Source organism: Orcinus orca, chromosome 15, assembly GCF_937001465.1.
Source record: "Orcinus orca chromosome 15, mOrcOrc1.1, whole genome shotgun sequence".
NCBI classification, from domain to species: Eukaryota; Metazoa; Chordata; class Mammalia; order Artiodactyla; family Delphinidae; genus Orcinus; species Orcinus orca.
The window spans coordinates 43,627,885-43,772,063 of NC_064573.1; positions in this window are offsets into that span (position 1 = coordinate 43,627,885).

Sequence of the window (144,179 nt, forward strand, 5' to 3'; positions counted from 1 at the left end):
CAACGTTAATATGTAATCATTATAAAACAAAAAGGTAATACTCATAAAGGGAACAGCTATTAAATCTAAGATATTAGAATTCATTAGATTGCCAATTGTAATTTATATTGACATAAAATAATTTAGCTTAGCAATGAATACTTATTAGGAGGAAAGATTTTACTTCTTAGGCATCTTTTTGACTCTAGAAAAAAATTTTCTAGTTTGTGAAGGAAATAATTTATTTAGTGACCTGTGTTTCTCCTCATCTGATACTCTCATCGACATTAACAAATTGGTTTTCTAGAACTATGCGTCCAGCATAAACACTACATGTGGCTGTTGAGGTCTAGAGGTGTGGCCAGTCTGAATGGCGGAGGGCTGATTCAGATTTTGACTATTTAGTATGACAAAATATGTATAAAGTATGTTATTGCTATTGTTATATTGGCTACATGTTGAAATAATCATATGTGGATATGTTGGTATAAATAAAGAGGCGGGCAGCAGTCAAAACAATAGAACCCTGAGGCTCATACTAAGGATTTTAGATTTTTTCCTAACTGCCTAAGAAGACATCAACAGGTTTTGAGATGAGAGTAACAAGACTGTTTTTTTGTTTTTGGTTTATTTTTTGCGGTACGCGGGCCTCTCACTGCTGTGGCCTCTCCCGTTGTGGAGCACAGGCTCTGGACGCCCAGGCTCAGCGGCCATGGCTCACGGGCCCAGCCGCTCCGCGGCATGTGGGATCTTCCCGGACCAGGGCACGAACCCGTGTCCCCTGCGCCGGCAGGCAGACTCTCAACCACTGCGGCACCAGAAGCCCAAGACTGGTTTTTGAATAGATAATTTGGCTTCTGTGAGAAGAATGGAATTGGGGTGGGGGAGTGAGATTGATGTAGAAAAACTGGGATTCTTTCACTAATCCAAGCAGTTTAGGTGTGAGTGCTGAGTGGGGAGAGGGACAGACTGATGGCTTTATTTTGAGGGTAGAATAAAATAAATTGATGACAGAAGCAATATTCTGGAATGTGCTTAGACAAAGACATATGGAGGGAAAAGTCCAGTTTGTTTGGCATGCAAGTTCCAAATTTGCCCTGTTTATTGACCTAACTTAAAATTCACCGTATCTGGGTATATAGCTCTGTAAAATATCAGAAACCCATTTAGCTGCATTTTAGGATAACAAGGGATCTCTCAGAAGAACCTGTACTCTATGTCTTCTGAAAGCATTAGATCATCAAAAAACTCACTGACCCTACTGACACATTTGCAGTCATAGAGAGAACTGTATTTTACAGTAGTGAAGGTGATTTTGTGTGCTATGCTATTAATCTTTATGAGCCTAAAGATCACCAAAATTCAACAAGAAGGTAAAACTAATTATCCAAAGATGTGAGGGGAAAGAATCTGTGCCTTCCATGACTTTTATGTATTCTGCCTAAATGGAGCCTTTAAATTGAGCCTGCAACCCACTCAGTGAGATGCTTTTAAAAAATGAGCACAACTCAGACATTTTTACTTTGAATGCCTCACTCACTATTTAACATTCTATCTTCATATACTGTCTACATTGTTAAATTGCTTGAAACTGCAGAGCAGTCAAGCAGTACACAAATTAAGCCACAAAGTAATCGGATTTCAATCACTAAATATTCACAGCTCAATTAAGTTATTTACTGAGATGTTTGTCTTAGCTGTTGAAATCTTTGCATATTTATAGGCACTTCACACTAATCTTTTAAAAATATCCTGATGTGAAAATAAAAAGCCACATTTGTTTTATAAGGTAGGTAAAAATTATGGCTCCAGGTATTTATTTATTTATTTATTTGCAGTATGCGGGCCTCTCACTGTTGTGGTATCTCCCGTTGCGGAGCACAGGCTCCGGACGCACAGGCTCAGCGGCCAAGGCTCACGGGCCCAGCCGCTCCGCGGCATGTGGGATCTTCCTGGAGCGGGGCACGAACCCGCGTCCCCTGCATCGGCAGGCGGACTCTCAACCACTGCGCCACCAGGGAAGCCCGTGGCTCCACGTATTTAAAAATGAATAAAAAGTCAATTACGTTCAAGTTTTCCAAGAGTATGATTTGGTATCTATAATAGAAAGCTGACTACAAATTGCCTGATTATGCTTTTGTTTCTGAAAAAGAATATTGAAAAAATATGTGATCCACGTTACAATTTAATCTTCTGTTCTTCCCTCCATTTTCCGATGTTATAGATGGATCATATTTCTCAGAATCGGCACTTCTATCTTCTGCTTCATATTTAACCATAAAATTGTGAGAATGGCTCTGTATAACTTGGTTCAATTCAACTTCTGAGGTTTCATTTCCTTCACAGCAATGAAGGGATAATAATAGCTACCTAAGACAAGGTGGTTCCAGTGTTCACCTGATAAGAGTAAAAAACTCTCTTTAATGCCTGGTAAAAAATTTGTCTTAATATATTTATAATATGTGATAACAGTGGCTAATAGTCGTAGCAAGGCCTTGCTAAAGACTTAGACCCGATTTAAAGTGCTTTACAAATATCTCCTTTAATCTTTAGAGCCTACTTTAATACCCATTTTACAAATGAGAAACATTTTTAGGCTGGAGGATGTTAATTGCCTAGCTTGGTAGTACATGACAAGAGGCAGAGAAGTATATTCTAACTAGATCTGTCTGAATTCAGAGCCTAAGCTCTCAAATATTATACTTTATTGATTCTCTTACACCAAGTGATATAACCCATTGTATTAGTCTCCTATTGCTACAGCAACAAACTACTACAAATTTAGTGGATTAAAACAGCACGAGTTCATTATTTTATAGTCTGAAGTCTGAAATGGGTCCTACAGGATTAAAAACAAAAGCGGAGTACCTACTGGAGACTGGAGGAGAGAGTTCATTCCTTGGCTTTTCCAGCCTCTAGAGGCTGCTTGCATTCCTCTGCTTCTGTGTCCCTTCTCCTTCTCTGATTTGACCCTCTGCCTCCCTCTTATAATCCTTGTGGATTATATTGGACCCACCCGGATAATCTAGTAAATCTCTCCATCCCAAGACCATTAAGGTTATCACACCTGCAAAGTCCTTTTTCCCATGTAAAGTAACATATTCACAGGTTCTGAGGATTAGGATATGGCATCTTTGGTGGAGACCTGCCATATTCATAAAAAGTACTTTTTAGCACATGTCTTGGAAAATGGCTGCAAACTCTATGTATGGCCGTAAAGCATCTTATTAATAGAGTGATACAATTCAATAAATTTGATCATCCAAACTCACTGTGAATCTGTAGGTTGCAAGCTTTGACCAGTGGGAATGTAAAAAGTTACAAAGAGAAAAACAAATATCGTATATTAACACATATATGTGGAATCAGAAAAAATTGGTATAGACGATCTTATTTACAAAGCAGAAATAGAAACATAGATGTAGAGAACAAACGTGTGGGTACCAAGGGGGAAAGGCAGGGGTGGGATGAATTGGGAGATAGCGATTGACATATATACACTATTGATACTGTGTATAAGATAGATAACTAATGACAACCTACTGTATAGCACAGGGAACTCTACTCAGTGCTCTGTGGTGACCTAAATGGGAAGGAAATCCAAAAAAGAGGGGATATATGTATATGTATGGCTGATTCACTTGCTGTACAGTAGAAACTAACACAACATTGTAAAGCAACTATACTCCAATAAAAATTTTTTAAAAAGTTGATACGCAAAACTCCTCCTAGGAGATCAATTCTTTCATTCAAGCACCATCTGCCTAGGGCAACTCTTTATCAGTTAATATTCACCAGACTTGGAGAATTTGTTTTATAATCATATGTGATAATTATATCACCCCATTTAAAAATTTCTACATAAAATACTCCTGGTGTAAAGACCATTTACTTCAACCTTAAATTATAGTAATTTAGAAAAAAGGATTTAAATAAGAGGGTAAGAGAGAATTTAAACAATATCTACTTTTAAAAAACATTTTTTAAAGTCTTTATTGAATTTGTTACAATATTGCTTCTATTTTTATGTTTTTGGTTTTTTGGCCCCAAGGCATGTGGGATCTTAGCTTCCCGACCAGGGATCAAACCCGCACGCCCTGCACTGGAAGGTGAAGTCTTAACCACTGTACCACCAGGGAAGTCCCTGAAAAACATTTCTTATAATTAGAAAATATTTAGGATATTATGAAGACATTTAGGGTATTAGAAGATACTGTGAGATTGAAAACATCATTAACTTAAGGTTTTTTTGTTTGTTTTACCTAAAAATAATTCTAATATATCCTATGTTAGTATTAAAAGTGATACATATTAACTTTTCCATGAGTGGCTCAAAGAGAAAAAATAATCTGTATTATTATTATTAGTCTTACAATTCTTAAAGTCATAGTAGAGATTTCTGTCCTTCATTTCAGCCTTCAGAATATCAATACATATAAGGAACACTTTTTTGTTACATTCTGAGAGAATAATTCCTGTTTACTCTTTTTCTCCCTCCCTCCTGCCTTTTTTCTCTTTCTTTCTTTCTTCCTTTCTTTCTTGCTCTCTTTTACCCTCTCTCTCTTTCCCTCTCTCTCTTTCTTTCTTCCTTTCTCTCTCTCTTTCTCTCACTTTCCTTCTTTCTTTCACAGTACTTCTTCCTGTGACAAATATAAGAGAAGATTACACCATAAAAGGGCGTGGTTAGAAACTCTTTATGTCTTCTGTCCCAAGTTTTATATGACATGAAATTTTTCCTCAAAATGACATATGGGACGACAATTTCTTCCGCTCCCCCTGTAGCTGGAGCATGTCCTTGCCATTTCAATTCTGTGACCAGTCACTTCCCAGGTTAAGGGATGAGAGGGCTTCCGCTGCCCACTGCTTTCCCACCCCAATGCAATTTAACACAAAGAAAGAGACAGACATTTTTAGCATAATGCACAAAATAAATGCTTCTAGGTTCATTGTTTTTGAAGTCTTCAGCATCAGAGAAAGTAAGAATGCTGGAGAGAAACCATGGGGCCTCTGGATCAGAGAGTGAGGAGAAGAGGAGGGAGGGGCGTGGGAAGGAGAAAGATAATCGGTTTAAGAGCCTCAGAAATAAGGTGACCATATGTGCGTGGGTATATCTCTGGGCTTTCTATCCTGTTCCATTGATCTATATTTCTGTTTTTGTGCCAGTACCATACTGTCTTGATTACTGTAGATTTGTAGTATAGCTATTTGTAATGAGGTGGATAGACCTAGAGTCTGTCATACAGAGTGAAGTAAGTCAGAAAGAGAAAGACAAATACCGTATGCTAACACATATATATGGAATTTAAGAAAAAAAAATGTCATGAAGAACCTAGGGGTAAGACAGGAATAAAGACACAGCCCTACTAGAGAATGGACTTGAGGATATGGGGAGGGGGAAGGGTAAGCTGTGACAAAGTGAGAGAGTGGCATGGACATGTATACACTACCAAACATAAAATAGATAGCTACTGGGAAGCAGCTGCATAGCACAGGGAGATCAGCTCGGTGCTTTGTGGCCACCTAGAGTGGTGGGATAGGGAGGGAGACACAAGAGGGAAGAGATATGGGAACATATGTTTATGTATAACTGATTCATTTTGTTATGAAGCAGAAACTAACACACCATTGTAAAGCAATTATACTCCAATAACTATGTAAAAAAAAAAGAGCCTCAGAGACCAGTACGGATGGTGTTGGAGAGAGCCTGGGATATGCTAAGGATAAAAATCAGGCAGCTCACCAGCTGAGGGACAAGTGAGTGAGGTACAGAGATTCCCTGTCTGTGGAGGACCCTGTACATTGCAACCCAAGGCTCCAGCCTGGAGTTAAGAGCTTTTCTGAATACCCTTCTGCACCTTCCTCATCTGTGCCACTGAAGTACAAAATTGAGGTTTTATTATTATTATTGCTCTTTCTTTTTCTTTATAGGAAATGAATGTGCTGCCCTGACTTTCTGATGTTAAGTACATAGGAAAAAGGAGTTACACAAGCATTAAACGTATGAGAAATTATATTTCAAAGGAACAATGCTTTCTAGGTGATGGGCTTGGAACGTGATTTGATCTGTCAGTGAAAACAAGAATGCTATAGTCACATTTTCTTCTCTGAGGCTGACAATACTGATTACTTCCTATAATACAAGACATGTGGGAGCTGAAAAATGGATGCTGTTTTTTTTTTGCATCCAAAACTGCTTTCAAAATTGCTGAATCATCTTATTCTGTTATTAGCTTTACTTTCTCTGAGATATTAAAAAGTCTTGCTTTCTTTTCAGGACAAATGAAAGTACTTAATGAGAGCTTAGAGCATTTTAGAATTCAGGGCAATGTGTGTTTTTCAAAAAATTTTCAGTAAAGTGGTAACACAATCTGTTATAATTATTTTCACCTCTTAAGTTTTATGCTTCACCATAATGAGGCACATGCTTCCATTAGACCAGCGACTTTATGGCATTTACTTGCTTATATGTTTGCCTTATCATTAGACTAACAACTCACTGAGAACAAGGATTGAGATTTTAGTTCTGTTACATAAGAGAAACTCAAAAAAACTATCCTTTGATTAATAAATTAAAAATCAGCTATCTTTTGGGATCTGGAACTCTCAGATAGGCAAGTTCACAAATAGACTCTGTTATGGGTTGAATTGTGTCCCCCTCCGCCACCCCCAAAAAGGCATGAGGTCCTGGGTCCCAGTACCTCAGAATGTGACCTTTTTTAAAGAAATAATGTCATTGCAGATGTAATTGGTTAAGTTAAGATGAGGTTATATTGGAGGAGGGTGAACTCCTACACCAAGATGACTGGTGTCTTTACAGAAAGACAGCTGTGTGAAGAGAAAGACACATAGGGAGAAGCCATGGAATGACAGAGGACCCAAGTGATGCATCTAAAAGCCAAAGATTGCCGGTGAGCCACTAACTAGAAGGCAGGGAGAGGCCTGGAAGCATCCCTGACAGGCTTCAGAGGGAGAGTCAACATCTTGATTTTGGATTCTAGCTCCCAGACCTGTGAGGCAGTAAAGTTCTGTTGTTTTAAGCCATCCAGTTGGTTGTATTTTATTACAACAGCCCTAGGAAACTAATACAGAACTTCCTCATGAAGTATTTCTTAATTATAAATCTAAAGGTCTTAAGGAATGTTCCTTTATATTATAATAAACTAGTTTATTTTAGAGATGGGATGTTGTGAACTTATCTAAGCCACTTTGGTGGTTTCCATTTATTATATTTCCTTCTTGTGATATCAAGTGCTTTTAATTATTGAGGGTGGGTGATGGCTGTAGGCTTCCCACACAACCTCACTACATGGTTGTATTTTAAAATAAAGCAAGTTGCAAACCAAATTCTGCATACTTTGAAGCAGATACTAGAGAGCAGGCGCAAAACAGTCATTCATGTTGTGCTTGTTAAGACCCATGAGTTCCCACCTCTGTCTTTTTAGGCCCTCCAATAAGCATCTTCTCTAAAAGGTTCACTTGAAGCAGATGCAACAATAATCTAAAACAGCTCCCTCCAACCTTTTCTATATCATGACACTCTGATACAACTGTGGGGAAAGGATGAGGTTAATCAAAGCCAGAGATGCTCGGCCTACGGGCTTTGGCTACCTAGGGCTGTACCCAGGAGCCCTGAGGCTCAGACTCCTCTGTACATTTCTGAGGAGGAGACCTAACAGAGCCCTAAGTTATAAACATCATGGGCTACTGGGCATGATAGATTCTTAGACCACGCTCCTGCCAGGGCTGAGGGACCTATGATGTGTTTTTAGTCAACCCACATATAGTGGACAAAACACTTTCTACCAATTAAATATCACTTCTTAATCCTTTACGCCAATTCATACCTTAAAAGTGCTTATGATAAATAAAGACAATTAAAGCTTTTGTCGAAGCTGCCTCTAGAATGAGAACTGATAAGAGTCTTTAAAATGCTAACCAATGACTATGGAGGGTGTAATCCTGATGAAAGTATTGCACATTTTATCTAATTGCCCCTAGGGTGAACTATTATGCCAGCTATCACACCATTTATGCTCAAGTATTTTAAAATAAATTTTATAGTAGATGGATTCATTTATTCAATAAACATTTATTGAACATTCACTATGTGCCAGACACCATGCTAGAATCTGGAAATACCAAGGCATATAAAATATATTTCTTGTCCTCAGGTTATTCAAAGTCTAGTGCTAATAAATAGGGACATTAAATACACAATTACTTGTGTTTCTGTGTGAGTTGAGTGGATAATGAAAACCTGGATATGGTGCATGTAATAATTCAGATGTGCATCTTCATAGTATCTCTACGCAGATTCCCTGCATCACACATTGGTAAACTTCCTCAAATTGTACAAATCCCTTTGCAGTAAATAACCTGACTTCATGTTTTTGATGTTTGACAGATGACAGCTTTTAAGATTCACCCCTCCCTTTTCTTCTCTACATCTGAGCAAGCTAAGAAAGCCTGGATTCTCCCCCTTTTGGGCCTAGTGGAAAATTCAGACCACACGAGCTCCTGCCTGCATATGGGATCCCTCACTGTCCCCACCTCCTAACCACAATAAAAACCACAAGTCAGTTTACTTTCCTTCTTCTCTCAGGCCATTTCAGACTAGCTGGGGAGATCTGCCTGTTCCTCCTGAAAGGCTCATTATGCCACTAAGAAACCTTTTTTTTGGTACCCTCTTTGTGTGTGTGTGTGGCATCATCAATATTTGCTGAAAGAGAAAATGTTTTCTAAGGAGTGGTCATGGTGTTAATATTGTAAGGGGATCAGGTCAGATAAATCACAATCAGACTTTACATGAAGGAAAGTTTAACTGTTTCAGTAGAGGTATTGAGAGTAGCTGCTGGCGGGCAGGTGGGTTGGGTGAAGGGTTTTTTCTTGAGCCATAGAAGTTTGTCTCCTCATTTAAAAAAGTTTCAAATAACTTTGTTAATCATAACTGAAATTTGATTTTTCGTCATGTTTGTTTTGCATATGGGCCTACACTTTTGATTTTTCACACTAAAATTCAAAGTAAATGATGGGAAAGTTAACGGAAGGGTAAGTACACAGTACTACTCAAAAGGGGAAAATACTGAGCCAATTTTCCGCATCCTTATTAGTATGGCCAAGATGGGTGTTCTAAGTGTAAAAATTTAATTCAAATTCTGCATAAGTGCAATTATTTTCTTACACAAAGGGGTTCCTACTTTGAAGAAATAACTTCTAATTATATGCAGTTTAATTGGAATGTAAATGTGCTCCTGGCATTAGGACCCTGCTGAATCTAACAACTGCTGTCTCAAAAGGCGAATCATTTGAAGCTGCTGCAGCTTGAAACAGCCCGTTTTCATAGCTCCTGTTTCTGAAATGGCCATTGTTTAAGCTCTCATATTTGAAATTCTAGTTTTTCTAAAAATTAAAAACAAAGATTTTGAAAGAAAAGCAACTTACCATCACCAACAGAATGGGGAAAAAAGGTAGTTCATTGAAAGACTTTAGTTTTAAAAGTAGAAAAAAATTTTGGTCTTCTGCTAAATGCTAATGAGGCATACATAGGCTCTGGGTTGATAAGATAAATAAGGTTTAACTTTCTCCCTAGTTACTAAGGAGGCTATTATATCTGATAACACATCCTAGTCTTACATAAGAAAAGCACAATTTGCCTGTTAACATGACACTGACTCTACAGCTTGTGGATCATCAATCTTGCCATTGTTGGGTTAAGAGCTGTTAATTCCTTCAGAAGACTGTAGCTTTGTTTTTACCATTTGTCCTAGGTTCTGTATAGCTTTGTTTTTACCATTTGTCCTAGGGTTCTGTCTGACCATTTCTTTTCTTTTTTAGTATAGTTTTTAGCACTTCTTATCATTGGTGGATTTGTTTTTTGGTTTGGTTGCACTCTCCTTTCTTTCTTCCTTTCTTTTTTTTCTTTCTTTTTATTACTTTTAAATTTTTAATAATTTCTTTATTTTAATAACTTTATTTTCTTTTTTTCTTTGTTTTTTTCTCACTTTTCTTCTGAGCCATGTGGCTGACAGGATCTTGGTGCTCTGACCAGGTCCTCAGGCCTGAGCCTCTGAGGTAGGAGAGCTGAGTTCAGAACATTGGTCCACCAGAGATCTCCCAGCTCCAAGTAGTATCAAACAGCAAAAACTCTCCCAGAGGTCTCCATCTCAAAGCTAAGACTCAGCTCCACTCAATGACCAGCAAGTTACAGTGATGGACACCCTATGCCAAACAACTAGCAAAATAGGAACACAACAGCACCCATTAGCAGAGAGGCTGCCTAAAATCATAATAAGGTCACAGACACCCCAAAACACACCACTGGACACAGTCCTGCCCACGAGAAAGACAAGATCCAGCCTCATCCACCAGACCACAGGCACCAGTCCCTTTCACAAGGAAGCCTACAAAGCCCGCTGAACCAATCTTAGCCACTGTGGGTAGACACCAAAAACAACAGGAACTATGAACCTGCAGCCTGCAAAAGGGAGACCCCAAACACAGTAAGTGAAGCAAAATGAAAAGACAGAGAAGCACACAGCAGATGAAGGAACAAGGTAAAAACCCACCAGACCAAAGAAATGAAGAGGAAATAGGCAGTCTACCTGAAAAAGAATTCAGAGAAATGATAGTAAAGATGATCCAAAATCTTGGAAACAGAATGGAGAAAATACAAGAAACGTTTAAGGAGGACCTAGAAGAACTAAAGAGCAAACAAACAATGATGAACAACACAATAAGTGGAATTAAATATTCTCTAGAAGGAATCAGTAGCAGAATAAGCAAGGCAGAAGAACAGATAAGTGACCTGGAAGATAAAATAGTGGAAATAACTACCACAGAGCAGAATAAAGAAAAAATAATGAAAAGAATAGAGGATAGTCTCAGAGATCTCTGGGACAACATTAAACACACCAACATTCAAATTATAGGGGTCTCAGAAGAAGAGGAAAAAAAAGGGACCGAGAAAATATTTGAAGAGATTATAGATGAAAAACTTCCCAAATATAGGAAATAGTCAATCAAGTCCAGGAAGCTCACAGAGTCCTATACAGGAAAAATCCAAGGAGAAACATGCCAAGACACATATTAATCAAACTACCAAAAGCTAAATACAAAGAAAAAATATTAAAAGCAGCAAGGGAAAAGCAACAAATAACATAAAAGGGAATCCCCATACGGTTAACAGCTGACCTTTCAGCAGAAACTCTGCAAGCCAGAAGGGAATGCCAGAACATATTTAAAGGGATGAAAGGGAAAAACCTACAACCAAGATTACTCTCCCCAGCAAGGATCTCATTCAGATTTGATGGAGAAATTAAAATCTTTACAGACAAGCAAAAGCTAAGAGAATTCAGCACCATAAAACCAGCTTTACAACAAATGTTAAAGGAACTTCTTTAGGCAGGAAACACAAGAGAAGGAAAAGACCTACAGTAACAAACCCAAAACAATTAAGAAAATGGTAATAAGAACGATATTTATTAAGAATCGATAACTACCTTAAATGTAAATGGATTAAATGCTCCAACCAAAAGATGCAGACTGGTTGAATGGATACAAAATGCTGTATATATGGATAGATAGATAGACAGATATAGATATAGATATATATGCTGTCTACAAGAGACCCACTTCAGACCTAGGGACACATACAGACTGAAAGTGAGGGGATGGAAAAAGATATTCCATGCAAATGGAAATCAAAAGAAAGCTGGAGTAGCAATTCTCATATCAGACAAAATACACTTTAAAATAAAGACTATTAGAAGAGACAAAGAAGGACACTACATAATGATCAAGGCATCGATCCAAGAAGAAGACATAAACATTTTAAATATTTATGCACCTAATATGGGAGCACCTCAATACATAAGGCAAATGCTAACAGCCATAAAAAGAGAATTCAACAGTAACACAATCATAGCAAGGGACTTTAACACCCCACTTTCACCAATGGACAGATCATACAAAATGAAAATAAATAAGGAAACACAAACTTTAAATGATACATTAAACAAGATGGACTTAACTGATAATTATAGGACTTTCCATCCAAAAACAACAGAATACATGTTCTTCTCAAGTGCTCATGGAACATTCTCCAGGATAGATCATATCTTCGGTTGCAAATCAAGCCTTGGTAAATTTAAGAAACTTGAAGTCATACCAATTATCTTTTATGACCACAATGCTATGAGATTAGACATAAATTCCAGGGAAAAATCTGTAAAAAATACAAACACATGGAGGCTAAACAATACACTAATAAATAACCAAGAGATGACTGAAGAAATCAAAGAGGAAATAAAAAAATACCTAGAACCAAATAACAATGAAAACACAATGACCCAAAACCTGTTGGATGAAGCAAAAGCACTTCTAAGAGGGAAGTTTATAGCAATACAATTCTACCTCAAGAAAGAAGAAACATCTCAAATAAACAACCTAACCTTACACCTTACAAAGCAATTAGAGAAAAAAGAACAAAAACCCCCCAAAGTTAGCAGAAGGAAAGAAATCATAAAGATCAGATCAGAAATAAATGAAAAAGAAATGAAGGACACAGTAGCAAAGATCAATAAAACTAAAAGCTGGTTCTTTGAGAAGATAAACAAAATTGATAAACCTTTAGCCAGACTCATCAAGAAAAAAAGGGAGAAGACTCAGATCAGTGGAATTAGAAATGAAAAAGGAGAAGTAACAACTGACATTGCAGAAATACAAAGGATTATGAGAGATTACTACAAGCAACTATATGTTAAAAAAATGGACAACCTGGAAGAAATGGACAAATTCTTAGAAAAGCACAACGTTCTGACACTGAACCAAGAAGGAATAGAAAATATAAAGAGACCAATCACAAGCACTGAAATTGAAATTGTGATTGAAAAGTTTCCAACAAACAAAAGCCCAGGACCAGATGGCTTCACAGGAGAATTCTATCAAACATTTAGAGAAGAGTTAACACCTATCCTTCTCAAACTGTTCCAAAATATAGCAGAGGGAGGAACACTCCCAAACTCATTCTACGAGGCCACCATCATCCTGATACCAAAACCAGAAAAAGATGTCAAAAAGAAAGAAAACTACAGACCAAAATCACTGATGAACATAGATGCAAAAATCCTCAACAAAATACTAGCAAACGGAATCCAACAGCACGTTGAAAAGATCATACAACATGATCAAGTGAGGTTTATCCCAGGAATGCAAGGATTCTTCAATATACGCAAATCAATCAATGTGACAAACCATGTTAACAAACTGAAGGAGAAAAACCATATGATCATCTCAATAGATGCACAAAAAGCTTTTGAGGAAATTCAACACCCATTTATGATAAAAACCCTCAAGAAAGTATGCATAGAGGGAACTTACCTCAACATAATAAAGGCCATATATGACAAACTCACAGCCAACATCTTTCTCAGTGGTGAAAAACTGGAACTGTTTCCTCTAAGATCAGGAACAAGACAAGGTTGCCCACTCTCACCACTATTACTCAACATAGTTTTGGAAGTTTTAGCCAGAGCAATCGGAGAAGAAAAGAAATAAAAGGAATCCAAATCAGAAAAGAAGTAAAACTGTCACTGTTTGCAGATGACATGATATTATACATAGAGAATCCTAAAGATGCTACCAAAAAAATTCTAGAGCTAATCAATGAATTTGGTTAAGTAGCAGGATACTAAATTAATGCACAGAAATCTCTTGCATTCCTATACACTAATGATGAAACATCTGAAAGAGAAATTAAGGAAACACTGCCATTTACTGCTGCAACAAAAAGAATAAAATACCTTGGAATAAACCTACCTAAGGAGACAAAATACGTGTATGCAGACAACTATAAGACACTGCTGAAAGAAATTAAACATGATACAAACAGATGGAGAGATATACAATGTTCTTGGATTTGAAGAATCAACACTGTGAAAATGACTGTACTACCCAAAGCAATCTACAGATTCAATGCCATCCCTATCAAACTACCAGTGGCAGGTTTTACAGAACTAGAACAAAAAATTTCACAGTTTGTATGGAAACACAAAAGACCCCGAGTAGCCAAAGCAATCTTGAGAAAGAAAAATGGAGCTGGAGGAATCAGGCTCCCTGACTTCAGACTATACTACAAAGCTACAGTAATCAAGACAGTATGGTACTGGCACAAAAACAGAAATATAGATCAATAGAACAGGATATAAGGCCCAGAGATAAACCCACACACATATGGTCAACTTATTTTTGATAAAGGAGGCAAGAATATACAATGGAGAAAAGACAGCCTCTTCAATAAGTGGTGCTGGGAAAACTAGACAGCTACATGGAAAAGAATGAAATTAGAACACTCCCTAACACTATGCACAATAATAAACTCAAAATGGATTAAAGACCTAAATGTAAGGCCAGACACTATAAAACTCCTAGAGGAAAACATAGGCAGAACAACCTATTACATAAATCACAGCAAGCTCCTTTTTGACCCAGCTCCTAGAGAAATGGAAATAAAAACAAAATAAACTAATGGGACCTAATGAAACTTCAAAGCTTTTGCACAGCCAAGGAAACCTTAAACAAGACAAAAAGACAACCCTCAGAATGGGAGAAAATATTTGCAAATGAAGCAACTGACAAAGGATTAATCTCCAAAATTTTTAAGCAGCTCATGCAGCTCAATATCAAAAAAACAAACAACACAGTCCAAAAATGTGCAGAAGACCTAAATAGACATTTCTCCAAAGAAGATATACAGATTGCCAACAAACACATAAAAGAGTACTCAACATCACAACTCATTAGAGAAATGCAAATCAAAACTACAATTAGGTATCACCTCACACCAGTCAGAATGGCCATGGTCAAAAAATCTACAAACAATAAATACTGGAGAGGATGTGGAGAAAAGGGAACCCTCTTGTACTGTTGGTGGGAATGTAAATTGATACAGCCAGTATGCAGAACAGGTGGAGGTTCCTTAAAAATCTAACAATAGAACTGCTATACGACCCAGCAATCCCACTACTGGGCATATACTGAGAAAACCGTAATTCAAAAAAGAGTCACGTATCACAATGTTCATTGCAGCTCTATTTACAATAACCAGGACACGGAAGCAACCCAAGTGTCCATCAACAGATGAATGGATAAAGAAGATGTGGCACATACATACAATGGAATATTACTCAGCCATAAAAAGAAACGAAACTGAGTTATTTGTAGTGAGGTGGATGAACCTAGAGTCTTTCATACAGAGTGAAGTAAATCAGAAAGAGAAAAACAAATGCTGTATGCTAACACATATATATGGAATCTAAAAAAAAAAAGTTATGAAGAACCTAGGGGCAAGACGGGAATAAAGACACAGACCTTACTAGAGAATGGACTTGAGGAAAGGGGAAGGGGGAAGGGTAAGCTGGGACGAGGTGAGAGAGTGGCATGGACTTATATACACTACCAAATGTAAAGTCGACAGCTAGTGGGAAGCAGCTGCATAACACAGGGAGATCAGCTCAGTGCTTTGTGACCGCCTAGGCGGGTGGGATAGGGAGGGTGGGAGGCAGATGCAAGAGGCAGGGGATATAGGGATATAAGTATACATATAGCTGATTCAGTTTGTTATACAGCAGAAACTAACACAACATTGTAAACAATTATACTCCAGTAAAGGTGTTAAAAAAACAAGATAAAATGAATTTAATACTTTATCAATTAAAATAGTAACTGCTGTGGCATAAATTAACAAATTCTTTAGTCTGTACAATGAAATGTACAATGTACAGTGACTCCCTCCTCCTTCATTTGTTGTTTATTATCCTCTAGAATTCTTTTGCAAACATAGATGCAAACAGGAAAGAGAGATGCCATGAGAAGTCAGATGTAGATTCACTCACCAGCCCCTTCCCACTATTTCCTTGATGGCTGGAAATAAATGAAGATCACCTGAATGAGAACATGCAAGGGCTATTTATTGAGAGCTTTCTATGGCAGGAGAACCAGCCACCATCACCTGTGGTTGGCAGAAACTCAAAGGCAGGTAGGGAAGTGGGAAGTCTTTATAGTGGAAAAAAGGAAGCCTTCAGGCATATTCTGATTAGATAGGAGAGGGAATAGAGAAGCTGGCAGTGACCGTGTCCTCACTGTTCTGAGCTGGTTGCCATAGATGTTGTTGCTCAGAGTTCTATTGTCATATACGGTCTGCCGCTGTCCCTTTGCATAATTAATTTCTCACTGGAATCTCAGAGTTGGGGCAACAAAGACCCATTTATCCATCAGACACCTGGACACAAGTCTAAGGCCCCAGAGAATTCAGTGGCCTCTGAAAATATCTTGGACTAGAAAGGAAATGTTTGGTGCAAAACATAAAGACAGAATCTAAACAAGTAAAATAAATAACGTTTAACTGTCCACAAAATGTAATAATATGTCATCTTCGAATTTGCAAAGAATTTGTGGGTTAAAATTTTCTCAATTGGCAACAGTTGCACAGAAATTGTTGTCAATTATAATCAAATGATGGGCTCAGGCAAAATTTTTTTTTCAGGCGAGCAATTTTAAAAGCAAATTTATAACACTCTTTGTAAAAACTTTTAAAGCGAACTTAGTGTGGTTCGTGGGGACATCTGGTGAATTTAGTACGATGAGGGATGAGGCCAGAGTGCACCCTGCACGTGGGGAAACCCACCAGCAACTCTTGGCCTCACTGAGACCTTGCAAGGGGGGTTCAGTTTACGATAAGGATAGTGGTGAAGGTATACATCCATGTTGCCCAGAGAGATTCATTTAACTCTAGTTAAACTGAATATTCTACTATCATCATACATCTTTATAATTTAGAGTATGGAGGAGGAGCCTTCTGGGATGCTTCAGATGCATCAGAGTGGTAAAGACATATCACGCAGTTAATTAACCCCACAGAAAGATGAAAGAAAACTACCCAGCAGCACAAACTTGACTTATGTTTATTTTTGTATTTGTGCTTTTGTCCTCATCTGGTTTCTTCTCCCCAGCCCACCGTGCCATACGCTGCAGGGACTCATCTGTAATTATCCTACCCATAGACGAAACACAAAGTGAAACAAAGCAAACAGAAATTTCACCACCACAAGTGGTGGGCTGTGCTTTAAGGAATGTGCCTGCATTTAACATGAGACAGAACAATTTATTTCACATGGAACAAGGATACTGAGACTTTTTCATTTCATTAAACCTTTAGTGTGACCACAACTAATCCACAACTCATCAGTCTGAGCCTGTCTTGAAACAGGCTTGATTTTGATCTGTTCTGATTTTGATAAATCAAAAAAAAATAATTCTATCGACTGCAATTGCACATTGGAAATACCTGGAGTACTTTAAAAATTCACCCCTTAGCTCCATCAGAACCAAATAAATCAGAAATTCTTAGGGTATGTTTTCATCTCTGTTCCCCACTCCACCTCTACTACCTATGTAAATGATTCTAATATGCCGCCATACTGAAAGCCACTGAGTTATACTGTCTCTGTATTTGAAGTAATGACATAACTGTGTGTATTTTCTCTGCACGTTCTCATTTGGGGTGGTTTTGATGATGAGTAATTAATTAGTAATCATTCTTGTGTGGAATAGTTAGTGAAGACAAACTATCCAGTTGATTTTAAGATCTAAACAACTTAGGGCTGCAGAATTGAAGTGCTATTAAGTGAAATTTCAGAACCTTTTTCTTTTTCTTTTTTGTATCGGTACAAGAGACTCCTGGAAGTTGAACTTAATTGTTCTGACTAAAGAGGTTAGTTTGGCCAAACAGAGAAATTCCTTCTACATTTTTAGTAGACTGATTGATGTGGTGTTTTTACAGGTTTATTCTGCTTTAAAATAAGCCAGTACTATTTACTTAGCAAATAGATTAGAAGGTGGTAATTTACAACTATGCAAAGACCCAGTTTGGAAGCCAGTAGCAAGGAATTCCATTTTTTCTTAAGTCTTGATGGGAAATAATAATGCATGTTTAATACTCCATTTTTCACTTACTTATTTCGGATCCAGAGAAACTTTACCAAAATTTATTGTCTAATAAACAGAGAGTGATTGCATTAAATTTTGGTTAAATACAGCCAGTGACTGTTATGAAGAAACGAAGGCCACATCTTAAAGAATATTGCTACCTCACCAAAGAAGATGTACAGAGGGTAAATAAGCACATGAAAAGATATAACACTTCACATGTCATCAGGGAAATGCAAATGAAAACAACAATGTAATACCACTACACACCTAGTATAATGGCCAAAATCTGGAACACGGACAACACCAAGTGCTGATGAGGGTATGGGAAAACAGGAACTCTCATTCATTGCTGGTGGGAATGCAAAATGGTACAGCCACATCAGAAGACAGTTCGGTGGTTTCTTATAAAGCTAAGCACGCTCTTTATCATATGATCCACGAATTGTGCTCCTTGGTATTGACCCAAAAGAGTTAAAAATGCATGTCCCCACAAAAATCTGCATACAGATGTGTATAGAAGCTTTATTCTTAATTGCCCAAACTTGGAAGCAACCAAGATGTCCTTCAGTAGGTGAATGGATAAATAAATAAATGGTGGTACATTCAGATAATGGATTATTATTCAGTTCTAAAAGAAAATGAGCTATCAAGCCATGAAAAGATGTAGAGGAAACTTAAATGCATATTACTGATTGAAAGAAGCCAATCTGAAAAGGCTGTATACTGTATGATTCCAACTATATGACATTCTGGAAAAGGCAAAACTATGGAGATGATAAAAAAAAAATCAGTGGTTGCCAGGGGAAGGGGAGGGAAAGGATGAATAGGTAGAGCACAGAGGGAATTTTAGGACAGTGAAAATACTCTGTACATATTATAATGATCGATGTATATCATTATACACTTCTCCAAACCCACAGAATGTACAATACCAAGAGCAAACTCTAAGGTAGACTATAGCTTTAGGTTATGACGGTGTCTCGATGTAGGCGCCTCTTTGGTTACAAATGTATCATTGTCGTGAATGATGTTGATAATGGAATAAGCACGTATAGGGGCAGTGGGTATAGGAGAAATCTCTGTACCTTTCTCTCAAGTTTGTTGCGAACCTAAAACTACTCTAAAAAAATTAAGACTTAAAAAAAACCCCAGCCTTTTGCTTATTGTGGAATAGGCAATAAGGCTGCTAACTCCTGATAATTCTTCAAGATTTTGTTGGGTGTTGTTTTGTTTTTTTAGACCAGAAAAATAGAATCCAATTTTCATGTATCTAAAATCTCCCCAAATGCAAACAATGTAACTAGTTTTAAAAATGGGCTTATTCCACTGTTGGCTGTAACATTCTGAGCAGCAGTAAAATGAAATAGATTAGACTTTAAAATGCAGGTCTAAAGCCTCCTTTTAAACAATTTCTTGTGGAATTCTACCTCCTAGCTCTGAGATTACAACTTACAGCAGTGAAAAGATGTATCTAATTTATAAAACTTCAACTCACATATACTTGCTTTGGAGCATGACACTTCAGAAAGTGAAGTACATCTCTACATCTTGGCCAAAATCATGTGCTACCTAAAGCTGAAAGGGGTTATCTGCTTTTTAGGATAGGAAAGACATTTGTAGGCAAGACATTTTTCCCCACTTAGAGAATGTATACTTTTTTCCCCCTTTTTTCTTTTTTTTTTTTTGCCTAAGGGGCTTTAGCATCATCAAGGTATATATTTGATCAAAACCTCTACTCTGAGAGCCTTTTTTCTAAGCTAGAGTACTTTTTAAAAGGAAATGCCCAAAGATTCTGTATCTCAAAGTCAAAAATAAAGTTGCTAAACTATTTAAGCTTATATGTCAGCTTGGGCTGTGAACTAAAAATAAAATAATGATGAGTATCATGACTTCTCTGGAAGAATAAAGATGCAAACTGAACTCAGAATGAAAACTTGGTGAGCATTAATATCATAAAAGGGACATAAAGAATTGACTAGCCTGAAATGTGCTTTGCAATTTTTTTTTAAAAAATTTAATTAATTAATTTATTTTTGGCTATGTTGGGTCTTCGTTGCTGCGCACGGGTTTTGTCTAGTTGCCACAAGCGGGGACTACTCTTCGTTGCCGTGCATGGGTTTCTCATTGCTGTGGCTTCTCTTGTTGCAGGTCATGGGCTCTAGGCGCGCGGGCTTTAGTAGTTGTGGCTTGCGGGCTCTAGAGTGCGGGTTCTAGAGTGCAGTCTCAGTAGTTGTGGCGCACAGGCTTAGCTGCTCCGTGGCACCTTCCCAGACCAGGGCTCAAACCCGTGTCCCCTGCATTGGCAGGAGGATTCTTAAGCACTGTGCAACCAGGCAAGTCCTGCTTTGCAGTCCTAACAAAGGCAGTTGAGATGCAAAGAGTGTGTGCTGAATTGGATGGGGTTAGACACTAAAACCCAACTTCCATGGACAGGACTGGCTACAAAATTTGCAGGGTCCACTGTAAATGAAAAACGTAGGGCCTCTTGTTAAAACATTATTAAAATTTCAAGATGGTGACAGGAAAGCCCAGAACTCAGTGCAAGGATGTTCTATGTGTGGGTCCCTGAGTGACTACACAGATAGCAGGTGATGAAGCCAGCCCTGCCGGTAGAAGATGTAACCCAGCAAGACTATGCATAAACAGTTTTGGTTGAACAGGGGAGTTTCTGTTGCAGAATGCTACAGGCTATTGGTGAACAGATATCCAGTTCTGCTGGTCTACAAATTTTTAGGGATTTGCAGAATGAGCTATTAGCAGTTTATCCTCTAGATAGTAAATAACTGCTGAGACTTTTGTGGGGTAAGACAGTGATATTTGCTTAGTATTGTTTAGGATGAAACTGATGTTCATGGGATTGTGGGGTGAATTGAAATAGATGAAAGATGGAGGACGAATAGTAAAAATTGAGGCTATTTCCATAGTCCAGGAATAAGGCGGGAAAGATTTGAACCAGTACCCACTCTGTCAGAGAAAACAGAAGTTATACATACGAAGTGGAAAAATTGGAACCATCATACATTGCTGCTGAGAATGTAAAGTGGTGCAGCTGCATTTCTGCAAATGTTAAATACTGAGTTACCACATAACCCAGCAATTCCACTCCTAGGGGTAGGTCTAAGAGAAGTGAAAACATATGTCTACATGTAAAAAATCTCATACATGAATGTGCATAGTAACACTCTTCATAATAACCAAAAAGTGGAAACAACCCAAATGTCCATCATTGTTGAATAACAAAACAAAAGGCAGCATATCATACAATGGAATATTATTCAGTATGAAAAGGAATGAAATACTGATACCTGCTACAGTGAGGATGAACCTTGAAAATGCTCTCCTAAGTGACAAAAGCCACACACAAAAGGGCATATATTATACGATTTCATTTGTATGAAACACCCAGAAAAGACAAATTCATAGAGACAGAAAGTAAATTGGTGTTTGCTAGGGGCTGAGAGGAGTGGGGAATAGGGAGTGATTGGTAAGGGTATGGGCTTTCTTCTTGTGGTGATCTAATTGTGACATCAGATTGTGGTGATGGTTGCACGATTCTGAATATACTAAACACTGAATTGTTTGCTTTAAAAGGGTGACTCCTGTGATAGGCAAATTACATCTCAGTAAAGCTGTTATTAAAAAACTAATACATAAGTAAAAGTATATTGTACACTTTAAATATCTGTAACTTATTATATTTCTATTATACCTCAATACAACTGTTTTTAAAAAACCTTTAAAAAATAATAGCTATATAGAAAATGCCAAGAGAAAAAAATAAGATTAAATTTGGAAATATAAAATATCTTCAACTATTTATAAATACAAACATTTATATATTGTTATTGAGAGAATTTGAAGTGATACAAAACTGAGATTAATATCTAGAAGATTCTTTTTTTCCCAGTATAAACTTGTTTTGTTTGATAATGTGAAGACCTGAGATAAAGAGGGATCAAAGCGCTTGTTGTTTGAGCGCGTTATAGTAAATAATAGGGCATAAACTTGACACAGGTTGCTGTGTAAGCAGAGGAGAATGTCGCTATTAGCAGACGTAGGGGAAGTTCTTTTAAAATTTTAGATCATTGAGGGCAAGGAGCTTGTCTTGCTTGTTCATTGCTGAATCTCTTACTATCTACCACAGGAGTTGGTAAACTGTGGCCCATGGGTCTAATCCAGTCTGCCACTGGTTTACCTATGGCCTATGAGCTAAGAATCATTGACAAAAAATCAAGAGTAATATTTCATGACATATTAAAATTATATGAAATTTAAATTTCAGATGCGCAAGTAGTTTTATCCTAACTCAAACGTGCTCACGTTGTACATGCTTGCTTTTGTGCTACAATAGCAGACTCAAATAGTCTCAACAAAGACATAGCCTGCAAACCTAAAGTATTGACTATCTGGATTTTATAGGAAAAGTGTGTTGATACCTGATCTAGACGAAAGCCAGAACATGGTAGGTATTCAAATAGTATATGCTGAATGAAGGAATAAAGGGAAAGGGAACTGGACCAAGGAAGGTTAATGCTTTTTGTATGTGTGTGATTTGGCTAGTTAGAGGTTCCCGTGGATCATCTATTGACAAGTATCGATCAGGCGCTGGGAGACAGAACACTGGGACATGAAGGAGGGGGAGAGGATAGAGACATCAAGTTGGGGGTCATTCCTATACAATGAAAGTTACCATATTACTAAGAGAAATAATTTCAAGAAGAAAGAGTACAGAAGTGGAGGGCTGGAATGTGGGGAGCGCCCTGTTTTATGGAGTGGTGAGAGAAAGAGGAGAAGAGGTAAAAATGGATCTGTTAGGTAAGGGGAGATGCTTGACAAAAGTAGCCACACAGAAGCTCAGAGGAGGAAAGAGACATTTCAGGAGGGTCAATTTGGCTTAGTGCCAATACTGTGATTATGAAGTTATTAGTGACCTGGAGAATAAAGTTGTTTTACAGAGGAGGAGACAGCTGTAATGCTGGGAGGAATAACTAATCAAATGATTTTGCTAAACATTGTATTGGCTAAAGCATTGAGAGTTAAAAACACGTTTTCAAATAGTTATCATATAGGAAGCTCTGAAAAGGAAATCATGCTCTGTTCAATCTGTAGAGTATTTTTTTTTAAGGGTCAAAGCTATTTTATTTTATTTTTATTTTTTAACATCTTTATTGGAGTATAATTGCTTTACAATGGTGTGTTAGTTTCTGCTGTATAACAAAATGAATCAGCTATACATATACATATATCCCCATATCTCCTCCCTCTTGCGTCTCCCTCCCACCCTCCCTATCCCACCCCTCTAGGTGGTCACGAAGCACCGAGCTGATCTCCCTGTGCTATGCGGCTGCTTCCCACTAGCTATCTACCTTACGTTTGGTAGTGTATATATGTACATGCCACTCTCTCACTTAGTCCCAGCTTACCCTTCGCCCTCCCAGTGTCCTCAAGTCCATTCTCTACTTCTGCATCTTTATTCCTGTCCTGCCGCTAGGTTCATTAGAAACTTTTTTTTTTTTTAGATCCACATCTATGTGTTAGCATACAGTATTTTTTTCTCTTTCTGACTTACTTCACTCTGTAAAACAGACTCTAGGTCCATCCACCTCACTACAAATAACTCAATTTCATTTCTTTTTATGGCTGAGTAATATTCCATTGTATATATGTGCCACATCTTCTTTATCTATTCATCTGTCGATGGACACTTAGGTTGCTTCCATGTCCTAGCTATTGTAAATAGATCTGCAATGAACATTATGGTACCTGACTCTTTTTGAATTATGGTTTTCTCAGGGTATATGCCCTGTAGTGGGACTGCTGGGTCATATGGTAGTTCTATTTTTAGTTTTGTAAGGACCCTCCATACTGTTCTCCATAGAGGCTGTATCAATTGACATTCCCACCAACAGTGCAAGAGGGTTCCCTGTAAAGATGTTTTGATCACCCAAGCACAAAGACACACAGGAGAGCAATTCATCATTAAAAATAAATTGTCAAATTAATTTCTTCATAACTTAGGCCAAGAAATCCAACACAAAACACTTGACCACCAGCTTTTTTTTTGAGCTCAGAATGGCAGAATAAATCTATGCATCTTATGTGTTCTTGAAAGGAGAAAGATAAATACTTTTCAAACAACAGACATTTTCCCTGTTTAATCTTTGCTGTTATTTTATGATTTACAATAAATGGTTCAATAAAAATGAAATATGATTTTTGCCATCATGCTGTGGTTTTCTTCTGATGTTCAGTAAGCCTTGTGTTGCATACAAGTCATTTAACTTTCCCCTAAGGTCTACTGGCATTAGGTAGAGATCTTGATTGATAACTGTTCCTATTCGACACTAAACCTTCTTGTTTTTTGTTTATTTCTAGTAAATGAAAGCAAGTCTCTCTAGACCTTGCAGCAAAATTTAAATCAGTATTTTATCTCCTGCTGTACTATCTTTCCTCTCACTGATCTAATCCTGTCACAGCAAATGCTCTTTTTCTATCACAGCCAAAGAGGTCAGGCAAGTTTAATTGCTTCAAAATAATGCAATTGAATTTATACTTTTATTGGCTAATTTCCAGTTCTAGCAGTGGATGGACAAACCTGATAGTTGAATCACTTGTTATATATGCCACCTTCACCCAAGGGCTTATATGTGTTTATAGTTTTGTTCTTTAAACTACAATACAACAGCATGTTCTGTTACAGGGCCACCAAATAAAAGGTGGGCATTCTTTAAAGGCTGTCTCATTTATTTTGATTATATTCTATCTTACCTTTTTTATTTCAGACCCATTAAGGGCAGTAGAACACAATTCAAAAGACTGGATTATAAAAATACTATCTTTTTCATAGAACAATTTAGTTCAATATGATTTGTCTGAAAGATGAATATTTCAGAAATATGTTTCAATAGAAATCAATGTGTGTCAAATATAATAAATGTAGGAAAGAAAATAATATTTATCAAAAAGTGCTTATAAAACAGAAGAATTAATATCAATACATTGACTTACTACCGATGTAAGATAATCTATTTTTAATATTAATAGTGTTGACTTTTATTTTCATTTTATGAATTGTTCCCTCTTTTGAGTGTCACCGAGGTCCCACTGTTACCTTGGTATGATATTATTACTTGATTTCTGTAAGAGAACGTCCTTGACTTGCTGGGTTCAAACTGAGACTTGACAAAGAGTTCAGTTCCTGAAAGCTAAAATGGCAGGAATCTGCAGAGCACCCTGCAAAAAGAGAATTCACTTTAATTTGCTATTTTCCCAGAACTAAACATTTATTTCTAGCCACATAGTGGTGGATGGTGGATGTTTTCTTCTTTTAACAATGACTGAGGAAAAGGGAAGTGCAAGGTACTTTAAGTTAGAGCTACAGCTAAAATTTGGCGTTGAGAGTTTTGAAATCATAAGAAGTTGGGCTTGGGGTTAAGAGATACCTGAAACATTCTTATTTTAAAGCTACTAGCAGTTTTCTATCTTAGAAGCAGAGCTCTGAACACACTTTTCTTGCTAATGGTTTTTGCAATGGCAGACCAAAGCAAAGGACTGTTTCCTTAAGCAAAGATATATTTATAAGCAGTGTGAATTACAGGGTTAACTCAGCACGCCTAGGTTGTCCAAACTCTGCACATTTCAAAGGTCTTCAGATGGCCCTTGTCTGGCTCCTGGGAGATAACCTCAGAGCCCTTGGAATATCCAGTCTAATAAGAGTAGCTTTGTATAGCTGGCACCTTGGGCCAGATAGTTTAGGCTAACAATGTGATTTATGGTGAATGCCTGTTTTCTTTGCCTGGGGTCCAGGGCTGTGCTGTATCAGTTTGACTTCTGGGGGTGCTGGAGACTGAATAGCCAAGGTCAGTCATGCAGATGTTCCATGTCTGTGTGACTGAGCCCCAATTAAAAGAACCGGGACCCAAGGCTTGATTTGTTTCCCTGGTGAGTAGCACTTTGAATGTCTTGTCATACATGGTACTGGGAGAATTAAGTTCTGTCCGTGTGACTCCACCAAGAGAAGGCAACTGGAACCTTGAGTCTGGCTTCTCCTGGACTCTGCACTATGTTCCTTTCCCTTTTGCTGATTTCAATCTGCATCTTTTTGTTTAACAAACTCTAACCTTGAGTAAAACAGCTTTTCTGAGTTCTGTGAAGCCTAGTGTGTCATCAGATCTGAGGGTGGTCTTGGGGACCCCCAACACAAGCAGAAGTTGAGATATGTGAGAAGTTGTGACTCTAAGTAGTTAAATTACCCTGGGTAGCAATGTATAATATTTTTGTGTTGTAAGCAGAATTGCATCTCTATGTTATGTTTCCTCTTGAGAAAAGTATCTTTTTCAAAATAGATTTTAATTATAGTGTGATTGCAAATTGTTGCTTGTTTTTTGGAGATACATATATTTTTTTTAAAGATGCAGCTTGGAAGAGCCTGGAAGTGAGACTTACAAACTGCAGGAAGGATATGAGTTATGTTCTTTATCTTATTTTTAGGGAGAAACCCCAACTCTCTGTCTTTGTGAGGCTCTAGCAGGACTGTAGTGTTGACAAGGACATCTGTAGTCATTTAAAGTTAAATAATCCAAATATTGAGAAATGTAAGAGGAAAGATTTGTCCCTTCTTTTGATAATTCAGAAGGATGAAATGTGATGAAAATCACCCCTCTGCTATTGCACCCCTTGTACAGATACTGGGCTACTTCAACTGTATATTATTATTCTCCCAGGGCCATAGGTTAAAGTCATAGGTAGAAGGTGAGGTGTCTACTAAAGTAAGTGTAATTCTAATTTCAATCATAGTGGAAAGAGGCAAGTCCCGAGGCAAGTCAATTAGCCTTGGGACCACCAGTTTTCCTTTGTTAGGTCTGGACTCTGGAGAGTCTAGGTGAGCTTGGAACCGTCCTGGGTACAGGGGAAATAAAGTGTACCTCTGTCGCAGGAAAGCAAGGAGGAAGCAAGGCAGGAGGAGAAACCTGCCTGAGGTAGAGAAGCAAGTGTATAGGCAACCCCTGAGGATGGCCAACATTTTTCAGCTCTGGGAACACTGTTTCTAAGAGCCAGTTGTGAAAGATTCTAAGGGTAATTTTCTTTGCTGCTAACCTCAAGTGCTTTGTAAAAATATTTAAAATGATACAGCCTGCTTTTCTTGGTGCTGTGGGAAATTAAAGAACTGTGCTGGGTATTTTGTTTATCCTTTCAGATCTCCTCTCTATTCTGTGCTCCACGAAGCAGAGTTATGAACAGCAGTGCTTACTTGCGGGCTTCCATTTGCCTGTACCCATGAGAGACATTATTGGGAGATCAGAGGTTGGGAAGAAATTAAGGTTAAGATTTTTATTGCCCTGCCTCCTTCCATGCTTGAGTGCAACAGATTGGTAGCATCTCTCTGGCAAAGGCCATGGCTCCTTGCAGAGCCTTTCAGAGCTGATTTACTCCAGGTTCAGGTAACTATTCCCTCCCATTGTTCCTTTAAGCCCAAGCGTTCTAACAGCTCCCCCTGTTGCTAGTTCTGGTATTCACTATTCCCTGTTAGTTTCCCTTAACCCTGCCCATAACCCTGTAATAGTCAATCACCCTCTCTGAGTGTGCTATGTCCTACCAGGACCCTAAAAGTCTTAGTAATGACCTGTGCAATCTTGGGTATTCTATGGAAAGAAGTATAAATACAATGGAAGAATATTTTCACTATTATTCCTGCTCAGAATTCTTTCATTACACCTTCCTATCTTCCTAGTGTTAGCTTAGTAAGCCCTCCAGACTCAGTCTGAGCACCTCTTCTCCTTTTCTCCATTTTCTTTCTCTTGTCCACCTTTCTTTTCCCACTACCCAGTTATGCTTGGTGTTTTTTCTATACATATTTTATCATACAAGTATTGTAATTATTTATTTGCCTGTTTTTTAATAAACAGACTGTAAGTTCTTGTAGTACTATGCCTTCATATTTCTTAATTGCTTGAACTTTGGAGAGTCTTTTTTTTGTTCTTATTCATTCTTTATTTTGTTAATGAGGTAAACAATCGTTTCATAGACAGCCAAAAAGTAATTCTGAAATAAAATGATGAGGGACTATAATATATTGGTAACTATGCAAATGTAGAAGGAAGAATCAATATAAAATGTATTTCAATTGAAAACATGAAAAATGTGGTAACAATGAAAATACTTTTAAGTTAATGGAATAAAAAACAGTTAAAGATATAGGTAAAATGACGATGCCTTATACTTTTTCAATTAAATACAATACTAGCAAGATATCATTGAGCATACAAACAGAAAATCTGCCCAAATTATAGTCAGTCTGTAATTGCAGATTTTAATGAGAAATATATTAGTTAATAGTATATTAAGTACAGTTACTATATTAATAAATTAAATTAATAGTATTTATTAAGTGTGTACATTGTACTACTGAGGAGAAGTTGAAAAGGAACGTTAAGACATGGTTTCTGATTTCCAGGAATTACAATCTAGTTACTAACATAAGAAATAGATGCAGAAAGCAGTTGAGTAATTATGTTGCTGGAACACAATCAAATGGATTGATAAGGTGCATTAAGATTTTAGAAAAGGGAGACTACCCTGTACTAGAAAGGATGGAAAAAGCGAAGCAAATGAACTGGGACTTCAGCTGAACTTGAAGTAAGACATGGAGAACTGAAGTTGAGGAGAAGGACCCCTGAGGTAGAAGAAACAAGCTAATGTAGACTAGAAGCCAAGATGGGCATAACTGAAACTGAGGGGAAGGACACAAGGTAGGAGAAACAAGCTAATATAGACTAGAAGTCAGGATGGGTATGACGTGGTTGAATGACAGGGATCTTACAAGGGGAGGGGTAGAGGCATGGGTTGTAAGGAGAAATAGTGAGGGAAATAAGTTTAGACAAGTATGATTGAACTAAATACACAGAACCTGGAATACCTGAATAAGCAGTTTGGGCTTCACCTACTGGAAAAGAGAATGGTGAGTATTGACATTTTTGAGTGGATGATTGAAATGATGGAACTGATGTTTTAAAAAGTTGGTCTGACTATGGTATATAAAATCAATTTGAAAAGAAAGATGCTAGAGGCTAAACAGTCGGATAGGAAACTGATGTAGCAATTAAATTGTGAGGTGGCAAACACCAAATATGGTTTGTGTCAATGGAATGGATATAAGTCATGGAGCAAGAAAAAGGGAAAGCATTGTTTTAGGTGACACCTATTTGGATTTAAATTCTCTCTCTGATACTTAAAAGTTTTGAGTCCTTCAGTGAGTAACAACTCTAAGCTTGAGTTTTCTCATCAGAATCATGGTAGTCACTTGAAAGATTGAGAATTTAAAGTAAATTGCCATTGTGCTCTTCTTTTATCATTGCTGCACCTCAAGTTGTTGGAGAAGTTCCTGACACCTGGTAAGTTCTCAATAATAGTTGTTAAATGAATAAATGAGTGAATAAATAGTAAACATAACTACTCTCATTAATTATTATAAATGAAGGAATTTGATAATTGATTGGAATACATGGATAGCGAGGAAAAAATATATTCCCAAAGTCAAGAACAAGACTTGTAAAATCATGTTCATCTATCTGTGATCTCTGTGAATGGCTTTAAGATTTAGTTCAGAACCCTCAAAAACAATCACAAAATATGCACAAGGAATGAAGCACATGGAAGTGTCAATCACCCTAGATGAGCACATTTTCTATTGGTCTTCATTCCCCATATTGCTGCTAAGCTTCCCTTGAGGGCACAACAAGAGGGTATGTGATTTCGAGAATATATGCATTGAAAACAGATTTTATTCCTGTCTCAGCTCTAACTCTTATTAGCTATGTGACCTAAGGCAAGACATTTGAACCTTGATTTCATTCACTGATAAAACTAGATCAATATCATCTGTATCACAAGTGGAAAGTATATTGTGAAAATTTGTATTTTATAAAAAATATAAATATATAAATAAAAGACTCATCATTATGATGAACCTGGGGATAACATAACTATTATTCCAAGTGGAAGCAGTAAATTGCATCATAAGAATTATGTTTAAATGAGAAAAAGATCATAAAATTTGGCTATACAAAATCAAGTACTAACTTGAAGAATTGGAAGTGACTTAAATTACAATCATAAGGTAATATTTTGGTTATTTTTTTTCTCAGAAGGGTTTTTAATCTTGAGATTTAATTGAAATTATTGATTCTCCTGGTTTTCCATATGATACCAACAGTTTTTGTCATATGGATGGTATTAAGCAATCTACAAATTATTCAGTACTTTTTGATACCAATGACTGCTAATGTTATACATGAGGTATTTCATTATAAGACAAGTCCTCAGTGTATAAGTATTTCCTAAGAAAATAAACACTCAACATCAGTGCTCTCTGTCAGGAAGTCTTGACTCAATGTGTCAAAGCTATAAGTATGTCAAATAATCCTTTAATTAGATTACAAAATGCAGCTATTATATGTCAAATATCTATTGATCCAAGGGAGAAAATGGCTTGAGGTTTCTTAAGTATACAACACTAAAAACACTAAAATTCACTTACCATGCAATTAACTCCAAATTACTTCCTTGGGAAATTAATTTTAGAAAGTATGTTTAGGCATGCAAAAGCGTACAACTGACATTTAGCCAAAATCTTAGTGATAAACATTAAAGATGAAAACATTTATTGCCAATGTATACACAATTGAGCATTCTGCTAATACGTGGTTTTAACATGCATTTACCTAAGAATTTGTGTGTTTTGCAAATGTAAAATTGTTTGAGCTCTGGAAGAAGAGGAGTTTTCATCTAGCTATATAAGCCAGTGTACAACATTTGAGCATCAACTGTAGTTGACTCATGATTCATGATTCTGGTCACATTGTACCTACCACAGGGCCAAGTGAGGCAATGCCATAGGAGGAGGAGTAAGGTACAGTGATTTGGGCAGGATCAGGGGTTAGCGTAAGCACCAAAGGAGAGGGGATATATACAGGCTGGACCGCTTCTGGATAACTCCCCATCCTCTTGATGGGTTTTGGCCATTTGTTGTAAGAGCTGGACTTTATTGCAGAAGATGGACGGACCAGTTGCTGAACACAGAACTGCCTGCTAAGGAGAGATGGGGAAGCTCTGGTTTCTTTGGAATGACCAGGACCAGCCTTAGGAGACAAAAAGGAGGCAAAGACACAAAAGCTGACTAAACCTGCAGAGAAGACTTGCGAGTGGATTACAGTGCTCTGGAAATCACCAGTGCAGCTACCTTACCCACCAGGAAGCAGAACTGCAGGGACAGCAAGGCACAGAAGCAGGTCCCTGGGTTTACAATGAGAGGCTGAGGCTGAGCATATTTCATCCCTGCATTTAGTAGGAGATTGAGAAGTCAAGGAACACATTTTATTTACATGTTTTTCTCTAGAGCTTATAATTGATATTAAGAAATACTTATTTTATGAAACTTTGGGCTCTTTATGTCTAGCAGCTATTTCCTAATTTGATGTTGACCCTGTCTTTGAATAACATCGTCTTTCACACCACGTAAATTTAGTATCATGGTAGGTATCAGATTTCCCAGCAGATTTATTATCTAAGTTTTTTGTTGGAGGTTAGAATGACGCTCCAAAAGATAATCCTTCTTACTACTATTTTTGGTTGCTAATGTATTAATTAAACATATTTACACAATTATCTACAAATATATGTGACACATTTCAAAAAATCCATACAGTTGCCTTAAAATAAAAGAGAGAGAGAAAATAAATGCATTTTATGGTATATACAAACTCAAATAAGGCCACCAAATTTCTTGAGAGACTCTGTAAGCCTGATTCTGGAAAATCTGAGCATCAGTATTTAAACACTATGAAAGCCAAGTACCCCAGGGAGATAAAACACAGGAAAATTGATATAAGTGAAACTAGAATGATGAATAAAAAATGAACAAGAAACAAAGGAGAGGATGGGAAGATAGAGGCTATTCTTGGCAGTAATTATCCTTGCTGAATCATTTCCCAGAGAAGATCTGATCAGTTTACTTACAAGGTTTAGGAAGTGATGGTGGAAGAAGAAGAAAAAGAGTAATTAAACAAAAAACTCAGACATATATGCATTTCTTAGTTTGTCTGGAATATGTCTGAGATATTCATGCAATAAATAAATAATGTAAAAATTTTTAAAGAGAATAAAGCAAGAGAAATGAGTAGAAATTTAGGAAGAGGGCAAGAGGAAGGAGGAGAAAGAAGGAAGACACTGTTGAAAATAGTGTTACACACTAATACTGAGAACTCTGCATGGAGTTGGTTCAATTTCTGTTAACTGTAAATCAAGGGCATGTACCTGGAGACCAGCAATGCTGAAAATTAAAAGCTTCAGAACTGCTGTAAGGGAGATTATTCATGGCAATATTTTGCTTCCCTCTCCAGGCAAATCTCTATCTCCTACAGAGTTAGATAGTTCGGGGTTGACTTCTAAGACAGGCTGTCTTTCCCAATAGATATCTAATCTTTTCGAGAACGCAGTGCACAGATTTTTAAAAAGACAGTGTTTATATTTGGAGGTGGGATTTATAGCAGGCATTTGATAGTTTTTTTTTAAGCAGAAACTTTTTTTCATATTTGTAGTCTGTGATTATATCAGTATAGTTCCTGACAAAGATCTGAAAATTCTGATTCAAAATCTGTGAGAACAAATAGGATTTGAAGTTTTGCAATATTCTTTAAAATTATTTCCTGAACCTTAAGGTAGTTGTATAATAAGCCAGAGGATTTTGAAATAAATTTAAAGTTATATGTTAAAGAGAGACATGTGTCTAATCCTTATTAAACTTATATTTTAAAACATGTATTTGGTGCAATTATTGTGGTTTATTATTGACATCTGCTGTAAGTGGGCTCTGCAGTTGGACAGTTTAGTCCTGCCTGGCCTCATCTTTCCTACCCATGTAACTTATTCTGCAAATCAGTTTACTCATTTGAAAAGTAGAACAATAATAGTATCCATCTCATAAAACTATTTGAGGATTAACTTAAAACTTTCTGAACAGGACTTGGAACCGAGTAAACATCCACGAATAACGATCTGATTGTCTACTTAGAATCTACATTTCCATCTATGTAAATGTGTATATAACATATGGCAACACTTAGAAAATGTTATATTATTTCCTAATTTTATACTACACTATTTATTATTTATATTTACACTATTATTTTTCAGAAGGTGTTATTTGAAAATTAAATGGACAAAACAAAGGATAATTAATATTTATTCCAAATGCCTATTATGTGTTATGAACATCTCTGCGTATGAAAATTACACTGTCTCATTTAATTATCAAAACAATTTCCATCCTTTGTGTTCTTATGCCTCTGAAAGCAGGATGGGTCACCATCAGCTCTACTGGAACCACGCATGAAAATACATCCAAGTTCCCATTCTTTCCAAGTCTGCTCATGTAGCATAGTCCAATCTTGAAGGACAGCCTCAGCAATAACTGCCAATGCCTAGTCGATAAATATGCAAAGGGTACAGGCTTCTTCAGGTTAGATGAATCCACCTTTCTTGAGTCCTAATCAATGCTTGCTCTTCAGACATAATATGTAAAAAAAAAAAATCTTCAATTAAAAAGCAAAACACCACCCTCAAAGTCTTCTTGTTTTTTCTAACATCTTTATTGGAGTATAATTGCTTTACAATGGTGTGTTAGTTTCTGCTTTATAACAAAGTGAATCAGCTATACATATACATACATGCCAATATCTCCTCCCTCCTGCATCTCCCTCCCACCCTTCCTACTCCACCCCTCTAGGGGGTCACAAAGCACTGAGCTGATCTCCCTGTGCTATGTGGCTGCTTCCCGCTAGCTATCTATTTTACATTTGGTAGTGTATATAAGTCCATGCCACTCTCTCACTTCGTCCCAGCTTACCCTTCCCCCTTCCCCTTTCCTCAAGTCCATTCTCTACATCTGCATCTTTATTCTTGTCCTGCCTCTAGGTTCTTCAGAACCATTTTTTTTGTTTTTTAGATTCCACATCTATGTGTTAGCATACAGTATTTGTTTTTCTCTTTCTGATTTACTTCACTCTGTAAGACAGACTCTAGATCCATCCACCTCACTACACATAACTCAATTTCATTTCTTTTTATGGCTGAGTAATATTCCATTGTATATATGTGCCACATCTTCTTTATCCATTCATCTGTCGATGGGCACTTAGGTTGCTTCCATGTCCTGGCTATTGTAAATAGATCTGCAACGAACATTGTGGTACATGACTCTTTTTGAATTATGGTTTTCTCAGGGTATATGTTCAGTAGTGCGATTGCTGGGTCGTATGGTAGTTCTATTTTTAGTTTTTTAAGGAACCTCCATAATATTCTCCATAGTGGCTGTATCAATTTACATTCCCACCAACAGTGCAAGAGGGTTCCCTTTTCTCCACACCCACTCCAGTATTTATTGTTTGTAGATTTTTTGACCATGGCCATTCCGACTGGTGTGAGGTGATACCTCATTGCAGTTTTGATTTGCATTTCTCTAATGATTAGTGATGTTGAGTATCCTTTCATGTGTTTGTTGGCAATCTGCATATCTTCTTTGTAGAAATGTCTATTTAGACCGTCTGCCCAATTTTAGATTGAGTTGTTTAATTTTTTAATATTGAGCTGCATGAGCTGCTTATAAATTTTGGAGATTAATCCTTTGTCAGTTGCTTCATTTGCATATATTTTCTCCCACTCTGAGGGTTGCCTTTTCATCTTCTTTATGGTTTCCTTGGCTGTGCAAAAGCTTTTAAGTTTCATTAGGTCCAATTTGTTTATTTTTATTTCCATTTCCCTAGGAGCTGGGTCAAAAAGGAGCTTGCTGTGATTTATGTAATAGGTTGTTCTGCCTATGTTTTCCTCTAGGAGTTTTATAGTGTCTGGCTTTACATTTAGGTCTTTAATCCATTTTGAATTTATTTTTGTGTATGGTGTTAGGGAGTATTCTAATTTCATACTTTTACATGTAATTGTCCATTTTCCCAGCAACACTTATTGAAGAGGCTGTCTTTTCTCCACTGTATATTCTTGCCTCCTTTATCAAAAATAAGTTGACCATATATGTGTGGGTTTATCTCTGGGCTTTCTATCCTGTTCCATTGATCTATGTTTCTGTTTTTGTGCCAGTACCATACTGTCTTGATTACTGTAGCTTTGTAGTAGAGTCTGAAGTCAGGGAGCCTGATTCCTCCAGCTCCGTTTTTCTTTCTCAAGATTGCTTTGGCTATTTGGGGTCTTTTGTGTTTCCATACAAATTGTGAAATTTTTTGTTCTAGTTCTGTGAAAAATGCCAGTGGTAGTTTGATACAGATTGCATTGAATCTGTAGATTGCTTTGGGTTGTAGAGTCATTTTCACAATGTTGATTCTTCCATTCCAAGAACATGGTATATCTCTCCATTTATTTGTATCACCTTTAATTTCTTTCAGCAGTGTCTTACAATTTTCTCCACACAGGTCTTTTGTCTCCTTAGGTAGGTTTATTCCTAGATATTTTATTCTTTCTGTTGCAATGGTAAATGGCAGTGTTTTCTTAATTTCACTTTCAGATTTTTCATCATTAGTGTATAGGAATGCTAGAGATTTCTGTGCATTAATTTTGTAACCTGCTACCTAACCAAATTCATTGATTAGCTCTAGTAGTTTTCTGGTAGCATCTTTAGGATTCTCTATGTATAGTATCATGTCATCTGCAAACAGTGACAGTTTTACTTCTTTTCCAATTTGGATTCATTTCTTTTCTTCTCTAATTGCTGTGGCTAAAACTTCCAAAACGATGCTGAATAATAGTGAGGAGAGTGGGCAACCTTGTCATGTTTCTGATCTTAGAGGAAATGGTTTCAGTTTTCCACCATTGAGAACGATGTTGGGTTTTTCATATATGGCCTTTATTATGTTGAGGAAAGTTCCCCCTGTGCCTACTTTCTGGAGGGTTTTTTTCATAAATGGGTGTTGAATTTTGTCGAAAGCTTTCTCTGCATCTACTGAGATGATCTTATGGTTTTTCTCCTTCAATTTGTTAATATGGTTTGTCACATTGATTGATTTGCGTATATTGAAGAATACTTGCATTCCTGGGATAAACCCCACTTGATCATGGTGCATGATCCTTTTATTGTGCTGTTGGATTCTGTTTGCTAGTATGTCGTTGAGGATTTTTGCATCGATGTTTATTACTGATATTGGCCTGTAGTTTTCTTTCTTTGTGACATCTTTGTCTGGTTTTGGTATCAGGGTGATGATTGCCTCGTAGAATGAGTTTGGGAGTGTTCCTCCCTCTGCTATATTTTGGAAGAGTCAGAAGGATAGGTGTTAGCGCTTCTCTAAGTGTTTGATAGAATTCTCCTGTGAAGCCATCTGGTCCTGGGCTTTTGTTTGTTGGAAGATTTTTAATCACAATTTCAATTTCAGTGCTTGCGATTGGTCTGTTCATATTTTCTGTTTCTTCCTGGTTCAGCCTCGGAAGGTTGTGCATTTCTAAGAATTTGTCCATTTCTTCCAGATCGTCCATTTTATTAGCATAGAGTTGCATGTAGTAATCTCTCATGATCCTTTGTATTTCTGCAGTGTCAGTTGTTACTTCTTTTCATTTCTAATTCTGTTTATTTGAGTCTTCTCCCTTTTTTTCTCGATGATTCTGGCTAATGGTTTATCAACTTTTTTTATCTTCTCAAAGAACCACCTTTTAATTTTACTGATCTTTGCTATTGTTTCCTTAATTTCTTTTTCATTTATTTCTGGTCTGATCTTTATGATTTCTTGCTTTCTGCTAACTTTGAGGTTGTTTTGTTCTTCTTTCTCTAATTGCTTTAGGTGTAAGGTTAGGTTGTTTATTTGAAATGTTTCTTGTTTCTTAAGGTAGGATTGTATTGCTATAAACTTCCCTCTTAGAACTGCTTTTGCTGCATCTCATAGGTTTTGGGTCATCATATTTTCATTGTCATTTGTTTCTAGGTATTTTTTATTTCCTCTTTGATTTCTTCAGTGATCTCTTGGTTATTAAGTAGTGTATTGTTTAGGCTCCATTTGTTTGTATTTTTTACATATTTTTTCCTGTAATTGATATCTAGTCTCATAGCATTGTAGTCAGAAAAGATACTTGATACAATTTCAATTTTCTTAAATTTTCCAAGGCTTGATTTGTGACCCAAGATGTGATCTATCCTGGAGAATGTTCCATGAGCACTTGAGAAGAACATGTATTCTGTTTTTTTTGGATGCAATGTCCTATAAATATCAATTAAGTCCATCTTGTTTAATGTATCATTTAAAGTTTGTGTTTCCTTATTTATTTTCATTTTGGATGATCTATCCATTTGTAAGTGTGGGTGTTAAAGTGCCCTACTATGATTGTGTTACTCTCGATTTCCCCTTTTATGGCTGTTAGCATTTTACTTATGTATTGAGGTGCTCCTATGTTAGGTGCATAAATGTTTTCAATTGTTATATCTTCTTCTTGGATTGATCCCTCTATCATTATGTAGTGTCCTTCTTTGTCTCTTGTAATTTTTAAGGTCTATTTTTCTGATATGAGAATTTCTACTCCAGCTTTCTTTTGATTTCCATTTGCATGGAATATCTTTTTCCATCCCCTCACTTCAGTCTGTATGTGTCCCTAGGTCTGAAGTGGATCTCTTGTAGATAGCATATATACAGGTCTTGTTTTTGTATCTATTCAGCCAGTCTATGTCTTTTGGTTGGAGCACGTAATCCATTTACATTTAAGGTAGTTATCGATATGTATGTTCCTATTACCATTTTCTTAATTGTTTTGGGTTTGTTATTGTAGGTCTTTTCCTTCTCTTGTGTTTCCTGCCTAGAGAAGTTCCTTTAGCATTTGTTGTAAAGCTGAATTGGTAGTGCTGAGTACTCTTAGCTTTTGCTTGTCTGTAAGGGTTTTAATTTCTCTGTCGAATCTGAATGAGAACCTTGCTGGGTAGAGGAATCTTGGTTGTAGTTTTTTCCCTTTCATCACTTTAAATATGTTCTGCCACTCCCTTCTGGCTTGCAGAGTTTCTGCTGAAAGGTCAGCTGTTAACCTTATGGAGATTCCCTTGTATGTTATTTGTTCTTTTTCCATTGCTGCTTTTTTTTCCTCTGTATTTAATTTTTGATAGTTTGATTAATATGTGTCTTGGCGTGTTTCTCCTTGGATTTATCCTGTATGGGACTCTTTGTGCTTCCTGGACTTGATTATTTCCTTTCCCATATTAGGGAAGTTTTCAACTATAATCTATTGAAATATTTTCTCAGTCCCTTTCTTTTTCTCTTCTTTTTCTGGGACCCCTGTAATTCGTATGTTGGTGCATTTAATGTTGCCCCAGACGTCTCTGAGACTGTCCTCTATTCTTTTCATTCTTTTTTGTTTATTCTGCTCTGCGGTAGTTACTTCCACTCTTTTATCTTCCAGGTCACTTATCCATTATTCTGCCTCAGTTATTCTGCTATTGATTTCTTCTAGAGAAGTTTTAATTTCATTTATTGTTTTGTTCATCATTGTTTGTTTGCTCTTTAGTTCTTCTAGGTCCTTGTTAAATGCTTCTTGTTTTTTCTGCATTCTGTTTCCAAGATTTTGGATCATCTTTACTATAATTACTCTGAATTCTTTTTCAGGTAGACTGCCTATTTCCTCTCCCTCAAAGTCTTTAAAGTAGATGCATTTTATGCATTTATAGAGCCAAAGCTGTAAGTAAAGAGAAAGTAAGTAATTTACCAAAATGAAGGGTTCCAAAAACCTGACACTGGGTTTTGAACCAACCTTTTCAACCTCTTCAGTCCATGCTCTTTCCATGTCATCACTCTGCATCTTCTATACAGGACTGAGAGTGATTTTGTGTATACAGAATAAATAGGCTCACTATTAGCAATAGATGCAGTCAACATACACACATTATTGCTATTTTAGTTACTCCTTTTCAGCACCTACTGTGATTAAACATCTGTTCTTTTGTTTTTATGGAGAAAATGGGTGATAAGATTAACAGAAATAGAATGGCAAATTGATAATATGACAGGAAAATTTCTTACATTTTTCTGTTTTCCTTTTGAAATGCAATGGATAGAAATTAAGTTAAAAAATGATGCAAAATCACTGTTATATAATTGTACACATTAAAGCTTAAAAGCACTCGGACTCAGTTTAGATACAAAAGCTTTCATGTTCAGGATTAAGGGGCTCAGAAAGTAATATCCTTAAGCTATCTATGAGAGAGATGCATTTCAAGCTATTCAGATGACAGTATTTCTTCTTTTGGACCAAGCACAGAAACAAGATTTAAATGTGGATCCAACATAGTGGATCTTTATAAGAGGATTTAGATGTTAAATTCAAAAGAACCATAATTTAGTTATTCTTATGAAATCATGCTATACATTGTCTGTTTTTTGAGCTTATCTTACTTCTATCTACAACTACTAACAGATGCTATTACAATTACCTATAGGAAAACTTGAAAATGTGCTGAATTTTGTATATACAAAAGCTTAAGCTTTAGACATGTTACACTTCAAAGAAAGTAACATGGAATTAAATTCCACCACAAAGAAAGTGGTGGAATTAAAATCTGTAGCTCAGGAGCACTGCAGAAGTTGCTAAGGAAACACTGTGGGATATAGTATAATGTCTCTAAGTACAGCTTTTAAATAAAGGTAGGATAGAAAATGTATAGTAGAAAATAGATAAGAGCAAGATTTTGTTTAGGTCACTTCATAGGCTTACTTTCAGGTCTTAGAATTCATCATGGAAAGTTTGCTGTAAGAAAATATTATTCTGGCTGGGAATATTAAGAATGTAAAGAAAGGTGATGATACAAACTAAGGGATCTTAACCAAAACATGATAAATGGCTGAGACAATTAGATGGATAATACAGGCAATAGAACTGTGTATTTTAGGCTTTATCTCAGAGCATCATTTTAATGTTTGCCTTAGTATCCAAATAAAATACATTTAGATTGAATTTTTTGAATCTTTTTCTGTCTCTCTGGCTCTCTCCCTGAATAAAGACAATTTCTACAGTTCTGCTTTGGATGTGGTATTCAGATGCCTAAGGCCTAAGATCTAAGCATTTTTATTGTGATATTCATTATGAACTTTTAATAAGTGTCAAAGTCACATAATTTTATGTAGGATTACAGGGTACGTTTAGTCACTTTAATTTAAATGAACATTGAAATGGAGAACTGAGAAATTGTTTGCTGTTTTTATGTGTTCATCATGGCACTCTGTCACCTAGGATATGCATCACTTTTTATATGGCACCTAATGCAAAACCATAAACAAACAACAGATCCAAACAATGGCACATAGTGCCAAACCATAAATACTGTTTATGGATGATGAAGCTTTATTGAGCTTCACTTGGATGAACTTGTGTTTAATAATTGGATGCAGAAGTTAAACTTAATATTGCAAACATTTATTTTAACTTTAGGTAGGTACTTAATGAAGTAAACACAGATACATGTAACTTTATATAAAATTTAATAGGTAATTATGATATTTATCTGATCTTGCTTTCGTTTTGAGAAAATCTGTAGTGAATAATAGAGAAATTGTGAGAAAGTGATTAAAGAAAAATCTTATATTCAAAAATTGTTATCCAACGCCACAGATCTGTAAAGCAACTATTTATCTTACTCTTAGAATTAAATGTGGAACAGAAGCCATTAAATTGCCTGATCCTTAATATTTTGTTTTTAAAAGAACATTTGGTATTTAAATATAGATTACTTCTATTAAAATGTTATTTTCATTTATATTCCTTCCTTGTAAAGGTAATTTGTTATATTTGCACATCAATTTTGTAGCCAGCTGTGCAGCATTTCTTCAGATGTATGTCTTTGTTTCCTTGGTTTCAGAGCTAATCACTTAAAAAATATCCTGTATATCCTATCCTTGAGACTTAATTTTGCTTCATTTTTTTTGTTTGATAATATCTTCAAGTATTTTTTAAAATAGTGTATTTTTACAGCTCTGTTCTTGTTTTTTTCACACTTGACAAATAACTTTGCTTAGTATGACATATGCAGAACCTAAACATTTCCCCTTTATTTTTAAAATTAAACTTTATATTTTGAGATATTATAGAGTCACAACAGTTGTGAAAAATAAGACAGAAAGATACCCTGTATGTTTTACCGTTTTCTCTCACCATAACGTCTTATGAAAAGATATTATAACATTACAACAGGATGTTGACATTGACACAGTTAATTACAGAATACTTTCATCACCATAAGGATCTTTCATGTTACCCTTTTGTAGCCATTTCTACCTCCTTCTGTCCCCACCCCGGGAACCATTCAGCTCATGTCCATTTCTATCGTTTCATCAGTTCAAGAAGGTTATATAAATGGAATCATATAGCACGTAACCTTTTTGGTGTGGCTCTTTTTTTACTCAGCATCATTCTCTGGAGATTCCTTGAGGATGTTGAGTGTATCAAAGGTTTGTTCCTTTTTACTGATGATAATTTTCCATGGTATGGATGGACCACAGTTTAACCATTCACCTGTTGAAGGACATCTGGGTTGTTTCTAGTTTTGAGCTATTATGATAAAGCTTCTATGATGATCCTTGCATAGATTTTTGTGTGAACATAAGTTTGAATGTCTGTTATAAATGCCCAAGAGTGCAATTGCTGGGTTTCATGATAATTGCACAGTTAGTTTTACAAGAAATTTGCAAGTTATTTTACAGCATCTATACCATTTTTCATTCCTACCAGCAATATATGAGTGATCCAGTTTCTCTGTGTCCTTGTCAGCTTTAGATGTTGTTGCTATTTTTCATTTTAGCTATTTTGAAGATAAGTAGTGACATCTCATTATGGTTTAATTTACATTTCCCTAAAGGCTAATCTTGTTGAACATGTTTTCCTGTGCTAACTTGCCATCTGTATATTCTCTTTGTTGAAAAGTCTGTTTGCATATTTTACTATTTTGTAATTGTATTGTTTTATTACTGTTGAGTTTTGAGAATTCTTTATATATTCTAGATACTAGTCCTCTGTCAGATATGTGGTTTGCAAATATTTTCCCCAAGTCTGTAATTTGTATCTTTATCTATTTGATATGGACTTTTGAAGAATAAAAGTTTTCATTTTGATGATATTCATTTTTATCAAATTATCATTTTATTGATTGTGCTTTTGCTATCAAGTCTAAGAATTCTTTGTCTAGCCCTAGATATCAAAGATTTTCTTATTTTAAAAGTTTTTTTATAGTTTTACATTTTACACTAAGTCCATCATTCATTTTGAGTTTAGGTCAAGTTTCATCAATTGCCTATAGATATCCATTTGTTCCAGCACCATTTATTGAAAAGGCCATCCTTCCTTGATTGAATTAATTTTGCACCTTTGTCAAAAATCAGTTAGGCACATTAGTGTGGGCTACTTTCAAGTACTCTAGTCTATGCATTGATCTCTGTATCTATCCCTCTATTGATAGCACATATTCTGATTACTATACCTATATAGTAAGGCTTAGTATCATACAGTGACTTCTCACACTTCATTCTTCTTTGTAAAGATTGTTTAACTATTCTAGGGCTTGTGCCTTTCCATATAAATTTTAGAATAAGTTTGTTAATGTCTATAAAAATCCTTGCTTGTATTTTGGTAGGAATTACATTAAATCTATAGACCTATTTGGAGAGAATTGATATTTTTACTATGTTGAGTCTTCCAATCCATGAACATGGATATGTCTTTCCATTTATTTAGGTCTTCTCTGATCTTTTTTACATCAGCATCTTGTGATTAACAACATGCAAATCCTACACTTGTTCTGTTGAGTTTATGCCTAAGTATTTAATTTTCTTTGGGGTGCTTGTAAATGACATTGTGTCTTTAACTTTGATCTCCACAGGTTCATTGTTAGTATATAGAAATGTGATTGATTTTTGTGTATCCTACTTTGCTAACTCACTTACTAGTTCTAGGAGACTTTTACAGACTCCTTGGGTATTTCAATGTAGACAATCATATCATCTACAAATGGGATAGTTCATTTCTTCCTTTCCAATCTGTATGCTTTTTATTTCTTTATCTTGCCTATTCAGTAGCTAGAACTTCCACAACTGTACTGAATACAAATAAAAGTGGACAATCTTGCCTTTTCCCAGATATCAGTGGGAAAGAATTCAGTCTTTCACTTTTAAGTAAGATGTTAGCTGTAGGGTCTTTTTGTGGTTTATCAAGTTGATGCAATTCTTCTCTATTCACAGTGTGCTGAGAGATTTTATCATGAATGGGTATTCATTTATCTTATTTTTTCAACAGTTTGAGGTAAAACTGACATACTATAAACTGCATATGTATTAACTATGTAATTTTCTTAAGTTTAAACATACACACATATATACATATACCTGTGAAACCATCACTACATTCAAGATAATGAACATATCCATCACCTTCTAAAGTTTCTTCCTGTTCCTTCGTAACCCTCTCATCTTGCTCTTCCCTGCCACCTACCCTTTTCTTTCTTTAGGCAACCACTGATCTTCCTTCTACCACTAGATTTGTTTGCTTTTTAAAGAATTTTATGTTAATGGAATTATACAATATGTACTCTTTTCATTTGGTCTGTCTTCTTTCACGCAGCAGTTTGAGATTCATCAAGTTGTCATGAATTGTAATATTCATCAATATTGTTGCTTGTGTCTATAGTTTATTCTTTTATTGCCGAGTAGTATTACAGTGCATGGATATTCTAAATTGTACTTATTCATTCATTTGTTAATGGACATTTGGGTTGTTCTAGTTTGTGGGCATTACATATAAGGCTCCTGTGAATATTTGTGCATAATCTTTGCATGGGACATATGCTTTCATTTCTCTTGGGTAAATTCCTAGAAGTAGAGTGGCTGGATAATATATAGGTATATATTAAGTTTGTAAACAAAACACCAAACTATTTTCCAAAGTGTTTGTAGCTTTTTATATTACTAAAGCAATACATGAGGGTTTTAGGTCCTCCACATTCTGAACGATAACTGGTATGGTTGGTTAGTCTTATTGATTTTTAGCATTTTAGTAGGTGTGTAGTGATATCTCAATGTGGTTTTAAAGTGCTTTTCCCTAATGATTTGGGGTTTCTTTTCATGCGCTTTTTTGGTCAAGTGCCTTTTCAAATTCTTCGCTCATTAAAAAATTTTGTTATTTGTTCTCTTATGATTGCATTTGAGGTATTATTTTTATTTTTTAGATACAAGCCTTTCTTGTATCTTTATTTCTTCTTCCTTTCTCTCTCTCTCTCTTTTTCCCCAAAATTAAGTTTTTCAGAGCAGTTTTAGGTTCACAGCAAATTGAGAGGGAGGTATAGAGATTTCCTATATATCCCTTGCCTCAATACGTGCATATCCACCCATACCCCCATTATCAATATTATTTACCAAAATGGTACATTTGTTACCAAGGATGAGCCTACATTGGGATGTTCTAATCACTCCAAGTTCATAGTTTACTTTATGGTTCACTTTTGGGGCTGTACATGCTATGGGTTTAGACAAATGTATAATGATATATAGCCATCAGTATAATATCATACAGATTATTTTCACTATCCTAAAAATCCTCTGTGTTTTGCCTATTCATCCTTCCCCTCCCCGACTACTGGCATTCACTGATCTTTTTATGGTATTCATTGTTTGACTTTTCCAGAATGTAATCTAGTTGGAATCATGTAGAAGCTAGCCCTTTCAGATTGCTTTGTTTCATTTAATAATATGCATTTAAGTGTCCTCCATGTCTTTTCATGGCTCGATAGCTCATATCTTTTTAGTACTGAATAATATTCCACTGTCTGTATGTACCACCATTTACTTATCCATTCACCTACTGAAGGACATCTTGGTTGCTTCCAAGTTTTGGCAATTATGAATAAAACTTCTATAAACATTCATGTGCAGGTTTTTGTGTGAACATAGGTTTTCAACTCTTTTGGGTCAATACCAAGGGGCACAATTGCTAGATTGCATATTAAGAGTATGTTTAGATTTGTAAGAAACGGAAGTCTTCCAAAGTGGCTGTACTATTTTGCATTCTTACCAGCAATGTGTAAGAATTCCTGTTGCTCCACATGCTTACCAGCATTTGGTAATATTAGTGTTCCATATTTTGGCCACTGTAATAGATGGTTAGTGGTATCTCATTGTTGCTTTATTTTGCATTTCCCTGATGACATAGGAGGTGGAGCATCTTTTCATATGCTTACTTGCCATCTTTATATTTTCTTAGGTGAGGTGTCTGTTAAGGTCTATGGGTCATTTTTTAACTGGGTTGTTCATTTTCTTAATTCTGAGTTCTTAGAGTTCTTTGTATATTTTAGATAACAGTCCTTCATCAGATGTGTCTCTTGCAAGTTTTTCTCACAGTATGTGGCTTGTATTCTAATTTTTTGATAGTGTCTTCCACAGAGCAGAAGTTTTTAATTTTAACAAAGTCTGGCTTACCTATTATGTCTTTCATGGATCAGGTCTTTGGTGTTGTATCTAAAACCCAAGTGTCACCAAACCCAAGGTCACCTAGGTTTCCTCCTATATTATCTTCTAGAAGTTTTATAGTTTTGCATTTTACATTTAGGTTTATGATCAATTTTGAATTAATTTTTGTGAAGGGTATAAGATTTGTCTCTAGATTTATCTCTTTGCTTGTGGATGTCTGCATTTGTTTTCTATATCTTAGAAATTACTTTTTATTATTGACCGATATCTAGTATACTGGAAAACAATGATTTTGTATTTTAATTGATTTTCAGTAGTTTAGTTTAGATAGGAGAGTTAAACCAGTCCTTATTAGTTCATCTTGCTGGAAGTGAAAGTCTCTTCTCTTTGTTTTTTTATTATGATATTTGATGCATAAAAGAATATATGTAAATTATAAAGAATAATATAAATAATATCAGTGAATTCACCATGCAACCCAAGAAATACAGTATTATCGATGACTTGCAGCTACCCATGTGTTCTTCCCTATGCCATTTCACTTCTTAACAGTACCATCCCTTCAGTATTAATAATACCTCTTTCTTATGTCTAATATTCCCTTGATATTTAAAAGTAGCTTTATCCAGTGCATGTATGCTTAATCAATGTAATGTTTGTGTTTTTTTAGCTGTATAAAAATGAGTATTCCTTGTATTAATATCAAAATTTCAACCACATTCTTTAGTTGTGAATCATTTATTTTTATAGCTTATTATTATTCTATTTTATGAATATATTAAGATTTAGCCATTCTCCTGACAGTGTACATTGGTGAGGTTTCAATTTTATATTATTTATGAACATTGATTTTTATGAACATTTTTGTCTAATGTTACTCGCTCTGTTTTTTTTGGTAAGTAACTTGGTTGTTGTCTTTTTTACCCCAGCTGTCTGATGGTAGGACCTTACTGTTGTCATTAACACATTATAAAATGTGGAAAAATATGTCTCTTTACTAATTTTTTGCTTTGAATATGCTGAAGCTTTAGAACTATCAGATCCAGTTCTTTTTTCTCTGGGAAACATCTTTTTAAAAATGTCTTTGACTATTTCTTCTAGTGTCATTTGTTTTAGTCTTTTCTTAAGGAAATTTATCAGCATGAAGATAGGATTTCTATTCTCTAGTCTCCTTATCTATCAGTTTCTCTCTATTATTTTTATCTACTTGGTTTTATACTTCAAGAAAGCACAAGTTTACAACTCACAGATTTAGTTTTTTAGCCTTTGAATAATTTAACTCATATTTATTGAATCCCTAATATGGGTCTTCATATTCTCTCAACTTTGTAGCCTCTAAAGTAGATTTTAATTTTTTGGTTTATTTGTATCCTTTCTTATTCCATCTACCTAATTTTCTTCTCATTCTGTCAATATTCCATTCCATCCTGTTGCCTTCTCAGAAAAGCCATGACATAAACTATTGTTAGCAGGTTTCTGCTATTGTTTTTTAGATCCTGAACCAAATACATTTTAGAAGACAATTCTTTTTCTGACTCTTTAAAGTTCTTTTTCTTTCCCTTTTCTGAATTTTTTCACAATGTATAAACAAATTTTATTGGTTTTATGATTCTTTTCTTTATTCACTTTCGTTTAAGACAAGATTGTTCTTCACTCAGTATCTGTTAAATAAGAAGTTGGTTTTATTGCCCTGGTTCTGTCTTCTTTCCACCTTAGGGCTGGGAAAATTGTATTTTCAGAGAGCAGATGTATGCAACTCATAATTCTAATTTTTAGCAGACATTTGGCAGTTGGAGCTCTGCTCTACTTTGCTGTTATTTTCTCCTACTATATGGCTTTGTTCTGTTTCCCACTCAAACAATTGTTGTAATAACATATCTAGTTACCAACAGTCATTCTTTACCCTCTGTCATCAATGCCCTTTAATTTAAGGGGCTGGAGTTCTTACAGATCAATATATGAGTCCTTGTCACTTCCAAATCCTCCATTTGTAAATATGTCAATGCTTTCCAAATTAATCTAGACATAGAATTTATTTCCAATTCCAATGAACTTTTATGAACTTGTTAAAGTAATTATAATCTAATCTCAAAGAACATACACAAGTCTATACAATGATATTCTCTGAAGAACTATATTCAATATAAAATAATTCAAAATAGCATGCATAGCCACTAGTTAAATGAACTATGGTAGTCAATGGTACCAGTATTATTTTTGTGGGACTTGGGGGTTCTGGGATGAAATAAACATCTTTCACCAGAGACCTTATGCAGATTGCTCAGTTTCTTTAGAGATATAGAGCTATCTTAAGAGAGATACTTCTGTTGATTATGTTTTTTGATGTTGGTGAGATAACAGGAACTAATTGGCATAGTTATCCCTCAGGATGTTCTTGAACAGATTAATCTGTTGACTTCCCCATATCTCACACTTGCTCACTGTTCTTTGGTAACTACAAGCTTAGAAATTTTCTAAGGCTCAACCAGGAAGAATGTCTACTGTATATTTTGTAGCCACCTACAGTACATGTTCTAAATTTCAGATCTCCATATCCAATTTATTTAATGCACTTTGTTTATCTTTTCTAAACATCCTTCAAAGTCTGCAGTCTACTAATCTTCTCTTTCCCTCTGCTGTTTTCAGTGCTTTTATGATTTATTCTTTCATGTAACTTTTCAGTTCTGTTTCAACAAGATTTTGGTGGGGTTGGTGAACAATGCATGTGCTCAGTCCACCACCTTAAACCAAAAGTCTGAAGTTACTTTTACAAGGAGAAAAGAAACCTCTACATTTTCAAAAAGAAAAAGCATACAAGTCTGAAACTATTAAATATTGAAATCATTTCCATTTTAGGAAAAAATATCGTTTCACTAAAAGTTTTTGACTCAATTTTTAAAAGGTGCTATATATTAAAAGCCTTATATATCAAATGAACTCAAGAAGGTAATGTAAACAAATGAAATTGTGTAAGATATATGGGTAATGGTGAACTGTGTGACATTCAAATTCATATGCAAACATGACTCCTAGCTGGATTCTGCCTGTAAGTAGTATGTAATCCTTGCTGTTCACAGAGGTGTAGTCAGATTCTAACATCAGGGGATGTCAGCATGTGAGGGTGAGGCCAGGCTACGGCTATGGTTAGAGCCAGTGTGGGAATGAGCATACTTAAAGCCCTTCTTTATGTATCACAGTCTTGTTTCCACATCGTTTCTTCTGCTGTCTTTCATCATCCTAATAAAAATAATGGCACATCAAAGTATTACTCTGAAGAATTCTGTTAAAATATCACTTCTTTTAGAGAATGTGTTCCTCCACTGAGATGAAACAGGGTGTAATGTCTCAAAGAGAAGTTCAATTAGATAAGTTAAGCAGGCAAAAAAGACTTTATTCCAACCTGTTGTAATAGGGGAGAGAGACTGACCTCAAGTTCACTGTAACAAAAAGCAGAAAGAATTTTTAAGCACCAGTGTAGGCTATTGGAGAAGTACTGGAGGAAGTTAGAGGGGAGATTAGTCAATATGATTATGTTATCTGTGGTTGCTAATTGTCACTTACAGGATTGCTAAGTGTCACTTATCCCTCAGAGACTGACTGGGAGATAAAGGCACTGTCTTTCTAGATGATTATATTTCAGAGGAACAGTTCTCAGGTTCTTGAGAAAGATGTTCTGGGGTTGTAAAACTGGCAAAAATCTGGGAGACTATTTACATCTCAAAGGGGCAGAGAAAGAATTTGATTGCAAGCTTTCTAAAGTAAATGCTGTAAGCAAAGGGAGGTCAGTGGTCCAGAGTCAGAAAACAACCTGCCTACAATTTAGTCAAGCTGAGGTTTCTGTTGAGGCCACCTTAGTCAAATGAGAGGATAAGGTGATATTTAAATTAATTATATAATTTTTTCAGGGCCATATTCTAGAATATTTTAAATGAGACATAAATTATACTTCTTATAGAAAATTATTACATTTTTATAAGTAAAATTATTATAAAATGTGTATCAACGGTAACAAGGTCATCGTTATAAACATATATGTACATAGTGCGGTATGATAGAGTACTTTGGAGAATATTAGGAAAAGACAAGGCTTATGTTATTAGTTCTTAATAATTTCAGAAGATATGACCTCTTCTGGAGTGTTCAACCAGCTAACAGAGAGATGCAATGGTTGAATTCATGTATAGAGACAACTGATTTCCAGCTAAAGCATTAAAATTAGATCTGAACATTTTTTCCCCAATTTTTAATCAGAATGTTTTAATTGGAAACACTTATGAAAACACTGTAATGCAGAATGCCTGAAATGTATAAATAGTTAAATGCATTAATATACAGGCCTGACATTTATAAATACAAACACACTTTTTTGTTTTGTTTTAATCTTTGCTATTGTTTGATCGCAGTTGATGATTACAGTTAGAAAACAAAAGAATTGCATCAGATATTTTGGACTTTTAACTTTGGGAACAGACTCTGAGGACTGTGTGTTAAATTTATATCAATCTTATTTAAGTTTAAAGTTTTACTTTAAAGTTAAAGGTTCTCTCTAGACAGCATGATTAAATGTATATAATTATAAATTAACAAAGTGCTCTCACATGGTATAAGTTACTATTTAAGTTAATACAACACAAATTGCTTTCTAAATATCTTCCATGTTTTTCGTTTTCATTCTCTACAAGTTTCTTAGTGCAGCAAAATAAAAGTGAATGGGAACAACATTGTAAATCAACTATACTTCAATAAAATTAAAAAAAAAAGTGAATGGGAGGAACTCGGCAAATAGGAGAAGTGGATGCATGCCTTGCCTGAAATGTGCCTCTTCTGCCTATAATTTCTGATTCTCATGATCTTGTTCTCATACTGCTCCTTCTAATGACTTTTCGTCACAGTCCTAACAATCATGTGAATATATTATCTTTAAAATTTGGTTGATTTAGTGTCAATTTTGAAGAATCTTCCCAGAGGAGCACCTATTGGCCAGCTAGAGTCATAGAAAAGTGAGACTCCTGTTCAGTGGTGGTTTCAATGGAGTGACCCTTTTATGCAAAACCCGGTAAATGTGTCTAAGCTTTCCTGCTTTAGCATTGCCTTCTTCTTGGTAATTCTTACTTCCTATTCCCAGGATACAAACTCTGAAAGAGATTAAAAATCATTTCTGCCCAACTATGCATCCTATTTTTAACTTTTCTTTGTTGTAGGACCTTGTAGGATTTAGATTAAATGTTAATGGTTAAGTTTGCTTCTACTGTTACTTATTCTTCTAATTGGATTTTCTTTGCTTTTAATTTTTAGTAACTCTTGACACCACTTTTAATCAATTTTGTACTCTCTCCGACTACATTCTAGTCCTTGTCCTGACTGATATACTATCATAAGCATAATAATTAACTTATTGCTTCTTTAATCAAGTGCTAGCATTTGCCATTATAACTTAATAATGCAATTAGCCCTATTGAAATGCTAAAATAGTTTGCCTTTTTAACATTCAGTTTCTGAATATGGCTCATTGTTTCTTGTACCAATGGATCATGTGCCAACGGCTGGAATTTCCTTTTTTTTCCTGTCAAGGACACAAAAAGTTCTAAGAGCTTTGGGAAGAATTTTCCTACAAACTACAAAATAAAACAGTTCTATGAAAACATTTTGTTTGTATCAATACTCCCCTGAGTCTCTTTTCTTTTTCTCTATGCCTTTTTAAAAAACCTACATATCCCCCTTACCTGTTCCTTATTTTTTCTCTTTGTGACTCCCCAGTAATTGGCCTATAATATAAAACTATTATTAAATAAATTATTAAATTTAATATTAAATTTATTGAATAAAATTATTAAATAAATAAATTATTTATTATTAAATATTATTAATTATCAAATAAATTATTAAATAAATCATTGTATTATTATTAAATTAAATTATTAAATAAATCGTTGCATTTTTAATAAACTTGTATGTCCTATATTATTTATCTTAGAGTTTTTTTTTTTTTTTTTTTTTTCAGAAACAAACCACAATTCAAACAGTGCTAAAGGCTAGATTAGGCTGGGCTTTCTTTATGTGATCCACGGTTGATTTTTTTTCTCCTGTGCATCAGGAGACCTGTCCTTTAGTCCCTATAGTGCTACAGTTCTTTACTTTGCTCTCGGTGCATAATGGATGACCAGTAAACCTCTGCTGGCTCTACTTGATGCCAAAAGATGGCTAGAGATGCCAAGAAATGACAAACGTGGTTAGGAAGGGGGCACTTCAAAACACGGATAGTTGCAAAATATAACACTAACTTATGCATGGGCAGAATTATTGCAAATGGGCTGTTATGAAGTCTGACACTTTGGCAACATGAATGTATCTTATGGGGATAAGGAAAGAATACAACTTTATATTCTCAATTCATTTTAGGGAAATATTTGTCATGCGACGTCATAAGTAATTTTCTGTGATAGCAATAAAACTGACTTGGACAGGTATCTCTAAGTGATTTAACATAATAATTAATATGATTTTATTAACACAACCAAAATGTTTTCCTCCTGGAAAATTTGACAGCCGTACTTGGCCACTGGCAAAGTAGAACTGTGCCCCCCTTCCTCCCCTCCCCCCGGCCCCTGCCCACACCCCTGCCATATCCCTGTCGGTATTGGTCCTATGAGTTTTCATAGGCAGAAATCTTCAAGATCCTAGGAATATGAGGGACCTCAGTTAAGTGAATGTGACGATTAGTAACTTTTATTGAGTGTCCAATTGTTCAAGCCCTATACACTATGGGTGATTAAAAAGAAACAGAAGGAAACAAGTAATCTCTTTTTGCCTCTTAGGGGTGTATGTATAGTCACGGCAAAGAGAGGTCATCTATTGGGACCATGCAGCACAGGAGTTAGGAACCAGTGCAAGTTGTATGAAGAATATGTTGAGATTCAAGGAACAAGAATGGAATTGCCACTTGGATAAATGTTACAAAATTTTTGTATTTCTAAGAAGCACTGTGACTCACCACTTCAGTGGCATCCTAATCTTTTGTGACTTGCAAATCCTGTCCTTATTAAATTTAATTCAGCAAACATTTTAAAATATATGCTGCCATGTGTAATATACCCTGTCGGGTCTCACTGCTGCCATAATGTTAAACAGAGGTTTTATTTTTATTTTCAAAAATGAATATTCTGTCTCTCCCTTTTCACCTGTGTGTCTTTCTCTCTGTCTCTGTCTCTTTCTCTCTCTATATACACACACCCACACCCACACACGTTTATGTATATATATGTAATAGATACACATAAGCACACACACATACATGATGCATATGCTAACAAGCACTACACTTATAATTACAAAAAGAGATACGGTAGTGTAAAGGAAGGAGTAAGTACTTTCTGATAAGAGTATTAAATTTGTATTGTGAATCTCTGTACTGATGTTATTGTTTAGAAAAATCTCACATAAATGTTAATTATGATGGACAGATGTAACCGTAAATTCATAAGCAATACATGAGCAGCAGAATAATGAATCAGAATGGATCTGTTGAAAGCAGAACAACACATGAGCATTTAAGTGATGGGAAAGGATGACGTGGGTTGTAGACAGCAGGTAAATAAGAAAAGGTAAGTAACAGAATAAACATAGGAGCTCCTTTTTTTGCCAGAAGCCTGGCATAGCATAGTGTTAGCGTTTTACATATCCTATTCAATGTGATTCTTCTAACAACTCTATGACCTAGGAATTGTGTTCCTATTTATAGATGAAGAAACATTTTTGAGTGATTTGCTTGGCTAGGAAAACTTACAAGATTATAGAGAAGCTTTAATGAATGAGAAGCCAGGGGACTACTTTATAACAATGAGTGGGAAAAAATTATGTACTTAGATTCCTGGAGGAAAAGGGGAATGTTTGGTACTGCTAATAGGAGTAGATTACACTTATACACAGACTATAACATGAGTAATTAAGCAGACACAGACCTAGACTAGGAAGAAGAGTCATTGAGGAGTAGAATGAAAAGAATCTGAAGAAATGTGAACATAATCTATATTCCTCTTCTCTATTCTGCGGAGATAAATTCTGGGCTCTCCATGAGATAAATTCTGGGCTCTCCACTTATATAGTTTACATGCTGCTTCTTCACACGATGGTGAAATAGTATTTTCGTATGCTGGATGGTTGACCTAATGATATGGTTGATGACCAAATTATCATGAAACGGATTGGAAAGAACTAAAGGGCAAAGCTGTGCTAGGAACAGTGTAAATAAAGGATCTTTCTTTTTCCTCCCAACTAGGAAAACAGTATCAGAATTTGCACAAGAGAATAAGCAGGGTGCTTCCTCTTTGTACATTGCTGTCATTTCATCTAGGTTCAATGCAGAAACTAGTTCATATGGTATTTCTTTGAACTTTTCTTGTGACTCATATGGGACAAACTTGTGTCTCTAGGAGCAATTTTCAATTACACTAATAGCCAAAAAATAACAAATTGCAGAAATGTTAAAATTCTCAGCCTGATTTATTTGATGAAAAGCTCCGTGTTTGGTTGTTTTGATGTATATCAGTTGTAAAGTTTCAAGGATTTTGTGTGATTTGAAAAAGTGGCTAAGCATTCGGAACTCTCAATTATTTATACAGATCTGTTTGAAACAAACTGTTTAGTCTTTACTATTAGCCCAGCAGTTTTAATGACAGCATACAGAATACTTTCCGTGGTGGACATAAGCAAAAAACAAAGGGTTTAGCATTTTTCTTACTTGGCCAAGATCATTCTTTAAGATATGTCACTGTAATATAAAGCACATGTCAAAGCAAATGATATCCTCATTTTTAGGAATTGGTAAGAGAAAAGAGTTTATAGTAATCTGAGCACATTTGGCTGAACTGTATATCTTTACTTAGATCATCTTCAAAGAGCACAACTTTCCTTGACACTCTAAGACTCTTCATGAATTTGGAATTAGAATACAAATTACTTTATTCCCTCAAAGGCTTCAGGAATTCACTATTAGCAAGGCAGTCTGTACGTGTACTCTGTGAGGTCTTCTGATTTATTTAGGAATGGACTTTTTCCCCCTACTTCTTCACATATTGGGAGGAGAGTCAAACAAATAGAAGGTAAGTGAAATCACTCTTGTGGTTGTTAACATGATTTCTGAGGGATAAATTGACAACAACAGTATTTTATCTGTTATATTCACTGCTCCATCCCCAGGGTTTATAATACTGCTTAGTACATAGACGTGTTCATACATATCTGTTGTATAAATGAATCGGTGAATGAATCTGTGTTAGTCATAGGTTCCTAGTAAGTGCTTCTCAGGATGGCATCAAGCCAAATAATTAGTGAAGAATTAACTTCACATCAGACTTAGAGGATGACATATAGATGACAAATTTCTTAACACAATGTAAAATAATGTTGAAACATATCTGTTGATAGAAAGCATACAATAGTTTTCTTAATTTTCCTAATCATTTTTGTTAAAATACTTATTTTAAACTTTATTCTTCAGAAAATCTCTGAACATCAAAATATCTAAATTTTGAAGACTTCCCTGAAGACAAAACTGGGAGTACCAAAAAGGAAGATTTTGACTTAAAAAAAGCTAGAGATCTTTATCAATTAGGAAATAAGAGATGACCTAAGAAGGATTCCACTGTGGAGGATGTTTCAAATTCTAAGACTTCTTCCAATTAGAACATTTTCTGATGTTATGATTCTTTTCCTGGTTTCTTTGATCACTGTTTAATCTGAACTACAAATTTTTTTCTACTCAAAGCATAATTTAGCTCTATGTTTCTTTTTTTATTTATTTTTTAATTGGAGTATAGTTGATTTACAATATTGTGTTAGTTTCTGCTGTATCGCAAATTGAGTCAGTTATATATGCATATATCCACATATGCATATATCCACTCTTTTTAAGATTCTGTTCCCATATAGGTCATTACAGAGTATTTAATAGAGTTCCCTGTGCTATACAGTAGGTCCTTATTAGTTATCTATTTTATATATAGTACTGTGTATATGTCAATCCCAAACTCCCAATTTATCCTTCCCCCACTTCCCGCCTTGGTAACCATAAGTTTGTTTTCTACATCTGTGACTCAATTTCTGTTTTGTAAATTGGTTCATTTGTACCATATTTTTAGATTCCACATGTAAGTGATGTCATATGATATTTGCCTTTCTCTGACTTTCTTCACTCAGTATGACAATCTCTAGGTCCATCCATGTCGCTGCAAATGGCATTATTTTGTTCCTTCTTATTAGCTGTATGTTTCTTTCTTTCTTTTTTTAAATATATTTATTTATTTATATTGGGCAGCATCGGGCCTTATTTGTGGCACGCAGGACCTTCGTTGCAGCACGTGGGATCTCACACTGTGGCACCCGGGCTTCTCTCTAGTTACGCCGCGGGCTCCAGAGCACACCGTCTCAGTAGTTGCAGCATGCGGGCCCACGGCATGTGAGATCTTAGTTCCCCAACCAGGGATCAAGCCCACATCTCCTGCATTGGAAGGCAGATTCTTAACCACTGGACCACTAGAGAAGTCCCTAGCTGTATGTTTCTTAACTGCCTGTCTTTTCTGTAAGCCCCTTAAGGGCAGAAGTTGTGTCATATAGTTTTGTGATTTCTCTATGGAACCCAGCACAGTGTTGTCTACAAAGTATGCTGTAAGTATCTATTGATTGTCAAGTAGTTGAATAGGATACCAGACAATCTTATTATTTGCAGCAATAGGCTCTAAGTACCTCATCTATATTAACTAATCTAATCCTGACTACAACCACATGAATAAGTAGTAGAACTAAATTTAGAATCTAGGCCTCTCTGCATATATCTCTGCTTAATCCATACAACCTAAATGATTATCTGTCAGCATTTCTAATCTGAAGTCTTGAAAAAATGCTCTGCTTTTTTATGGTAATACAGTCTTCTTGGATTCTGTAGTTTGCCAAGTAGTATATAGAGCTTTTGATGTATATTTTTCTCTCTAGGTATTTCTTAGGCATTGGCAAAGTAATATCTTTTCTTATATATTGGATGCTTGGCTGGAGGAAAAATCATAGATGGAACATGCATATAAACTATGAATTTTGCTTCAAAATTGTTAAGAGTTGTCAAGAGTTGTCATGGCTAAATGTTTTCATCTCTTTTTGTTCCTTGAATTAAATACAGCTATGATTTAGCCTGGAATAAGTAAAGAAATATGTTGTTTAAAATCTATCAGTCACTATCACTTATTTTTTTTCTGTTAATTGCCAAGCAACATAAAACAATTTAAAACTTACTTAGTAAGTACTTTAAGAATATTTAATAAAAATACTTGGAGTTTTAATTTTCTTTTCAACTCATTTTTTATTACTTGTAGAGTCTACTACTTTTTATTTCTAGTAATTATTATAAAAACAAGTTTACACAGAGAAATAAGACTAGTTATTTTTTATAGGAGGATAAAAGACTGGCTTGTCTTTTGCCTGGTTTGGTGCTGGTGTAGATCCTTGTTTATCACTTTACCATTTTTCAGTGTGACCCTGAGCTTTCACTAGCAGTGTTTAGAAACCCTTCAGTTTTCATTTTGCAAATGGTCATTTATGTTATTATGCTAATAAGCTGAATAAATTTAACATTGGCCTAGGAGTGGATTTGAGTAAGCTTCTGGGAAACCTCTACAAATTCACAAAGTTAATGGCTTGACCTCCCAATTCTCCAATGTAAAATAAGCTATAATGATTTTTTAGGCTCTTAGCTTCCCTGCATTTTAAAAAAATGAGCTCCCATTTACTTCAATCGACTTGCCTTTCTTGATAATCTCATTGTAAATGAATAATCCCTTATTTATCTTCTAAAATGATTCACGTCTGTCTTTGCTTCAGACCCTTCTTCATGACAGAGAAGGAAAATTTCTTAGCAGATATTCTGAACAGTGAATTCTTCAGAATTTATGACAACAGAAGGATACTTTAAAGTGGCAGCTCATAATTTGCTTAAGCAAATACCCAAGGAAGAAATATGATAAATACTTTCAATACTTATTTGCTTGATAGAGCAGAAAGTTGGTAAAGTAGGAAGGAATGTATGTAACGTGTAAAGATTTGGCATGTGTCCGTTTAAGAATTTAGAAAGGAACAGTTGGATTTTAGTTTCTTTAGCATCACTAAATTCTAATAACTTCTTTTTTAAATGAAACCTTGCCCACCACATTACATACATATCTCTGTTCTTAATGAATGGTTTATTCATTCATAGGTAATACTTAGACAGGTGCCAGCCTAAAGGGAGGTGAATCCTTCCTGTATATCTGTAGTTGAAATTAATGCAAATAGGGAAAAAGAGCAGAGTGATTTTAGAGTTACTGTAATGTTGGTGTAAAGTTGTACTTTTGCTATACAAACAGAAAAGATTATTAATGGTAGAAGGTAATACTGTAGTTTTAAAAAAGAAGTTACTCAAATAATTACCAATTTGGCAAATACTGATTTCAGTCTGGCCAGTGATAATCTCTATATTTATTTATAAGGTAGTAACAAAACTTCTTATTTTTGGCTTTTTGGTTTCAAAAGCCAGCATATTTCTGGAACAATCACATTATGGGATATATTTTGATAGGCTTTTACCCTTGAGTTTTTTTACCTTCTCTTGATCTAGGAATTTACAAAGCAACAAACAGATCATGGTATTAGAAGAGGCAAAGAATATCAGTGTTTCCTGATATTATGGGGGAAAGGGAAGGCCAATATTTTGTTTCTTTTGGACCAGAGTCCTTCCCTTTCATGGATTCCTTGAAGTTGCTCACTTATTGTAGCGCGTTCTAATCAGTATCTTGATTAATTTTGAGTTCTAAGAGGGAGGTACAGAAGGGCTGGTTTTATTAACACCTAGCATAAGGATTTATTCAGAACCAACTTTAGTATTCTTAATCGTTAGGGTCCTGCTCTGAGCAGAAAGAATTCACATACTTAATTTCTTTCCAATTCTGTAAGAGCTGAATAAAGCAGTGGTATAGTTAAGCAAAGTAGGAGCTAAGCATTTGCCTTCTGTCCTGGATGATTTTTCCCTGACACTATTTCACATTAAGAATATGACTAAAATCCAAAGGAGAATAAGGGGCAGCAGCTTTGAATGAAAAGCTGAATCCTAATGTGAAATGGCCTGTTTTTCCTGGATTAAAATTGGCAGGGAACACAGGGCAAAGGGAGACACTAGAGATAGCTGCCTAGTGCCTGGTTAACAAAGCAGATGATGCTTTTATAAACTGAACGGCTGTAGCTGTGCTGTCTCAGAAAGTCACTGTGTGTTGGTGAAAGACTCACAGTAAGTCTGCAACATAGGCAAATGTGCTGAAAGGTACTTGTTCAGATATTAACCATAAAAAAAAACACCCTCCAAGTGGCAGTTTATGTTGCTGGTAGTTTGAAAATGGTCTACCCTTTGGGAAACTTAAGGAATATTCCCTTAAAATAACATTCTCATCTCTCATTGAAAGACTCTTTGAAAAGCAGGTATCCTTAAAATATTATTTACAAGGAGGATAATTTACTTGCTGACAGTGTTCTTATAAGAGGGAAACTAAGAAAATATAGCACCATGAGTATTGGTTCTGAGAACTTTTTAATGAGATTTTAATGTAGACTGTGAAAGATTAAAGAGAAGTATAAATTATGAAAAACTCACGAATATTTCTCCCTGATGGTTAATTTATCTACTTTTTATTGCAACCTATTATTCTGCTTGTATTTTTGCATTGATCAGTGGGTTCCTGTAGCCAATGGTTTTTAAAAATTGAATTGCAGGGATTGAAATTTATGTAAGCAGTTCTATTCTGGAAGAAAAGTCACTTGTTTGCCATTGAAATGACATTTGGGACACCTACATTTCTATACTTGGCACGATTTTGGTTCCTATAGTGTACACAGGAATACTGGCACTGTGGCTTAGTCCTTGGGAATCAGTGACTTTGGGACTTGGGCAGAGTTTTGCCATGAAACTTTTGGCTCTAATTGGAACTTCTTTCTGTAGAAAGTTTTAACAAACGGAATCACAGATAGGAAAGAACTTCAAGAGATCATTTATTCCCTTCTATGTCTCCAGGCAGTGAAAAAAATAACTCTTAATAATGTCGAGGTTTACTTATCTAACCAAAACTAAATGGAGAGTTGTATAATTTGCCAGTGAATTTTGGTTGACTTCACGGGAAATGTAGGTAATTTTTTAAGGGGAAAGATTACATTTCTGCCTGAAGGATCCATCTTAAATTAACTCATAACTTTCTATAATACTTCAACTATGTAGAGATAATTCAAAAAGGATGGATACAGCCCTTTGAGAAATAAAATATCAATGATATGTACCTTTTTCTCCTGTTTTTGCAGAATTGAGCCTTCTCATGTTCACACTTGGGTTCTATAATCTCACAAGTGGAAACGGAGGGCTTATGATAACAATGATAACTGCAATTGCATTCTGTCTGTCTGTCTCTCTTTCTCTCACAGTGAGCCTCACTATCTCCTGCAAATCCTTCCTCCTTATGTACCCTTCCTGCCCATTTTGGGTATCATGTATCTTCAGAAGTCCTACTAGGATGTTTTTCAAATGGATCCACCAAAACTGTCTTCTGCAAAGTTCTCTCTCCAAGCACTGGAGATACTTTGCCTGACATCATCACCAATAATGAACAGGATTTCTACAATTTCAATATTGCACGGTGGTGTGTGGCAAATTTGGATAGAAAACCTCACTCCTCTTAAGTGATGTTTTTTATAGAGGTAGGTCTGCCCATGTCCTAACGTGTTACAGAGTTTTAGTGTCATAGCTTTCTCAGTTTTTATGAGGCAGATCTGAGGATGGAAGCCATGTTTTCATAACTGTCCTACTGCCGATGGTTTAGGATGAAGGACTAGTTTAAGATCATGGTACCTGAATTCATTTCACCTCAGGATGAGTTCTTCCAAGAGCTCTCCTGAAGACAGACTCCTGGAGAAACCATGTCCCTGGTTTTATAGACTTACCCAGATATTATCCAAGGACCACTTAGACTCCTGCTGTGACCGCCTCCACATTTATTTACATTGCTATTCATTACATTACTTCATGAATTTTATGAATTTAGTAGCAAATTAACTTTGGCTTTATAATTTCTTTAATTGCTCAAGGCTTCAGTTATTTCACTTAAAACAGAAAACAGCAACAATGTGTGCTTCACACAGCTTTCTGTTTGGAAGGCACACATACTTCAAGGGGTTGTGATTTTACTCACACCCCTAGATCTCTTTTTTTCCCCATACTGTAACAGGAGATGGAGGCGACTACAAGATTTGAGACATGGTTCTCTAAATTATTCCAGCTGTAACAGACTAGAGCTCACACTTTCTTTTTTGTAAAAACCACGAAATTTGCAGCCTATTTTGGAGAATTTCCACGTGGGGAGAATAGATAAAAGGATATACCTGGAAGAGCTTAGCAGGTCTAGCAGAACTATAGTGAAGTTGTGATGTTTCTTTATATGTGCTTCATTGCAATTTTTAGTTTATTTTTCCTAAAATGCAGTTTGGGCTACTTGAAAATAATTTTGACTTCACTGATGTCAAATAAGGAGAAAATGGGATTTACATTATTTGCCTAAGCCCCCAATTAGGCTCCCACATGGCAAAGCAAGTTTTGCTTTCACTGGGACCTGGTATTTCTGCAGACAGAAGGTGGTGCTGTTGCTTAGGAACAATACAAAGCCCACACTTTTCTATCAAACTCATGATCAAGTTATCACAATCGTTCTTTACGGAACAGAAAAAAAAATCACAGTCAACCGGAACTTATTCTGACATTTGACTTCAGGTACTTCTCTGCTTAAAACCAACCTGAAGAATGCTTTAACCATGTTATTCTTCCTATTTATGTAAATCTTGGAAGCTGCATGAAAAAAAATAAGTTCTAAAATATAGGACGTGTTGTTTCCTTTTATGCAGTGAGGTTGAAAATTACCTGCAAGGACTGCAAGCCTGAATGACTCACTGGTTACAAGAAAAAGCCAGACATTGAAAACCAATGCAATATTGTTGCATTTGAATATTAATGTTTTCGAACACAGACTACTGAAGAAATGTTTTCTGACTATAGGTTGTTCACTGGATAAACACGTCTGTGACATGCTATTCAAGCCAGCTCGGGTGTCAGGAAAGGAGCCTGCCTTCCCCTGCTCCTGCCAGATGTACTGGGGTCATATCCTGAGGCCTCTGGGTATGGTTCTGGGTAGGGATGACAGTGCCAGATGTTGACAGAGGCTCACGTCCTTGCGAAAGACCTAGGGCATGGCAGGAAAGATAGAGGTTTGGTCACCTACAATCACCTGTGATATCATGGAAACAGGTCGATATTGCAAAGCAGTTTTAAAGTTTAAAAGTAAGGATTAGAGCTAAAAATCAAATCTAGGGAACCATAGACTGACCAAAAATGTAGGCAGCAAGAGTCAAAGGACAGCAAGGCGGGTTTTATATATAGTCACTGAGAGAGAGGTCCAGATGCCTCCTATTAACATATTAGTTAACACCAATTTGGGAGAACTGTGTTTAGCTTGAAAGATCTGTTTATATCTTGCGAAACATGGTGACATCCTTTGAAGGAAAGCTCAGACAAGAAGAGAATCTTAATTAGCAATAACTGTAAACTTGAATCTTTCCACTGAACTTGAGAATATGGATGTTCTCCTTTTTCAAAATTCCCCAACATTTCCTTAGGTTCCCTTTCTTCAGAGGTTGTAGGTGAATGTGTATCTCTGGTGGCAGTAACTAGCATAAAAATCTGGGGCAGGAAGCAGTATAATATACTGGTTTGAAAACAGACTCTGAAATCAGGTTGTCTGTATTTTAAATCAGTTTTCACCATTTGCTGGTTTCTTTTCTCGGTCTCAATTTCTCATCTGGGGATAATGAGAGTACCTAACTCATGGGGTTGTATGGAAGCCAATCAGTTTACATAGGTAAAGCATGATGAAAGTTATCTGGTTCATAGTAAGTGTGGCATAAGGTCTTGCAATTATTATTCTTGTTCACTTAGGGAAGGCTGTGAAAGGATGCATAGAGCTGAAGCCTTCCAGCGAGCATGCTTTTTTTCAGATGATACCCATTCTCTATGCCATGTCACAAACACTTTTTGGAATATGCCCTGGGGCTTCTGGCATCACAGGTGCTTTGAGCTTCACTGTGTAAATGTATAGACAGAAGTAATAAGTATGTCAATGATGGCAGTTAATTTGCCACTTGAAAGCCAGAGACAATAAGCTTGTAAGATGTATCCTTAATTTGGTACCTAAATGACTTCCCAAACAGAAATATTTTAAGAAAGAAAAAAAAAATGATGTTTGGTATAGCTGTACTGAGATCTTCATATACTTAAGTGAGTATATACATATGTGATCTTAAACATTGACAAAAACAAAAACAAAAGCATGTGTTTGGAGATCCTCTGGATACTAAAGATCCTTTCCAGGGGGTTGGTGAATCTGATACTCTTCCATCAGAATTCCTATGAAGTGACTGTCTACTTTCCAAAGTGCCTCAAAATACCATCCCAAAGAGGAGCCCTTTAGGTTTACATACTTTGCCTTTGTCTATTTAGCTCTGATACCGTTTTTGGAGGTGCACTATGGTGTAGGCTTTATTTTTTTTTCCTTTAATGGTTTAAAAGGTACGACTCTTTCAAATGTTTCCCGATTTTAGAGACTTTATTTTTAAAGGATGGAAAAAAGTATGTTTATGTTACAGTACATCATTTAAGTGAAAACTGAGCCCTACAGAGAATACTATTTGTATATGATATATAAGGATAACTTTAGACTTTTGGTTTATATGACACTTTTCAAATTCCCCAGATTGGCCAGTTGACTTCTCTATGTATTCCCATAACGCGCTATGCTCTTTCCTACTTAGGAGAATAGCATCATAATTGAGTAATTGCTTATATAGCTTTTTCCACTACCTCTGTTTGTGAGCAAAGACTGAATTTTGTTCATCACTGTGTCCATAAAATTAATCAAGGTATCTATAGTAGACATTTAATAATATCTAATATTTCTTTCTTTTTTTTTTTTTTGCGTTACGCGGGCCTCTCACTGTTGTGGCCTCTCCCGTTGCGGAGCACAGGCTCCGGATGCGCAGGCCCAGCGGCCACGGCTCACGGGCCCAGCCGCTCCGCGGCACGCGGGATCCTCCCGGACTAGGGCACGAACCCGTGTCCCCTGCATCGGCAGGCGGACTCTCAACCACTGCGCCACCAGGGAAGCCCTATAATATCTAATATTTCTTTAATGAATGAATGAAATGAGTGGTGGAAGGTGATCAGTTGTGTGTGTGTGTGTGTGTGTGTGTGTGTGTGTGTGTGTGTGTGTGCCAGCGAGAGAGAGAGAGAGAGAGAGAGAGAGAGAGAGAGGAGAGAGAGGAGAGAGAGAGGGAGATGAAATTGGAATTGGAAGCAAAAGATTGTCATCTGGGCTTTAAAGAGAAGGATAGGCATACAACTAGCTTGTCTGATTACCCTCTAGAATTTCTTTGAGGGAGGTCAGTCCCAAACTCTGTGCTGTTTCTCTGGGGTCTTCAATGAATTTAGAGTTGCTATGGGAATTTTAATTTTTTGAAGGAAGTGCCAAAACTTGACATTGGTTGAACGCTGGGAAAATTACTAGCTCAATGTTGTTCTCATAGGCTGGACATTAGATCATATGATATTTCATTCAGTTACATAATATCTTTGAAAAGCTGGGGTTTTTATGTCAGTTGTTGCCATAAAAAGAACAAATCCGTACTCGAAATGTTCAATCTGGTTCCAAAATATCGGAAGTTGTGCAGTGCCCAGCAGGTGAGTAAGAAATTACAGTTATTTAAGAATGAAATAATGCTATTACTTTTTTCTTTCAATTATGTTTATTATCTTTTCAATAGTCAACTAAGCTGTTATGACATAAATACTTATTAAGCTGTTTGCATATCACAACTTAATAAGTGGAACTCAGTTATTTCTTTTGGCTTAAGGGCACTGTTAAGAAATTGGTGAGACACTAAAGGTCCCATGTTTGGGAAACTTTGCTCAAGGGTGAAAAATGGAAAACTGGAGACAGAGCCTAGGATGAGAAGATTCAGTTTTTTGAAGGTGGGATGCTGCCAGTACTACAGTTTTTTTCCTCAACATTGGTCTGCAATTAAAGGTCAGGACAGATAATTAAACAGAGACCTTCAATTCAAGTCTAGGTGAACAATTTAATTATATTATTGTTTAATAGAGTTATTGCTACATGAGACTTGGTTTTATTTCCTCACAGACCATAAAGCCTTCCTGATTAAATATTTTTTTCATTACCCATGGATCAAATATTATAGAGCCTAGAAATATGACAGGCAAATATAAAATAATTTCTAAATTTTCCCTTAGAAATGTAAGATAATACTTTATTTTAATCCTTCTTTTTAATACTGCTGCAAAATTCTAAAGCAATGATTGGCAGTATTGTTTCATTGAATTTGATCTGTAGGATTTTTAAGCTTTCTGTTAGTCAAATTAGCAAAATTAATGGAGAAGTAGAATATGTCATGACGACTTTGGGCACCGTCAAAATTAAGATTCTGTTTTGTTCTTACTTTACACAGCTAATTAACAATCTAACTTGATAACAGATTTTTCCCTTATCTGAGTTTCAGAAAAGATCATGATTCAAGAGACTTTGGAAAACAATACAGTTCTGAATTTTAGATTCATATTTTAATAAAAAGGCTGTTTAGTAACCTCATTTTTTTCATAAAAGCTTTAAGATATCCCTAAAAGCACCAACAATGTATAGCAAGTGTCTTCAATATTTGTTTCTTGTGTTATAAAGCAGAAACTAACACACCATTGTAAAGCAATTATACTCCAATAAAGATGTAAAAAAAAATTTTGTTGCTTGTGACATACATAGAAAATATTTCCAGGGTCTGCATATTAATCTTGTGATTTTCTGTTTGAAAAGAAAAAGAATATGCATGACCTGGCAGTCAGTATGAAGGCAGTATTTTCCCTTGATGAATATCTCATCTTTTTTCTTTAGCCTTGCAAAGTACTTTTGTCCTTTATTTGCCACTAATGCTTGTGATAAAAAATTAAATTACTGTTCATCCTTTCAATATGTTTTCCTCAGAGTTTCTCCGCTGAAGAACAAACATTTAAAAGAGGATGCAGAAAGTTTAGTTTTATACACAACCCTGCTATATTATTCATTGCAATGAATTTTTAATGTTAGAGAAAGAAAAGTAAAATATATGTTAATTTCTAAGGTGAGACAGGTAGTCATCAAGGGAATGATAAATTCACAGAGGCTGGAGATGAGTGTGTGATAGTAAAATAAGAATGCTTCTCTCTTGGAATCCTGGGCTTTTTCTGCACGTGGGAGTGTATCTCGTAAAGTTTTCTGAATGAAAGTCTCCAGACCCAATCACCAATAGCTAACGTGCCTCAGACTCTTCGAGTTTTCAGTTGAGAAAAAAGTCACTAGAGCAAGATTATTAAAAACAAAAACAATACAAACAAAACAAAAAAAGGAAGCCCTGACTGCCAACATACCGATAAGACTGTGCTGTATCTTGTGTGAGATTCCCCAGCTTTCATTTTTCCATTAATTTTACATTCCTTAATGAAATTTCTACTCTTATCGTTCATAAATAAGCCAATTATTTTTCCTAAATAGGTGAAAAGATGTACATGAATGTTCTTTTAACTTTTTGATACTCTTTTACAAGAACAGCAAATGAATAATGTGCTTTATTTGGTCTCTGAATTGTCAAGGTTAATGGTTTTCTTAGTATTGTATTCTCTTGGAATTCAACAATTTATCTTCAGGCCAAAAGAATTACAGCATCTGGTAAGGAATCGATTTACAAACTGCTCACAATGTAAAAGAGCAGATTAAACTTTATGGACTCTGTTCTTCAAGCTCCCATAAGCTTCTCTGCTCCTGAGAAAGGGATGGGCAGTGTTTGATGTGAACAGGAGATAGTGAAATCACAGTAGTTCTAGGATATTTTCTCAAATTCTCCAAAGACATGTTCAATCTGTTGTCATCAGAAGACACATATTTTGAATTTAGGGAGGATGAATGTGTGGGAAGAAAAAAAAAAACTGTCACGTGGAGAATTGTCTACTCTTGGTTGTCTGCCAAATACCAAGTAGTAATTGAGTCAGTAGTTTAAAAGAAAAAGGGGGGTATTTTCCATTTTCTTTTGTTGAATATAGATGAACAAAAAGGGCGGAACCATACTTTTAGGAAAACTTGTATGAGGTATGGACTGATATTTCAAAATAAGTTTTGAAATTTAATTTTAGAACCCCCGAACCAAAAACAATATGCTTTATTATATACTCTTAGTCTCAGTATAGAACATCTTACATGATTCACTTTTTTCATGCAATCACTCTATGTTAACATTTTTTCTTTCTACCTCTTTCATATGCATTAATGTAAAACTGGAGATGCCAACTGTTTAGGGCAAATGTAATTCTATTTCTGTGCTCTAACAATATATAAAAAACCAAATGTCTACTTTTAAATTATTACCTTATTGATTTTTTCCTATACACGTAGTGGTCTTAATTTTATTTTACTCATTTTATAATGACTATCACCATAGCACCTAGGCAGATTTCACAGAAATGAAAAAATTATTATATGCAGCTAGCTACCTACAATAATATATGAAAGACTACACAGCAAGACTGAACAAGTGATAATAAAATTCAAATTAATCAGTCACACTCGAAGGCTAATGATGTCAATCACCCCAAAATATGTAGTTTTGTCTTATTCGTTTCTACTTCTTATCTTCTTCCTCTCTATTGCCAAGGCACCTAGACTCTTCATTAGTTTAAATTACAGAAACATGAGATTACCCCAAGTTTTTAGTATAGTCCCAATGTGTCTGGATCTCAGAAGACTGTGTTTATATAAGCATAAAATATTTGTTCTGGAAGGCAGGGCGGTATCTTGTCCTAGAACCTTGTGAACCTGACATTTTTCGGGTTGCGTAACCTTAAGTCATTGACCTAAAAATCCTAAAGCTCACCTCTTTTATCTTTAAAATGGGGTTTCTGAAAGAATTAATTAAAACACTGTGTATATGTTCAAGCACAATAGCTGATACATGAAAATTGCTCGAAGATGTTAACTACGATATTGATGGTGTTAATGGTGGAATGATAATACTTCCCTTATAAATGTATCTTTCTCCTTTTCCATCTGTAATCATATTTAGTCATATTACTTGCTGGAATAAAAGTTAAATTTCTAAAACCTTTACTTTCAAATATATTTATCAAGTCAACTTAAAAAATTGGTCCATCCTCTCTGTCAAGCATGGTGTGTAGCCATATGAGCTATGCTTCTGTATCAGCATCTAATAACATTTCAGTCTTCTATTTATCTTGGAAAAATATTCAAATGTGCAAAAATTAACTGTTTTTTTGCCTATAAAACATGTGTTACTTATAATTACAAAATATTAATTTGAAACTCTTAACAGTATTTTCTTAGAAAAAAAATTTTTTTTTCTTACAGCTCTACTGGGTTCTGGCCAGATATTAGTATTCTTTTCCTTACTATAACCAAGGACCATGAGTCTAAGACTTGAACACTGTAGCTCAGATCAGAAAGAAGTGGGGATTCCAGGTTTTCTTTGTATTTACTTTTATAATTATTGCATCCAGCCCAAGACATAAGTCAAAACACAGTCACTTGGAAATTTACTTCTAGAAACTACAGTCAGAGGGATGAAAAGACCAGATCTTGAGGTCAAATCTGAGATCTGTGCTAATTATTCTCAAAGGGTCTTATCCTTCGATTAAGTCAATGAAACACATGCACACTCTAAGAAGACACAAAAAGAGATAAGTGATAGAGGTCTGGAGTTGGATTCAAAATTTACCTCTGCCCCCTAACAACCCCCAGCCCGTTAACCCAAGAAATTAACTAAATAGCATCCAATCTTTACTGTGTACAGCATAGTGATTATATTTAATAATTATATACTTGAAAGTTGGTACTATCTTAAATATCTCCTCACTACAAAGGACGGTAATTATGCGACATGATGCATGTGTTAAATAAGGCTATAATGGTAATTATTTAGTAATATATAAATGTATCAAATCAACAAGTTGTACACTTTAACACCATGTTATGTTAATTATATCTCAATAAAGCTGGAAAAAATAGCATTCACTCTTTATTGTGCATAGACTATGTACTGAACATAGATTTCAACTCTGAAGCAGTTAATTGGGGGAGAAATTTATTTATTTTACCAGCTAGCACTTAGACCTTTTGGGAAGCGATGTATTTTCATTTGGAAACACTTTGTATGCATTCTTAGGAACAGATGGGGCCAGGGTGGCATGAATGTTGTGAGATACCAAATCATCATATGTAGGGGAAGGAAGCTATATTTATGATGGGTGGGGGATTAGTAATTTGTAGTTTTTGGTCCAGAATGGAGAAGAGAAAAATAAGGAGTGATGAAAAAGAAAGGGAAAGAGATGCTCATAAAATGAAAAGAAGCTGGAATCATGGAGATCAGTAAGCTTTGGGGAGGTGAGTAGACTAAAGGATAATTTAAAATGATGCTAGTTCATGTTCGCTTAAAGGTTGTTTGTCTTGCTGTGATACAAAGCACTCCTCCATGTCCCCTGGTGAAATTTTCTATGATTATGTAAAATTCTGGGAGTGGATCTTGGGATCATCTCAAAGATTCTTCTGGGTTTAGTATCTGGAGAGACATGGTAAAGCCTAGAAATAACATACACAGAAACAGAAGCCTAGCAGGCAAAGTGAACCATGAAAACGTGTCTTAGACATCTGCAGATCTTTTTGGATGTTAATAGGACCTGGTATTGAAAAATATTCAAGTCAAGTATACCTAGCTGACCAAGGTGATGTGGTGGCATCTGTAAGGCATTTTAAAGTATTGAGTGACTGTTTACTTCAAGGGCAGGACCAAAGTAAGTGTTCCTTCACATACCTTTGCTTCTTAGATGTTGGCATATAGCAAAGACTTATTAACAATGCTTTTCTGAAATACAACTCTCAGAGGTCAATTCTCAGATAGTCAAGATCAATCTTCTTTAAAGTAGCCTATAATTTTGCCACTGCCTACCTTACTGTTCTTTTATGATTCAACACTGCCTACTGAATAACGTCTCAAGTTCTCCTTCTGGAATTTATGTACTGTAAATCTGATTCCTTTCCACGTCTCTACCTCATTTGCTCATTATCCTTTATTCTAGCCAAACCCCCCAAAAATTTAATTCCTTAGTTTTTTTCTTATTTGGTTAAACTGCAGTGGAATAAGGAAAAATATTTTAATGGAACGAATAATTATAACCCTTTTCTCAAAATAATTTGCCTAAAATAATTTAAATTTTCTTAAAATTAACCAATATCTTCAACATACAGTTTTTGACTCTACACTCTTGGGAATGGATTTTGTGGATAATATTTTAAACTGAGAGATTATTTTTGTGTCTAACCAAGTACTGCTTCTATCTTCCAACTCTGAAAACAAGGAAAATAAGTTTTATTATTTAAATATACACAGAGGGAGAGGAACCAAGATGGCAGAGTAGAAGGACATGCTCTCACTCCCTCTTGTGAGAACACCAGAATCACAACTAGCTGCTGGACAATCATCAACAGGAGGATACTGGAACTCACCAAAAAAGATATCCCACATCTAAGGACAATGGAGAAGCCACAATGAGACGGTAGGAGGGGCGCAATCACAGTAAAATCAAATTCCATAACTGCTGGGTGGGTGACTCACAGACTGGAGAACGCCTATACCACAGAAGTCCACCCACTGGAGTGAAGGTTCTGAGTCCCACGTCAGGCTTCCCAACCTGGGGGTCCGGCAACGGGAGGAGGAATTCCTAGAGAATCAGGCTTTGAAGCCTAAAGGGAATTGATTGAAGGACTTTGACAGGACTGGGGGAAACAGAGACTCCACTCTTGGAGGGCACACACAAAGTAGTATGTGCATCGGGACCCAGGGGAAGGAGCAGTGACCCCAGGAGAGACTGAACCAGACCTACCTGCTAGTGTTGGAGGGTCTCTGGCAGAGGTGAGGGGTGGCTGTGGCTCACCGTGGGGACAAGGACACTGGCAGCAAAAGTTCTGGGAAGCACTCCTTGGCATGAGCCCTCCCAGAGTCTGTCATTAGCCCCACCAAAGAGCCCAGGTAGGCTCCAGTGTTGTTTGGCCTCGGGCCAAACAACCAACAGGGAGGGAACACAGCCCCACCCATCAACAGTCAAGCAGATTAAAGTTTTATTGAGCTCTGCCCACCAGAGGAACAGTTAGCTCTACCCACCACCAGTCCCTCCCATCAGGAAACTTCCTGAAACTTCATGAAAAGGAATGAAGACAGCCTAAGAGACCTCTGGGACAACATTAAATGCAACAACATTCGTATTATAGGGGTCCCAGAAGGAGAAGAGAGAGAGAAAGGACCAGAGAAAGTATTTGAAGAGATTATAGTTGAAAACTTCCATAACATGGGAAAGGAAATACCCACCCAAGTCCAGGAAGCACAGTGAATCCCATACAGGATAAACCCAAGGAGAAACATGCTGAGACACATGGTAATCAAATTGGCAAAAATTAAAGACAAAGAAAAATTATTGAAAGCAGCAAGGGAAAAATGACAACATACAAGGGAACTCCATTAAGGTTAACAGCTGATTTCTCAGCAGAAACTCTACAAGCCAGAAGGGAGTGGCATGATATACTTAAAGTGATGAAAGGTAAGAACCTACAACCAAGAGTACTCTACCTGGCAAGGATCTCATTCAGATCCAATGGAGAAATCAAAAGCTTTACAGACAAGCAAAAGCTAAGACAATTCAGCACCACCAAACCAGCTCTACAACAAATGCTAAAGGAACTTCTCTAAGTGAGAAACACAAGAGAAGAAAGGACCTACAAAAACAAACCCAAAACAATTAAGAAAATGGTCATAGGAACATACAAATTGATAATTACCTTAAACGTGAATGAATTAAATGCTCAAGCCAAAAGACACAGGTTTGCTGAATGGATACAAAAACAAGACCCATCTATATGCTGTCTACAAGAGACCCACTTTAGACCTAGGGACACATACAGACTGAAAGTGAGGGACTGGAAAGAGATAGTCCATGCAAATGGAAATCAAAAGAAAGCTGGAGTAGCTATACTCATATCAGATAAAATAGACCATAAAATAAAGAATGTTACAAGAGACAAGGAAGGACAATACATAATGATCAAGGGATCAATCTGAGAAGAAGATATAACAATTATCAATATATGTGCACCCAACATAGGAGCACCTCAATACATAAGGCAACTGCTAACAGCTCTAAAAGAGGAAATCGACAGTAACACAATAATAGTGGGGGACTTTAACACCTCACTTACACCAATGGACAGATCATCCAAAATGAAAATAAATAAGGAAACAGAAGCTTTAAATGACACAATAGACTAGATAGATTTAATTGATATTTCTAGGACATTCCATCCTAAAACAGCAGATTACACTTTCTTCTCAAGTGTGCATGGAACATTCTCCAGGATAGATCACATCTTGGGTCAAGAATCAAGCCTCAGTAAATTTAAGAAAGTTGAAATCATATCAAGTATCTTTTCCGACCACAACGCTATGAGATTAGAAATGAATTACAGGGAAAAAAAACATAAAAAACACAAACACATGGAGGCTAAACAATACGTTACTAAATAACCAAGAGATCACTGAAGAAATCAAAGAGGAAATCAAAAAATACCTAGAGACAAATGACAATGAAAACACGACGATCCAAAACCTACGTGATGCAGCAAAAGCAGTAGTAAGAGGGAAGTTTATAGCTATACAAGCCTACTTCAAGAAACAAGAAATATCTCAAATAACCAATCTAACCTTATACCTAAAGGAACTAGAGAAAGAAGAACAAACAAAACCCAAAGTTAGCAGAAGTAAAGAAATCATAAAGATCAGAGCAGAAATAAATGAAACAGAAACAAAGAAAACAATAGCAAAGATCAATAAAACCAGAAGCTGGTTCTTTGAGAAGATAAACAGAATTGATCAACCATTAGTCAGACTCATCAAGAAAAAGAGAGAGAGGACTCAAATCAATAAATTAGAAATGAAAAAGGAAAAGTTACAACAGACACTGCAGAAATACAAAGCATCCTAAGAGACTACTACAAGCAACTCTATGCCAATAAAATGGACAACCTGGAAGAAATGGACAAATTCTTAGAAAGGTATAACCTTCTAAGACTGAACCAGGAAGTAATAGAAAATATGAACAGACCAATCAGAAGTAATGATACTGAAACTGTGATTAAGGATCTTCCAACAAACAAAAGTCCAGGACCAGATGGCTTCACAGGTGAATTCTATCAAACATTTAGAGAAGAACTAACACCCATCCTTCTCAAACTTTTCCAAAAAGGTGCAGAGAAAAGAACACTCCCAAACTCATTCTATGAGGCCACCATCACCCTGATACCAAAACCAGACAAACATACTACAAAAAAAGAAAATTACAGACCAATATCACTGATGAATATAGATGCAAAAATCCTCAACAAAATACTACCAAACAGAATCCAACAACACATTAAAAGGATCATACACCATGATCAAGTGGGATTTATCCCAGGGATGCAAGGATTCTTCAATATACACAAATTAATCAATGTGATACACCGTATTAACAAACTGAAGAATAAAAACCGTATGATCATCTCAATAGATGTAGAAAAAGCTTTTGACAAAATTCTACACCCATTTATGATAAAAACTCTCCAGAAAGTGGGCATAGAGGGAACCTTCCTCAACATAATAAAGGCCGTCTATGACAAACCCACAGCAAACATCATTCTCAATGGTGAAAAACTGAAAGCATTTCCTCTAACATCAGGAACAAGACAAGGACGTCCACTCTCACCACTATTATTCAACATAGTTTTGGAAGTCCTAGCCACGGCAACAAGAGAAGAAAAAGAAACAAAAGGAATACAAATTGGAAAAGAAGAAGTAAAACTGTCACTGTTTGCAGATGACATGATACTATACATAGAGAATCCTAAAAATGCCACTAGAAAACTACTAGAGCTAATCAATGAATTTGGTAAAGTAGCAGGATACAAAATTAATGCACAGAAATCTCTTGCATTCCTATACACTAATGATGAAAAATCTGAAAGAGAAATTAAGGAAACACTCCCATTTACCATCGCAACAAAAAGAATAAAATACCTAGGAATAAACCTACCTATGGAGGCAAAAGAGCTCTATGCAGAAAACTATAAGACACTGATGAAAGAAATTAAAGATGATACCAACAGATGGAGAGATATACAATGTTCTTGGATTGGAAGAATCAATATTGTGAAAATGACCATACTACGCAAAGCAATCTACAGATTCAGTGCAATCCCTATCAAATTACCAATGGCATTTTTTATGGAACTAGAACAAATAATCTTAAAGTTTGTATGGAGACACATAAGACCGTGAATAGCCAAAGCAGTCTTGAGGGAAAGAAATGGAGCTGGAGGAGTCAGACTCCCTGACTTCAGACTATGTTACAAAGGTAGAGTAATCAAGACAATATGGTACTGGCACAAAAACAGAAACAAAGGTTAATGGAACAAGATAGAAAGCACAGAGATAAACCCATGCACCTATGGTCAACTAATCTATGACAAAGGAGGCAAAGATATACAATGGAGAAATGACAGTCTATTCTATAAGTGGTGCTGGGAAAACTGGACAGCTACATGTAAAAGAATGAAATTAGAACACTCCCTAACACCATACACAAAAATAAACTCAAAATGGATTAGAGACCTAAATGTAAGATGGGACACTATAAAACTCTTAGAGGAAAACATAGGAAGAACACTCTTTGACATAAATCACAGCAATATCTTTTTTGATCCACCTCCTACAGTAATGGAAATAAAAAGAAAATAAACTAATGGGACCTAATGAGACTTCAAAGCTTTTGCACAGCAAAGGAAACCATAAGACGAAAAGACAACCCTCAGAATGGGAGAAAATATTTGCAAATGAATCAACGGACAAAGGATTAATGTCCAAAATATATAAACAGTTCATGCAGCTCATTATTAAAGAAACAAACAACCCAATCCAAAAATGGGCAGAAGACCTAAATAGACATTTCTCCAAAGAAGACATACATATGGCCAAGAAGGACATGAAAAGCTGCTCAACATCACTAATCATTAGAGAAATGCAAATCAAAACTACAATGAGGTATCACCTCACACCAGTTAGAATGGGCATCATCAGAAAATCTACAAGCAACAAATGCTGGAGAGGGTGTGGAGAAAAGGGAACCCTCTTGCACTGTTGGTGGGAATGTAAATTGATACAACCACTATGGAGAACACTATGGACGTTCCTTAAAAAGCTAAAAATAGAATTACCATATGATCCAGCAATCCCACTACTGGGCATATACCCAGAGAAAACCATAATTCAAAAAGACACATGCACTGCAATGTTCATTGCATCACTATTTAGCCATCCAGCACTATATAGCCAGGTCATGGAAGCAACCTAAATTCCCATCGACTGACGAATGGATAAGGAAGATGTGGTACATATATACAATGGAATATTACTCAGCCATTAAAAGGAACGAAACTGAGTCATTTATTAAGACGTGGATGGATCTAGAGACTGTCATACAGAGTGAAGTAAGTCAGAAAGAGAAAAACAAATATTGCTTATTAATGCATATATGTGGAGCCTAGAAAAAATGGTACAGATGCGCCAGTTTGTAGGGCAGAAGTTGAGACACAGACGTAGAGAACAAACGTATGGACACCAAGGCGGTAAAACCGTGGGGGGTGGGGATGGTGGTGTGCTGAATTGGTGATTGGGATTGACATGTATACACTGATGTGTATAAAATTGATGACTAATAAGAACCTGCTGTATAAAAAAAAACAAATAAAAACCTAAAAAAATATATACACAGAAATTCATCATATTTTAAAATAAAATTTGGTACAAAATTGTCACTTCTGCTAGGATGATGGCACTATACTTTTTTGGGGGTATTTTATAGTATTTAAAGACAGTTTCCTATGTGATTCTACCTCAAAAATGAAAAAAAAAAAACCTTAAAAGTAACTTGTTTTGGGATTGGAGAAGTGCTAAATCATTTGATAGATTAACTGTATGGTTCTATCAAAACAGTATATTATTGACCAAGTATTTTTTATTGTATCTTCTCCCTTATGAAACAGCTCAATAATAACTATCAAATATAAATAACATTTTCTTTTCCTTTTTCTCTTTCTAAACTGCTCATTTGATTTACATGTGACCCTATGACAGGTAGAGAACATACAGGTATTTGATGACAAAGACAGAATTATAAGTGATAATCCTCAACTTCTAGCCCAGAAATGTTTTAGCAGTTTGCCTTTCAATTTCTTTCTTTTTTTTTATATTATAAGACCTTTTATTCTTTTTTATTTTATTTATTTTATTTTTGGCTGTGTTGTGTCTTCATTGCTGCGTGCGGGCTTTCTCTAGTTGCAGTGAGGGGGGGCTATTCTTCCTTGTGGTGCACGGGCTTCTCATTGCGGTGGCTTCTCTTGTTGTGGAGCATGGGCTCTAGGTGCGTGGGCTTCAGTAGTTGTGGAGCATGGGCTCAGTTGCTCTGCGGCATGTGGTATCTTCCTGGACCAGGGCTCGAACCCATGTCCCTTGCATTGGCTGGCATATCCTTAACCTCTGTGCCACCAGGGAAGCCTCTCAATTTCTTTTTGATGTTTCACTAAATTAAAATTTTTGAATGTTATGAGAAAAAGTAAATTCTCTTTCTATTTTGTATCTCACTTTTTATTTCTAAGAAAATAATGAAATGACTTTATGTCTCAATTTCAATAAGCATAGAAGATTTTGAGGAGAATCTAGAATGAGAAAAAAACAACAGGGCTTCCCTGGTGGCGCAGTGGTTGAGAGTCCACCTGCCGATGCAGGGGACACGGGTTCGTGCCCCGGTCCGGGAAGATCCCACATGCCACGGAGTGGCTGGGCCCATAAGCCATGGCCGCTGAGCCTGCGCTTCCGGAGCCTGTGCCCCGCAATGGGAGAGGCCACAGCAGTGAGAGGTCCGCGTACCGCAAAAACAAAAAACAAAAAAAACCCCAACAAAGCAATGAGTATTTTCTCAACTTTCTCATGTTTCCACCAACACTGTTACCCAATCCCTGGATGTCATTCACTTCTTCAGGTCCTACAGCAGAATAGTGACCAACTGTGATAAGTTTGAAGGATTCAGTGATTGCTACATGGAATCATCTCTGTCACTAGCCCATCTAAATTTCCACCACCAGAGCACTTTCTAATTAAGGTACTATTTACATTAAGTAACGATTAAAATATCCATTATCTGCGAAAGATAGTACACACACTAGTTGCCGTTTGAATTTGTATAAGGAGGTTGTCAGATTTGCTTACTGGATACCTGGGTAACAAAAGCTTCCTGAACAAAAGAAACTCAGACCGGCTGTTTAATGGAGATATAAGAAGGTCAATAATGGTCCATACACTCACTTTTTTCCCCCATCATGCTCCTACAGTTCATGCTGGAAACAGTGGCTCCTCAGCAGTTTTCTTCTTCCACATTATCTGGAGGCTTGGATCACTCAGAATTCTTCTCTCTGGCATAGGAGAAATAAAATATAATCTTATTGCCATGCTGTTTTTCAAGCATTAAGGTTGTAGCTTTGAATAGTGAATTGACTTTCCAGCAAAATAGACTTGCATAATTTGGAAATCCAAGCAGCTTTATTTTGAACTATCCAATAATCATTCAAAAATTTACCTTGAACCTGCTTTGTGACACCTATTTAACAGGGGTCTGCCGATGGGTTATAAATCTGTATTTGGCCTCCTGTAAGCTGTTACTTGGCTAATGAATAGTTCACTAATGAATTCTAATTTCATTTTGATTTCCTCAATTAGGATATCCATTCAGTGCACACAACGCTATATCACTAAGATTGCACCTTCCCTGTGATTTCTTTATTATCACTCTAAGAAACAGCTGATTGATAAACAGCAAAAGAGTGGCAAAGGCTTAAATTGGTCACAAATGATTTTTCCATATTATCTCATATAGTTCTCATACAATCTTGCTTTAAAAAAGAATTATTGGGCTTCCCTGGTGGTGCAGTGGTTGAGAATCTGCCTGCCAATGCAGGGGACATGGGTTCGAGCCCTGGTCTGGGAAGATCCCACATGTCGCGGAGCAACTGGGCCCGTGAGCCACAGCTACTGAGCCTGTGCTCGGCAACTAGAGAGGCCGCGATAGTGAGAGGCCCGCGCACCGTGATGAACAGTGGCCCCGGCTCGCCATAACTAGAGAAAGCCCTCGCACAGAAACAAAGACCCAACACAGCCAAAAATAAATAAATAAATTTATAAAAAAGAGTTATTAATTTAAAGTATAGAGGTGTGGCCACCACTTTAGTTCAGGTCCTTCTTTTCCTCCTCCATAATCCAGGAAGGAATACCCTTTCATCATTTAAATGTTTTTAATTATGCTCATACATGTGGTCAAAAATTAAATATCCCAGAAGAATTAGTACCACTGCTTCCCACCGTTTCACTCCACAGAGGCAACTACTTTTAACCACATATATTTCTTACTTATCTTTTTCGTATTTAAAAAATGACTATACTAATATTTCCTGGTTTGAAACTTAAGATTTGTGTTCTGACTTGGTGCTGTGCTAGGATTTAGTCCTTACTTTTTCTGATTGTTACTTTTTCATAGGATCTGATTCTTGTTTAGTGGATGCAATGTTGAATATCCATGAAGACGATAATTAGGCTCCTTCTTTCCTTCCTTCCTCTCTCCCTTCCTTCCTTCCTTCCTTCCTTCCTTCCATCCTCCCTTCCTTTCTTTCCTTCATTGATATTCTCTGTTCCCTGAATTACCTCTGTTTCCTCTAGGGTCCATTTTCTTTTTATCTTTGCTTCTTCCTCTGGCTTGTAAGAGTTCCTCAAATGTCTAATGATTCTCATTTGGTCTTTCATAATAAGAAGCTGGCTTGAGTTTTTGTTTACATGGATAGAACTTTTGGGTGGCAAGTACTGCTTAACCCATGAAGAACTGGTTATTTCACTGAAGGCTCCTCCAATGCCTGAATCTAGAGTGTTCTTCCACTATACCACACAAAAAGTACAGAGAGTTTGTGCACATTTTTCCTTCGTTAAAAGCCTAGCTATTGGCCTTTCCACATGCCAGAGTACCTTCAATTAGTACCTGATTTTTTACCACACTTCTAATTTTTTTGCCTCTGTTATATCTGACATAAGTGAGTCTGGGGTCATTTTGGGTTTTATTAACCAGCTTCCTTCCTTCCATTACTTTCAGCCTCTCTGCACAGACACCAAATTTTCACCATATGTTACTGAGCACCTATCACGTGCCAGGCAGCGTTCTTGGTGCTGGGGTTGTGCCATCAGTAAACAGAACAGACAGAAATTACTCCCTCTTGAGACTTACATCCTTTTTGAGGAGATATGTCGTCTACTTTTCATGAGGCTGAGCATTTTTTAGTCTGATTATTGGCCACTTGGATTTCCTTTTTTGAATTGCTTATTCATAATCCTTGTACATTTTTCCATTGGGGTGTTTTCTCTGGTTATTAGTTTATAGGAGATTATTGCATTTTGCAGATATTGACATTTTGTGTCATATATTTTGTAAATTAAACCAACAATGAGGTATCATGATTATCTCTTCAAATTTAGAAAAACTACAAAGAGTAATACTATCTAGTGCTATTAATTATGCAAGGAAATGAACACCATCTTACATTGCTTATGAAGTCTGAATTGATGCAACATTTTAAAAAGTAACTTGGAAATTTTTATTTAAATTTAAAAGCTGGATACCATTGATTAGCAATCACATTTCAAAATAAAAACACCAGCAGATAAAGATATTGCATACTGAAGACATTTTTACAGTAGGAATACAAGACAATATAAAAAGCTGATGGCTAATGTTCCTGCTAAAGTTATTCGTGTTGCTGTTATATTACCTGCATTCTATGTCTTCTTCTGTAATTATCAATAAACTATATTGTGTTCAAGAATATATTGGATTTGGAGGCCACCTAAAAAATTCTTCTGGGGCACTCAGTGCAGGACAAAGAACAGGTGAAGAAATGGTACTTAAACATTCATCAGTGTGTAAAGGATTTAAAAAAATGTAGCATATCTTGGCATGAAATATTGTATAAGTTGGCCTAAATATATTGACATAATGTTTGTAATGCAGATGAGTTTGGCCTAAATATATTGACATAATATCTGTAATGCATTATTCAGTGAAAAAAAGCTGCAGACTGCAGAGAATGTCTATTATATAACCCCATTTATAAACAAGTAAAACAGATAAATATGTTTGTTTTAGCATAAACAAAATTGTAGAGGGATCCACAGCAGATTGTTACCTAATAGGTATAAAAAGGAAGAAAAGTATACAGGGGAATATTTAACTTATGCTTTATGAATATTTAGATTCAACTTTTTTTCTTTAAACAAGAATGTGCTGTTTAAAACATAACTAAGAAATTTTTTATAAAGGAAAAAACCAAGTATGTTATGGTCCCGGCCTGAGAATTTCTGAATCAGAATCTTTGGAATGAAAGTCTTAGAATTTTAACTTTTAAAACACTCCTTCCATGGTTCTAATGTATACTTTAGTGTTACACTCAGTCACTTAGAGAAAATCAATATTTAGGAAAGTAATAAAAACAATTTTTTAATTACTGTATACAGATTAAGATTTATCCATGTATATATAAATGACATGAATTAAATTTAATGACTAAACTAAAGAACTCACCATAGTATAATGTAGTCCTGTAGGGGAAAGTTCATTGGACACTGATTCAAAGGACAGGTTTACAAAATGGTTATCAGTGAGTTTTGCTATTTCAAAACAGTCAACAATTTCATTTCCTGAAGATGTTTAGAAGAATGTATGCAGGCTATAAGAACCATTTCAAATGATAACTTAACTTACGAAAAGTCTTTAATTGTATAACATCATTGGAATGGGTGGACAGTCACTCAGGGTAATTAATTAGAAGGTAAACACTGATTTTTATGTAAAATTTCTGATATAAATACAATATAAAATTTCTGATATAAATACAACTCAGCTGGATTCTAACATAAGCAAGGCTACAACAGACAAGACAAAGTGTGGTAATTAAAGAGAAGAATCATGGATGTAGGTCTGGAGTCAGAATTCTGGTGTAAGACTGACCCCCAAGAAGAGTGGGCAGGTAAAGTGTCTCCAAAAGCATGGCGCACTTTAGTATTTTCTTGACAGATCTGGCAATACAAGGCAACTCAGTCTCCTGGGAGAGGTAATTTCCAGTAAGTGACAAAACTCAGACTCTGGGAAGTGGCATAATTGGTCTCACTGCTTTCAGGGTCTGAATTGGCGAACAGCCAGGCTTTTTTTTTTTTTTTTTTGCGGTACGCGGGCCTCTCACTGTTGTGGCCTCTCCCGTTGCGGAGCACAGGCTCCGGATGCGCAGGCTCAGTGGCCATGGCTCACGGGGCCAGCCGCTCCGTGGCACGTGGGATCTTCCCGGACCGGGGCACGAACCCGTGTCCCCTGCATCGGCAGGCGGACTCTCATCCACTGCGCCACCAGGGCAGCCCAGCCAGGCTTTCTTATTCCAAGTCTATTCTGCATGTCTTGTATCTGACCACTATTTTTCGATGCTTTAAAAGCACATGAATACACACACATATGCATGCATATGATGGATGAAGATATAATTGTGTGATGAACATTTGCTGTTTCTGCTGCTCCACATCCTTCACTCTTCTGATAACAGTAAACTAAGAGCCAGAAGTTGGGAAATGACCAGTTCCTAGATCCAGAGGTCAAGCCCCTGGATCAGGCTGCACACAAAGCCCATGTCTGTTTTTGGTTCTGTGACCAACAATGTCCCCTTATTGTTTAGTTCAGTTTCAATTTAGTTTTCTGTTATTTGCAAGCAAAAGAGCCCTGGTTAATTATGGCAGCTTAAAAATGGCTGCAAATTCTTTGTTACTCTCCTTATTTAGAGGCTGAATCTGTGACCCACCTCCCTGAATCTTGGGGTGCTCTGTGACAGCCAGGACAAATAGAAAATGGCAAAAGAGACACTACGTCAGCTTCCAGCTCCAGGCCATAAGAAACTGGCAGTTTCTGTATCCTTTCTCTGAAACACAATCTCTGGGAGCTCTGAGACACTGAAAGAAGGCCAGCAGCCCTGGGACTAATATGCTCAAGAGACCAGGGGTAAGCACTTTGGTGAACAGTCCCAGCTGAGAACAGCCTTCCAGCCAAGGCACAGGGAATGTGACCAAAGCTGTCTTAGACTCTGCAGGCTGGTTCATCCATTTGAGATCTATTTATTCAATTAGAGAAAATAAGTAGCCGAATACCACTGAGTGACCACTGAGTTGACACTACATAGAGCCAAAGAATCACTTAGTGATTTAGTGAATTTAGTCAGAGCCCTGACTAAATTCTTGACTCATAAACATGCTAGATTATACCAAAATGGCTAGGTTTTGCAGTAATTTGTTATGTAGCAATATATAACCTAAAAACAGATAACATTTTTTAAACCTATTAAAATTTAAAATAAAGTCACTTAATCATTCACCTATTTCTAGTTTCTTTTTTTTTTTTTTAAAAAAACTAGTATACAGAGCCAGTAGGTATTGAAAAGTAAGAAAAGATTTTCTTTTCCAGACAGACAGTGTTAAATATGCTGAGGGACTTTGCATTTGCAAGGTGAATACGGAACCCCTTACTTCCGAAATGTGAGCTCCATCAGACAGTGCTTGTTGAGTATTACAATTCTAATCAAATTAACTTGTTTGGTCCTAGATCTTTAGGGTTAATAACATAAAGCCTATTAAAAAGGCTAAACAAAAGTTTCAGTAAATGTCATAAAATATAATTATCTGTACAAATTTTAAGGTATCATTGTGACATTACAATTACATTCCTAAATTCATACATATAAAGTGTGTATATGAATACCTTAGTGTTTTAAAATTGATTCCCACTATCACCACCACCACCTACACTTTCTTTTGTGGAACTATATACATATCGCATGTAAAATGTTATTTACATTGAAAGGAAGACATAGAAGTATAGATAAGGAAAGACTAATTGCAAAGGAAAAATAAAACATTTACACAAAGTTTGGTGAAAACATGGGAATTCAAATGAATAAGGCTTTTGTGGTCAAAAGTAACATGTACCTATCTCTTCAGGGAGGGAGGGTTGTGCGATGATGGTATAATGGGATTTGTGGCTCGGAAGATATTCAAATTTTGGTTCTGGCACTCACTAGTTTTTGTATTTAGGACTCATATTTGTAGCTTCTACATACCATACATATAACATTGTTTTGTGTTAATTTATTAACTGATTTTGAATGTAACCCCTCAATGCATGAGGGTATATGCAAGAAGTCTATGAGCTGATAAAATGAGTATCTTGCAAGGATATAAATTTTGTATGTATATGTTCAGAGGAGTCCATTAAAAATATGTGTCTTACCTTTATATCCATGTTATATATTGTTGCCTGCATTCCTCCAGTATTGTGAATGAATGGAAAAAGAGCTGTAGGCCATCTTTCACAAAGCTCCAAATTTACTTAAAAAGTAATGTAAAATAATGTGCATTGAAAATTGCTTTAATACAATTAAAATTTAATGAAGTTAGAGCTGTTTAATTATTTCCTGACATTTTACAAATATTAAACAATGGCTTGTTTCTTTATTTTCAGAAGATAGTTGCAAACATTACTGTTGTATAGAAAGAGTCACTGTCAGGACTTTCTCCTCCCTTTTGTTGTTGTGATGCAACATTTTCCATAATATCTTTTTTTTTTTTTTTTTTTTTGGGTACGCGGGCCTCTCACTGTTGTGGCCTCTCCCGTTGCCAAGCACAGGCTCCGGACGCGCAGGCTCAGCGGCCATGGCTCACGGGCCCAGCCGCTCCGTGGCATGTGGGATCTTCCTGGACCCGGGCACGAACCCATGTCCCCTGCATCGGCAGGCGGACTCTCAACCACTGCGCCACCAGGGAAGCCCCATAATATCTTTTGTAACTGGTGACGAGTGATGCTTGATTTCTTTGCCTTTCCTGCTTTGTAACTCAGAAGCCTAATTTTAAATGATGCAGTTTTTCACTTCAAAAAATTTTCAGGTTTCTGTAACGATTTAAACCTATCAATACTTCCTGCTTGGTTCCTAACCTATAGCAGAGTTGTGGAATATATTATGATTTTCCTCTAGTAGTTCTATTTGATGCTGTAGTTCATAAAGTTGGAACAAAACACATTTGCAATCCTATTTCCATTAACTAGCCCCTGACATGGGAAATTATATCCAGACATTTGTTTTAGCATGGTTACACTAAAAATGATGCCCTGTTTTACCAGTTCTTTCTACCTGAGCGTATTAAATGAGAGTTAATGAACCACCCAGAATCAGAATCACCCTTAGGAGCTTGTCAAAAACAAAGATCCGGGCTTCCCTGGTGGCGCAGTGGTTGAGAGTCCGCCTGCCGATGCAGGGGACATGGGTTCGTGCCCCGGTCCAGGAGGATCCCACGTGCCGCGGAGTGGCTGGGCCCGTGAGCCATGGCCGCTGAGCCTGCGCGTCCGGAGCCTGTGCTCCGCAACGGGAGAGGCCACAGCAGTGAGAGGCACACGTACCACAAAAAAACCCCACAAAGATCCCACTATCTTATACACAAGATTCTAATTTAGTCGGGCTGGGATGGAACCCAAGGATCTGCATTGTTAATACACGTTCCCCAGGAGGTTCTTATAGATACCTACAATAGTCCACACAGTAAATATTAGACCCTTTGGTAATAAAGTTTTCCTATACATATAATATGTGCTCATAGACAAAATGAAATGAAAAATGGAGATAATAACTTGGCTAGTTTGGGGGGAAGATTCTTAGTGTGCAGGAATGTCTATTTGGATGATTATATGACTCATTTTATTGTAAAACTGAAAATCTCCCAACCTCGTTTATTTCCCCTTCATGAATATAGCAATGGATAAGGAGCTTACATATAAAATCAGTTAAATAGTTTTGGTGGTTTTAAAATATGTCCACAAATATATTTTTCCTTTCAGAAGGAGCAGCCTCACTCTTCCCCTCTGCCGAATGTGGGCTGCGATTAGTGACCCTTTTCAAAAGATGGGATATCATGAAAGTGACAGAGTGTGACTTCTGAGCCTAGGGTGCAAAAGACACCATGGCTTCTATCTTTAGCTCTCTTCATGACTCATTCTCAGGCCACAAGGCTGCCATGTTCTGACCATGTTCCAGAAGCCATGATAAAAGCCCGGGTGGGGGCACTCTGAGATCTCCTGCTAACAGTCAGCACCAACTTGTCAGTCTTGTGAGTGAGCCTTCTTTACAGCAGATCTGCAAACCTGAGACAAACCTACAGATGACTCCAGCTCTGGCTGACATCTTGGCTGTAACCTTACAAGAGACCCTGAGTCAGAATTTCCCAGATGAGCCATCCTCACATAGCTGACACACAGACACTATAAGAACTATTAAAGTCCACTGTGGTTTAAGCCACTAAGTTTTGGATATGAAGAAATAAATAACCAGTAAACATACTCAGATAGATATATCACATGCTAGTATCTTTATTGCTCCATTTTATGAAGAAATTATTGAAAGCATTTACATATCCAGTAATCTAATAATTCATGCTGAAGATTGAAGGTAGTTCATGGGCCTGTGTTCATCTACTTTTGCATTCACCATCACCTTTTTGTTACCCCTACAACTAAACTGCTAAGCTTCTTTCTAAATACTACATTTTTGAGAGGGAAATTTTAACAATAATATAACTCAATGAGCTTAGGTGAGAAATTGGATATTTTTCCTGTGTATCATCTGCTCTTTCTTTTGACAAGTATTTATTGACACTTACTATGTGCCAGTCCCTTTTCTAGGAGGTTGGTATACATCTGTCAACAAAAAAAAACAAAAATTCCTGCTCCCATGGAACTTACTTTTCAGTATTAGTTATTAATTGTTAAATATATATGTATTGAGGACAATCTATGTATACATAGAAATATGTATATGGAATAGGCCCTGCCTTTACTTAATCTATTATGCATTTTCCACATGACTGTTTTTTATGAATGCAAAATTCTTCAAAAAAGAACGTTTAAACAATTTCTGTGTCAATTAAAATACATATAACAATGACAAAATAAATTAAGATAGTAATTTTGTTTAGCTCCTGTCTCCTGGCTATTCATACAAATGCACCAAGTACATTCGAGGTTTTCAGATTATCCTGTCAACCAGTCACATTTTAATGTCAACTCTCTGTTCATTAGGGACATGCTACCCAGGGGACTCTCTATCTTTTTGTTTCATTTAGTGAAGAGTTATAATGTCATATGGTACACGAGATTTTTTTTCAAATGGCTCCTTGACACTCCAGTACTCTTACAATAAGAAAGAAGGCAAGATAGCTATTTTTTCTAAGTTGAGGATGATACTGCCTACTATTTTTATGGATTTATTTTAAAATTGTGTATATCTGGATTTATCAGTGATGTATAAAATTACATTTTAAGCATAAAAAGATAAATGCAGGTTTACAAATGTAAACCTTATTTCAAATGAGGTTCACTTTATAATAGAAGTGTAATTAGTTGTAGCTGTTTGCAATAGCAGCCTTTCATAGACTTAAAATGTTTTTATTCTTTTTTTAAAGCTTTTTATAGACTAATAGCTAATTGAGTTCAGATTCATCAGTTTATAGATAAGTAGTTACAGTCCAAGAAATTTTAGTCAGAGTTAGCTATTGGCTATTGACAGAAAAGCAACAAAAACCCCAGCCTGTGACTCTCAGCCCATGGTCTTTTTTTTTTTTTTAATCACACTGAGGCTTCATCTCATTATTATGTATAGAATGAAGCAAAGAAATATTCATTTCATAAGTGTTTAATTTTTCATCTTGAAGAAAGTAACTTCAAGCCTCAGTGTCTTACATTCTTAATTATTTGTTAGGCTAATGTGAATTTATTCTTTATTTTTATTTAAAAATGGACTTGAGAAAATGACATTACAGAAAGTTTTTAAAATAGAGAAAAAAATCTATAAAATCACTGTCCTCCAAAACAATCACATTTATTTTTGTATTTTTACATTCTACTTTTTAAAGTAATCTAGAAATAGCAGACATGCAATTATATGTGTGTGTGTTTGTGTGTGTTTACTTAATAGTCTATCGGTTGCCTAACTTTTGGTACTGCAGACACCATTGCAAGAAAGATCTTGTGTACTGGGCTTTATCATCTATAATTGTCCTTATTTCATTAGAATTAATTGTTGAGGAACATTAATAACCTAAAAGATATGGACATATATGCCCTTGTTATATATTTCTATGTTACTTCCCCCAAAAGCATGGTCCCAATTCTCCATGTTATTAGCAACGGAGCCCCATTGAAGGCAAAGAAATCTTTTTCTGTTTCGCCCCTTGTCATACCTCCATCACCTAGTCCACAGACTGGCACAAAATAAACACATGAACATTAAAATATGTAAGACGTGTGTATAGTAAATAAATAACCTAAGATGTATTTATATTATCTGGTTAACATTTTGCTTTTATTTCTTTTCCTGAGACAAATAGGAGAAAAGTCAATAAAGAAATGGGGTTCATTGAAATTAAAAATCTTGATGCACATTAATTAATATTTCAAATGCCTTTCTCTTTATACTCTCAAAGTAAATGAAATGCATACGTATCATTTGAGAAGGGATGCTGCTTTTATATCACCCTCACAGTATCTATAGCTGAGGTTTTTATTTCTTTTTGACCCCTCTTAACCTGCACAGGCACAATCATGGTCTGTATTTTACCCATACTGTGTCTAGACCAGGATAACAGCCACTTATGCTGATGTCAGTATCTTGTGCCTTCAACTGAGACTTTCTAAAGCAAAAAGAATCAAGAATCCATCTGTATAAATTGGACAGCCAAGCTCCTCTTCTGAGAAGGAAAATGACTACTAGCTAAAGTCTAATTAAAATTCTAAATTATGGGCTTCAAAATTCTTAATCACTAGGATTCTCTCTGCTTACTTGATCTCATTTTCTGTAACATTTAAAGTCAAACACTGCACTCCACAAAAGCAAATATATTCACTCTCACCCACATAAGAATCAGCAGCCTCAACCTCCAGTCCTGGTCTCCTATCATTTCACTGCCTACTGTTGACTCATTGCTTTCCACAAGTCATGACACTCTTCTCTCAGTCAAAACTTTTTTTTTATAACGCATCCTCACAACGACAACTTCTCTGACTCTAGGTAGAATGATCATGAGATTTATTATTCAAATGGGAACACCTTTAAGTGTAATAAAGATGCCCTTAGCAATTATACCAGGAAAAGGCAAAATTTACCACTGTCTCTGGCAAACCAAGATAAATGCTCGCCCTAACTATAGCCCTAATCATTCATAAAACTCTGAGCATCATAGGCACATCTCAGCAAATACAGATAGACACAGATATCCTCTCTCTGCTTTCCCCTCCCCTATTTTCCACTTATTGTTCGCCAATGCTTTGATTTTGCTCAAGATCCAAGGAAAGCATTATTTTGATATATAAATGTGTGAGTTTTTCCAACAAAAAATAGTTTAGTCTTTGGTGATCATTGAATACTATTTACATTGTCTAACTGCATTGTCTGTTCATAACTGATAGGGTTTTAAAGAATGGAGGACTTGTGGTAACTTTGGGTAAAGGCAGGATGCCTTTTTGTCACACTGGGGTTTAGGAGACAATAGGATAAGACTGACCAACAAGAGTAAGGATCAGTCTGACTGGCCAGGGAAAGGCCATAAAATACTGTGGGTCTAGGTAAGAAAGTTGTTAAGATAGAAAGTTCAGCTAAAGGGAAGGTAAGAAAGCCATAGCCTGTTCTAGACAGCTGTTCAACAAGGATTCAGATTACAGGAGACCAGGAGTGAGCACGAGCATTATTAGGTGGTGCATGCTGGTGCCAGGTTAATGCATGTTTTCCGTTTTTCTTGTAGGATGATGTATGAGACATTTTTAACCACAACTATTAATCCTAGGAATATGTCACCTTGTGGCTTGTTGGTGCATGCACCTTCGTGAGCTAGTTCAGCAAAGGAAGGTTCCTAATTCTTTGACCAGTAAGTTTGCCTGAGATTTTCTGAACTTAGAATTGAATTCACAATATTTGCATTGTGTTTTTGAAATATCTTGTAAACATTTAGCTAATATTTGGGACTTTCAGTTGAATAAATTAGTTGCATCTCTTACATCAAGAAAAAACATTTTCAGTTGTATAAAGGACTGATTTATGATCATTAACCAATAAAAATAGACATTAATTTTTTTGGGTTGTTTTCAAAATTCTTAAATTTTTTAAACTTTTATTTTATTTTATTTTTTTGCAGTACGTGGGCCTCTCACTGGTGTGGCCTCTCCCTTTGCAGAGCACAGGCTCCAGACGCACAGGCTCAGTGGCCATGGCTCACAGGCCCAGCTGCTCCGCGGCATGTGGGATCTTCCCGGACCGGGGCACGAACCCGTGTCGCCTGCATTGGCAGGCGGACTCTCAACCACTGCGCCACCAGGGAAGCCCAAAATTCTTAAATTTTTAAACTTTGTCTTATAATGGATGTAAAAAGATGAAAGAAAAGAGTTGAGCTTACAGCTTTTGTGTTAATTAACGTGTCAGTAAAGCAGCATGTTCCTTTCAGTTCTCCTGCCCTCTCCTTTGATCAAACACCAATATCTATCTGTGGCAGAAGAGCCCATCTAAAACCTGAAACCACTCACCATCAACAAAATAGTCTAGGAAATGGGAATAACAAGAGGATTTAAAGTGGTAGTTTAGATGTCTCAACTCGTTTTCTATCTTTTGTGTTTAATTTTCACTTGTTATTCTTTTGTTGAAAGTTTTCTCTGTTCCATCAATGGTTCTTATCCAACTAGAAATTCCTAGCCCAAATATTAGAGCACTTCTGAATGTCATATCCCTCTTTCTCGTTATCTCTCTCCCACACATATACATACATATACACACATGTACGTATACACAATATACAATATATATAATTATACTTGATTATTAATTCATATATGTGTATATATGTACATAAATGTATACAAACAATATACAATTATGACTATTTCTTCAACATATTTAAAAAAATAAAATTTATTATTTATTTTTGGCTGCATTGGGTCTTTGTTGCGGCGCATGGCTTTCCCTAGTTGCGTCAAGTGGGGGCTACTCTTTAGTTGTGCAGCCCAGGCTCTAGGTGCATGGGTTTCAGTACTTGTGGGTCGTGGGCTCTAGAGTGCAGGCTCACTAATCGTGGCGTATGGGCGTTGTTGCTCGGCAGCATGTGGGGTCTTCCGGGACCAGGGCTCGAACCCGTGTCCCCTGCATTGGCAGGCGGATTCTTAACCACTGCACCACCAGGGAAGCCCAACGACAATCTCTTATACTTGATTATGTATTGTTTCAGAGACTGTATATTCTTAGAGGCCAGCAACTGCATTATTTTTTACTCTTTCCTTGGTGTCCCCCAAATGTCTCCAACAATCCTGTTCATATGACAGGTGTTCAAGAAATAGCTGCTTAGCAGAGAAATACTTTGCTTGTAAGAAATTCATCAAACAGATTTTGACTATTATAAGAAAGTAATTGTGGTACAATTTTTTTTAATTAACTTGATTAATATCAAATAAGAAGGAAATCAGAATCATCTTTCTGTATCTCTATACCTGGAACTGGTGCTATGTACAGTTAAATATCAATCAATGAAGAGTAGAGAATTTATTCTAGAATCATAGAGATGATTTAGGGGTTTAAAATGAGGTCAACATCAAAAGGCAGTATCTAGCTTACTCTTGACCCTCTGAGATGGAAAGCTATGCCCTATAAACTCCTTCTTCTTGTCAAAGTAGCAGAGAGATTCGGGGGACTATTCCATTTCCCTGCAGGCCCCAGAGATGTGAATCTGTTTTTGGACCGGTTCCCTGCTCATGCACATTCTGGAATAGAGCTGGCAAGCAACACTGGTGAATATTATGGTGTAACTGGTCCCTGGTCCACTTTGCAAGATGTCTGGTGTGAGAAAGATTATTATTTTGAAATTATAATTCATTACTCTTCATCAATACCAAGAAAAGGATAAGGAAAAAATAGTTTTTACACTATGCTAGATTTCATGTATATATAAGGAAGAGTCTTTTGGAGATAGGCCAGTGAGTGAATTTCTTTGGAGATCTTAAAACTTCAAAATTTTCCTCTGGTATGATTTATGTATCTTCTTGCTTAGAGATTGGAGGATAATTTAAAGATGAGCCTTAATTCCTTTCAACTACCCCACTCCATGAATCTCCCAAATATTTCTGTATCTTATGCATTAATGTGGTATGGATCTTTTAATTTTGTACTTTAATTTTATAATTTAATTTGAAAGTGTATAGATTCACTCATTAAAAACACTTTAAGGGGCTTCCCTGGTGGCACAGTGGTTGAGAGTCCGCCTGCCGATGCAGGGGACACGGGTTCGTGCCCCGGTCCGGGAAGATCCCACATGCCGTGGAGCGGCTGGGCCCGTGAGCCATGGCCGCTGAGCCTGCGCATCCGGAGCCTGTGCTCCACAACGGGAGAAAAAAACACTTTAAGGACAAGTAAAATCTGGGTTATTCTTTCTTTCCCAAATACTCTGTTTTTTAAAAATAACCTACTGTTGAGATAAAAATGAAGTTGACCACATACAGAATTAAGGTGAAATTTTTCATGAAAGGGTATACAAAAGAACTACAAAAGTGACTCAAATTGCTTTATTTTTTAAAAATCATGAATGAATATATCTGTACCTTTAATATAGCTGGAGGCTGATAAACACAGCTGTCCATAATGAGAAAGCAGATTACATCATGTTACTCTAAATAAGCCTTCTAATGAGAAATCAGGATTAAGTTGAATCTGGATGAAAAATTTGTATTTGCCTTGAGAATTTCAAGCTGATCTCCCCTGGGGAGAATGACAGAGCATTAAGAGATTTTAATTTGAAATGAGGTTATGAGATTGTAAATTGCTGACAGATATTTCACAAATGATTTAGTGTTTGTGTTTACATTCTAGCTTAGGAAAGATTTTGACTTTTTCAGCAAACTGAAAAAATGTCTTCAAAACACATTTAGCTAATCAAAATGAAGTGTCCAAAGAATGGGGAAGAATGAGCAATTAAACTGATATATTTGAATTATGCATTAAAATTCAACAGTAAACTTTCATTCTCTGAGCAAGCCTCCGTCTTTATTATTTTAGGGCCGTACAATTAATTTATTAGTATCAATTAAAGATCTAGTGATAATATCCTTTAGCAAATGTTATAATTCACAGTATCAGGCTTATTAAAAATACTTGTACACCTCTCCACATTTCTAGAAGAGTCAGTAATTATACAAAATCCAAGAAGATTTCTTTTTTGGTGATTTATCACATACTCTTTCTGAAAACATTTGTGAAGTGAAGAATATGTTTGTAAGATATTGTGTTTATTGTACACCCACAAGGAGTGAACAGCATAGCTCATGTCCAGCTAGCTCTGTAAAAAGGTAGCCCTCTGGGGAAGATGGATTAGACCAAGATTGATAACACAACTTACTCCTTTTCCTTTTGAAACTTTTATTTTCAATGTGACACCTACTATCATACACAGTCTCTTTCTCTTCTTTGTGACAAACTCACACAGCTTGCAAAAAGTGATTCAGCCTTCATTAGAGAAATGCCACCCAGAGGGTCGCTTTCAAAAGCTTTGTGTTTTTCAGCTGGAGGCAAGACTGAATGCATTGCGGTTTCTATGGCCCTAAATATCTAGTCCAAGATAGACACCACTGTCATTACAGATATTGCAGTAAAATGTGCTCTTTCTTACTGAGTTGCCTTGTGGACCAGTGTCACTGGGGAAATATCACAGCCTGGCTTACAGGAGGACATCCTATTTTATATACAGGTACATCATAAAGAGCTTTATGCTTGGGAGGCGAGCAAGGAATACAGTGCTTTCCATTCAGCCAAGATTCTCCTTTTTATTTCTTCTATTGAAAAAAGAGGCTCACCATTTACCTTTTTATGTCCATTTCTAATTTGGAATAATCCTTTTTCTCTCAAATTTCTAAATCTGACACCCTTTCGGAGTTTGTGTCCTTTCCCTTTGCTTCTTCACATACATTTTCTTCTTCCCTAAAACCCGTGCAGTTAACTTCTGCCACCTTAAAAGCCTTCCTTACAGCACATTGCTACAGCTGTTGAAGCATATGTAATTGCATCCTACCCTACCTGTCCTGGGGCATGCTAGTTTCATACAATTTTCATCTCACCCTTTTTCATTATTCAAGCAGAGTGAAAATTTAAGGACTGTGTGATTAGGCTGAAATTGGAACTCTTCAAGGTTTGGCATTGTGTAAAAGCAGGCTCTTTCCTTCCCTACACTGAACTAAAAAGCTATTGTTAAAAAAATGGTTCAATCAGCTTGGCACACACACTGGTCACACACTCAGGACCATCACAGTTGAGACTTTTCATGGAGCCATATTAAGATTCATTAATATTTTCATAACTGAGTTGGAGTTTAACGTGAGGGAAATGGTGTTAATGATTAAGGATTTTAGAGATTTATATAGATTCTGTCCTGATATTGGCAATGAGAACCAAGAAAGGCACAATGAAGCAATGTGAACAATACAGGTATTTATGCAAAGTATTCCAGTATGGTGCTTAAAGAATACTGAATACTTGTTTAAAAATGAACTAGCTTTGATATTAATCTCAGAATAAAAATAATTATTTTGTCTTATTTTCTAGTAATATCAAGAAAATTCCATATCAGTGAAAACTATATCCCCGTAAAGTCACCAATTAACCTCCAGAGCAGAGTCCATTTCTCCTTTTGTTCGTGTATTCAGTCTCTTTTCTGGAATTTATGCCGTTATTTTTATATTTTATTCTTTTATTATCTTGTTCTCTCTGTCTGGAATGTCCTTGCCCCATCTTCATCTATTATAATCCAATTTATTTTTTATTACATTCCAATGATTTTTAAAAAATTCTTTCCAGGAAAAATTACTCTTTGTGCCTCTGTTATAACATCACAATTTCCCTGAAATCATTCTTTTTGTGTCTTCTTCTATGCTCGGTTTCTCCCACTGGAAAGGAAGCCTCAAATTGTCAGATATTATTTCATAGCCATCTTGTTCTTCTGCCACGCCAAGCACGATGGATAGTACATGTGAGTTTTCAATAAACATTTGATAAATTGAATCAAGATTTTATTATAGTATTTTGTCAACAGTTAGGAACATGACCAATATAAAGTATTTGCTGGAAAAATAAGGAGATGGGGCATTGTTTATTTGAGTAGCTATAATCAGTTTGTGTCCTTTTGTCTGTCTAGCTCAGAATCATGAAAATGATACAGGAGGTAATCAAATAGTAATTTATTTTTATTTCCCATCATTAAAAAAATCTACGTATGTCTTCAATGAAATCAAAGCAATTCAAAGTAATATCCTTCTTAGAGTGAAACTCATCACACGCAATGTTTTATACCGTCTTGAAAAAAATGCCATTTGGAGCCATTTAGAATCAGGATAAAATTATGTAAAATGTAAGTGATAAAACTTCAAGGATTTTTTCCACCACATGTATAACATTTTCTGTGAAGATGTTATTGACTTTTGCAAAATAAAAACAATGACATTAAATGCAGAACACTCCAAATTCATGGTTCAGAGGACTTGGAGAACTGGGGATGTGGTTCCTCTATCGGAGCCTTGAAGTGAGTGTTGATGTTTCAATTACTGCCAATTCGCAGTCCATGAGAGCAGTGGAGAGCTACCATCTGGTGGCCGACTACACACGGAGAAGAAATGAATGTCTCATGGATATAAATAACTTCCTGACAGATCATTTCTCTGTGAATAAATCCTCAAAGCAATTCAAGTGTATATTTATTTCAGCTTTTTATTGGAATAGATGAGACAGGTGAACAAATATCCATTAAGGAGTTACTGCCTTTCATGGAACTTATGGTGACAAGAAGGCAATATAAGGTTCTCAATCATTCACAGAATTATGCAGCATGGTTTTAACAGAGCCAATGGCACATTTGGACAGAATAAATGTCTGTTGTTCTCTTAGATTAGTATTCCAAAAATTGAATTTAAAGCCCCAAATCATGTGGATTTATTTTAAAGTTCAGCTATAAAACTTCCCAAAGTTATCACCCAGCCAACCAGGAAGGTTTTGAGCTAGGAATTTTGTGGTTCATACTACTGGAGGATGAATATGGAAATATGGTATTAGACAGCTTGCTGTCAGTTCCTAAAAATCATTACACCCACAGAAATTCTACTTGGCCCACCAAATTTGCTCTCTGCCATCTCGTATTTCCTAGTAACACATCTGCTTTGCTGTTTCACATCATGAAGCTAAAGCAAGCACTTGCAAAAAAGTAGAGTCCATCTCCTTTAAAATTTAGATTCCTTCCAAAATTGAGTTATAGGGAAACGAAGTAAGAGAATGACTATATTTAATTAAGTTGCCTCAGACTAAACCCTGAATTTTATTAAGCTCACTGAGTATTTAGGTTATCAGCACTCAGATGAGCATTTCTCTTTCTCTTCCTATGCTACCCTTCAAAATAGCTAGTGACATAAGGACCATTTACTGAGTGCTTATTAAGTGACAGATCTTCTGCCGAGACAGTATGTGCATTTATCATTTAATGTTAAAAACGTACCTCTAGGATAGTTACCATCTCCATTTTCTGATACGGAAACTTGCCCAATGTCACCAGCTGGGAAGCAATGGAGCCAAGTTTCAAATTCAGTTCTAGCTCTTATGCCTGTGCTCATAGACTGTATGACATTTATCTTAAATGTTTATATTTGCAAGCTCTTCTTCTATACTGCATATCCACCAGTATATTGCATCATATTTGAGGTCTCCTCCAAACATTTAATTTATTAGGGTAAATAGAGTATCATAATGCAATCATTGATATTTCAGATTTTTGGATGCATATGTGAAAACATAGAGAAAAAGGTAGGGTTATTTTAGGAAAAAATGCTCTTAAAAAAAACTTTACTGAGGTATGACTGACATATCAAAAACTGTATATAATTAATGTATAAACTTGACAAGTTTGGAGATAAGTATATATCTGTGAAGCCATCACCAATTTATGCCATAACGTATCTATCACTTCCAAATGTTTCCTCCCACCCTTTTTATTAGTATTAATTTTGTAATAATAAAACTTAACATCTATTCTCAGCAAATTTTAAGTATATACTGCATTATTATTAACTATAGGCTCTACGTGCTACAGTAGATCTTTAGGACTTATTCATCTTGTAGAACTGAAACGTTGTACTCTTTGATTAATACTTTCTCCTTTTCCGCCTTCTCCCAGTCTCTGGCAACCTGTATATACTCTCCGTTTCTATGAGTTTGGCTTATTTATTTAAACATCTTTATTGCAGTATAATTGTTTACAATGTTATGTTAGTTTCTGCTGTATAAAAAAGTGAATCAGCTATATGTATGCATATATCCCCATATCTCCTCCCTCATGCATCTCCCTCCCACCCTCCCTATCCCACCCCTGTAGGTAGACACAAAGCACCAAGCTGATATCCCTGTGCTATGCGGCTGCTTCCCACTAGCTATCTATTTTACATTTGGTAGTGTATATATGTCCATGTCACTCTCTCACTTCGTCCCAACTTACCCTTCCCCCACCCCATGCCCTCAAGTCCGTCCTCTACATCTGAGTCTTTATGCCTGTCCTGCCCCTAGGTTCTTTAGAACCTTTTTTTTTTTTTTTAGAATCCGTATATAAGTGTTAGCATATGGTATTTGTTTTTTCTCTTTCTAACTTCATTCTGTATGACACTCTCTACGTCCATCCACCTCACTACAAATAACTCAATTTCGTTTCCTTTTTATGGCTGAGTAATATTGCAAGGTATATATGTGCCACATCTTCTTTATCCATTAATCTGTCAATGGACACTTAGGTTGCTTCCATGTCCTGGCTATTGTAAATACTGCTGCAATGAACATTGTAGTACATGATTCTTTCTGAATTATGGTTTTCTCAGGGTATATGCCCAGTAGTGGGATTGCTGGGTCATATGGTAGTTCTATTTTTAGTTTTTTAAGGAACCTCCATACTGTTCTCCATAGTGGCTGTATCAATTTACATTCCCACCAACAGTGCAAGAGGGTTCCCTTTTCTCCACACCCTCTCCAGCATTTATTGTTTGTAGATTTTCTGATGAAGGCCATTGTGACTGTTGTCAGGTGATCCCTCATTGTAGTTATGATTTGCATTTCTCTAATGATTAGTGATGTTGAGCATCCTTTCATGTGTTTGTTGGCAATATGTATATCTTCTTTGGAGAAATATCTGTTAGGTCTTCTGTGCATTTTTGAATTGGGTTGTTTGCTTTTTTGATATTGGGCTGCATGAGCTGCTTGTAAATTTTGGAGATTAATCCTTTGTCAGTTGCTTCGTTTGCAAACATTTTCTCCCATTCTAAGGGTTGTCTTTTTGTCTTGTTTATGGTTTCCTTGGCTGTACAAAAGCTTTTATGTTTCATTAGGTCCCATTAGTTTATTTTTGTTTTTAATTCCATTTTTCTAGGAAGTGGGTCAAAAAGGATTTTGCTGTGATTTATGTCATAGAGTGTTCTGCCTATGTTTTCCTCTGAGAGTTTTAGAGTGTCTGCCCTTACATTTAGGTCTTTAATACATTTTGAGTTTATTTTTGTATATGGTGTTAGAGAGTGTTCTAATTTCATTCTTTTACATGGAACTGTCCAGTTTTCACAGTACCACTTATTGAAGAGGCTGTCTTTTCTCCATTGTATACTCTTGCCTCCTTTATCAAAGATAAGGTGACCATATGTGCGTGGGTTTATCTCTGGGCTTTCTATCCTGTTCCATTGGTCTATATTTCTCTTTTTGCTCCAGTACCATACTGTCTTGATTACTGTAGCTTTGTAGTGTAGTCTGATGTCTGGGAGCCTGATTCCTCCAGCTCCGCTTTTCTTTCTCAAGATTGTTTTGGCTATTCGGGATCTTTTGTGTTTCCATACAAATTGTAAAATTTTTTGTTCTAGCTCTGTGAAAAATGCCATTGGTAGTCTGATAGGGATTGCATTGAATCTGTAGATTGCTTTGGGTAGTATACTCATTTTCACAATGTTGATTCTTTCAATCTAAGAACATGGTATATCTCTCCATCTGTTTGTATCATCTTTCATTTCTTTCATCAGTGTCTTATGATTTTCTGCATACAGGTATTTTGTCTCCTTAGGTGGGTTTATTCCTAGGTATTTTATTCTTTTGGTTGCAATGATAAACGGAAGTGTTTCCTTAATTTCTCTTTCAGATATTTCATCATTAGTGTATAGGAATGCAAGAAATTTCTGTGCATTAATTTTGAATCCTGCTACTTAACCAAATTCATTGATTAGCTCTAGTAGTTTTTTGGTAGCATCTTTAGGATTCTATATGCATAATATCATGTTACCTGAAAATAGGGACATTTTTACTTCTTCTTTTCCAATTTGGATTCCTTTTATTTCTTTTTCTTCTCTGCTTGCTCTGGCTAAAACTTCCAAAACTATGTTGAATAACAGTGGTGAGAGTGGGCAACCTTGTCTTGTTCCTGAACTTAGTGGAAATGTTTTGTATTTTTCACCATTGAGAACATGTTGCCTGTGGGTTTCTCATATGACCTTTATTATGTTGAGGTAAGTTCTCTCTATGCATACGTTCTGGAGGGTTTCTAATCATAAATAGGTGTTGAATTTGGTCAAAAGCTTTTTCTCCATCTATTGAGATGATCATATGGTTTTTATCCTTCATTTGTTAATATGGTGTATCACATTGATTGATTTGCATATATTTAAGAATCCTGCATTCCTGGGATAAAACACACTTGATCATAGTGTATGATCCTTTTAGTGTGCTGTTGGATTCTGTTTGCTAGTATTTTGTTGAGGATTTTTGCACCTATATTCAACAGAGATATTGGCCTGCATTTTTCTTTCTTTGTGACATCTTTGTCTGGTTTTGGTTATCAGGGTGATGGTGGCCTTGTAGAATGAGTTTGGGAGTATTCCTCCCTCTGCTATATTTTGGAAGAGTTTCAGAAGGATAGGTGTTAGCTCTTCTCTAAATGTTTGATAGAATTCGCCTGTGAAGCCATCTGGTCCTGGGCTTTTGTTTGTTGGAAGATTTTTAATCACAGTTTCAATTTCAGTGCTTGTGATTGGTCTGTGTATATTTTCTATTTCTTCCTGTTCAGTCTCGGAAGGTTGTGCATTTCTAAGAATTTGTCCATTCCTTCCAGGTTGTCCATTTTATTGGCATAGAGTTGCTTGTAGCAATCTCTCATGATCCTTTGTATTTCTGCAGTGTCAGTTGTTACTTCTCCTTTTTCATTTCTAATTCTATTGATTTGACTCTTCTCCCTTTTTTTCTCGATGAGTCTGGCTAATGGTTTACCAATTTTTTTTTATCTTCTCAAAGAACCAGCTTTTAGTTTTATTGATCTTTGCTATTGTTTCCTTCATTTCTTTGTCATTTATTTCTGATCTGATATTTATGATTTCTTTCCTTCTGCTATCATTGGGAATTTATTGTTTTTCTTTCTCTAATTGCTTTAAGTGTAAGGTTAGGTTTTTTATTTGAGATGTTTCTTGTTTCTTGAGGTAGGATTTTATTGCTGTAAACTTCCCTCTTAGAACTGCTTTTGCTGTATCCCATAGGTTGTGGGTCGTCGTGTTTTCACTGTCATTTGTTTCTAGGTATTTTTTGATTTCCTCTTTGATTTCTTCCGTGATCTCTTGGTTATTTAGTAGTGTATTGTTTAGCCTCCATGTGCTTGTATTTTTTATATATTTTTTCCTGTAATTGATGTCTAGTCTCATAGAGTTGTGGTCAGAAAAGATACTTGATACGATTTCAATTTTCTTAAATTTACTGAGGCTTGATTTGTGACCCAAGATATGATCTATCCTGGAGAATGTTCCATGAGCACTTGAGAAGAACATGTATTCTGTTTTTTTTGGATGCAATGTCCTATAAATATCAATTAAGTCCATCTTGTTTAATGTATCATTTAAAGCTTGTGTTTCCTTATTTGTTTCCATTTCAGATGATCTGTCCATTGGTGAAAGTGGGGTGTTAAAGTCCCCTACTATGATTCTGTTACAGTCAATTTCCCTTTTTATGGCTGTTAGCACTTGCCTTATGTATTTAGGCATTCCTATGTTGGGTGCATAAATATTTACAATTTTTATATCTTCTTCTGGGATTGATCCCTTGATCATTATGTAGTGTCCTTCTTTTTCTCTCGTAATAGTGTTTATTTTAAAGTCTATATTTTCTGATATGAGACTTGCTGCTCCACCTGCCTTTTGATTTCTATTTGCATGGAATATCTTTTTCCATCCCCTCACTTTCAGTCTGTATGTGTCCCTAGGTCTGAAGTGGGTCTCTTGTAGACAGCATACATATGGGTCTTGTTTTTGTATCCATTCAGCCAGTCTATGTCTTTTGGTTGGAGTATTTAATCCATTTACATTTAAGGTAGTTATCAATATGTATGTTCCTATTATCATTTTCATAATTGTTTTGGATATGTTATTGTAGGTCTTTTTCTTCTCTTGTGTTTCTGCCTAGAGAAGTTCCTTTAGCATTTGTTGTAAAGCTGGTTAGGTGGTGCTGAATTCTTTTAGCTTTTGCCTGTTTGTACGGCTTTGATTCCTCCGTTGAATCTGAATGAGATCTTTGCTGGGTATAGTAATCTTGGTTGTAGGATTTTCCCTTTCATCACTTTAAATATGTCCTGCCACTCCTTTCTGGCTTGCAGAGTTTCTGCTGAAAGATCATCTGTTAACCTTATGGGGATTCTCTTGTATGTTATTTTTTGCTTTTCCCTTGCTGCTTTTAATATGTTTTCTTTGTATTTAATTTTTGATAGTTTGATTAATATGTGTCTTGGCGTGTTTTTCCTTGGATTTATCTTGTATGGGACTCTGCACTTCTTGGTGTTGATTGACTATTTCCTTTCCCATATTAGGGTAGTTTTCAGTTATAATCTCTTCAAATATTTTCTCAGTCCCTTTTTTTCTCTTCTTCTTCTGGGACGCCTATAATTCAAATGTTGGTGCATTTAATGTTGTCCCAGAGGTCTTGAGACTGTCCTGAATTATTTTCATTCTTTTTTCTTTATTCTGCTCTGCAGTAGTTATTTCCACTCTTTTATCTTCCAGGTCACTTTTCCGTTTTTCTGACTCAATTATTCTGCTCTTGATTCCTTCTAGAGAATTTTTAATTTCATTTATTGTTTTGTTCATCATTGTTTGTTTGCTCCTTATTTCTTCTAGGTCCTTGTTAAACGTTTTTTGTATTTTCTCCATTCTATTTCCAAGATTCTGGATCATCTTTACTATCATTACTCTGAATTCTTTTTCAGGTAAACTGCCTATTTCCTCTTCATTTGTTTGGTCTAGTAGGTTTTTACCTTGCTCCTTCATCTGCTGTGTATTTCTCTGTCTTCTCATTTTGCGTGACTTATGTGTTTGGCGTCTTCTTTTCACAGAATGCAAGTTCGTAGTTCCCATTGGTTTTTGTGTCTGTCCCCAGTGGCTAAGGTTGGTTCAGTGGGTTGTGTAGGCTCCCTGGTGGAGGCCTGGGGCCTGTGTTCTGGTTGATGAGGCTGGATCTTGTCTTTCTGGTGGCCAGGACTACGTCCAGTAGTGTGTTTTGAGGTGTCTGTGACCTTATTATGATTTTAGGCAGCCTCTCTGTTAATGGGCAGGTTGTGTTCCAGTCTTTCTATTTGGTTGGCATAGGGTGTCCAGCTCTGTAGCTTGCTGGTCATTGAGTGAAGCTGGGTCTTAGAATTGAGGTGGAGATATCTGGGAGAGCTTTTGCTGTTTGATATTACATGCGACCGTGAGGTCTCTGCTGTAAAAATGTCCTGAACTTGGCTGTCCCACCTCAGAGGCTCAGGCCTGACACTGGCCAAAGCACCAAGACCCTGTCAGCCACACGACTCCAAACTCTGGAACTCCACACTCCAGAGGCCCTCCTTTCACCGTGCTGCCTCTCCCCTTCTGCTAGATTTCTCATAAAAGTAAAGCCTTATAAATTTCTCATAAACCATAAGTAAACTCCTGATAAATAAAAGGTCTGGATTGTGGTGACTGTTTCACAACTGTATACTTATCTTCAAGCCCATCATATTGTTTATATTAAATATGTACAGATTTTAATGTCAATTATAGCTCAATACAGTGGTTTAAGAAAATAAAAGAAATGCAACAAAAAAAAGTTTCTGCACAGCAAAGGAAACAACCAACAAAATCAAAAGCAACCTACAGAATGAGAGAAAATATTTGCCAACTATATATCTCATAAATGGTTAATATCTAAAATATGTAACTCAATAGCAAGAAAACAAATAATCCAATTAGTAAATGAGCAAAGGTACTTAATAAACATATTCCCAAAGAAGACACATAACTGGCCAACAGGTATATGAAGAGGTGTTCAGCATCACTAATCACCAAAGAAATGCAAGTCAAGGCCTCAATGAGATACCACCTCACACCTGTAAAGATAGCTGTCACCAAAATACAAAAACAAAAAGCAAGTGTTGCTGAGAATGTGGAGAACAGGGAATCCTTGTACACTGTTCGTAAGAGTGTAAAATGACACAGCCACTATGGAAAACAGTATGGAATTGCCTCAAAAAATTAAAAATGGAATTACCACATGATCCAGCAATCCCACTTTTGTGTATATATCCAAAATAATTGATATCGGGATCTTGAAGAGATATCTGCACTCCCATATCCACTGAAGCATTATTCACAATAGTGAAGACTTGGAAGCTAACTAAATGTCCATTGACGAATGGATAAAGAAATGTGATATATACAAGAAATGGAATATTATTCAGCCTTAAAAAAGGAATTCTTGCCATTTGTGACAGCACAGATTAATCTGGAGGCTAAACGTACCTTACATTGAATAATATGTCTTACTTATTATATTTATTTATGCCTGTGTATCTCATTTATGCCTGTATAATATAATATATTATATTTCTATAGAGCTATTCAAGTTCTTGCTATGGTATAAAAATTGGCTGTTGCTCTAAAATCTTCAATGATGCAAGGAAAGAAATCTTGGAAGCTACATTATAAAGCTTCTTTGAACTGAACTGAAGTTATTTACAGTCTTATTCTTACATCAGCAGCTATCATGAAAGATTACTATATATGTATTAGGCTAATTTCAAGTCTTTGAAGCAGTACTCTTTTCTGAAAGAATTTATGACAAGTTTTCTAGGAACATATTTACTTCTATTAAACCTCATCAAAGATTTTTTTGATAGAAAAATATGCTAATACAAACATTTAATATCTGTATTTTCAGATGTGAAAGACTTGTTAATTTAATGCAGATGATATATGGAAAATGTAAGAATTTGATATAGTCCCTTGATAATGTTTATTAAAAACTAATAGTAGGGCTTCCCTGCTGGCTCAGTGGTTAAGAATCTGCCTGCCAATGTAGGGGACACAAGTTCGAGCCCCGGACCAGGAAGATTCCACATGCCGCGGAGCAACTAAGCTTGTGTGCCACAACTACTGAGCCTGCGCTCTAGAGCCTGCAAGCTACAACTACTGAGCCCACGTGCCACAACTACTGAAGCCCGTGCGCCTAGAGCCCGAGCTCTGCAACAAGAGAAGCTACCGCAATGAGAAGCCCAAGCTCCGCAACAAGAGAAGCCACTGCAATGAGAAGCCCGTGCACCGCAATGAAGAGTAGCCCCCACTCGTTGCAACTAGAGAAAGCCCGCGCACCGCAACAAAGACGTAATGCAGTCAAAAATAAATTTAAAAAATTTTTTTTAATTATTAAAAAAAAACTACTAGTAAAGTTAAGTATAAAGATTCCTTTGCAAGTATATGATTGTTTTAATTAAAAAAACAAGTTGAAATATGTGTGTTTAGCTTATATAAATTTTGGTCAAAAATATATCATTTGAGCTTGGCTGAATTTATCTGTAGCTTTATGCCAATGTTGTCAGCAGCTATCATGGGATCAACAAATCCTGGCAAGACTCTGTGATCCAAATCAGTGTCTTTCTTTCTCTATATTGCTACTCAGGGCCAAGGTGACACAAAGTGATGACAGAAATAATATTAAGTGATATAGAACTAATGGAGACAGTAGTTCAAAATGCATCGTGATCTAAAATAACAACTCAATAATTTGCAAAATGAAATCAGAGAACGTTCATGAACATAGTCATCCTGAATCATTTCTCTCTAGGTATTTATAATTGATATTGCCCTTAAGGTATTTCCCCCATATAGTGGCTCCTGTACTTACTGCAGCATTTCAAGTTCACCTTATTTCTTTCTGAGCCTGTGTACAACCATTAGAAGCAGATTATTAAGTATTTATTTTGATAATAAGTGTCTTTTCTGTGTGTAATAGAAAAGAGGTTCAGAGTCCATGTAGCTAGGAAATCATGCTGTTGCTGTGCTTTCCATCTCAACCCTGAGGGGAGAAAAGCAATCGATGTTGATGAGGACTATTCACAGAGTACATCTATAAACTTGAGAGCTGTTTCTTTCTTTCGTAAGATTTTAACAATTATTAACAGTTAAATAATTGTATTAAGTAATTATTTTTTCTCATAATCTACTTCTTATGTTCAGTTAATTAATGGATAAAGATTATTTTTTGTTTGGTGTTTTATTATAACCCAGACCTTGGTTAATGATGCACTATTATTTTGGCCTATGACTGCTTGCTTTCTTATTATGATACAATGTAAACCCATGAACCAACTCACATATAAAAAATTCAACATTGCTTGTAACATACATCTGTGAATGTGCTCCTCCCTTATCCCATCCTTTTATCTGCCTCCCCATCCTTTTAGCATAACCACTATTCCAAAAATACAGTAAGCATAGTTTTATCACACATATATGCAATCCTATATAACATACAGTGTTTAGGTTAATAATTTGGAATTATATAAAAGAATATCATAAGAATATAACATAATGCATGGTATTTTAAGTATTAATCCATGTTGACTATGATCTTCTCTCAATCCTTTAAAGACACCATTTCATGTCTCTGACTTCTGTTGCTGTTGTTGAGATGCTGTGGTCCTTTTAACAGTCATTCCACTGTAGGTAGTCTTTCCTTTTTTCTATTTCAAGATTTTTGTCTTTGGTAATTTTTTCAGTTTTCCTACAGTGTGTCTTGGCATAGATTTCTTTTTCTTAATCCTGACTCGGAAGCATTAATCTGTGGATCTATATTTTGACAATCTGGAAAATTTGCTGCTATTATAATTTTAAATATTGTCTCTTCAGCATTCTGCTTAATCTTTACTCCTGGAACTTCAACTAGATGTGTTAGGAATTTTCATTCTGTACTCCACGTCTCTTAATTTCTCTTTCTTGTTTTCCACCTTCTGAGTTTTTCTTATTGCTTTCGAAGTAATTTTAAACATATATTTTTCAAGTTCATAAAATTCTCTTTCAAATGCATCTAATCTGTCATTTAACCTGTCCATTGAGTTTGTTTTTATTTCAATGGCTATGTCTTTCATTTCTAGAAATTCAATTTACTTTTCAAATATACCCATCATTCTTTATGGCTTCTTGTTCTATGCCTACCTTATAAATGTATTTTTCATTTCCTTACATTTTATACATAGCTATCCTACCCTCTATATCTGGCAGTTCCTAAATCTGCCATCCGTGCTTTCAAATTTTTGTGTCTTGTTCCTGCTGTTTATCATGATAGAGGCTTGGCTTCATAGTTTTTGATAGTCTCTGTCTGCAATCCTAATCCTGCAGTTATCTTGGGGAAACTTTCCTCCAGATATAGTTTGCTTTTAATTCTGACAGTGGCCACCCCTGACTTACAGCTCTTACATTCCTCTTTTGACTCAGAAGAGATGTCTCAAGTTCCACTTTCTCACCTAACTACTTTCCTATAGTCATATGACAAAGGGCAACTAGGCTCAGGCCAGCCCACCAGCTTGTCTGCTCCAACTCTCTGCTGCTCTGTATTTGGCCCTATGCTTCCAAATCTCTCAGCCCCATCTCCAAGTCCAACTTTCTGATGCTCCAACTCCAGGCCACTGAAGCTCTAATTCTTGGTCCCCTGACCTTGTGTTTTTGTTTTTTTCTGTGGTGGGGGAGGTGGCAGAAGTTGAGCCTGAAGACTCCTCTTACCATTTCTGAAGAAAGCAATATGTATAAAGAATGAATCTTAGGTTGGGGACACCTCACCACTCTGGTGAAGTGTTGGTAAGTTTTCAATATTCTCTTTAAACACCTGCATATAGACATAGAGATAGAGACAGAGATGATATATGATAGATAGATAGATAGATAGATGATAGATAGATAGATAGATGATATAGAGGTAGCTATAGAGTTTTCTCTGCCACTTTGATTTCATATTCTTTTAAAGAAGCCAATAAACTATTCCACATAAGGGAATTATTTTATGTAGCTCGGTAGAGTATCACAGAATTTAAAGACTTCCATACTATTTCCTTAATATTCAAAATCAATTTTCTTTTTTGTAATTTTATACTTGTTTCCTGAAAACAATTCTTTCTGTAATTGTAGATAATAATCACAGTCTCTTGAGCTCATATATTGTATTCATTTCTTCCATTTTAATAATATTCTTTTATGTTAGCTAAAGCTTTATTAAGGATTTTGTAGAATTTTCAAAACATGGTTAACTACTTACATAGTTCTTAAAAGGAGACATGCAGTGGGAAAATTAAGTCTGTGTAAAATAGTAATTGGAAATACTACACAATATATAGTAAAAATGCAATTACTTTTAAAATGGAATCTGTGAACTAGGTCACTGAAAATTTGTACAGAATATTTTAGTTTTCTTTTGGTCTCTAACTTATTAGCAACACTATTTTCAAAGAAAAGGAAGTGAAACTACTGTCTGTGAGTTAAAGAATTTAAAGAAAACATGGCATTATAAGAAAAGCTAATGATTTCCATACACCTAGATTAAAAAATATATAAGGTGATAAATTAAATATATTTACTCAATTGCAGCACCTAGATGAAAATGCAAATGTGGTATATAAAACCATAAACAGTACTTAATTAAATAATGACTCAGAGTCTGGAGAAAAAGAGACCTGTGCAATAACTGTTGTTTTTTTTTTCCTTCTTGATGAAAATGCAAATTAAATCATTAATAGTTTATAAATGAACCTAGCAAAGAGACAGCTAATGCATATCCTGTTCTAAATTAAATAAAAGCAATAAATGTTCCATTATATTCATTGAGGTAAACTCCAAAATCACTTTATATTTATGAAATATGAGTTTTAAATGTTTATTTTATTGTTTTTCTCCTCCAAAATCATTCTTTATGCCACTGTGAATTTTGACAGAAAAGAAAAATCAGTTGGAACATCATTTTCTTTCATTATCCTATCCAATTTCCCCTTTCCTCCCTCTCTCTCCCTTTCTCCACATATACATATGCATAAACACACACCAACTATTTATATTAGAAAAGAGAGGATAAAAGACACATTAAAATCACAAGAACTTATTAGCTTTTGGGTCAACCCCAGAATTAGGTGACAATATTCTTGCTACTTAAAGTTACTGAACATATCCAGACTTGGATACCATCCAAGGGCATGGTATGGTACATTTCACTTCAATAGTTATATAATTTATTTGCAGCTGGTCCATCTACTCAGTGACTTTATAATATGGTGGAGAAATGGAATGAACATAAGCAAATGTGTTATGTGACCAGCTGTGAATGATTGGTATATTTTAAAACTGTGTTGCTTCTTCATGATGGAATTTTGTTTATATCCAGAGCATCTTCTCTCTGTGTTCAGAATTCTCCTCAGTATCTCACACTTTCCTGCCCAAGGAATGCAAATAAAGTTTAATTCTAAGTAGAAAAAAGTATATAATTACGAAAACAAATCCTCTGAAAAAATTCACCTCCCTCAAGCAAATCTGAACTGCCCTAAACACTTTTTTAGATTATCAGTGTCCCGCTTCTCTTCATTATAGCTAATAGCTGAATTTTCTGTAAATAAATTATTTGAATAGGGTGATATATTGCAAAGAGTATAAATTATAGAAATGAATAAATAACTATTCAAATATACTTTGAAATTCACGTTGGTTAGTGCAGTGAGATGTGAGAGTAATAAGTAGGATGGCAAATTAGGGGAGAATTTTCAGAAGAATATAAAATCATGGCTGTATTTAATTTCTTTTACTTTCATTTTAATTATGAAGGATTGCCATGCCATTAGAAGATGATGTGTTTTTATGAAATCATTATTGAGCAAAGAATTTGTGTGGGAGAAGGAATAATGTTGATAGCGCAGAACAAGAGGAGCCAAAGCAAAGTATAATAATAACAACAATTCATATTTGTACAGTAATTTGTGGCTGGTGAAAAACTCTCATTCCGTTATTTGATCTAACATGTAAACTTGTTTTGATTAACGAGGTAGGTGATATCGTTCCAATTTTAAATATTAGAAAACTCATAAAATATTAACTATCATAATCAAGATAGCCAATTTGAAATTTACAGAATGGGTCAAATGAAACAAAATAGTATGGTAGAGAATTTTATGCTCCTTATGGGGCAACTATCCTTGAAAAATGTAGGTGGAGAGTTTAAAATTAGTTAAGTCTCAGGGTACTGTCTCCTAGTGAGTGCATACTTCAGAGAATTTTGACCTTGGTAAGGAAAGCTAACATAGCAGGTGGCTATTCATCCACTCAGCCTACCAAAATAACATTGATCACCTTATGAAATGTACAAAATTGTTTTCATAAATGGGTATAGAAATTCCTGCCATGCTTCTCTAACAAAGACGTAGAATTGAGACCTGGGACCTGGTACCCTTTACTGGAGGGCTTGCACCTGGACAAACGTCTCCTAGAGCAACAGAACACAAAGAAACACTAAGGGACTAAAAATAACTTCACACATGCCCAGTAGTCAGTAGCCCTATGAACAATAAGATACGAAAAGGCCAAAATCCAACTGCCACCTCTGAGATGCTGGGAGCAAAAGCAGGGTACTGCCTATGATCCCTGCACACAACACCACCAAGAGGGTGGGCAGACCACCTAAGCCACCCCTCCTGCCCTAACCAATGATCCCACCCTACCCCTACCTCATTTAAGTGTACAGCTTGCCCTCCCCTCAAGAAGCAAGTAAGGGAAACTGTTTCTTGTTTTTGCTCCATCATGCTGCAGCAGGAGTCCCAATAAAGCCTTACCTGAATTTCTCATCTGGCCTCTTATCAATTTCTATCGATTAAAGAGTTGAAGAACCCAAGTCTGTAACAGAATCAGCTTCCCCACCCTTTATATTAGCCTTGGGACTTCTGCACCAAGTTTTTATTAAGCTTTTAAAATAGACTTGCTGATGGGAAAAAAGATTTATAAATATTATTTTATTATCTTTTTCCAAGACATTAGGAACAACACTAAATAGGTGCCCTCAAAAGTACCGTAGACTGGGTGGCTTAGATAAGAAACATTTAATAGCACAGCTCTGGAGGCTGGGAAGTCCAAGATCAAGGCTCCAGCAGATCCAGTATCCACTTCCTCATTCATAGATGGTCCTGTGTTCTCACATGATGGAAAGGGTGAGGGAGATTCCTGGGGTCTGTTTAACATATATACAATGGAATATTACTCAGCCATAAAAAGGAACAAAATAATGCCATTTGCAGCAACGTGGATGGACCTAGAGATTGTCCTACAGAGTGAAGTAAGTCAGAAAGAGAAAGACAAATATCGTATAATATCACTTTTATGTGGAATCTAGAAAAATGGTACAGATGAACTTATCTGCAAAGCAGAAATAGAGTTACAGATGTAGAAAACTAACTTATGGTTACCAAGGGGGAAGGGGGGGGTGGGATGAATTGGGAGATTGGGATTGAGGTATATACACTACTATATATAAAATAGATAACTAATGAGAACATACTGTATAGCACAGGGAACTCTGCTCAGTGCTCCATGGTGACATAGATGGGAAGGGAATCTAAAAAAGAGGGGATATATATAGACATATAACTGATTCATTTTGCTGTACAGAAGAAACTAACACAATGTTGTAAAGCAACTATACTCCAATAAAAATTAATAAAAAAATTAAAAGGTCACTATTTCCATTCATGAAGGCTCTATTCTCATGACCCAATCACCTCCCAAAGGTCCGATCTCCTAATACTAACACTTTTGAGATTAGGTTTCAACATATGAATTTTGGGGGACACAAATAGTCTAGAGAAAGCATTTTACTTATCTTATTCATCACTGGACATTCTTTGCTCTCCATCTCAACCACTGAAAAATACTTAACCCTAAATGCCTATGCAATAAATGTTGATTATATACATAAACAGATTACTCTTGTGACTAAAAGAGCTAGTTTATTACTCAAGATTTATTCTTCCCAATCTCCTTAACAGAGTTTTGAATTCGTTGGATATGCAAACGAACAGTTTAAAAACTATATTTCCTAGCACCCCTTGTAAATATGTGATATAGTTCTTGCCACTGAGATATAAGGGAAGGTATAGCATGTGCCTAACTCCTTAAAAGGAAGCCAACTCAGCCAGATTGACCCTTTGAACTTTTGTTCTTCCCATCTTTCCGCCTGCAATATTGTGATACTGAAGCTCCAACAGCCATCTGTCACCATAAAATGAGGTGAACATGTTAAAGACAGTTGAGCAGGGGGGCAGGAAGAAATTGGGTCTTTGATAGTACCGTGGAGCTGTAAAGTCTGACTTCAATTGCCAATAAAGGAATTTTTATTACTTGAAGAAAAATATATGCTCATCCTGTTTAAGACTTTATTACTCACTTGGATTTTCTGTTATATATGACTGAACTCAATATATTATCCTCATGCACTGCACATTATTCCATTTCCGGATGACTAAACTGAGGCACCTAGAGGTTAAATGATGTCAAAGATCATATACCAAGTAGGTTTCAAAGTGGAAGGAGGAACTCTGGTTTTCTGAATTTCCCCACCCCACCCCAAGCTTTTTTCACTGTAATACAACTGGCGTACTTACTTGAGGGTAAGAAGTTACTTTTATTTTATTTCTTTAATATGTCTTTGTATCTTCTTGACGTAAGCATATGTGCCAGACATTGTTTTTTAGTACTGGATCCCCAGAGAAGAAAAACAAGTCTCCTGTCTGCATGGAGCTTATATTTTAATGAGTGAATAAATGAATGAATTAATGTGAGTAACTAATCCTTTGCTATTTCTTTCTGAATGACTGACTGACGTACAGTAAATAATGATTTATTTCGTTTCTCATATTTAGAATACCACATGAATTTGTCTATCCCTTATGTCCTCCATTTTACCCATGAGTAATTTGACACACACTGATAAGAAATGTTATGTTCAAGGACACACAATCCTCGAACAAACTTTAACATTAGATGACAAGTTGATATTACTGAGGTCATGGAGCAAAGTCAGTCCATTAGGATTCATGTAAGGAATTGCAGGATTCCTCTGCTAAGCTAGTTGTAGCTGGAAGCTGAAGGGAGTCAGGGTTTCTACTCCTTTACTGAGCACGTGGCAGTGGAAGGAATTTCGTACACTCTAAGCAGGCTCATAGGACATCAAAGCCAACAAAGAGTGATGGTTTCAGAATGTCTGCAAACAGAAGGGTCTACACCAAATTGTGTGGAAACAAATTGCTTTCTTTTACATCAGGGCAATAGAATACCACCTGAGACCAAAGGACCAAACAGAGTCTAAAACATCAGGTGGATCCACAAAGAAGCAGCAGCTTTTGCAAGACAGAACACCAAACACGTCTCTGAGATAGCGATTCAGTGCACAAAGGATCAGCCCTGGGCAAAGTTGCTCCCACAGAAGCTTCTCTGCCAAGTGACAGGATAGCTTTGGTTGACGCTGAGTACAAAGAAACCAACCAGAGCCAGTATTTTAAAAAAGCACAGGCTCTGGACGCACAGGCTCAGCGGCCATGGCTCATGGGCCCAGCCGCTCCGCGGCATGTGGGATCTTCCCGGACCGGGGCACGAACCCGTGTCCCCTGCATTGGCAGGCGGACTCTCAACCACTGCACCACCAGGGAAGCCCATAAAAGTACTTAATCCTTAATACAAAATGTTAACAATTTGGATCAAATGTGGCACTTCTTTGTTATGGGCCAAATATTTCTCAGCTATTTGAGGAAAATGAATACTCTTTACAAATATAGTAAAACGTAGAGTGGATCGTAAATCTTGACCCTCCTATTTACTAGTTTTATCAGTAAATCCTTTAAGACAGGCGTGTTCCTAGAGGATTAAGACCATGTAGGCGACCATGTATTTTGAATGGAATAATAGGGTTTTTTTTCATTTTTATTTATTTATTTTTTAACTCGTGGAAGCAAGTCAGGCTTAATGCTTTTTATTGATTTTCTGTCACCCAGTTTTTAATACATGTGTGCCTGGTTGGTACAAAGGCATAAATATATCTCAACTACTTCTAACAGTTTTCTTTTCAAGTATGTTATATCAATCTAGATTTCTAGGCTTTTGTTTTACACCTTCCTCAAATTATGAAGAGAATGTAAAGGACTGTGCAGAATAACTATGGAAGCCTCATGAGGATACTTGCTGTCCACATGAGAAGAAACTTCCAGAAAATTTACTGCTTGTGTGATATACTGACTGAATGTTTTACTCACCTAAAGAGTCACTCTATAGGGAGAGATGACATTAAAGCTAAATGTTAAGCTCATTTTAGCTCACAGCATTTATTTTTGTGTGTTTTTCACATGATTACAAAAAAAAAAGAGTAAAAGAGAACCGTTTGAAGTTTATCCTGAGATACCATTATTCTTTATGGAAAAATGAGATTTAAAAAATTATGAGAACTTGAAAGGTTTTCTATACATATGGTATCTTCTGTCTTTTCATATGGATTTCCATAATGTGTAATCAAAAATTTTATTACATTCATTTTATATAAACATCATGGGAAATGATTATATTTATATAGAGTCTGATATTGGGTATAAAGTTGAAGCTTATACATTTGAATACCGCATGCAGTTTTAGAAAACCAAACTATTCTACATGAACTGTAAAATTTACCCTTTCAAGAAAGATGTTTATACTGCACACGTGTTTTTGCAGCTCTAGAAATTATTGATCTTATGATGTTAGTCTTTTACACTTAACACATTCTAAGTGTAACACAGATGTCAGCTGAAGTTACCCTGCGCCTTAAGAAATGTGTGTATACATATGTGTGTGTATATATGTGTGTGTCTGTGTACAGGTGTGTGTTTCAAATGAACACAATTTATGACTTATCCTCTAAGTATCCACTGCCTCATTTCCTTTGTTCCCTCTGCCCTCTGTCTAACCAGTTATGGAACATCAACCAAATTTTCATGATGTTCTAACCTACAAAAAAATCTCATGCAAAACATTTGTGTGTGGCCTTTTCTACCGAACAGTCAGCTTCTTGAAAACTCAACTTCATTTGCTCTAACGTACGAAGAAGTTTACTTCTCTACTCTTTCTGACTCTACCTTGTTATAAAAAAGACTCATTAATGTGCTCTGTTTGACAACAGATAAATTATCTATTTAAGGTTCCATCATTTAGCAGCAAAGAAAATACTGAACCAGTTTTGGCATTTGGAGAATAGAGATGTATTTCCAAATCACATGAGCTGTACCATTACCCTGAGAGGGAGCAAGTGACTGTTGCAGATTTTGGTTCTAAGTATAATATGTCCACTCCACTATATAGCAATTTAAAAGAGATTTTATGTTCACAAGAGTAGATTTCAGGACAATCTGGCTTTGAGAATAAAGTTGGCATTGAGAAAAATCATTTCTTTAATTTTTGTTTCATTACCTGTAAAAGGGAAGCTCATTTCAGAATTAAGTATGAACACTGATGTCGAGGAGCTTTACATGGGGCTTTTTATGGCTGTCATGGTCGAGTGCACAGATCATGGTTTTTCTTAAGAGTTTTATAACCTCCCAATGCAGGCAATCCAATAGGGAAAACAATAATAAAAATAACATTAGTTAAACACTCCTATGCTTTGCGCTAAATGCTGTAAATACATACTTTCAGATGATCTTTGTCTTTCCAAGTTTTCTCAGTGAATGGAACTACCATCCTTTGACTTGTTCAAGCTCCCAGACATTGGATTCTTCTATGTCTCTCACCCCTATATGCAACTCTTCAGTGCATCTTATCAACTCTAAGCTGCTATTGCCTCTCATCAAAGCTACATTGGTAACCTCATGATGGGTTTTCAGCCTCCATTTCCACCCCACAATCCATTTTCTATACAGTAGAAAGAATGAACGTTTGAAAATGCCAATTTGGTCATGTTACTGACCTGCTTTAACCTTCTAGTGGCTTCAGAGTTGCACTAAACTTCATTTTCTTTACCTGCATTGACCTGAGTCCCTGCCACTGGCTGCTTGTCTGACTGTCTCTGTCAATTCTTGGTGCCTCCACTGTAGCCAGTCACCAGGCCTTGTTCTATTTTTCATGAATTCCACGCTCGTCCTCACCTCAGGGACTTGGCATTTACTGTTGCTTCTTGCCGAGACAGCTCTGTCCCAAGTGCTTCACACCGCTGGCTCTTTCTTGTTAAATGTTACCTCCTCAAGGCCAACTGCTCAGGAACAGTTCCTGGAGTCTTACAGTTGCTTTTACTACATTCTATCTCTTTAGTGTCAAAATCAGCTCTCAGGTGGTATCAGGTCTCCTTAGGTATATGCCCTGGAGCAATTTGTCATTGGTGTACAGTGCCATGTTGCGTGATTGTGTATAGGTGCTTGTTTGAAACAAACACATATATAATCCATGATAGTGGAGGACTTCTCCCCGGGGCCTCTGCACTGTGTAAGAGAGAAAATCTGTCACATGCATATTTTATATAGGATATTTTGTCAGGCAACAATCTGGAAATTCAGGATAATGCTCCTGAAGGAGTTCACATAATAAATACTAGAATATGAGCACTCATACACCCATAAAAATATGAAATCATGCGTGGATAGCTTGGTTGATTGTTACTGCATTAACACCCCCCATGAACCAGCACCCATATTAACAAATAGCATTGCTATTTGCCCTGAGAAGCTGGCCCCTGAGAAGCTACCCTCATTTTTACTTCCAGGTACTGTTACCTCCCGTCCCCCCTACCAGGGGTAACCATTATCCTGATTTCTAAGACATTAGGTTAGTTTTTCCTGGTTTTGAACGTTTTACAAATAGAATTCTATGTACTCATTTTCGTGTGGCTTCTTTTTGTTTGTCTGTTTTTCAAGATTTGTCCATGTTGCCCTCTATAGTTGCAGAGTTTTCAGGGATTTCTCTATAATATTCCACTAACTGAAGAGAACAAATGTATTCCATTTGGATCATTTTTGGGTTTTTTGGCTATTAAGAGTAGGCGGCTCTGGACATTCTTGAACATGTCACTGGTGACCATGTGCACGTGTTTGGTGGGTGTGTGACTAGGAGTAGAATTGCTTGGCTCAGAGTGTGCATTTGTTCACCCTGAGTCAATACTGACAAATGGTTTTTCAAAGTGACTGTCCTGAATTTTACTCCCAATAGAAGTGTAGCCCTCTTGCAATATTATTTTTTCACTTTTTATGGCAGTATGTTGTAGGCACAGAATAGAACACTCATTTAATTAAACATCTTCTTCAGATTATGTTCATTCTGCTAAATAAACTAAATAAGAACTTAAAGAGTAGAATATTTCTCCCCTTTCAGCAGTCATTTCGAGGAAGGTGCTAGTTTCAAAACAAGAGAACTCTAAGTAACGTGAGTCAGTGGAATCCTGAAAGAGTCAGGCACTTTGATATATGGAAAGGCCATAGAGCCTCTGGCTAAAAGATCTGCATTCCAATCTTGCCTCTTCCTAGACTGCCTCTGGATTGTTTAAATCATTCAGTCTCTCATCTATAAAATGGGGATTAAAGAAAAATTTTATTTAACTAAGTTTTTGTGAGGCTTTAAAAAGTAATGTGTGGGATTCTCTTTCTTTACCAAGAAGTATAAAAATCCTTACTTCAGTCAAGAAAAAAAAGGTTAATAAAAAAAGAAAAAAAAGGACTGCCATATTTGACAGACACTTGTTTATGCCTCTACTGTATCCTTTGCCCCACTCCCTCCTTTCAAAAACTCCTGAATTGCAGTTGCAGATCCAAGTGGTTCTTTAGGAACTGATTCCATCCATGGTCTTATGAGCAGAATTGCAATACTCAGGCTTTGCCAAGCCATGTGTGTCATTTTTCTTGGCCACAGGGAAGATTTTGGAAGCGAGTCCTTCAATAAGCGTAACTCTCAGATCTCTTCTAAGATTGTGGTCAGCCTTTCCTTCAATTTCATTTTTTATAACAGCTTTATTGAGGTATAATTTACATATCATATAATTCACCCATTTAGAACATACAATGTAATGTTTCTAATGTATTCACAGAATTGTGCAACCATCATCACTATTTAATTTCAGAGTATTTTCAACACCCCCAAAAGAAAGCTATTATGCCCGTTAGCAGCCATTCCCCATTTCCCCCAGCCCCAGTTCCTCACAGACCAAGGCAATCACTAGATTATTTTTGATCTTTATATAAATGGCAAAATACAATGTGTGGCCTTTTGTGACTGACTTCTTTCACTTAGCATAATGTTTTCAGGGTTCATCTACGTTGTACCTTGATTTTTGGCTGGAACAGTCAATGCGTATTTTGTCAGATACTGCTGCTGAATTGTGAATGCTTCCTGAAACTAGCAGGGCTTAAAGATCAACTTTCTTAAAGACCCACCAAGAAAAAAAGGGAGAGGGCTCAAATCAATAAAATGAGAAATGAAAAAGGAGAAGCTACAACTGACACCACAGAAATACAAAGGACCATAAGAGATCACTACCAGCAACTATATAAAATGGACAACCTAGAAGAAATGGACAAATTCCTAGAAAGGTACAATCTCCCAAGATAAACCAGGAAAAAAGAGAAATTATGAACAGACAAATCACAAGTACTGAAATTGAAACTGTGATTAAAAAACTCCCAACAAACAGAAGTTCAGGACCAGATGGCTTCACAGGCAAATTCCATCAAACACTTAGAGAAGAGTTAATACCTATCCTTCTGAAACTATTTCAAAAAATTTCAGAGGAAGGAACACTCCCAAACTCATTCTATGAGGCCACCAGCACCCTGATATCAAAACCAGAAAAAGATACCAAAAAAAAGAAAATTACAGGCCAATATCACTGATTAACATAGAAGCAAATGTCCTCAACAAAACACCAGCAAACCGAATCCAACAACACATTAAAAGAATCATACGCCACGATCAAGTGGGATTTATCCCAGCGATGCAAGGACATTTCAACATATTAAAGACCACAATAGCACATATTTGTTGTATCTTTTGCAATTTCTAAAAGACAGAAGGAAACCTGGCAGAGGGTCCGTTGTTCATTACTCAAGCTTGTGTAATAATTTGAGTGACTTTCTGGACAGCAGTATCCAAATACTCTTATACATAAATCAAGGATTTTTGTTTCTGTTGTTATTACTGAAAGCTGATTATGTCATGTAACTCACAATGATTTTATTAGCTTTGTACTACTTTAATACATACTACTCATGCAATAGTCCAAAAACTTTTAATTTTGCAATATGATCCCACCTCCAAAAATAAAAAAACACACACAACAAGGGAAGAGATCATGCAAATAAGACCACTAGGCAGAATGAAGAGAAAAATAATTATCTTTTAAATTAAATCAGTGTAGAAAATCACTTCAGACAATGCAATACAAATAAATGTACCTTCTGCTCCATGATATATGGTTTTGGTATGGATTGGACTAGACTCATTCAACAAACACATCTTAGAAGTATTTACCATAGTCACAGCATGAAGGAGCAATAACAAACTGAGTAAAACATAGAGATTGTTTCAAAATTTAGAAGTTTGAACAGTTGCCTGTGTTCTAATTCACTTTGCTAGGACCAAGAAAAGCTGAATTTTGCAACAGAAAATTCATTGAAAAGTCTCAGTTTCCCAAAATTAAAGTTTAAGAAGCTCATTCTATTCAAATTAAATTTTTCTTTGGAGTTTTTGTTATTTATTTTATGATAGAAATAACTCTATTTTAGGGCATTTGGATTTCCTCCAAAAGACAATATTTGACCAAAAGGACAGGTACCCATCTTTATCAAAAATGAATACCACCAAAACCAAAGCAAAAGTCCAAGGGTTTCTCAGTTGGAGGATGGTGATTTCAAGATAACATGTGATTCAACTGGGGTGTTACTTGAAAGTCTCAAGCCAATAACACAGGGGAGGACACACTTGTAAATCAATAATTAGAAACAAATTGTAAGTGGGGATATGGCGGGAGGGGAGACATGCCATTGTAGAGGAAATAAGATGATTCTGAGCAGTTGAACCTAAAGAAATGCAAAGATTCAGGAAAATATTTATTTACAAAAGTTAAAGTTATTGTTAAAGACTTTGTTGAAACCATCTCTGATTTGCCTTCGATACCGTTTCCCAGCTTGTCCGTCCTGGAAATTTTAGGTCTAGTTCCTGGTCCATGACTTAAGACACCTCATGAGACTTTCCATAGAGGATTGGAATTGAAAGGGGAACTTTGGCTAGAGTAAGTAAGGCTTTAACATGGAAACCCTACATTTATGCTTTTTCTCCTTGCCAGAAAAAAGGGAAGAAAATGAGAGTGATGGAAAGTGAAAAAAAATAAAATATTTCTTTAATGGCAATAGCTATAAATCATATATACAATTATGGCTGTGTCATGATTCGAGATGAAGATACAATGTTCTCAGTTACCTCACTGTTGCCTACAGAGACGTGAATTACTGATACTTCCACTCACTCAGGTGAGAATTCTGACCAATGGGAAAACTTGCTCTCTCCCATACGCTCGTGGTTGTTTTGCTTTTTAGTGTCTCTGGAGATGCTGCTACCTGTCTTTCTGGTCTCCACAAGCAAGGAAATGTTAAAAGACTATCATTGTTCATTCTTGAATATTTGCCATGAGACTAGTAAACTGAAGATTAAATTTTCAAGTATTCTTGAGGCTTCTACCAAGACTAAATTCCAGGCATGTTTGAGATCCCTTCTACCTGTTGAGTGCTTGCTGGGTCCTATAGTAAGCAACTTCAATGCATTATTTTATCTAGTCCTCAAAGCAATTTCAGAGTTGTTTTCTATTTTTATCCCCATTGTATAGATTAGAAAACTGAGGTTTAAAGGGCTGGATAATTTTTTCTGATAGAGGTTATACAATTAGGAAGTTATGGTACCATAATTCAAACTCATGTCTACTTCTATCATCTGCTAACTAATCTGTTGTACTATTATGTCTGTGCAAGAAATGTTTCCAAATAATTTATTTTCCCTTTCTACTTGTTCTACTGCTTTTGTTGATATGGATTTCTTTCCTTTACTTGCATTTCACCATGGTGTTTAATCAGGCAAAAGTAATTTTATTGTCAAAGTGTTTTACTTTCGTTGTGTAGGATAGTCACTGTTTCTTTAAAGAAAAGAGAATTTTCGTATGATTTTAACTTAATTTTATTTATATTTTTATCAAAAGAAAATTTAAGGAGTTGTCTCAGAGTTTATGATTTGGGGAAATAAAAGGAACAAAAAGTTCATTATTTAAACTTATTTTATCATAAAACCATAGAACAGTGGAATAAACTAGGTGCATAGAAATGGTTTTGTTTTTTTCCATTCATTTCTATTTGGGAAAAACTGAGATGTAAGGATTTAAAGCTTATTCAAACTAAAGGCACAAACAACCCATAGCAGAACCAGGTCTCAAGTCTTTTGATTCTAACTTGAGAGATAAAAAAAAAAAAATTAATTTAATTAGACATTTAAAGATGTTCTCCTCTTTTTTTCACTAGAGTCTGTCCTTCTGATCCTGTCTTACATACAGAGGAAGTGTGGAAATGTCTTAATGAAGAAAACAATTGTGACTTGAAAGTTCAACATTGTCATTCAGATCATGTTTTACTATATCCCTCAGCAAAACTTGCTTCATAAGGTCAAAGGATGAAATAATAGGCTAAATGTAAGCAATTTAATGGAGGCTTTGAACGATGCTAAAGAAAATACACATTATTTGAATATCTCAGCATGACTGGCATGTTAGAATTTGACCAAACTTAACAGTAAATCTTTACTCTTCTAAATTCTTAACGTGAATTAAAATGATTGTCTTTATTTCTGCTCTTTTAGAAAAACACTGTAGTTGTTGTTTTGGTTGAGTGCTCTAGTTCTAGAAGAACAATTTACATTTCTAACTCTAAAATTTACAGAATGAAGTATAAAATGGCAAATATTAAGAAACGAATTTCAGTTTTTGACAGCCTTTCTCTCATCAAAGTCTGTTAAATGAATCTATTTATAAGAATGTTTACAATCAGTGGAATTTCTTAAGACTTAAAATATGCCACATCTCTAGGAGATATCCAATTAGAACAAAAGAAAAAATTCTGCATGCTCTTTTGTTTGGACCTGTATCAATACTTTCAAAGCTTTTTGCTGCTTTGAAACACAGGATAGGTTTCCTGACATGATTTATGTACTAATTTATGTTACATGATTTATGTACTAATATCCCCAGCATATTGCCTCTTTTTCATAATCATAAACCTGTTCAAGTTTGGATATTAGAGGTAAACATGCCAATATAAAACATACTGACCTTGGCTTCCCTGGTGGCGCAGTGGTTGAGAGTCCGCCTGCCAATGCAGGGGACGGGGGTTCGTGCCCCGGTCCGGGAAGATCCCACATGACGCAGAGCGGCTAGGCCCGTGAGCCATGGCCGCTGAGCCTGCGCGTCCGGAGCCTGTGCTCCGCAACGGGAGAGGCCACAACAGTGAGAAGCCCGCGTACAGCAAAAAAAAAAAAAAACATACTGACCTTAAAAGAGGTGTTTCTATCACATGCAAGCACACCATAGATAATAGCAAATGGGTAGATGTGAAAAATGGAAGGAAAAACAAAACCTTTTAGACCATGAAGGACTTTTTTTTTGAGCATTTTATTTATCTTCTTGGACTAAGTGGATTAAATGCATGAGTACTCTAAGAATATTAATAATTGGGTGCTTCACACAGGCCAAGTAATTTGGCACCTTTTTAAACAAATAAAATTTTGACAGTTTTTAGAGGAGAGGTTGAGACTGAGGCAGAGAAGGAGGACCCATGGAGGAAGAGTCGGCTGTTTCCTATTTTATGACTAAGAAATTAGTTCTGTCTCAGAAACTGCATGCTCTTTTCCAGAAAGCCCTTGCATATATATAATAGGACTCACCTTTCTTGGAAGACTATTTAGTGACCATATGTTGTTATTCAAGAATGGCCCATGGGATTCCTATAAACCTCCACCCTGACCTTACATGATTTATCAACATGTTCCTTCCAACCATGTCTAATATTCTGCTCAAGATGAGTTTTGGTAATGCAATGTTATCCATCTTACTGCACTCCAGGTCCAGGGCCTGGGTCAACTTCCTATAGGTCCTGCTGTAATTTGGCTGATGGTGGTGACACTCATTTTATCACTAAATTTTCTCACATCTACCTCCCCTTGACTCCCCTGGAAGGTGTGAATGGGTACATTGGCTGAGCCATTTTCAAAAACATTTGAAGTCAAAGCCTTAGAGCATGATACTAAAAATGACAATTTGGCATTAAAAAACATTCTTTTTTTAAAGAGTAAGGAACCAATACTTTATATTTTCTTTAAACCATGTACTTCCAATACAATTTCTGGATGAATTACTCTAATATCAGTGGTTTAAATATTACTAACATTAGATATCAGCTTTATTTGGCCATTTATAGAGATCTTATGAAAACTTCCTAATCATGTAAAACAAAAAGAAAAATAGTTTTAAAAGTATTTTTTTCTCCAGTAGGAAAATCCATAAAGGTTTTCATAGGAACTTCCATTTCAATGTAACATAAAGAGAACTTTCTTTTCCTCAAACTCTTGCTAAATACAAAACAAAACAAATTTATCTTCCATTTTATATCCCTTGTCTTAAGATCATCCTCTCATTAGCCCAATCCAGAAACAGAGGAACTTCAGCCTAGACATCTCCTCTTGGTTACCTTCTGGAATCAAAAATGTAGCACCTTCTCAATGTCTTAAACATCTCTCTTCTTGGTCCCCTTCTCTTCATCCTCACTGCCCCTGCCCTAATTCTCTTCCCTCCTTCTTCTCACTTGGATAATTATATTAATTTCTTTAATTATCTTTCTTCTTCTATGCTTACTTTTCTCTAGTCCAGACTCAGTATCATCTCCAGAATGATCTTTTCAACACGGAAAGCTAACTGGTCACCTACAAATGGAAATGCAATTAAAAAAACTTAATTAAAGAATAAAATCTAGTCTTCTGCATAACATACCAGATTCTTCTTCGTATGAACCTTACATAAATGTTGTATCTCACCTGATTCAACACTCCACTTCCTGTTTCTGAATCACTTAGTGTTGCCAGACCCTGTCAGACTCATGCCTTCACATCTGATAGTCCTCGCATCTGTCAGGCCTGGTGCTCGCTGTCACCCAAGTGCCCCTTCATCCTGTTAGTCTTGAGTTCTTCTTGTGTTTGTATGTGACTTTATTATAGCAACAACACTTTGCATTATAACTTTTGGTTAGCATGCCTATTTCATTCTATCTCCATTCTATACAGTCCTAGAAGGTAGAAACTAGTTCCCCCTTCCCCAATATTTGTATCCTGAGTGCCTAACGTAGTGCTTGAACGGAGTAGATGCATAACACATATTTTGTAGAATAAACAAATTTACCAAATAATCTCTTCTTGAATGCAAGTATAGAAAAACACTTGATAGCTTTTCCAAAATATGATTAAATAATTCCTCATTCATAACCACATCTTGAACCCTAGCTCTTAAAACTCTTTGGTCTTTGTGAGAGACAAACTACATAGACACTGACATTGCCATCCTTTTTGACAATAGTGAGAAACAGGGAATCATTTCCCACTGGTTGCCAGACAAATATCAACTAAAAAATCTTGTCTATTAGAAAGCAGAAATCCTAAATTCAGAAGTATATATTTGTTCTGTGACATCAAAGCTGTAATAGAAATGTGTATTTTATTTTCCTGTGATGATAAGTAAGTGATAAGATACTCATCTCCATTTTCCCCTACAGGGACTAGGGTGAGATACGTTATCAATTTCAAAAACATAGACGCTGATTGTAGTATGTGGGTGGTGAGCTTACTGATTAGATCCTGTAGAGTTAGGTAGTTGCTAGGGATACAGACGTAAGCAATACCTTATTCATCCCTATGTTAGTTTTTGTCAACAAATATGAAAATTGAATTTTTTAAATTTGAAATAGCATATTTTGCAAACAGTTTAATACAAAGTTACAATGTCAACTTACTTTGACTTGAAAATCCCTCACTTGACTAATTGCTTCTTTTTTCTAGTGGTTATTTTTAAGCTGTTATTTTGAAGTTCCTGATAAGCTGACTCTATGCATATATAGGAGAAGTATTAAAATAATTTATTCTTGGGTCTTTCCTGATCTAAAAAATATTTTGAAAAATTTCTTACATACCACTCAATGTAGAAACTAACGCTAAAGTTATTTTTAAAAAGCTTAAAGATATCACATATTTATTATATATATAATATATATCACATATATATTATATAAATTGTATTTATAAGTATATACACAAAATATAATTACAACCAAGATTAAGATACCATGATGGGTGCTTGAGAAGTAGTATGAATAAACTGGATAATACATTTTTATGCAAGCTTTCAGAGTTTGAGCATAAGTGCTGCCTTAGGTGTAGTGCTGTGTGAAAATGACTCTCCCAAATCACTCACCCAGTTTGGTTTCTGGGTTTAGAGATCCCCCTTCCTTGTCTGGGTACTGCCGTCTTCAACTACACTCACCGTCATGCCTCTCCAGCCAAACGTTTTGAATCGACGAATTAAAAGCAGATACACATTTCCTATCCAATAGTTCTTTGGAGTGATATGAAGTATGATGGGGGATAAGAAAGCCCAAAAGAAAGACGTATTTCCCAGGAAGTGGGAGGGAATCCATGGACGGCTTACCATGGCCTCAGAATAGACAGAAATAAGACTTTCCTGACTCCTTGCTTGTTCTATCAATAGCTTAGAGAAGGAGGAGGAAAGGGGAAGAGGAGAGAATAAGGAGAGGGGCCAGGCAGCTCCCTACTGATTTCCACTTGAAGTGTTCTTGCCTTCAATAGGCTCAAGAAAAGGGAGGGAAGAAACTTTGAATTTTATCGAAGTTTGGAGTTTTGGCTATTACTTTGCCTGAACATACCAGTTACCTGAATGGATCTCTTGGATGATTAGAGAGAGTAATGTGACTGCAGGCCTTTATAAAAGCAGACAGTGACTGAAAAATATATGGGCTCTGCTTGAGATTTCATTCAGAAAAGGAGACAAGCCTCACTGAAAGGGTTTGCAAGGACAGTGGAAGAAAAAAAATCAGTTTGCTTCATTATTGCATGAGTCCTACCTGTGTGGTGTTGACAAGTATGTCTTGTAGCAGCTTTATATACTGCTGCAACTAGGAAGGAGGAAATTTTGTTTTTACCCTAATTTATACAAATTCACTGCAGGTGGAGCAAACTAGACTTAATTTATATACAAGAACAATTGTAAGTATTCATTTTAAATATGGATAAACAATTTGCTATTGTACATAAGATATGCTAATATGGTACTTTTTATTCTTCTAAACCTTCAGAGAGGTAAATTTTAAGGTAGATACATTTTTAAAATCTGTGTTTCAGTTTATATTACAATGCATTTTTAAATGCAACATTTTGTCTCTAAGATGTTTGTGTGTGTGGAATGTGGGGATTTGGGAGTAGTTTCCATTAAAATTGTATTATATTCATCTATAATTTACATGGCTGTTATGAAGCTCAAATAAGATATGAGCCTTTGACATTATGAGCCTTTGACAACTTTAAAAAAGTTAAATATTATTATTATTACTATGTAAGTACTAACAATTACTCTATATTTATGACACAGAATACTTTTAGCTTTAATTCTGTGTGTTCTTAGCATTAGGACTATCAAGATATAAAGTTATAAAGCATCAATATATTAGAGTGTATTATTCCAGTTTTGAATTTTAAAATTTATTTGATTATGGCTTTTATATTTGGATAAGTATAGAAATAGAAATTTGACCGTATCACAGAAGACCAGTATTTTTACTATACTGCTTGGCATTTTATATTTAAGTATTTTGCAATAACTTAAAATGGTCTATTAAAAAAGTAGTAATACAAACCAGTATATGACAAACCAATAGCACACACACAAAGATACAGAGGGTATATTATATGAATAAAGGTTCAAAAAGTCAGTCTTTATGATCACATCCTCTCTTTCACAGAACTAGCCAGTTTTGTATGATAAAACATGTACTCATAAATAGCTTATTTCATACAATATGATTATTCTTAACTCACCGTTGTGTGATTTACCCTTTATTTTATGTTTACTGAGCATTTATTACAATCCACTTTTTTGTCAATTTACCACATTCTTTTTAATCCCTGCATAATACTCCATTGTATAGATTATAATAATTTATTAGATCTGTCTCCTACTTCTTGATATTAATATTGTTTTTAATATTTAAAGGAGTTTTCAGATATTTATATCTTTAAAACTTTTAGCTTTAAAGTTGCTGGATATATTCTGAAAGTGGGCTTGCTGATATGTTGATCTGCAGTAAGAATACTTCCAAATTGCTTTTCAAAATTAGACATATCTCATCAACAATAGGTGACGATATCCACCCTCTCACAGCTTCACTAACATGATTTTATAAAATATTTTATCTTGAATCATTTTAGAAATGGGGCATTATTGTTGTTCTGTAGTATATTTCTTTCTTGTGAATAAATCTGAGCATTAATTTTTAAATTTATTTCCATTTTGTTTTTACTTTTTGTGAGATTCTTGTTCATATAATTTGCCTTTTTAAAGTGACATATTGTTTTTTAATCTCATTTCTTTGTAAAGACAGTTTAATATTTAGATTAGTTCTGTTTCCTTTTTTCACTTAATATAATTTGGACCCATCCAAAAGTCAATGACATAATTATTTTTGATTTCCGCAGAATATTTTTTTTGTTGTATGGATCTAGACTATGTAACTAAATACTGTTGATGAGCATTTAGGCTAATGATACTTTGCACCACTATAAACAACTCAGGTGTGCATATCCTTGCAATATATTTACCACTTATAATATGTCTATTTATTTCCTAAGTTTTCAGAAGTGATATTTATAGGTCAAAGTATATGCACATTAAAAATTGTGACACTTATTGTCAAATTGCCCTCCAAAATGTTGGATCTGGCACTGGGCTTTTATCATTTTTATTCTCATTTTTTATTATCAATTTTTAATTTGCCAATTTAATTTTTGAAAAAACTCATTTAATTTAAATTATTGGATTATTAGTGAGGTTAATTCTCATATTTTAATGACCATATGTTTAAAGTAACTTTCTAATGATTTCTTATACATTTTCATTGCTTACTCTCTCTCTTTAATTTTATCTTTTTGTATTTGACTTGGAATATTTCTTGTCCTATGCACTAAAATATTTTCCTCTTTTTGAAGTGTATCTTTCAATTTATATTTGCTGTGTTCTATAATCTAAAATATTTTCCTTAATGATATCTGGCTTAGTTTTATATCTTAGAAAATTACTCCTCAAACCTGAGTTTAAGAAATAGTCCCCAAACATTCTTGTAGTACCTTTGAAAATCATCATACATGTAGATGCAGTCGATTCCCGGACAGAAACCCCTTTCACGGGACTACTTGTCTCTACTAGTGTCCCTACTAGTATCTTATTCCTTCCCAAATGTGCTTTACCTTTTCTTCTTAAAGTGGAACAGGTAGATCAAGTATCAAGTATGATGGCAAAATAAGCAGTGAATTTCCAGTGCATTTGGAGATACTGAGTAGGATATGCCGAGGCATTGGTTTTACAGCCTTAGAGGATGTTAGCAATTTCATGTTGAAGTTTCAGATCACAGTCCATGCTGCTGGTCAACTGCATTTGAACTGAAGTTTTTACAAGAGCAGTTTCCTGAATAAGCAAATACCAAAGAGGCTAACAATGGTATCTCTATAGCCATCAAGTGAAATCCATTACCACTGAACAGAAAGAACAGGTAAATACCCAAAAGTACATGGGAAGTAGGATATTAATAAAGGGAATAATGCAAAATTGGGGAAAGAGCTAAGGAAAAAAATGTGGAGGGATCTATGACTGGATGTGGTCCATAGTGGGGAACAGCAGAACATCTGATGGAAGACCTTTCTGCAATGACCGGACTGCAATGCTATACAGCTGGCTACTTTGGCCAGTCATTGAATAGTAGAACATACATCTCTGTTTTTTATTTTTGGGTTTCAATATCTTCCCTTATGTTGACCCAATACTCCTTCAGGCCCCATTTACTAAATAGGTAGCTAGTAATTATTAAATTGGTCAGCTGATGGCAGTAGATGCAACTCAAGTGACAGCATGTGTCTGCTGCTAGATATTTCTTTTAGGCAGAATGTGTGTTAGCCACCCGCACACTATTAGGCATTACTAATTTGCTTTATCTCTGCTAGTAAAATCTCCACAAATAATAAATTAGTTTCTCAATGATTAGCCCAATGAATGAGAGACCCTTTGTCTCAGGTCTATTTGGAATTTCCAAAGTTTTCATTACAGACACATTCCTGTAACTCCTGACATTGACCATGAAAACATGGCAACCACAATCAAATAGAATAGGATAATGTACAGGTATATCAATATACAATGACTAAGGGTCTAGCAAAGCACTGATTTTGTATCTTAAAATGTAAGTACCACAAACACATTTTGTCCTTACAACTGAAATGATGCCATCATCTGGTCAAAATAAATAGATGAATTTATACTAATCAATTAATCAGTGCTGAGAAAGTAACAGCCATTTCAAGAGAAGCTGTACCTTTAATTTTATAAGGTCCCCTCCACCTGTTACCCTATAAATATTTGGAAGTAGAACACTAAAATTTGTAGTGATAGGATCAATTTGGGAATATCTGCTGAGAGACCAAAAAGGTCATTTTTTAAAGTACCTTGGTTAAAGAGTAAAGATTTTTATTCCTCTTATTTTTTAAAAGAAGAATGCTCTTTAACAAACACAGAGCTGCATGGGCAATTCAAACAAATCCGTGAAGTACAGTACCCATTCAGAAATCATAATTCCTGGAAACCATTCAAAACCAGAGTCTAGATGGGCGGCTGTTGATCTCACTGCCTGGAGGTTGAAGCTCAGACTCCATTCAATTTTGAGGCGAGCAGGGATGCTTCAAAAGATCAATGTGAATGCAGCCAGAAGCTTCAGTCAGGTCTGTAAAATGGTGGGTCCTGTATTTACCACTATCTAGCAAAACTGACAGAAAAACTCATAGAGAAAAAAGAATCCTTACTGCTGGTATGCACTCCTTACAATAGCAGACCTTTGCAGATGGAGTTTTACAGTCTATATTTTAAAAATTATACGTTTGTAACAAAGTATGCGAAAAAGTGAAAAAAGAAAGAAAAAAAGAGAAAGTACGAGCCATGTTTTCAGGACTATGTTAGAAGCCAAAGGAGATTTAAAAGCAGATTTCGAACAAGGAGTTTGTTTTCAAAAACCTGAAAGTTAGTAGGAGGGAAGAGATGATTATAAGTGACAGGCCTCATAATATTGGGGTGAAGAAGGCTCTGCCATTTGTACACTGTGAGATCTTTCGTAAGTTATTTAATTTCTCTGTGCCCTGATACTCTCACCTGTAAAAAGAAAATAATAGAAGTATCTACTTTATAGGGTTGTTGTTTAGGTATTAAATATTTTTAATTTTGTTACATGCTTAGGACGTACCTGGCACATTACATACTAAATTCGCGAATGAATAAATGGAAAATAATTAGAAAATAATAAATGCTAAGTGATGAGATATAGACAGTGTACACTATTAGCAATAATACAAACAATAATGGTAATAATAACCACCGTATATTTAAGGCTGATTTTAAATGCTGTACCATAGCAAACACTGTACCGGCATTACCTGACTAAATTCTCATAAGCATCCAGGGAGAGAGGTATCATTATCTTTATTTTACAGTTAAGAAAATAAGTCTTAGAGAGTTAAAGTAAGTTAACTGGCAGGCTAAGACTTAAATCATGGTTTTCATTATTTTGGGAAGCAAGTAACCCTTTATTCCTTTCTTCCTCCTCTCCTCCCTTCCTTCCTTCTTTCTTTTCTTACTATATGTTTGTTGAGTGCCAACTTAATGCCACAGGTATAACTCAAGGCATTGGAGGTATAACAAGGACAGGTAAATTTAATAAGGTAGAGACTAGAGACCAGACTAGAGTTTCTCAAAAGACAACATAAGCAAATAATTGAAAGCTCACAAAAAGAGAGACCTTATTTTGTGAACACAATTTCAAGCTACAACTCGGGTGTGCCAAGTGGTAACTTTGTTTGTTTCAACAGAAATGTTCCCATTCAACTTGATTGGAGAAAAATATAATCTTCCTCGATCAATTCATACAAACTCAAGTCAATCTGAGGTTTAAAAAAATGAATTTAGGATTCTTTCTCAACCCTGCATCTTCCCAGGGACACTCTTTCCTCCATGTACTGTACGTAGAATCATATCCAGAAGAGTAGAAGCTCCCGGTCAGTGCTGTTGGCATCGTTCCCATTGGCTTGTCCCCAGAGACCTCCCATCTGATTCATTCTCCAATTCCAACAAGGCATCTTTTTCAAGACCACCAGCTGAGTGTCATATCCTTGACACTCTCCACCAAGGGGCATGGAAGGGATAGGGGGTTGGTTGCTCCTTGTGCCCTATCGGAGCATGTGGGGACTCTCTTGACATTGCCACAGGCTGCTACCTAGCATGCAAGACACATGTCACCCCTGAAACATCTGTAGGATCAATCTCCTCCTCAGTGCACATACACTCTGGAGCTAATGCTAGGTTGGGCAAGACCCAATGTCCCTTTAATGCCTCTCACTTTCTGCCTTTTTTCCCTTCTTCCCAAACCACAAAAATCTTCAGTAGTTTTAGATGCCTGGGGATATCATAAACTGATCAATTACTTATTCATCTCTGCCTATATGAATAACAAGAACTTAGCTCTTGCTCTAGTGATGTAGCCTTTTGCAACTCAAAAAGCTAAAGAATTGGCCAAAGGGTTAATTTGTTTACTTTGATACAAAAGCTGAACATTGATTGTTTCTTCCTATCTTCATTTCAGTTACAATAATTACCTATTATTGTAACTGAGTAGGTAATTGGAGGGCACTGTGTCCAAGCTTGATCTGTTTTTGGTTCTCTTTTTCTCATTTCCATTACTCTCTTTTTACTTCTCTCCTATATAGCATCCTCACTCAAAGATCTTTGGTTCGATCACAAAAGAACTTAGGCAACTTAAATGCTGTCTAAACTCTTTCACTATAAAAAGGTTGCAAGTATTAAGAATTTATAAACTTTAATAGGATTTGTAATCACTTTCAAGGTTGACAAATCTTGGGGAGATATTTATAGTGAATTCCTGCTATTTCTCACATTTCTTATACTAATTCTGTAAAACATGCCCTGCAGATTTTGCTTGCTTAGTCACTAAGTGGGAAAGAAAGGTCAATCAAAGAAAGAGACATAGTGTTCCAACCTCTGAACCTGAAAAAAATAGGAGAGAAAAGGATCAGATGCTCTTTAGAAAGAATATTTCCTTTAACTCATGTTTTTCCCATTCCCTTCAATCATATTGTTTTCATGTTCCCTGGAATTGAGCACCAGTAATTAAATATTTTCACCCAATTTACAATCCTGCCATCCGAAGATGCTTTTAGCAATAATGTTTGTTCCTGTGTATACAAATGTACTAAAAAAGATAAATGCAGAGTGTATGAAAAAGGTTACTTTGAGTTGAATCACTGCCAACTTGTCCAGATTCTACATAAACGTACCTTTCTTTGGCTGCATTTAATGACTTATTTTCTAGGTTAATTTCACTGTAGGCAGTAAACTGCCAGAGATTAGTATAGGATCACATTTGAATTCAAATGTTAAAATTAGATTCAAATCTATCACCGCCCCCCATCAATTGCTTTATCCCAGATCCTGCTGTGCTGCTTCAGCCCTAAATTCTCCATTTACTCCAGAATCCTACAGAGCTCAAACTAAGTATTCTAACATTGATGCTTCGTTGAAGGTCTTAAGACAATCCGTAAAAATCTCATTGCAGTAGAAACACACAAGGGGTTAAGGCTTGGTTGCCCTTTCTTATAGTTTATGGTAGTCTAATGGTGGTGGAGTAGTCAGCTCACTGCAGTTTGTTATTTCAAAGCTATTCATGCTACTCACACATAATAATGAAAAAAGCCAAGAATTTTTACTTCTTTGAGGTTATGTTTAAGTGTGTTGGGAAGGGTAATTGATTAGTGTGCTCATCAGAAACAGAATATCTATAATTTTCTTAAATATCCTCTCTTCAACGTGCGGAAATGCTGCCAGAGCACATAGGAACAAGTGTTGAGTACAGTATTAATTTTAGAGCAAATTTATAGAGAAATGGTTATTTAGACATGACTTTGGGCAGTACTATCACTGAAATATTCTATAAATATAATAGCGCAGAATAACTTTAAATATATAATTTCTGAAAATGCAGTTACCCAAGGAAAAAGGTGCAAAGTAGAACTTCTGTATATGTTGCTGCTTCTGCTGGAGTATGGTAGCAATTCCACAGATCTATGGGATATAGTTTTTTACTTGCCTACCTGGCTTTATTTTAGCAATCCTATTTTTTACTCACTTAACCCTAAAAATTTAGAGACAAAGCCTTATAATGCATCATGCTCATAGTATATACATGCTAAAATGCTTTTCAAAGAGTATAATTTTGAGATTTTTTTAATGGGAAGTAAACTGCAGGTGATTTTCTATCAATTTATTCATTAAGTATTTCATTTTACATGTTTACTGAGCTCCTAATTTGTACCACTGATTCTGAGTAAGATGATATAGTGTCATTTTGATGTATGTAGAATAATTTGGTAATGAAGTGATCAATGAAAAATGTGTAGGTCAGGTGAAATAACTTTTCTTATTTCCCCAGTTTCCTTTAACTTCCCAGCCTTTATCTGGCGATATGGAAAGAGACAGAGAATATTTTAGCAGAACTGTAGAAATCAGTATTATTTTTCCTTTGGAAAGTAATGAACCCTGTTCTAAGGGAGCCTGCCTTGTTTTATCTTGAAACCTCTTATTGACATTTCTATACACTCCAGAAAGTTCTGCAGACTGACAACTTTGGAATTCAGGAAAATAGTTAACTTATACATATTTTTCCAATCAATTCTGTGAAACTCTGCACTTTATACTTTGCCTACTGCAGACACATATTTTGAATTGAAAGTAAAGGTAATGATATTTTAACCAGAAAGATTTTCATAATTGGCAGTGAAAATCTAAATAAATAAAGTGAGACGACTTGCCAGGAGAAGTTCTCCAGAGGAGATGAACGTCAAGTTTGTCATTATCAGATGTGTAGGATTTACATAAGGAGAGAAGAAAAGGGAAGCTGGCAAAATGGCCTGTGAATCAGCACAGCAACAGCGATTTCTAGCTCCTCATGTGTGCTTGTCTGGACTTCACACCTAGCTCTGGAAAACCAACTATCTTGTTTTATTCACATTTATTTTACATGTTTGTTTTCCTCTCCTAGTTTATAGGCAAAGAAGCCTACAGGGAAGAAAGCACGGCTTACTCATCTTTGAAAACAAGTACGTGAATGAATAAATGATTGCATGAGCGTGATTAATTTGCTAAAGGGAGAAGAAAGGCCTGTCTTGACAAGCATTCATGGTGATATCTTCTTTGAAATAAAGCTGGCTTAGGTGGGCATTGCAGATTTATTTTTTGGGAAGCCAACTGTGAGATGGAGTTGGTTGAGCAAGGTCCTCTTAAGGACAGCCCTTGGGATCAATACGTGTGAAAGGGAGGGGATGATGCAGAAGTGACCAGAAGGGTCAGTGGAGGATGCAACTCCAATCATGGTCTCAGCCAACATTATGGTGAGCTCTGAGCTAGCATGACCTTTTGGAGTTATAGGCCAAGTTGATCAGGACATTCTGTGCACGCACTGATGAGTCATTGGAGGTAGAACACCCTAGGCAGGGACGTGACCTTGTGAAAACTGGCATATTGGATTGGAGGCCCACTCTACTCCAGGTTGACTTCATCTTAACTAGTTACAACTGCAAAAAACTTATGTCCAAATAAGGTTACATTCTGAGGTAGTGGGGAGTAGGACTTCAACATACATTTTTTGAAGGCACACAACTTAACTCCTAATGCTTGCATACAAGAAAATCAACATTTGTGGCCAAAATTACTTTATGTTTCTTGCCATGTGTATAAAGAAGGTAGATGAACCTTTGCTAGGCATATTCCATGTATAGCATTCTCTTTGTTTAATTTAGCTGAACAAATTTTGATAGAAAAATTATTCCTGGTGGGTTAGAATCTAACATTGTTATTTCTCTTTGTATAATATCCCAACTGATATTATTGTGGGGAGCAAACAACTTTACTGATATTACTTACGATTTTGTTATTCCCAGTGAATTGCATTTCCTTTTTGCTCATTTAAATAAGTTCCCTCTGGAGCACAGAGTCAAAATTTGTAGGGTAGGCTTGGGGAATTTGTTCCTCCTAATGTGCTTTATTCTAATTATAGTTTTTATTACCCATATTGTAAATGAGATAGACTGAAGAGGCATTGTCAGACTAATTGTTTTTTTCAACTTTTGTGATTTGAATTACTCTCCTTCCACATGCATCTAATTATAAGAGTATATTAGATATAAATATCAAAGAATCTTAATATTTGATTTGCCCCTAGAGATATGAAGGGCAAAGTCTAATGTTTATTAAATTGGACTTAGGGTAGGCAGCCCTAAAGTCAGATGCTGTGATCCATAATTTGTATTTAGATATCATTAAACCATGTACAGATTATGTGATTACTTCATATATATGTGTAGCTTGGAAATAATACCTCTTAATTGCCAGATGTAATTATCTATTTCTAGGCCTTAGCCCTGTTTACCTTTTTGTACATTTTATGACTTCTTCCTCCCTCAAATTCTTTTTTTCTTCTGGTATCTACCACACTGCTGACATGTACTTTACTTTATACATGGATACTCCTTCTTAGACTCCTCTTCTATCTTCTTTTCCACAATCTATCATCACACATTTGCATTTATTCCAAAATACTATCCCTTTTATCCTTGTCATATTGTATGCATTGCAAAGCTTCTGCACATCTATATAGCAGTGTTGCCCAGATCTATTTCCCTAGCTTTGGTATCACCAAGTCTTAGACCTCAGTTGCCTCCTGGATATACCCAAATGTTTATATACATTTTTGAGTATAAAATGTAGCAAACTCATTATCTTTTCTACAGAAGTGTTTTAGTAGTAAAGTAGATCCCATTCCTTCCTCAACTGATACCTTTTTCACATAATTTTGCAATCCTTCCCTAAAAATACAGAGTGTTCTTTGCCACACTTAGATTCGGGGCTTGGATAATGGGATGACTTGCTTTGGCCAATGTTAAAAGCAAGGGCTTTTTCAGCATGTAGGACTGAAATGTGCTTGTGTGCCTGACGTGTTCTTTTGCACCTCTGCTGTTGGCATAAGAGTACTGTGCCTTGGCTGGTTTGCAGGTCCAAGGAGGTTGTGTGAATCATGAAGCAGTGCTGCTTGGCCAACCCACAGCCTTATGTTTGAAGTAGAACTACTCAGGTAAGCCCAACTAAACTCAATAGGCCCACTGATGTGGGAGTGAGTCCAGCCAACAAAAGCAGAGGTACCTCAGTCAATGTGTAAGATGTGTGAGAAATAAATTCTTGTTTTGGTATGTTATTGATTTTTGTGGTTATTGCAGCAAAAGTTATCTGATGCCAAAATTGGTACTTGAAGTGGAGTGCTGATAAAACAAGAAATTAAAATATGGGGCACTGATTTCAGGCTTGGATGGCAAGTGACAAGGAAGCTAATATAAGAGGCTTAGAAAATGGTAGCCCATAAGATATAGTCATGAAATGTTTGTAAAAACTGTCACTTGTGATCATCTGGAAGGCTGACATCAGATTTAATTAATTTGTGGATTTGGGCAAGTTGGATTCCAAGCAGAGTGTAGAATGAGTGATCTAGCTTCATTGGATGTATTTAGTAAGGTAACAAAAGAGAGATGATCTCAGAAAAGAACTACCTAGTTAGAATGAAGAGAAAATAGAGAGCTCCCCAAATGTGCTGGTTTGTAAAACTCTAAAATTCTTCTGCCTCTTTAACCCTGCCAGACAGTAAAATATTATCAAGTTAAGATACAGCTTTGGGGCAAAGATAAAATCAAGGGTCTTTAAGACGTAGCTTAGGGGTATAGATCAAATTAAGGAATAACCCTCCTATGCTTTCTTAAGATGTTTGAAAGAATTAAGGTGGCACCTACAACATCCTCACAGGGTTTAAAGGCCTCTAGAAAGCGTGGTCTCACAGATTCCTGATGGGCCAATAGTACTCAAAGCACCCAAAGGTCTGTGGCTTTTGTAAATATAGTTTATGGTAATAGAATATATAATAAAACTCACAAATTTGTTACTTTTGCAGATGTAGTTGACTGTAATCAAGTACATAAAACCCTCAGGGATGTTGGGGAACAGGGCTAAAGCACCACCAGCCAAGGCTAAAAGGGACTGAAGCTGTTTAAAATCTAAAATAACTCTTGGTCTCCAGTTTTGCAGGCAGAAATTAGACTAAGAGCTACTTAGCTGCCACAGAGCGTATCTTCTTTATCAACCTTTTTAGAATTGGATAACGATAATGAAAAAAGAATAATCCCTCATAGCAGTAAGATTAAAGCCATGGGGAGGTAGAGGATGAGAGCCACACCCAGGACTTGGACCTAATCAAGGACCATTCCTTACCTCCAGATAGGGGGGACTGGACAGACTTGCACAGCAGGATTCTGAGTTACCATGGAATGGTGATTTCTATGTGCTTCTCCTTTTCAAACGTGATTGTTTATGAGAGTTCTCGTCTCTATTCCACAGATTGTGTGATGTATGTATGAGGTAAAAAAAAGTTGACTTGTTTATTGCTCTCTTTCTCTTTCTCAATCTATTTACATTCATAGGTCTCTAGATCAAGAGGATCCATATCTAAACTTGATATATAACACCAGGTCCCAGTCTTTGAGCTTGATACTGTGATTAGATAAGACTTTTGAGGGTTTTTGGATGGGGTGGGGGTGAGTGTTATTTTGCATGGGGGAGAAATTTGTGTTATTATGGCAAAAGGGCCTCTCTGGCCTGGAATTGTATGTATCATGAGTCCTAAGGAAAGTTACACCACCTTATGAAGGCCCCACAATGCTAAGCACTGACATGCATTGCCTCCAGTTTTGTTCTCTGTTGCAAATGCAGACACAAATAGAATGCTTATTTTGTACTTTAAATGTCTATTATTGCTTATTTAGATCTACAAATAGACTTGTCAAATATATCTTCTTATTTCAGGATGTTTCTATCATTTGAAATATTTCTAATGATCTTGTTCTATCCACATCAACATTAACTATATAATCAGTTGCATGCATCATATTTTAATTAGCTTTAAAATATTAAGAAAGTTTAAAAAATTATTAAAACAAATACCATTTAAACTGAGTTCGGCTTACAGATGGACCAGAGACAAACAATAAATTGCTCTTCCTTAACTAGAAATTCTTGACTAGTCGTACCTTACTGGAGACTTAAAGATTTTATTTTTGAATATTTAACTGAGTTTGATAGGACCCAAGTGATATAAATTCAAGAATGATCAACATGAAGTAATGGTCTAAATTTGAAGTAATGCTTTTCTGCTCTTTAAATATCAAACTAAAAATGTGCCAGGAGACAGATGGGAGAGGAGTTTCCTCCACCACGCCTCTCCTGCAGCCTCCATGCTCGACGGTAGCAATTGTGGTCCCCAGTCTCCAGCTTCATAACTGTCAGATACGCACTGTCTCTGAATACCTCAGAGATGCGCAGCAAAGTAACTGAAGGGATGCTCAGTTCCATTTCTCGGTCTTGAGATTGCCTGGGGGGTCGTGTACTGACCTCTGAGGAAGCCCATGCATGCTGAAAGGTGAATTTCAGTGCTACCACTTAGTGGCAAGAATGCTCCTCCCCTGTTTGGTTCTATGAAAAATTTGCCTCTAAGAATTTATTACTTCCTACTTTCCAAATTAGTCCCGGGCACAAGACATAATCATAAAATTCCATTTCAACTTAAATGGAAATTTCTGGCATGTAATCAGGACTATAATAGCAAATATTAAAAACCGAACAAAGTGGAAATTTTACAAGATGAGATACATGTGAGGTTTATATGTGAACACTATTTCTATGCTAAATGACCTCAGTAACTGTTAAATGAATGAATGTTTTTTCCCTTTCTTTATTTCCTTTATGAAGCTTGGACAGTTTAGCCTGTACAATTTATTATCCAAAACTCTGAATTTTTTTACAGATATTAACTTCAAGGTTTTGAAACTGAGACCAGGTGGTTGAATCCAGGGCCTTACATTTGGGATATTGGATTCTCCTAGGGTAGCAGTCTGTCAAGAAACCCTTTTTTTGACACATAGAGAAGTCCAGATTCTTGTGCCAAGACTTGAGGGCAGTGAGGCTCTCTGCACGAACTAATCTAAAGTTCCAACTGTGTTGATGAGCAGAAAATGGTGAAATTGTAAATGCATAGTTTTCACGCTGTTATTATTGAGAGGAAGGCATTACCGTTAACAGATTTCTTCTGGTTTCATTCTACTCTAGGGATACAAGAGCAGGAATATTTATTCACCAGTTTAAGGTATCAGAGCAGTGTGGAAATACTGTTCTGGAAAGAAGGGTTTTCCTATCTGTGAAATTTTCTAAGTTAACATGACTTATTTATCCTTTAGTTTACCAAGGTTATATTGGGCAAAATTTGTTTCAACTATCTGCTTTTGCTTATGTGCTGTCAAACCGTCAAACCTCCCCAAATCCTTAACATTCTTGTTTGTGTTTTGGAACTGTTTATTCTCCTTTTTCCAATATCTCTAGATTTTTCAACTCATTTTGCCTCAATTTCCAAAAAATTATATTTCGATCAAAGTTTTTATTCTGGAATATTTACTTTCTGAAAACTGGATTAGACAATGTATTGTGGATTTAGGGTTTTGCACTGTAGCTCAGAGACTTGGTGGCTCTGACTGAATTCCCAAGCAGAGGTGATGTGCACTTCCTCAGGACACCAGTGTTCCCAGCTTGTTGCTCAAGCCCAAAATAGAGTCTATCTCTCAAAATGAGACTGACATCCCAAAAGCTAGATTTTTAAAAAAATTTTTATTGGAGTAGAGTTGATTTACAATATTGTGTTACTCTCTGCTGTACAGCACAGTGAATCAGTTATACATATACATATATCCATTCTTTTTAATACTCTTTTCCCATGTAGGTCATTACAGAGTATTTAGTAGAGTTCCCTGTGCTATATAGTTAAGTCCTTATTAGTTAACTATTTTATATGTAGTAGTATGAATGGATAAAGAAGATGTGGCACATATATAAAATGGAATATTACTCAGCCATAAAAAAGAATGAAATGATGTCATTTGCAGCAACATGGATGGAACTAGAGATTGTCATACTGAGTGAAGTAAGTCAGACAGCGAAGGACAAATACTGTGTGATATTGCTTATATGTGGAATCTAAAAAAATGGTACAAATGAACTTATTTCCAAAAATAAGAAATAGAGTTATAGATGTAGAAAACAATCTTATGGTTACCAGGGGGACGGAGGAGAGGGATAAATTGGGAGATTGGGATTGACAAAAGCTAGATTTTGATGCAGCCCACTCAGCCGTAACATCATAAAATGATAGTCCTACAAATGGGCACAGTGCACAGTCACTACACACTCCTAGAGTATTGAGGAGTAGAAAAAATAAGTTTTGATCATGCATTATTATTATAGAAGTATCACTTTGGTGACCCATAACAAATGCTTGCCTTCTAAATTCATTCCATAGCTAAAAAATAAAAAAAAATTCAAAAGTTTCCCAACCCTATGCTAAATTTCTTAGCATTTAATGCAGAATTACAACCCCACCCTTAAAACAGCCTCACTGTCCTACAGAAACCCTGTGCTCTGAGCATATTTACTTATGCTTTCACATTTTTGTCAAAATTGCTATGTCCTCTGATATTTATGATGCTTTTTCCTGCTCCTTCTTCATCAGATGAGGTCTTACTTCCTCCATGAAGAAATCATGAAGGTGTCTTAAATGATTGAAGCTCCCCTTGATCTCACCTATTTAGATTTCAACATGCAATGTGTTGTATACAGTCTTTTTCTACGTGTAGTTCGTGAATCCTGGAAGACTGAGATCAATCTTTTTACTTTCATTAAACAAAAAATGCCTTTCCCAAATTAATCTCCATATACCCATAATTAATTATCTTATTGATTTGGGGATTGTTTTTAAAAGAAAAAAGTCATTGAAACCAATCTTTCAATTCACTGCATTGACAATATGACAGAATAATTAGCTACTACTTTCTTGTCCAACATAATTCTCCGAAGTAGCTTATTGGTTAGTCTCTCAGTTTTGTGCCCATATTTTGTCACCGTGTGTGTTGGAATTATTGCAAAAATTCAAATGAGTTTTGTGAAAAAAGTGAGGAAATGGATTATACATCTAGGACCTTAAGGTAATCTGAAGTCAGTGAGCGGAAGAAATAGCTTGATTTGCTCAGAGTTTGAGTTTTCCTAAAATTGGTTCCTTGGCAAAAAAATCTTAACAGCAGAAATGGCAGTTAAGAAAATAACTCATCAGTTGTGTTATCTCCTCTGACATATAGCTCTTTATTGAAAATTACTTTTCATTACTTGAAGTGATGGTACTAGTGTGGCACTTAAATATATCTGTTGATTCTCTGAAATGCTCCCAAATGGAATCTTTTTCACTAATTAATTCTACCAAATTAGAATTTAGATTCACAAAGATATTGTGCCCTACATATTTGTCTAAGTTTAAATTTTGGACTGTTGTTTGGGCCTCTGTTTTTCAAGGACACTGGAAAATAAAGATGAGTTTATAGTAAATTATTTTTTGAAATTTGTTCTATTAATTCTGATGAGAAGAAATCTAAAAATCAAAGTTACACTGTCATTTCAGAGTGACACAGAATTAAAAGATCATTGTTCTGAGTCTTTCAGAAGAAAAAAAGCATGCTTGTTTTAGAGGGTTAAATATGAAGTATGCTATGCTCTTTAAATAAAAACTGATTAGAAGATGGTTTGATTAGGAGCTCTGAAAGAATGATGGTTGCAATATTGATGAGAAGGTGCAGAAGTAGCTGGTGTTCCCTAAGTTAACACAACTGAAATTCTAATACTGAAAACCCACATTCTTAAGCATGTAGGCTATGTAGGCTATACTGAGAAAGAAGGGCTACATATAAGTAAACTGTTATATTTTACAAATATATATATATCAAAAGTCTATGCCCATGGATTTAAATAATTCAGTTTGATCTTACTGGTCAAAAATGTATTATCTGTATAAAAAAATTTATCAGAAAATTTACTAGCATGATCCAATCCAATAAAAAATGTGAATAGAATGGATATAAGTACAAAATTGTATGAATAGCTCAAAAACCCAGTAATATTTTATTTTTTAACATCTTTATTGGAGTATAATTGCTTTACAATGGTGTGTTAGTTTCTGCTTTATAACAAAGTGAATCAGTTATACATATGTTCCCATATCTCTTCCCTCTTATGTCTCCCTCCCTCCCACCCTCCCTATCCCACCCCTCTAGGTGGTCACAAAGCACCGAGCTCATATCCCTGTGCTATGCAGCTGCTTCACACTAGCTATCTGTTTTATGTTTGGAAGTGTATATATGTCCATGCCACTCTCTCACTTTATCACAGCTTACCCTTCGCCCTCCCCATGACCTCAAGTCCATTCTCTAGTAGGTCTGTGTCTTTATTCCCATCTTGCCCCTAGGTTCTTCATGACCATTTTTTTTTCTTAGATTCCATATATATGTGTTAGCATATGGTATTTGTTTTTCTCTTTCTGTGAACTCTGTGTGACAGACTCTAGGTCCATCCATCTCACTACAAATAACTCAATTTCGTTTCTTATGGCTGAATAATATTCCATTGTATATATGTGCCACATCTTCTTTATCCATTCATCTGTTGAAGGACACTTAGGTTGCTTCCATGTACTGGCTATGGTAAATAGAGCTGAAATGAACATTGGGGTACATGACACTTTTTGAATTATGGTTTTCTCACGGTATATGCCCAGTAGTGGGATTGCTGGGTCGTATGGCAGTTCTACTTATAGCTTTATAAGGAACCTCCATACTGTTCTCCATAGTGGCTGTATCAATTTACATTCCACCAAGAGTGCAAGAGGGTTCCCTTTTCTCCACACCCTCTCCAGCATTTACTGTTTGTAGATTTTTTGATGATAGCCATTCTGACCGGTGTGAGATGATATCTCATTGTAGTTTTGATTTGCATTTCTTAAATGATTAATGATGTTGAGCATTCTTTCATGTGTTTGTTCGCAATCTGTATTATCTTCTTTGGAGAAATGTCTATTTAGGTCTTCTGCCCATTTTTGGATTGGATTGTTTGTGTTTTTGATATTGAGCTGCATAACCTGCTTGTAAATTTTGGAGATTAATCCTTTGTCAGTTGCTTCATTTGCAAATATTTTCTCCCATTCAAGGGTTGTCTTTTCATCTTGTTTGGTTTCCTTTGCTGTGAAAAAGCTTTTAAGTTTCATTAGGTCCCATTGTTTGTTTCTGTTTTTATTTCCATTTCTCTAGGAGGTGGGTGAAAAAGGATCTTGCTGTGATTTATGTCATAGAGTGTTCTGCCTATGTTTTCCTCTAAGAGTTTGACAGTGTCTGGCCTTATATTTAGGTCTTTAATCCATTTTGAGTTTATTTCTGTGTATGGTGTTAGGGAGTGTTCTAATTTCGTACTTTTACATGTACCTATCCAGTTTTCCCAGCATCACATATTGAAGAGGCTGTCTTTTCTCCACTGTATATTCTTGCCTCCTTTATCAAAGATAAGGTGACCATATGTGCGTGGGTTTATCTCTGGGCTATCTATCCTGTTCCATATTTCTGTTTTTGTGCCAGTACCATACTGTCTTGATTACTGTAGCTTTGTAGTATAGTCGAAGTCAGGGAGCCTGATTCCTCCCACTCTGTTTTTCTCTCTCAAGATTGCTTTGGGTATTCGGGGTCTTTTTGTTTCCAAAAAAATTGGGAAATTTTTTGTTCTACTTCTGTGAAAAATGCCATTGGTAGTTTGATAGGGATTGCATTGAATCTGTAGATTGCTTTGGGTAATACAGTCATTTTTGCAATATTGATTCTTCCAATCCAAGAACATGGTATAACTCTCCATCTGTTGCTATCATCTTTAATTTCTTCCATCAGTGTCTTATAGTTTTCTGCATACAGGTCTTTTGTCTCCCTGGGTAGGTTTTTTCCTAGGTATTTTATTCTTTTCCTTGCAGTGGTAAATTGGAGTGTTTCCTTAATTTCTCTTTCAGATTTTTCATCATTAGTGTATAGGAATGCAAGAGATTTCTGTGCATTAATTTTGTATCCTGCAACGTTACCAAATTCATTGATTACCTCTGGTAGTTTTCTGGTAGCATCTTTAGGATTCTCTATGTATAGTATCATGTCATCTGCAAACAGTGACAGTTTTACTTCTTCTTTTCCAATTTGTATTCCTTTTATTTCTTTTCCTTCTCTGATTGCCGTGGCTAGGACTTCCAAAACTATGTCAAATAAATAAGAGTGGTGAGAGTGGATATCCTTGTCTTGTTCCTGATCTTAGAGGAAACGCTTTCAGTTTTTTACCATTGAGAATGATGTTTGCTGTGGGTTTGTCGTACATGACCTTTATTATGTTGAAGTAGGTTCCCTCTAGCCCACTTTTCGGAGAGTTTTTTATCATAAATGGGTGTTGAATTTGTCAAAAGCTTTTTCTTCATCTACTGAGATGATCATATGGTTTTTTGTCTTCAATTTGTTACTATGGTGTATCACATTGATTGATTTGCATATATTGAAGAATCCTTGCATCTGGGATAAATCCCACTTGATCATGGTGTATGATCCTTTTAATGTGCTGTTGGATTCTGTTTGCTAGTATTTTGTTGAGGATTTTTGCATCTATATTCATCAGTGATATTAGTCTGTAATTTTCTTTTTTGTAGTATCTTTGTCTGGTTTTGGTATCAGGGTGATGGTGGCCACATAGAATGAGTTTGGGAGTGTTCCTTCCTCTGCAATTTTCTGGAAGAGTTTGAGAAGGATGGGTGTTAGCTCTTCCCTAAATTTTTGATAGAATTCACCTGTGAAGCCATCTGGTCCTTGTTTGTTGGAAGATTTTTAATCACAGTTTCAATTTCATTACTTGTGACTGGTCTGTTCATATTTTCTCTTTCTTCCTGGTTCAGTCTCGGAAGGTCATACCTCTCTAAGAATTTGTCCATTTCTTCCAGGTTGTCCATTTTATTGGCATAGAGTTACTTGTAGTAGTCTCTTAGGATGCTTGTATTTCTGCAGTGTCTGTTGTAACTTCTCCTTTTCATGTCTAAATTTATTGATTTGAGTCCTCTCCCCCTTTTCCTTGATGAGCGGTTAATGGTTTATCAATTTTGTTTATCTTCTCAAAGAATTAGCTTTTAGTTTTATTGATCTTTGCTCTTGTTTTCTTTGTTTCTATTTCATTTATTTCTGCTCTGATCTTTATGATTTCTTTCCTTCTGCTAACTTTGGGTTTTGTTTGTTCTTCTTTATCTAGTTCCTTTAGGTGTAACGTTATATTGTTTATTTGAGATTTTTCTTGTGTCTTGAGGTAGGCATGTAAAGCTATAAACTTCCTTCTTAGAACTGCTTTTGCTGCATCACATAGGTTTTGGATCATCGTGTTTTCATTGTCATTTGTCTCTAGGTATTTTTTGATTTCCTCTTTGATTTCTTCAGTGATCTCTTGGTTATTT